The sequence below is a fragment of the Saccostrea cucullata genome, unplaced genomic scaffold (assembly GCF_032062105.1).
Source record: "Saccostrea cucullata isolate Sc308-1 unplaced genomic scaffold, CSIRO_AGI_Scuc_v1 ctg3007, whole genome shotgun sequence".
NCBI lineage: Eukaryota > Metazoa > Mollusca > Bivalvia > Ostreida > Ostreidae > Saccostrea > Saccostrea cuccullata.
This window is the reverse complement of record NW_026919901.1, coordinates 6,117-150,295: the sequence shown is the minus strand read 5'-3', so window position 1 is coordinate 150,295 and position 144,179 is coordinate 6,117. Positions and strand designations below refer to the sequence as shown.

The 144,179-nt window shown below is 33.1% G+C and overlaps 5 protein-coding genes, 2 long non-coding RNA genes and 1 pseudogene across 8 annotated transcripts in view; 6 read left to right on the top strand and 2 right to left on the bottom strand.

Annotated features, from left to right (window-relative positions):
- Nucleotides 1-3,129, top strand: part of LOC134239987 (uncharacterized) — a 3,154-nt gene extending 25 nt beyond the window's left edge. Inside the window, exons 1-5 of the long non-coding RNA XR_009986331.1 lie at nucleotides 1-62; nucleotides 1,586-1,818; nucleotides 2,105-2,356; nucleotides 2,495-2,626; nucleotides 2,995-3,129. The exon at nucleotides 1-62 is cut by the window's left edge and continues 25 nt beyond it. This is a non-coding gene — a long non-coding RNA (uncharacterized LOC134239987). The remainder of the gene's footprint in view (nucleotides 63-1,585; nucleotides 1,819-2,104; nucleotides 2,357-2,494; nucleotides 2,627-2,994) is intronic.
- A 29,820-nt stretch (nucleotides 3,130-32,949) lies between these two features.
- Nucleotides 32,950-53,556, top strand: LOC134239965 (receptor-type tyrosine-protein phosphatase kappa-like). Its single transcript, XM_062722098.1, has 26 exons — nucleotides 32,950-33,060; nucleotides 34,490-34,708; nucleotides 36,463-36,723; nucleotides 36,864-36,998; nucleotides 37,193-37,327; nucleotides 37,446-37,580; nucleotides 37,940-38,071; nucleotides 38,690-38,818; nucleotides 38,980-39,085; nucleotides 39,774-39,871; nucleotides 40,063-40,229; nucleotides 40,874-40,961; nucleotides 41,158-41,234; nucleotides 41,329-41,365; nucleotides 43,204-43,301; nucleotides 43,714-43,842; nucleotides 44,033-44,175; nucleotides 50,189-50,324; nucleotides 50,452-50,601; nucleotides 50,721-50,820; nucleotides 50,909-50,982; nucleotides 51,229-51,354; nucleotides 51,580-51,702; nucleotides 51,847-51,965; nucleotides 52,114-52,249; nucleotides 52,805-53,556. The coding sequence occupies exons 1-26, from the start codon at nucleotides 32,970-32,972 to the stop codon at nucleotides 52,874-52,876; spliced, it is 3,216 nt and encodes a 1,071-aa protein (XP_062578082.1). The 5' UTR covers nucleotides 32,950-32,969; the 3' UTR covers nucleotides 52,877-53,556.
- A 3,821-nt stretch (nucleotides 53,557-57,377) lies between these two features.
- Nucleotides 57,378-59,356, bottom strand: LOC134239902 (E3 ubiquitin-protein ligase TRIM71-like). Its single transcript, XM_062722040.1, has one exon. The coding sequence runs from the start codon at nucleotides 59,354-59,356 to the stop codon at nucleotides 57,449-57,451; it is 1,908 nt and encodes a 635-aa protein (XP_062578024.1). The 3' UTR covers nucleotides 57,378-57,448.
- Nucleotides 59,357-63,371: 4,015 nt separating this feature from the next.
- Nucleotides 63,372-66,861, top strand: LOC134239894 (uncharacterized). Its single transcript, XM_062722030.1, has 5 exons — nucleotides 63,372-63,455; nucleotides 65,623-65,798; nucleotides 66,023-66,100; nucleotides 66,357-66,401; nucleotides 66,691-66,861. The coding sequence occupies exons 2-5, from the start codon at nucleotides 65,646-65,648 to the stop codon at nucleotides 66,859-66,861; spliced, it is 447 nt and encodes a 148-aa protein (XP_062578014.1). The 5' UTR covers nucleotides 63,372-63,455; nucleotides 65,623-65,645.
- A 779-nt stretch (nucleotides 66,862-67,640) lies between these two features.
- LOC134239957 (uncharacterized) lies at nucleotides 67,641-72,444 on the top strand. The gene is made up of 3 exons (XR_009986325.1): nucleotides 67,641-67,679; nucleotides 71,417-71,437; nucleotides 72,375-72,444. It is a non-coding gene; the product is annotated as an uncharacterized LOC134239957 (long non-coding RNA).
- A 794-nt stretch (nucleotides 72,445-73,238) lies between these two features.
- On the top strand, nucleotides 73,239-129,377 carry LOC134239940 (golgin subfamily A member 4-like; annotated as a pseudogene).
- On the top strand, nucleotides 118,192-119,801 carry LOC134239949 (uncharacterized). The gene has a single exon (XM_062722081.1). The coding sequence runs from the start codon at nucleotides 118,669-118,671 to the stop codon at nucleotides 119,059-119,061; it is 393 nt and encodes a 130-aa protein (XP_062578065.1). The 5' UTR covers nucleotides 118,192-118,668; the 3' UTR covers nucleotides 119,062-119,801.
- Nucleotides 129,378-130,892: 1,515 nt separating the features above from the next.
- Nucleotides 130,893-140,170, bottom strand: LOC134239924 (uncharacterized). Of its 2 annotated transcripts, none has more exons than XM_062722059.1 (7): nucleotides 140,098-140,170; nucleotides 135,718-135,805; nucleotides 134,698-134,751; nucleotides 134,201-134,419; nucleotides 133,991-134,079; nucleotides 132,158-132,504; nucleotides 130,893-132,056 (listed from the first exon to the last, which is right to left on the bottom strand). In XM_062722059.1, the coding sequence occupies exons 1-7, from the start codon at nucleotides 140,131-140,133 to the stop codon at nucleotides 130,994-130,996; spliced, it is 1,896 nt and encodes a 631-aa protein (XP_062578043.1). In that variant the 5' UTR covers nucleotides 140,134-140,170; the 3' UTR covers nucleotides 130,893-130,993. The 2 variants fall into 2 exon arrangements, with proteins under 2 accessions (XP_062578043.1, XP_062578048.1); XM_062722064.1 differs by lacking the exon at nucleotides 140,098-140,170 and adding an exon at nucleotides 136,023-136,078.
- Between the last annotated feature and the right edge of the window lie 4,009 nt (nucleotides 140,171-144,179).

Here is a 144,179-nt window from a genome sequence, read left to right as displayed (position 1 = left end):
TGACGCATTCTGTAGGGCAATGTATCTTGTACTTTTCTTTGCAGTTGCAGCAAGATGCTACGGTAATTATTTTGTACAATGAAACATATCGAGATAACGAACAGTATACCAGATCAAAAATCCATAAACAATACAAATTAGGAGCAAAGCAAACATGGATCTCCAAAACATCAAAGATCATAAAGTCAAATTAAAATGTCAAAATTTTGATTTTTTTTTATCTTCTTAGTATTTTAATTGTCAATTTAAATGTTAAATTTTACACCATGATTTCAATTTATTTCTTTCAAAATAATTTAACAGTTTCACCATTTTATTTACAATTCTAAGACAAGAGGCCCATGAACCACATCGCTCACCTGAGCACTAAGGGTAGGAAAAACCAGAACATGGCTTTTTATTGTAAAGTTTAAATCCAAAAGTAGTCCCATGACCAGTCATGGATTTGATATTTTTTAGAAAATAATTTTTAAAGAACTTTCCTATATATATCTTTAAAAAGTTTGGTCGGCCATTTTTGCCCCGCCCTACCCCTGAGGGTCATGATTTGAACAAATTTGAATCTACACTACTTGAGCATGCTTCCATATGAATATGATGAATTATGGCTTATTCATTCTTGAGAAGAAGAATTTTAAAGAATTTTCCTATATATTTATATGTAAAATTTTGGGCGGCCATGTCAATATAAATATGAAATGTTTTTTTCAAATTTTAAAGAATTTTCCTATGTATTTCTATGTAAAACTTTGGTCGGCCATTATAATGAACAAACTTTTACATTTATTTTTAAATTTGATAAATCGTGGCTTTGTTATTCTTGAGAGGAAGATTTTTAAAGGATTTTCCTATATATCTCTACAAAAATTTGGTCTTATTGAATCTACCCTACCTGAGGATGTTTCCCCATAAGTTTCAATTTTCACTTGAGCCTTCGGCTCAGGTGAGCTAAAAACGATGCTTATCTTTTTGTTTGCTTTCTATGAACATTTTAGTGAGCCATAAAGGCATGTCCTCGGAATTATTTTTTTCGAACAATTATTTATGTTATAAATTGTTTGTGATAATTATCTGATATGATTTTCATTGAAAATTACTTTAAATGTGGACTTCTTTTTGTTCTGTATTTATAGGAACATTTTTTTTATAATTTTTTTCTTGACAATTTTTATTTTATGTTCTCATTTTTATATTTTTCAGATCAGGCCTATTGTTAATCACAGAAGGGCCATTAATTAAATTGCTGTAAATGTTTTCAACAAGTTAGCGTAGTTTTGATTTAGCGCTGTCTGAATTTACTAATTATAAAAGCATGACAGTTAGCGATGTACATGAATTAGCGGACACAGTTTACCGGGAAAATTGCTTAATAGAATACACCGGTAAATGTAATACGTTAACAGTAAAATATTGAACAAAGAATGCATGTTATGTAGTTTTTTTTATATCTTTAATTAATCTTATTTACATGCATTATCCCACCTCTGATGGTTTGGAGGTCCTTGTTTGGTCAATCCTATTTTGTATTGTTTTGTGTGCTTTTGATGTTGAATATTGTTCGTATCTCCTTATGTTTCATTTGTAGAAAACTTAGCTAATCTCTCGGAGTATTCCGGTTTACCCACTCAGAGTGAATCCTATAGGTACCCAGACTTGTTTCTAGCAGACAAAGCAGTGGATGGCTATCTGGAAGAGGATCTAGGTGGAGAAACGTGCAGTATAACTCTTGCTAACAACCTAATCACACGGCTTGGTGGAAATTTCCATTAAAACGCTTTGCCAATGTTGCATTTTTGGAAATCTTTTTCCGAAAATCAAGTAAGGGCTACTCTACTTTAAAATTTGTCCTTATGAGTTATATTATTTAATAAAAGATGAAATTGAATATAAATCACAAAAGAATTTTAGTTGTTTGGCCAAACCAAATTTTAACACAGACATATGTTTCATCAGATCTTATCAACACACACAAAAATAATTGAAGGTGTTTTCATGTCTATAGAAATGTTCGTTTTTGGTTTCCTAATTTATTATTTAAATATATCATCATCATACTTCTCCAATTTAACAATGCAGGAAAATTTATTTGTACTCAATATTCCAGCTGTGAATCGACATGTTGGATTTTCTTTCTTTGTGTTCAATGACTCATCATATACCCCAAGACCTAGTTCCGGCGACAGAGTCTGTATCCAAGACACATCTACCTGCCCTCTTCCAGAGATGACTATAAACGTAAATAAAGTGACCGAAGGAATAGCTCTTTACAATTCAAAGGATCCTCCAATTAATACTAACTGTAGGGGATACGAGCAAGAATTTGCTACTATTGAAATTTGTGAAGTATTTGTGATGGGTATGTAACCCTCTTGCTTTCTTTCAAATGTCAATGGATAAATGTAGATAAAATCTTATGTGACGTTCACGCACAAAATAGTTTTTCTTTTAATTCCAGTTGATTTCCTGGGCTGATAAAAATATTAAATATCTTTAGGTTGTCCTTTTCAACACTATGGTGAAAACTGCACAGTTTGCAATCCCAGATGCCGTGATCAGCTGTGTGCTGCATTCAATGGTTCATGCATTTATGGATGCAACAATTCACTAATGGTGTCATCAAACTGCTGTAAATTTCTATCAAAATTAGTAGAATAATGCATGGCAAAAATGCTTGCTGTTTTTTTCCCTTGCAAGAAATTCAAATACATATGATACTACATCATACATTGTATATTGGCGAAGGTTAATGCTTCAAATAAAATAATTTAGATTTTAACATGGCGAAATTTAAAGCCGAGCAGTCGAAATTACGTTATTTACGACTATTACACCAAATAAACTTGTGTTCATTCATATCCTTGCACAAAAACGGACAAATTATAAAGATTCGAATTAAGAATTATTACTTCATTTCATATTCGAAATTATGACTTCATATTTCACTTCCTTGAAATAGTACGGATGCCGATTATACCAGAAAAACCTCTTTTACAGCATGTGTAACCGGACATTATGGAACCATTTGTGAGAATTTATGTGGAAAGTGTGTAAATGGGACCCACTGTGATCAGCACACCGGAATCTGTCCACGAGGGTGTGAAGAAAACTGGCAAGGTCAAACCTGTAATGGTAAATTAATAAAACCATCTGCGGGTATGTTAAGGAAGCATATATAAGTAGTTTTTCGGAAAATTTAGACTTTTTGAGAAAAATTTAGTTTAATAAATTACCAAAACCACTGATAAACGTAAACTGTTAATTACTATTGCATTCAGATATAAGCGTGTCTAACGCAAAGACGTGCATCACCGCCACGGCATCACGTGACTTTAATTAATAGCAAAATTTTCCTTAATGAAAAGGCTTACAGAACAACAATACCCCGGAGTTTTTGTCCACAAAGTGCTGCTAGAATCCAACTATCTTGTCCGTAAAATATTTAGTCCACACATTTGCACGAAACCTTACCCTTTGTTTTGAATTTTATACATATGAATCGAGATTTTTCATACAACCTTGCATAACTCGGGATTCTAGCAGCACTTTCCAAGTTTGTCAAAACACAAACTTTCAATCTGTACAAATCGTATGTTTTGAAATATCCAGCTTATTGTTGTTCTGTTGCATTTTTTGGTCAAGAATGACGGACAATAGGCCGACCGGGATACGTAATATAGCTGACTGTCTTCGAAAGAGAATATAATCGATGAAAATAATTAGCATACCTATTTAATTAATTGAACTCTATATGAATTTAACAGAGTATTTCCGATATTTCCTTTTAAACTCAATTTTATGTATCTTTGGACATGCCGTCTTAGCCAAATTCTCTTTACACTACATGATCAATTTCCAGATTACTTGATGAACACATATGACGTCATCGGTGGTAGATTTCAATCATAATGACTGTTACAGCATAACAAAATAAAAACAGTTAATTTTTGTTAATGTTTACACGTTTCTAATCATTTTCTAGAGTTAAATTACATTGCTAATTACCAATATTACGAAAACTGATTTATAAAATTGCGTCATCTTGCCTACTATGACGTCATAATGCAGAACTGATTTAGCCAAGGTAGAATATTCTGTATGCTTCCTTATTCCCCCTGCGTCTGTTTCAATATCTTTCAAAATTACGAAACTATCGTAGTGTGGTTATCATAATAACCATGTTTTCATGTAGATGTACAACATTTCTTGTGAAATATTTACTGATGCTTTTGATAAAAGTTTTAAGCCAAATATGTTCACACCTTTTAACTTCATATCTATAGACATCGCATGATTGTTCTTTTGCGTAAAGTCTCTTCCTATTTTTCTTTTCTGAAGCAAAAGAAACAAATGTAAATCATTTCAATAAAATTCTAAGGATTCTTTTATGGACAGATAATTTTCTTATACACCTAAATGACTAAACGTACAGCTTCCCGGCTGTCGCTGTACATTTTTCTTTGATAATGATTCGATTAAAAAAATGTCATCTTTTTCAATTAAAGTATTTTTACCGTGTTTATTTTTCTGAAATGAGGAATCAACATTCAAATACTTCAAGTTTTTTTTTCGTCAGCATCTATATTACTTTTAAGTTTGGTAATCCCCCAAAATGTCATTCATTTATTCGACACAGAATGTTTCAGCGTCATACTAACAATCAAAATGATTATCAGGTTTATAAATTACTAGAATACGAGAGGCTGTTTAAAACTAAAGTCCCAACGCTTTTCTGTTATAATTGCCATTTGTTTTGTGGATATATATTGGTAAATTGAATATAAAATACCTTTTAGAATGTCAAGATTATAAATATGGTCAAAATTGCCCATTAAGCTGTGGCTACTGTAAAAACAACACAACCTGCTCAAAGATTGATGGAACTTGCAGGAATGGTTGTAAGACTGGACGGAGCGGGACACTATACCAGAAACGTAACATAATTTACTTTTTTTTTAATTTAAAAATAATATGAAATATGTAATAATAAATCTAATTAATTATAAACGATAAATACTTACACGTATTTCCAAAAAAATTTATCCTGCAATGTTATGTTATAATCTTATGTAAAAAATAGATATAATTATTCTCCGAAAATGATTTTTTATTAAACGCTTAAATTTTTATTGTTTTTAGTGTACACTGCAGAGGAACTTGAAGGTAAAGGATTCTTGTTTTTCCTGGAACGTTCGTTGTACCCAAAAAAACTGTGAAGCGAAATAAATTAAAATTTTCTTTTATATCCTTTAGTGAATAAAGATTAAAGAATAAATAGTTAGATAGTATGGTAAGATTTTAGAACACACTGAATGCCCTGCTTTGTCATGTAATCAAGAGGAATACTCTTCCCCTTAAATTAACCTGTAAACGATTTCTTATATCTTTCGTTTCAAAGACTTTGATGATCCCCTTTTTGAACTTCTTTAATAATGATATTGATGCAATCCATAACATTTTAATTGACCGTCAATAGATGTATACATATAAATTCTTACAAATTTATTTATTTTATTTTAAATTAAACAGATATTTGGATTGTGAAGACCCCATCCATCATTGCCCTATCCGGTTCATCGCTTTTCGTCATCACTCTTGTTTGCTTAATAGTTCATGTTGTGTGCAAGAAACGAAAACAAAACGGAACTCAGAAAACTCAAGAAGAATGTAGCAGAAAATCGGTTTCAAACATAGAAAACACACACATTACGTTTCTGATGAACCTGATCGTAATGGTGACAACCAAACCTATAATTCGAGCTCTCAAGACTACACGAATGACAATATGTCCATCTATGAAAATATTTTTGAATAATTTTTGGTCGACAGATTTTGCACATTTTACTGTTGAAAAGAATTATTTACAACTATGATGATATTATTTAAATATGGTTCTCCCCTATCAAAAACACATAGAAAGATACTTTATGCTTAGACCATCTTAAAAAATTGCTTGGTAGCCCTCTCCCGACAGAATGACTTCAAATTGCCCGACTCATAGTTTTGTTTGTTTTTTTTTTCATTCCAGGTCACTTTTTTTTCCCTTTTTACTCCTCTTATCCTGGCAACAGCTTCATACTTCAAAATCTTTTCTATGGGAATTTAATGTTTTTGTCATCAATGAAAATCAATGTCGGTCTATTTTACTTTTACATTAAATTTATAACATAGGGACATTAGTCCAAGTACATGTACCTCCTTTCTTCGAACTTAACATTCCAAAACCCTCAACAATATTTAACTAAATATAACTGTTCCTGCGTCACAACAATGATTCAATTAAAAAATCAAATTAAAATAAAAACGTTTTTAAAAATCTTGTCTTTAAGCACATGATGCACTTTCGGTTACTTTACTGTCAGTTTATGACTTCATTTCATGTACATGGAACTCTCCATTATATGCCATATGCCATGTAACATTTTTATTTGTTTTCGTTAATCTTAATGTAATACAGGGCAAATGTGTTTTCTATGACAGTGATCGATGAAAGGTCTTTACTGAGGATATGAATATTTCTGCTGATTTTTCGAGCCAATATATGCTTCCTTTAGAATCCACATCAATTCCAATAGGGATAACCTAAATTAGTACTTCTATACGTCCAGAGGATAGTCTCTTCTTGTGATAGGGCTTTGACGCAACTGTTTCGAGTGTTGGTACAACTGTTACTGATGTCGCCTTTGTCATCCACAGTCACATTGTAAACGTCTCCTTATGTCGTAAACGTTCGCAGTTCATTTTCTTGATCATCGAATTCAGTGATTGAAGAGCAACAGGCACCATACAGATTGTCTCTGAAACTACCTAAAACATGGCAACCTTTGTCAATTTGAATTGTTCCTCGCCTTTTGAATTCCTCTGAAAATGATACTTGAATGGATTTACCACCTTGAGAGCTGACAAATAATTCTTCTTCTTTCAGATCTAAACGATTTTCTTAACGAACTTTAAGTCCTTGTCGTAAAGATAGCATTCTGGAACAGAATATCCTGAAATTATTAAACTGCCGTTTGGTAAAAAAGTTCTGTCATTAGAGTATATTTCTGCTCTTTTAAGTTGTGGATAATCTAGTTTCAAAGTTTCGAGATTTACTTCGTCTTTACCCATGATTTCCAAAAATCATGTCCATGTACTTTCGGTGTATTTACCAGAACCTGACTTCTGAGCATTTAAATCCAGCATTCCTGTGAAATTTTGGCATGATTCTGTTTTAACTTTCACTTTCGTTTTGGGGGTATCTGTTATCTTCATATATTTGTGGCAGATTCATATTTTCTGTGCATACATGTATATATTTTTTTCATGTATTACATGTATTACAACTTTATTTTATTATATTTAACTTGATTTGAAATGCACATATTGAATGATATAATTAATCAGCCTAAAGCCATTTGTATGCATTCACCCATGATCTGTCAGTTAGTGTATATAGGTAGAAATGGCCTAAGTTCAGTAATTATATCCAGGCTTAATGTTGGATGTTTCTTTTAATTTCATTCATTTGGTGTTTGACGTTGTGTTTTACTTGGGGATTGGTTCATGGTTCTTGGTTTTCTGGGTATTCTCTGTCCAGAGTTTGGTCCTTTATGATGTGTATCTGTGGATAAGACAAATTGACTTTGACATTTTCATAGAGACTGACTTTCTCTTACTTCTGTAAGTTAACCGTTTATTACTAATATTAGTATGATTCTTATATTTCAATTAAATGTCAAATAAGTAATTTTGCATACTTGATCTATTTCCTGAGTACTTTCCCTGAGTAAATGAGATCAGTGAAAATGATCATATTTAAATATGTCACAGGGTCTATCGTTTCAGAAAAACGCTGGATTCGAGTAATGATGTTTTATTATGGATAACAGTAAAGAAACCAGGTATCCAGTATCATAAAATAATGAATATTATTATAATAGTAATCAAGACATCGTATAACTCGATGACTTCATAAATGGTTAGACCTCATAAACCGTGAAGGTAAAAGCTGATGGATAACTTATTTGGCGGGATAAGCGCTTATATAGTGCACGAAGTTAGTATACATGCATATTAATTATCAGATAGAGGCCTTCATTGGTCCACTGGTCGTACTCGTATACCTGGTCGGTTGGGAAGCTAAAAATAGAAACATCACGTGACAAACAAAACATTCACACATGGCACTCATTCACACAAACAGCGCTACGTTTGATTAGCAATGCGCACTAATCAAATATGAATTATTCACAGGGTATCTAATTTAATATCAACTGTGACATTCTCCCCTGCTAAGGAAAATGGCTCCTAACATTTTAAAGTGATGAAAATCAAATTGCATTGTCCATTTTGCCATGTAAGGACAAAGTATTAAACACAAACATATTTACAAACAAAATTAACATCTATGTGACATTCTCCTCTGTGTTTTACACAAAATATACTGGAGTCACCTGATGTACCAACTCACCGTATCTGTCGGGTTTTCTCACCTGTCTCGTGGATCTTCTTGGAACTGGTGGATTACTGATATTTACAGGGGGAGAATTTGATGATACATTACGATTCAGTGTCGAAGGATTGTGAGTACTACTAACATCAAATGTTGAATTAGTGTTGGAAATACCAGAATTGCTCCCATGTTCTGAATGAATGGAACTAAATGGCGTAGACTTACCTATACCTGATCTAGGACTAACTCGTCTTTGTGGTATAATATAAATGTTACCACCATCAGATGAACCAGAATCTGAATCTTCTGACTCAGAACTAGAATCAGAATGAATACATCTAGATACATAAGTACCATTATGTACCTTAGAGAGATTCTCTCCATCGGGGTTTTCCTGTTTTTGAACACATTTGTGTTTGGTCACCTTAGGGGAATGTTCACCCTGTTCAGAAAGTTTGGGGATATAAGATATGGGAAGTAGCATATTCCTATGCAAAGTTTTAGTTTTTTCTTTCCCATACTCTTTCTTGACCTGAAATACTGGGATGTCAGAATTGGGCTGATTAATGACAATATAGGTATCTCTGGCCCATTTATCCGCCAGTTTATTTTTTCCTTTTAAACCAACATTTCTAATGAGAACACGGTCTCCAACATGTACCGTAGCTTCTCTAACCTTCGATTCATAATTAAGTTTGTGACGGGAAGCACTTTTCTCAGCTTCACGTTATGCAATCTTGTAAGAGAACTCTAGACGCTTCTGGAGTTTCTTTGCATAATTGTCGCGACTGCGAATCTTTTCTGTGTCAGAGTCTAAGCCGAGGTAAGCATCGAAAGCCAAACGCGGATGCCTGCCGAACATAAGAAAGAAAGGCGTATATCCGGTACTGTCATGTTTTGTGGCATTATATGCATGCACAAGAGTACTCACATAAGATTTCCAATCTTCTTTTTGCTTGTCTTCCAGTATACCTAGCATTTTGATCAAAGTCTGGTTGAAACGCTCAACCATCCCATTCCCCATAGGGTGATAGGGAGTGGTTCGCGACTGCTGTACACCTGCTAACTTACATAACTCTTTGATGACATTGCTAGTAAAGTTTCTACCCTGATCTCTGTGTAATCTGTTTGGAAATCCGTAATGAACAATAAAATTTTCAAATAATATTTTAGCAGTTGTTTTAGCTGTTTAATTTCTTGATGGAAAAGCTTGAGAATAACGAGTAAAATGATCTGTAATTACTAATACATTTTCAAAACCTTTGCTTTTTTCTAGTGATAAATAGTCCATACATACAAGATCTAATGGTTGGTAACTTTCAATGTTGAACAGTTCTGCAGAAATCTTCTCAGGAGTTTTGAACTTCACACAGCGGTCACAATTCTTGATTCTCTCTGTAATATCTTGAATCATTCTGGGCCAGAAAAATCTTTCTTTCATGAGCTGAATGGTTCTGTCACGTCCATGATGTCCAAGGTTTGTATGCAAGAGTCTAAAAGCTGTTTCTCTGAAATGACTTGGTAAAACTAGCTGTTTAATATTTTCATTCTGTAAAATAGCTTTTCTGTACAATATACCATTTTCTATTGATAATTTGTCTATCTCTTTCAAATATCTACACACAATTTCTGACTCTTCTCTTAGATTTGATCTTAGGAAACCTTGCTCAACAAGCTGAATAACTCTTTTGATATCTCTATCAGATGATTGCTCCTTAACCCAATCAATGTCTGAGAAAAAACAAGTATCATCAGAATGACACTCACTAGTTTCACTAGTAATGGGATCTGATTTGTCTGAATTATCTGAGTTCATTAGTACTTACAGTCATGCATGTTAATGGATCCTCCTCTCCTGTAAGGAACACATTTTCAAAATAAGGGAACTTTTATGATCTGCTACATATGCACTACAGATAGACTGGACAACATTGGGATTGACTTCCACCATCTCATTTGGTCGTTTAGACAAACCATCTGCATCTGCATTGTTTGTACCTTTCCTGTAGCGGATGGAAAACTGGAAGTTACTGAGCGCGGCTAACCATCTGTGGCCTGTGGCATCGAGTTTCGCTGTGGTCAAAATGTACGTGAGAGGGTTATTGTCTGTCACTACTTCAAACTTGTTACCATACAAATAGTCGTGAAACTTATCAGTAACTGCCCATTTCAGGGAAAGGAATTCAAGTTTGTGTGCGGGGTAGTGTCTTTCACTGTTCTTTAACCCACGACTCGCATAAGCAACATCTCTTTTCTCACCATTCTGGATTTGGTAGAGAACAGCACGTAAACCATTACATGATGCGTCGGTATGAAGAATGAAAGGATGGTCAAAGTCTGCGTAGGCAAGAATAGGTGGAGACATCAATTTCTGTTTAATGGTCTCAAATGCCTTGGTTTCTTCATCACCCCATCTCCATGCTGGTGCTTTTGTCTTATGTGACTTACCTTTGTTTGTGGAATGGCCTTTAAGTAGATCATTAAGAGGCTTGATGATTTTGGAATAATCTTTCACATACCTCCTGTAATAACCTGAGAAACCCAAAAATGTTCTAAGAGTTTTGATGTTAACAGGAATCGGCCATGATGATATAGCTTTTGTCTTCTCTGGATCTGTCGCTATGCCTCTCTCGCTAACTACATGCCCTAAATAACTTACACTGTTTTTGAAAAATTCACACTTTTTAGCATTAAGTTTCAGATTGTTTTGTTGTAGTCTTTGTAAAACAGCTGTAAGCCTGCCCATATGTTCGTCAAATGTCCTTGAAAATATCAGGATGTCATCTAGAAAAACTAAACATTTCCTTAAATTCAGTTCACCCATACAACTTTCCATCACTCTCTGAAACGTAGCCGGGGCGTTTGTTAATCCGAATCCCATTCGATTACATTCAAAAAGACCTACTCCACTTACCGAAAAAGCTGTCTTTTCTCGATCTCTTTCATCAAATTCTACCTGCCAGTACGAACTTGTCAGATCTAACTTGGTAAAGAACTTGGATCCAACTAACCTATCAATTGTATCATCTATGCGTGGAAGATTGTTAGCATCTTTCACTGTCCTAGAGTTCAGTTTCCTGTAATCAATACAGAATCTCAAGGTTCCGTCTTTTTTTCTTACCAGTACGATATTAGATGAATAAGGGCTCTGTGATGGTCGAATGGCTCCTACATCTAGCATTTCCTTAACATGTTGTCTGACATCTTCATACATCCCTGATGGTATACGTCGATAAGGTTCTTTGAATGGCTGGTCATCTGTCAGTTTAATTTCATGCTTCAGTAAATCTGTCTTTCCTATATCTGTGGGACCATCCGAGAATAAATGAGTCCAGTTAGACAGAAACTGTTTCACATGACTTACTTGCCTATTAGTGAGGTTGTCCTCGGAGATCTTGATGTCCAATTCCTGCAAAGACTTTCTGGGTTTCTTAATACCTTGATCCTGTGTTTCAGGATTCCAAGAGTCCACTAACTGTACACTACTTACTGAACATAAAAGTGATTTCAGTGGTATATGCACAATAGAGGCTGAAATATTGCAAACCCTAACAGGAATAGTAGTAGTCTACTTACCCTTGGTAAGGGAAATAACTCTCGGACAAACAATGAGACCTCCTGATAATGAAGTATTTGTTTGCTCAGTCAAAGCTGATACAATACCATGGTTATTTCTTACCAGACCTCTGATTACTTTTGTCTCATTTGGTAACACTTGAATGGTACACTTGTTAGTCGGATCACTGGTGTTTCATCATTCATACTGTCAAATGCTCATCCATTGTTCTGGAACATCATCTGAATCAATGGAATTCTGGTTACAAGCATTCCTGTAAAAACGAATGAAATTAGTTCCAAGAATCATAGGTACTTGCCTTGAATAATTTGTCTGGGGAACTACTAGAACAGAAATAGCATATGTAAAATTACCAAAACAAGGTACACATGTGTCAATTTCAGCATAGCCGCTATATGGCAAAGCACTGCCATTAGCGCTCTGAACATTGAGTTCAAATTCTGAAAGGTCATGTAACTCAGGCTTAGGGTTTAAATTTCTGAAAAATTCTTCTGACATACAGGTTATCATGGATCCTGAGTCAATGAGAGCTTTGGTTTTTATACCATTGACAATAATTTCAGATTCATTGGATTCTCCAACTAACCTGTACAAAAGACTGGATGGATTTTTGGTAGAATTAGGGCTATTTTGAAATGAATCTCCAGTTTGCTCCGCAACAGGAGATGAAACTAGTTTAAAGTACTACCTGTACCAAACCCATTCATGTTACCAAACTGCTGTGTTGTACCAGTAAACTGCCTCTGTTGCCATGGTTGCTGAGTCTGTTGCTGAATCTGATGCTGCTGGTTTGGCGGTTGCTGTTGATACTGAGATTGAAAATACATTCCTCTGCCTCTGTTGACAAATTTATTCCTGCCCCGGAAATTTCCTCTGTAGTAAGTATTGTTGGAGGTATCTGTCTGAAAAGAATCTGTATTATTAAAACCAGTTCTTTGGGTTTGATTACTTGCATTTGAACTTTGTTCAATTTTACCATTCTGCTATCAAGTTTCTTCATCTGAGAAAGTAATTCTGTAAGTTGTTTTTGCATATTTTGCAGTTCAGAATTTTGAATTGTCAATGAATCTACATTACTTGACATAGCCGCACTTGATTTTGGAACTGAATTTACAGATTTCAAACTAGTTTCTTCTTGCTCAATCTGTCTTATTTCTCTTAGAAGAGAGTGAAACTCTTTAACAGTCTCATACTTGTGCCTTGTAGCATTTCTTAGCTGCGTGCTTCTTAAACCTGACCAGAACTTTGATCTAAGCATGGGGTCCTTGGCATTTACATCAATATGACCTAGTTTTACAGCCTTTGATATACACTGTTCTAATCTAGACCCATAGGAAACAATTGACTCACCTTCCTGTTGATGATCCGAATAAAATTTCTGCATGATGTTTTCCGGTGTGCAGACATTCCCATAAAAATCATCTAACTTTGCGAGGATGTTCTCAACTGTTGCATATTCTCCAAGTGGAATAAGAATTTCTCTCGCCGTCCCCTTCAGAGAACTTCTCACTGGCTGCAAAAGAACATGATCAGGCCACTGGCCCTTTAAGCACCTAACCTCATACGACCAAACGTCATAGCTCACTTCACCTTTCTGAGCTTGCTCACTACCGCTAAAAGTTGGAAGCTTTATAGGGGTAGGGTTGTTATTCTGATGAAACAGAGCAGAGCTATTAAAAAATTTGGGTGATGACATAAGACCTGGTGGTTGTAAATAACCTGGTGTTGGTATGTGATTTGGGGGTGGTTCTTGACCTAAGGGTGGAAGTTTAGGAATGGTACCCTTATTCAAACCATGTTCAACCTTAGGGGTAGTTGGAATTTTCTGCCCTTTCAACAGGTCATACTCCTCTTTTGTAATAACCCTGTAATGCTCTTCTGCATTGATTTGCTCTATAATTTCTTGTAAGTCTTTCTTACCCTTGGTTTCATCAATATCTTCTTGTAAATCTTTCTTACCCTTGTTTTCATCAACACCAGTTGCCATGTTGATTTTTCAATTGATACCAAATCGCAAGCAAAGATTAACTTATCGCAATGCGCATATGTCAACACACAAGCAATCACTCACTCAAATTCTGTACAAATACAACTATAAACACAATAAACTGAAAAAAAAAACAACACAAATTTACGTGTCTGCTTTGTCCAACAGTCCTGTTGTTTTGTAGTCCTGTGTTTGGGTTAGTAATTCTGCAATTAAGAAAGTGATCGCGCGCAGGGAAATTTTCAGCTACTATAAACTACGACACGCATCAACAAAATGTTCAACAGACAATGACATTGACAGACAAAAATAAACATTGACAGTCAACAAAAATACATCACAGACATTCAACATACACAGAAAAATTGTTCACCTTATTGAACAGACGCGTTTGACAGCGAAGAGTCTATGAAACCGTGTAAAACATTTGACAAACACGTTTTTCAACACTTCCGGAAGTTCAAAAGCAAAACAAATGAAAATTTGAATGTCAAGCCCGATTTTTTTACACATGAGTAACACGCACCTTGCACACAGCATTCACAAAGCCGGCAACCTCACACACCATACATTGAACATGAAATAATTCACACATATATACAATACAATACAACAACAGAAAGGCATAGAACATGAAAATAATTAATAGCAAAGATATATCTGGATGGATTTTTATTTTTCACTGATCACTGAATTGCATGGTTACACCGCTATAGTTTCACAACGTTGCGCGAATTCTTTTCCTCGAACACAACAGAAGGGACTTCAATAAATTCACGGATCACTGGACAGTGGACCCCTGTCCTGAAATGAACTCAGGTAGACTCGGTCAGCAGGTTCAGAAAATATTACTACTAGTAGCTAGCGTAATGTTAAGTTAGTGCACTAAATTTAAACGCATTCCGTACGGACTCAAAGCTCGTACTGAGTATATCATGAACAGAACTCACTTGTCATGTAGAATGTACGTTCTGATATAAATGTAGATGTATATATAGATTTAGATGTAGGCCTACTACAATGAAGCGCATTGAAGTGGTAAAATTTTCCGTTTGGATGGAACGTTTTGAGCTATCTGAAGACACGCCCATTTCTTTAGAAAGGAAAAATCGGTCAAATGATTCAATCGAATACCTGTAGAACAGGTATTCTATAAATATAGTAGCCAATCAAATTGACGGTCTGCATAAACACCGAGTAAGCACGTGTTCGACCGAAACATGTGTTATGCTAACTTCAATAAACATGATAAAATCATAATTATGTACAAATTCGTTGCAATGCGTGTTTTATAAAAAAGCGGGGACTCTCTATATAGTTTTTTTCTTATTTAAAAATCTTCAACTTAGTGTAACTCATGTTATTTGTCGCGGAAAGTGGGGTGCCCTAGAACATTACGACGAATATTTCTTTCTCGTTTCCAAAGAAATGGGCGTGTCGTTATGTTATAATTGACGGTCAAAGCATGACTCAGAACGTTTCATCCAAATGGAAAATTTTACCACTTCAATGCGCTTCATTGTATTTTGAATCTGGGCGTTGCTCATCACAGCGGCACTGGCGTTCCGGCCTTGTCCCAGGAACTGGAATCTGGATCCTGGTTTCCCTCACAGTTACATCAACACATACGTGGGCGCCATATGTCACAGGGTCTATCGTTTCAGAAAAACGCTGGATTCGAGTAATGATGTTTTATTATGGATAACAGTAAAGAAACCAGGTATCCAGTATCATAAAATAATGAATATTATTATAATAGTAATCAAGACATCGTATAACTCGATGACTTCATAAATGGTTAGACCTCATAAACCGTGAAGGTAAAAGCTGATGAATAACTTATTTGGCGGGATAAGCGCTTATATAGTGCACGAAGTTAGTATACATGCATATTAATTATCAGATAGAGGTCTGTCATTGGTCCACTGGTCGTACTCGTATACCTGGTCGGTTGGGAAGCTAAAAATAGAAACATCACGTGACAAACAAAACATTCACACATGGCACTCATTCACACAAACAGCGCTACGTTTGATTAGCAATGCGCGTTAATCAAATATGAATTATTCACAGGGTATCTAATTAAATATCAACTGTGACAGATATAATAGAAAGATCTCATTGTTATATATTTTAAAATAACATTTTCATAATTTGGTGTGTAATATTGTGTAAATAATTTTCAGACCGTTCAGACAGCATAATTTGAGTGCAGCATTGCTTCTTGCTGTGCACGCCTATCTCCATAGAATGGTATGCACATAGTATTATCATTATTCAGGAATATATGATATTTAAATATCTTATGATAATAATTGTTTTAAGGTTTTATAATGAATATTGATTATTATTCAATTGCAAAAATATATGTATTTCATATGTGTGATGAATTATCTCCCTTGTCAATCATTGTATTTTTATGATTAAATATTTACCCTTGTTATATTGTTAATATTACAGGGTTATTTATTTCCATTATTTCACTTTTCGAAATTTGATTTGTGAATAAAGTCTTGTCAGAATTAATCCTCAACAGGCAGTTATTCTTCAATCATTCAATAACACAACCATTATACATATTCAACATGTCTCTGTGGATTTCATTCCCCACTTGCACAATTGTTTGATAATAATGTGGGTGTAATGGGTAATCTTGTCTCAAAATGGCTTCCAATCCCTTTCATACTTTTTAAAACCTTTATTACACTAATTTTTTTGTGTCATCCGAAGATTCTTTATATCTATATATTAAACCCATCTACTGAGATCCCTATCAAATCAAATCACCTGGATATATTGGTATTAATCTAAAAGCACTCTTAAGGTCAACTTTCCCTAAGAAAGCCCCCTTTCCAAAACACAGAAATCATGTCTACCACTTTGTTAAATTAAGAATAATTTATAGTACATAGCTCTGGATCAATGAAATCATTTATACTATTTGATTCTGGGTATGACAAATGCGTAATCATTTTCCTGTCTCCATCCGATTTTGGAGTAATATCAACTGGTGACAATTGAGGATTTTATTTGGGAAGTTTACTAAATGGTCCTACCATCCGATCAAACTCTATTTCCTTTTGTATTTTCTCCATCAACTCGACATGATCATGCTGCGCTGATATTAGGTTTTTAGGTCATCTGAATAAACTCAGGTGACCTATTGCCATCCGTTTTCGTCCGTCGTCATGCGTCGTGCGTCGTTCGTCGTGTGTTAACATTTGAACATTTTCAGCTTCTTCTCTGAAACCACTGAACCAATTTCAACCAATTTTGGCATATAGCATGTATGGACGAGGGGGAACAAAAATTGTGAATTTCATGGTCCCTGCCCCCCCCCCCCCCCCTGGGGCCTGGGGGTGGGGCCAAAACCACTAAAATAAGTGCAATCTTTGAAAATCTTCTTCTTTACTCCTGGACATCAAGCAGTCAAACTGTTTGCATGATTGTAATCAGCATTGAGTCCTCTACCAAATTTGTGAAATTCATGGCCCCAGGGTCAGGGGTTCTAGTGCTAGGGCGGAGCTATATAGATTATGTAGTAAAAATGCATTATTTCTTTAAAAATCTTCTTCTCTGCTCCTGGGTATTAAATTAAAGACATAGCTATGATGAGTTTTCACCATACATCAGTTTTTACATTACGCTTCAAAGACTTGTCATACTGACAGACAATATGTTTCCTTTAGCATTTGGGATAAAACTTTTCTGATCCTTGTAATTTTTTACGTGGGATCTGAACGATTATCTTTTTTTACAACATGACGGACTTAACTTATCAAGATCAATGTGCAATATATTACAATAGCTCTTTCCAGGTATCGATGTATCATTCCATTTAATTTTCTATTCGCCTTTTATTTTTATAGAGATGCATAAATGTTCTGCTCTTCAACACAACGCTTGAATTTATCCAAAACGGTCTGACATTTTGGCGGCTTTTATTTTGTCAAATCGCCATCTATAATCGCTATATCATACATCCTGTGGCGACTGTCTATTACCCTTTCCTTTATATACAACTCTGGTTTTCTGGTTTCGCATTTAATAAACAGGCACATAAAAAAACAAGACAAATACATGATTAGACTGAAAAGAAAAGCAATGAAAAATGCCACTTTGTATAATTTATATATAATAAGTACAAAGCTGTTCAATGATCTATATATCTAACATCATATGCTAGTTTTCTAACTCTGGACCTATTTATACAGATATACTATTATGATAACAAACACCGAAACTGAAGACTTGACTCTTATTCTTTTATACCTAAATATATCACAATCTTACAATTCTTATAAATCTGTATTTTCTGAAAATCTGTTCTTCTTACTTTACCTTTTACCTTTCGTAAACACAATTAACTTAAATCTCTATTTAAACTTCTTTACTTAGACGATCTACATCTCTATGAATTCAACTTGATCTTCTGCTAAACTTACTTCCTCTTTTCAAATATACACTAAAGACAAACAAACGGATAATAATAATAATAATATAATAATACTTTATTTAAAGAGGGTAACCCGATTAGTGCAATGCACAAGTCTTCCTCGGGGCCCTCTAAACACATTCACAATAATACAATTATAAAAACATTGTACACTATTATAATAAATAATACAACATGACGTGAAAATACAAGGACATATACAGATCGATTCAAGAACATGGAATTATATAACTTTTAGTTGCGACATGATATAATGAATTTTTCTACATTTTTACGAAAAGTTTGTAGAGTTGGTGAAAAACGGATATGCAAGGGTAATTTGTTCCATAAATGAACACCGGAATAATGAAAAGAATTCTTAAATTGATTTGTTCGGTATTTCGGTAGATGAAGGTCATAGTTTATTTCAGATCTAAGAACATATCTATTAGAAGAAATAAATTCAAAGGAATCTCTTAAATAAGTTGGTGCCATACCATGTTTTGTACAGTAATATATATTTATGAAAAATCAATTAACTCATATATGATCAGCCATCCAAGTTTTTCAAATAATGGTAGTGAAGGGGCATCATAAGCCACATCTAAAATAATCCGGGCTGCCCTTTTTTGCAATTTAAAAACTCTGTCTATGCCAGCATCTGGTGCATTACCCCAAATAGTAAGACAAAAATTTAAAGAAGGCAGAATATATGCATTATAAATTAGTTTTTTCGTGTGTAAGGAAAGAAATTTTTTAATTCTGCGTAAAGTATACACTTTATAAGTCAAAGTTTACAAACTGAGTCAATATGATAATTATAGCGCAATGAATGGTCAATATGTACTCCCAAAAGCTTTTCAGATTCAACATTTTCAATTAATTTGTTTGAAGCATAAAAATTTAGTTCAGTAGAATTTATTCTTGATTTTCTTTGATGAGTTCCCATTAGCATACATTTTGTCTTGTTGGTATTTAACACCATTTGATTTTTGGAACACCAATTTTCTATCTCACACAAATCAAAGTTTAGGGCATTCTCAATACTTCTATATTTTTATGATATGTATGTAAGGTTGCATCATCATCAAACATATCAATATCTGTTCTATTTACATGTAAAGGGAGATCATTTATATACAATAAAAATAATAGGGGACCTAAGATAGATCCTTGGGGCACTCCTGTTGATAAAAACGGAAACGGACTAAAAAATACACTATAAACTCTAACCTGATCAAAACGGAGATATAAACAATTGCACTTTTGACATAAAATAAAAGTTCAAACTATAACACTACATATCAGTAATTCAAAATAAAATAGGAAAAATTAAACATTGTTAATAATGTGATACATTCACAACAATACTACATGTATGAAGAAAGCGTTTTATTGACCGGAGTTGTTAAATTAATGTGAACTCAAACCCGACTTTAAAAAGCTATTTCGAGGAACTTGTAATAATCAATGTAAGGCGATAAAATGAAAAAAAAAACATTGTCAATATTTTGCCAATAATTTTTTTTTGAGCGGTGGATATTGTAATGAGGCGGGCGGCAATTCCAAACAAACTATAATTTTTTTTTAGCCTTAGGGTTTCTTTATGGCATTTTTCATGCAATATAAAAGCTTCACCAATTTATCGCAAGTTTTGATTGTTTAAACCTGTGATATATTGGTGAAGCTTTTAATAAATCGAATCTTTTCTGGTATTGGTTGCGCCATCCAATTTATTCGACCCAAGACCTTAATACTTCCAGAAATAAAATTAATTGTATTTTTCTAAATATTCTTTATATTACAGCTTAAAAATAATATGGTTTACGGTGTGACCATTGGGGCGAGCGCAGTTGTACCATCAAAAACACTTGAGATCAGCCACTTCGAACGTCAAGCCGCACGAGATATCTCGACTAGTTGTGACGTCATACGACACACAAAGCTCGTCGGAGCTTACGGAGACAGCCCAGCGTCTGTTTGAAACTATAAAACTAGTGCAATTTTGTATAGTTATTTTTGTTTCTTTGAAAGATTTCTACAAACTGGAAGTCTGATATATGCTTTACGTTATCATTTATGTATTTATTTATTCGGCAATATTCGCGCAAAGGACATTGGGTAGTGCGGGAATTCTGGGAATGTTGCACAGAGAAATTTGGCTGACGTATGTACAGATTTCAATCCGAATTTCTCTGTCCTTACACGTTAGTCTATTGAGCTCGCTGCGCTCGCTATTACCAAGTTTACAAAAGATGTAATTTAAATTTGCTCGAATTCTAAAGCAGCTGTTTCTAAATAAAAATTTCAATTCAAAGTGCCAAACGCATGGCGAAGGAACAATTTTACCCATTTTTAATGTCATTCGCGGTCGAGATTCGAACTAACAACCTCCAGACCCAGATCACAAACCCGAGCGCTCTACCGACCTGGAGAGCTGATAAATGCAGACATGGCGCTGGTGTCGTACAGGAACTGTGGTTCATCTAGAGCAATCAATTTAGAGGCACCGCCAAGATGACAGATCTTCCAGTCTGACTACAATGGATGAATTCAGGGTTTGTTTCCATAGAAAAAAAAGCTTCTGGCAAAATTTGTGATGATTTCAATCGTTAATACCAACACATTTTATATGGTGGGAGAAATTGATTTTGAATGCTGAGTCAAATTTAAAAGAAGTTCGAAGAATGTAACTATATTTTGCATGCTAACTTTTTTTTATCTTTTTTTTTAATCCTTAACCTTCTCGCTTTCGGGGGGGGGGGGGGGGGGGGGGGGTCGTTGATGTCATTTTTAGCTAACTATATACCTTTATTATGTACATTAAATAACAACATGTACTCAAATTCATAGGGTGTATGTTTATTATCAGAATAACAACTTCTTCTTCCAAAGTAAAACATAAAATGCAATATAACTTCAACACATGTAACCTTATAATTTGTTTTTTTTTTTCTTTGCCAGATTTAAAAGTTTCATATTGCATTGATTTTCATCTTCCACAAGAAATGCATGATAAAGATCATGAACGCTATCAGATAAAACAATTAAGAAACCTGACATTTATTTTAATTCCTTATATATTGACAAGGCAAACTTATTTCCCGTAGTCTCATTTCTGTAGCTAATTTTATATTGTTGTATGGTTCTTGTCTGAGAGATTTTTGGTATGAGTATAGAGCAGTCTGGAGGTTCCCTGTCACCTGTTGACAGATCCCTAGAATCTGCCATGATATGTCTCTGAGATGGAAACTGATCATAGTAAAGTACGGTCTGTAGATAATTTAGAGCTGTTAGCGCTTTCATTGTGTCTGTCTGTCTGTAACACAAGATCTCAAGCATGTATAACAGTGTAAAGGGTGGGATAAATAGCCCAGAATCCCACTCCTCTAGGGCTCGAGCAAACTGTTGTTCTGGTATCAATTCACTGATATAATTGATATGACTATGTAGTTTGATATCCTTTGCTACAGCCTGTCCCATCTTTGTAGACCACGACTGTCCCCCTAAAACTTCAATATACTTGTCTATATCTACAATTACATGTACGTTATGCAACACAATGCTGTACTAACTTGACCTTGATCATCTGTATAATAGATAAAGCTTTCGTGTATCTAAATGTCTTGTAATAATACATGGCTATGTACACCATGTCAGTAATGAAACCAAACTTGGCTCCTAATTTCAGCATGTGACAGGACATTTTGTCAGCTTTATACCTCAGTTTGTTTTCAGATGTGTTACTTCCCATGTGTAACATAAAAGCAGTATTCTGAAGGATATCACTTGTAAATTTTTGTAGCTTAATGACTTGATACTGTGTCAGGAGGGTTAAACCTATCATCTTTTCCATTGTTTGCAGACATTTCGTACAGCTTTGTATGCACCATTTGTAACAAGTGTTAGAATATTGTATTTGATGATATAGTGTTATATCCAACGAAGCCTCTTCATCCTTAGAAATCAGAGTATGTTCATCTGTACAGATGGGGAGTCTGGGATTATGGAGGACGTTTATAACATAAGACCTAATGGAGGGACTGTGTAGCAGAGATGCTAAACCCTTCTCATACAACCCATACAGTCTAAGAAATAATTGTTGTTGTTTGTTGCCATAAATTTTACTCAGAAACATGTTGTTGTCTGGAATGAAAAATTTAGGACAGATTCCCTCGTACGCCCATTTGAGGATGAGTTTAAAACAGACTCAAAAAGAAGCCAGGAGATTTTGCGGACACCAGTGAGGTATTGTATTTTGTTGAATCATCCAGAAAATTAATGTCTTCATGTGATAGTAACACAATAATTTATCATCTTCACTTAGACCATAATTAATTATTTCTTTTAAGAATATTTTGAGTAAGCCGTAAGTTAAGAATTGACAGCGGTTCATTGCATACACAAGTCTTAGTTCTGCCAGAGAAAAAGAAATTCTCCATTCATGATCTTCATGTCTTCCTAGCTTATGTCCTATTGCTACCAAGTGACATCCATGTTTTACTATATCATCAACAACATAAGGCTTAGGCCATGATTGGCATCTGTCTATCCATGATGTGGCAGGTGGAGGCCAAAAGTCACTAACTAAGCAGTAGGCACTATCATATTCTACTATACGTCTAGTAACAAGACAGAAGCCAGAATCATATTTTCTTGTTTCTTTTGTTCCAATTTTTCCGCTGGCACACGGTCCATGTGGTGTGGAGTCAGGTCATGATTCAGAACACATGATATTTCTGTATATAGAACTAGATATATAATGTCTATTATTCATTCTAACACAAGCCCCTCTTAATTTTTTTTACATTTGTGAAGTTCTTACAGCGCGTCCATGTTTAGTTTTTTTCTTAAATTTAACAAGGAAATCTTTACAATTTAAGGAAGTGCTTAAAACTTTCTGATACTGTAATAAGAATTGAGAATTCTACTGCCAGGTTATTTAAATATGTACCAGCATTATCTTTATGATTTACTATAGACAAGGAAGATTCCTGAAAATTTTAGGTTTCCCTCCCTTCTAGTCCTTTTGGGCACTCAGGGTCTATTTACTGAAGGTTTACTAAACTGTACAATCATAAAAAAAACAGAAGCAGGGGTCTTGGGACTCCCTATGACCGACAAGGAAATATTAAGGTTAATTGTTTCGTGGCATGTTTAAAATTTCTTGTTTCTTTAATATTTGTTTCTTCTTGATAACAGATGGGAGAAAATTGGTCAAGCAGCTTCTATATATCTGATAGTGCTCTGTGGCAACGTGATCGCTCCTTAATTTAACACACTTAATCAAAAGGTCGTTTGTCTGATCCTCTACTACGATTTACATGACGTTAAAAATAGGAAGTAACTGTTCCTTTAATGACTAGGCACTTCAAATTGTAGTTACTTATGATGAGAGCTTAAAAACTGGCTCAATAAAGATTCCTCACTGCTCAATGGCGCTGAGTTCCGAGTTGAGGTCTGACTTTGAAGCCCTTCACAGGTATACGCTGATGTCTCTATATGGGTGTAGAACAAAATACAATCAATCACTCAATCATTCTATAAATCAGGTAGTGTAGATCAATGTCTAATAAAATAAAGGCCTTTTGGATAAAGATGAGAACAAAGTGTTGTTTTTGATTTTTAATGTTTTAGATATTTAACAAATGTTTCTCGACCAATCAGATTCAAATACATGAAAGTATAATATCACTAAATATGCATATACACCTCTCACGATATTGTATGCATTCTTACAATTCTGTTGCATCTAAAAATAAAATAGAGATTAAATTCCTTATTCGTCTTCATGTCATTAACAGTTCATCAATATATCACACAATAATTCCAATCTTAATTTTATTTATTGATTCCCTGTGTTTTGATTGGACGAAAACAAATTCAAGAAAAAGTTTACACATCGATGAATTCTTCAATTAGAACTACTTTCTTGACTGTTGTAAAAACATTGAAAACAGACACTTCTAGTCCGTTTTAGCTAAATTTTGATTACAAGAAACTTGAAATAAAAATGAATGAATGAATAGGAGATAAACAGGACTGACAGACGGGAATTAATATTATGTGTATGTCACTGTCGGATCACGAGTGTAAATTTTAAAAAATCGCTGACCATGCTGTCATTTTCTCGACGTTCCATTTCAGCTCAGTTGGTATCGTTGTGATAGGGAAAAGAAACGTACCTCAGACTCTTGCCATTTTAGCATCAAATTCATATGTTTACATCCTATAGGCTAGATCCCATATTCTCCCTAAACCTTTGAACGAACCAGAGAAAATCGAGGACGTCGTCGGTCTGCATCTTTCGTTATGACGTTGTTGTTAAAATGTCAACATGGCCATGGTCAAGGACGAATTATTCTGGAGAATACGCGTATTTACGATATTTGTTGACTTAAACAACATTCAATGAGTTTTTATTAGTTTATTTATTAATTGTTTTGACAATTTAAGTTGGATTTTATCGATATTCATCTTGTATACGTTTCTTTGCGGCATAAAGTATTCCTACGCCGTACAAAATAACGGATTGTATGGCGGCCTCAAAGGGAAATAATTCTAATAATTTAAAAAAATTGTAATTGGAATTATAAGAATTAAACGTTCTTTTTTCAGAATTTATCGATGTGTAAACTCTGCCTTTTTACTCACAAACTTTACATAAAAGTGCTTCGCACTTTTATTCAGTTTGTGAGTAAAAAGGCAGAATTTACACATCGATAAATTCTGAAAAAAGAACGTTTAATCCTATATTGAACTTTTCATCTATACATAATTAATATTTATGCATACATTTTTTTACTATACGTTTTGTTTGATTCGATGGTAGATCTGCTTGATTCGAGGAAATGCGAATTCAGATAATTAAAGTACTAGTAAACATTTTTGTACAAATTTCTATACTTACATTGTATGTATTAGGTCTTTATTATAATATTATCGAATATTATCAGGTCTTCCTGTAAATGTATCTGATTCTGTGTATGCAGAAAACAGTGAATAAAGAAAGGAAATCAAAATCTACATTTTCAAACTTGTTCCTCTTTGACATCGATCATTACATTTTATAAAAATGTTTGTTTGTTTATTTTTTTTTATTCAAGAAGAACAAAATATTTATATACTGAATGTACAGATTATAATATAGGCCATTAATTATTGAATTGGAATGTTATGTAGCCAATTGTACATAACGAGAATTCAGGCAATATAACGTAAATTTAATGTTGCACTTTCATCAAGAACACAATTTATTGTATATGAAATGATATGAATATTAAGGATGATATTTTCTGTCTTAAGGAGTTTAATCGGATTAATGAAAAAAACAATAATCATTGATGGAGTATGATACTCATAATCACAATCAAACTCCATGTCCCATTTTCATTTTATGATTAATTCATCGGGATCGTAGTTCTCGTCATTATGACGCCTTATTAATGACCTTTAATTTGACGTCACGTCAAACTTTTAATTGAAATACCAAGCAAGAGTTATCTCCCCGAATGTGTTGTACATCTTTAAATTGTATTGTGTAAATAAAAAGTATTTCTTTAGATTTACAGGTTACTGATACACTGTTTGCAGTATTTTAAGTTCTGTTGTTCCAAATTACGGGATACAGGTGTAACAGTTACACATATTAATTACTGTTGTATTTTTGTTCTACAGATTACCAGGAATCACCAGAATTTAAAGCAAAACTCACTTTGTATTTAGTAAATATATTGTTGTTTTAAGAATTTGATTGACTGTAATTAGCTTTGATATTTAATTTTCAGTAATGAAAATTAAAGAATTACTTATAGATAAACCGGTAAAAAAGTAGAAGCTAGTTAATATTGAATAGTACATGTACAAGTTTGGGTAACTACCTGAAAAAAAAAAAACATAAAAATCTATTAAAGGAGTTTCATTTATATTTGCATGTTGAATGTAGGTCATAAAAATTCATTTAAGGAAAATCAAAAACAAATTATCTATTTATAGTCATACACTTAAGTTTGACGTTTTAAAGTATAGAAAAGAGAAAGACAAATCTCAAAGTTTCATTTAATTTTCAATTATATTTGGACTGAGTTCATCCCTGTCCAATATTAGCTAAAATGTAGTTAAAAAGTTTAATAGAGAACATTTTTGTACATTGTTCAACTTCTTCAATGTCGTAATACATGCAGTGTTGTTAATACATTACTGTTAGAATGGGAACATGTATTTTTTGGGCAGGAAATGGCCAAATCACACAAATCTTACCTGTTATTCTTTACACTGTATCATATTTATACAAAATTTGTTTTTGGAAATTTGAATTTTAAGGTAAAAATCTAAAAACCTAAAATTCAAAAACCTGTTTGGAAATTTGAAAGTTTAGATTTTTGAACTAAAATATTAAATACAAATATACCAAATCAGTTTCAATTTGTAAATTTAGAAATTTGAACTAATATATTAAAACTCTAAAACTCTTAATAATTTTTAAAAATTTGAATTGTTAAGTGTTACACGTACCTATCATGATGTGTAACACTATTTACAAAATATGAAAACTTCCTCCTTACTGAATCAAATTCGAACAAAACGTTGAATTTCCTAATAATCAAATATAACCCAAGTTATCAATTTTGTTTCCTGGACGTATTATGGCCTTCTGTTGCTTTCGATGAGATTTTCTGATACAGATTTAACATAAATAACACTTGAACAAAATTGAAATAGGCTTCTTTTTAGGCTAACATATATAAAGACAAAATTTTAACTTATTTCACAGAATTATTGGAGTACAAGATATGTTTAAATCCACATATATGTACATTACAGGAACAATCAGTAAAAACATTTTCTTTTGGTTTGATCAGGTTCTTAATTTCATTATAAGAAATAAAACGTTATGCAGTTATCAATATGCCGATAATGATTATAATTACTGAAAACATTATGTTAGGCATTGTGTCAATCGTAAATGTGCATTGCATTGTTTTGGTATATGTGCACTACAGTTGATGGTGTCCCTAGTGCAAATATTGGTATTACATTGTATTTGACCGAGCACCAGGGTACCTCAGATGTATAAAAAACGGATCCTTCCGTTCGATGTTAAACGTTCTGGTACACTATTGCACTGCAAATGTTCGATAAGTATTTTTAAGTCCTTAATAAAGGCCTTGCTTCTCTATTGTAATGCAAATGTTAGAATTATTGTTATATGAACACAATAAATATATTAAAATCAAATATTATACCTCTACTGACTTTTCACTTTATAAAAGTAAATCGATATATTTTGCTGATTTCATGAAAATTACCGTGAATAAACTGATTCCCTGCAAAATAGACTGATTCCCTGCCAAAACATTGTTTTGTTTTGTATTGTTTGTTTGTTTGTTTTGTTTTTGTTTTTGTTTTTTTTTTTGTTTTTTTTTTTTTGATGAACTGATACACACATATTCGGAACACTTAACATTTTCTTTAAACTTACGACAAACTTAGGAATGTTCCGAATAAACTCATGAATATTCAATAATGAATCGGAATGCATCGCGAGTCAGCTGGTCTCATATCAATACAAAAGAACCAGTTTACCTGTAGCAAAATGGCGAGCTCAAGATTTGCAGTTTTGGCATATGAAGATTTAGTTAATTACTAGATAAGTATAAACTCGAACAATGAACTTATTTATTGATAAATAGAATTCCTTTTATGACTGTATTCTAATTTGTTGTTATTTTTTTATTTATTCCTGTTGGAATTAACCGAATTAAACATTCAATTTGTTACAGTATAGACCAATCCACACTTTACAAAAGTTGTTTCCCTGTGCAGGGTCAACCAAACGGTCAAAAGGGAAAGAAACAACCTCTTTCCTCTTTATGCTACCAAATATTTGGGCGGGCTATGATGGATACACTGTGTCTAAATTGTTTTCTTTGGATGTGTAGCTAGCCCTAACATGGGGCAATCAGTATACACTATGCAACGATTTTTCCAAGTCAAATGACAAAGTTACAAACCTGAAAACTACAAAGGGCACTGTGAGGAATCTATGGGTTTATCCCCTAAGATGGCGGCCAAGGGACATAACTTTTGAAAAGTGTGGATTCAACTATTGAATAAGACTTTTTCAAATGTAGTGTTTGTATCGGTATGATAAAACAGTTAACGTATAACAATGAGGGAGTCAGCAAGATTCCTGTTCCCCTCGAGCAAGCTTATTTACTAAATAGACTCGCTCTTGGGGAACTGAAATCTTGCTGATTCCCTCAATGATATACTTTAACTGTATATTGAAGACTAGAGGTTGTAAGCCTGGTAAACAATTGTGCGAAAAAAGGCCCTGCATATGCAAATGTTTGAATTTAAGTTTTCAAAATGTTCTACAAATAATAGAAATAAAATCAAAGAAATACTAAATCGTTCTTTAAGGTCCTGGTACACTATTATACTTCAGATGTTGAAAATTAAAGTTTTCAAAATAAATAACTTTAATAAATGATATTAAAATGAGGCCTTTGTTAAAGGCCACGGTACCTTATTATACTTCAGATGTCGAAAATTTAAGTTTTCAAAATGAATAATCCTAAATGATATTAAATAAAAACCATTAATGAAGACCCTAGTACACTAGTGATTTGGATATGTCGGAAAAAATTCAAATGATTAATTAAGAAAAGTAAAATAAAGTCTTTGTTGAAGGCCCTGGTACACTATTGTGCTACAGATTTCTAAAATTAAAGTTTTCAAAATGAATAATTCTAAAGGATATTGAAATAAAGCCATTGTTAAAGGCCCCGGTACACTATTAAACTGCAGATGTCGAAAACAAATTCCAAATGAATAATTGAAAATAATGTTCACAGCTAATTCACTCAAAATTAGCTGCTGTTATCGAAGGAAGTGCATGAATGCCTTATCTAGATATCTGTACTTATTCCTAGTGATTATCGTTCTTGTCAAATATTTTTGTTGATTATTGTCCCTTTTCGTCAAATATACAAATGAAGGAACTTTGGTTGCAACTTCCTTTTTCAATATTCCAGCATCAACTTTGGTCAGTGATATTTTTTACAAGCTTGTTATTGTATATTATATATTTGAAACACATTTAGAAAAGATACTGCTTTTCTGTTTTTTATGCTTTCAGGTAAAGACTTGACATAAACATGAATAACATGTTAAACCGGATTTATTCGTGTTTTGGGTTTTTGTCATCATTAGAACAATTCATAGGGGGTAATTTTATTGACCAACCAGGAGAGACACTGAGTGTAGATTCTACTTCCCCTTTTTTTTATTCGATTGCAAAGGAGGGTTTTACAAACTGAAACTCTTTTCTGCGATCATTTTTTTTATTTCGGAAAAGAGAAGTGCGATACAGAAGTTTTTGTGAATAGTTGGTAATTTGTGAAATCATACGTATATCCAGCAATACCCTAGGAAGCGACTGAAGTTCCCTCTCCTAGGACAATGAATGCAGAGGAAATAATTAGTGTGCGCCATCTGGGACGTTCGTATATACTTTATGCATTAGGTGACCTTGAAATTTTATGAATGCTACTTGTAATATTTGCACTTTTAATTTGGATTGTAAAAATTTCACGTTGGACATCTGGGCTAAAGCAGGTCTTACGGCATGCAAACTTATGCAGTGCGCAGATCTGATTAAATTTGCAGAACCCCCACTGCGTGTCTGCCTACTTAATAGGGTAGGCGTTAAAGAAAGAAAAACTTCAACTCTTTGATTGCAGGGAAAAATAAATATGCAACTTATTAAATGTTAAAATTTCGATTTTTTTACTTGTATTTTTAGAAATATGGTAATTTTAGATTGATTGATTGCATATTGTTTAACATCCTTCTCGAGAATTTTTCACTCATATGGAGACGTCACCATTTGACGGTGAAGGGCTTCAAATTTTGACCTTTACTCAGCACTCAGGGCCATTGAGCAGTGAGGGATCTTTATCGCCGCTGACACGGGGCCTCGGTTTTTAGGGTCTCATCCGAAGGACCCGCAACTTTCACTTCAAAGTGCCGAGCGCATGGCGTAGGAACAGTTGCTACCCATTTTTTATCGACTGGGTCAGCCGCGGCCGAGATACGAACTCACGACCTCCCGATCACGGAGCGAGCGTTCTACCGACTGAGCTACCGTGAAAGGTGGTAATTTTAGAAGTTGTAAGTTTGACAGGGATATCGTATTTCAATTTACCAAAATTTTAATTATCACCAATGAAAAACAAAAGAAAATAAGACATAAAATCTGAATGAATTAAGTTTGTTTTAGTACATAATTAACTCGGAGCTCGAAAATAAGCAAAATACGCTTTTCAATGATGTAGACTTAATGAGTTAACTTAAATATTCTTTTTTTATTTAAAACACTTATCCGTAAAAATAGTCATCCAATTTCTGTTGTTTTTCGAACTCATTTTTGGGTATGACCCGCAGTTACGGGAAACTGAAAGATCTTAGGATTTCCTGGACTCGCTTCTTCCTTCTGAAAGGTGTTTACAAGAAAGGAAAATGAAACAAGTCTAAAGGCGAAAGGTCTGGCGAATATTATTAATGTGAAAAAAGAAAATAACTTTCTGTTTATCCCGAAAACACCTTTATAATTCAGGGAGTGGGGTTTGGACGCTGTCATGAAAAAATAATGTAGTGGATTCCTGATTCTGGTTGCTTCCTCTCATTAACCTGTCGATTCTTTTGCAAAAAAATTGCATTCTAGACTTCAGAAATTATACTACCTCCCTGAATATCTTCGCTGTTTTTGTCATGTGCATCTTATTGTTAATTTTGTTTCGAGGGTTTTAAGCAACAGATTTAAGTTTCATTATCTGTTTGAATTTCAAACAAATGTGGATAATTGCAATTACTAATATTTTAAAATAATTGTTAAGATATTTTAATACGCCGTCGTTTTCACTCATTTTTCAAAACATTCGGTGACCTTTTAGTTCTAAACTTCTTTTACTGTCAAATGTTTCTTTAAAACAGTGTGAACTAATCCCAAAATACTTTCTATCAAATTTTCAGGTGTTTTAAAGTAAATCATACAACATCAGTATTATTTGTTGTAATTTGACAAACAGTACAGTATTTGTTATAACTTTTGTTTTCAATGATGGTACCCATTTTTAATGCCCATTATATATTTTCCTCATTGAAATAATCCTGTTCATTTCTTTTTAAAACATACATTGGTTGTCGTAAATTTTACATATCACAGTGAATTTTTTTTTTGGGATCCTTAACGAGTTTTACGGCAGCTTTAATGAAGCATTAATTTCACTCTGGTTTACCGGTTCTTTACCTTTCATTCTTAAGTCCGTGTCTCGAATAGCTTCTGTTTTCCAGCTTCTCACAATGAAACTATGTTATGAAAAGTGGTCACATGAACATATTTTTTTTTATAAATTCATTCAAGATTCAATAATGTGAAAAGGTCCCGCTTAATGTTATTTGATATCTGTATTGTATGTCATACTGTTTATTGACCAGCCATCATATATTGTATCAAAAAAACATTTACATTACATCGGACCACTTTTTCAAATGTTATGAAATCATTTTAAGTGGTATTTACTGAATTACATTTTTTAAAATTTCTTGTCAAATATACAATTTTACAGAGTAAAAAAATCAATATACTCCAGTGATTCAGTACACGCTAAATATAATACATTTACAGTGATTCAGTATTTTAGGTAAGAAGGAATATTCGTGCTATATTGACAAAGATTGTAGAGAAAATTTTAAAAAGTCGTCTGTACTATTTTTTAAATCGTTTGTGTTATTTTGTAAATCGTTGAAACAGTTTAAAAAAATCGTTTGAACGAATTCGAAAATCGTTTGGTTTGAACGATTTAGAATATCAAACAAAGGATTTTCTAAATCGATTTTCTAATTTTCTCTGCATTGTCAATATGGCAAGAATACACAAGCCCTTTCCCGACTCAAGGAAAATTCATTGGGTTGAAATGAAGTTGTGAATTCTTTTTCCTAAAAATTGAAACATATTTGTTAACGGAATAAAATGAATAAAAAGAAATATCTTAAAATGGGATGTAAAAAATTGAGTTGAACCATTTTTAGTCAGTCGGTTGGTAGAAAGTTTTATTCATATGGACGAATCCTCCTTGGATAGTTTTAATTTATGTTCTTTCGTAAATTGCCAGTATCAAACTTATTTCTGCTCTTCTCCAAACAGCATTACGTTTTGTTTGCAATATCTGTATAAAAGAGAAAACCATTTCGTATATTGATTAGGTCATATGCATTAAAAAATATCCTTACTTGATACTTTAATTACCCCATTTTATGTCGAATCGAAATAGCAATGAGAAGTAGATTGCTTTTTCTTTCTTCCTCTCATTTTTTAAAACCCTGAAAACTTGGTATGTATGTGTACTCTATGTGTTTTTCTTAAATGGATAAAATCGTTTAACTATCACAAGGAAGGAAGAATAGAAGCCAAACACGAACTTTTAAAAAAATATTTTCCTTACTTGATTAGTTTTAAACATTAGCGGATTGAATGAGCCACGTTAGAAAACTGAAATACATGGACCTTTCACTGCATGTTATCTGTGTTGGAATTGCCTTTATAAATGTAACAGATGGTTTCGGTAATTGTTTTAATATTTTCTACCCACAATTTTTTTTTTTAAATTAGAAAATTTGGTGTTATGGGTATGACTAGTTGCTACTTAAGTTGTTTAAGATAAACGTTATATGATAAATGTAAAAAAAAAATATTGCTTTCTTTCCAAATTCACTCTGCTTGTGAATTAATAGTAGAGGACTGTGTGCTGTAAGACTTGTAGATTAGATATATTTAGTATCTATGTTGATTTACATTTTCATTTCACAGAAGGACTTTTCCTACATTGTTTGACCCTCCGTACAGTCATCAGAATTAATTCTAAAACATATTTTTTAAATAATATTCTGAATTATTTTATTTGTAACTGATGACAGTTTGTTTACAAACATTATGAACACACTATTATGATAAACTTAAATTAATAAAAGATATAGTATTGCTTTATCCGTTTGATATTTACAGCCACTGTAGGGGACAATCCAAACCAGAAAGTTGCCTACGTGTAGGGCTACACAAATACGTAATACAACAATCATTACTCTCAATTAAGCGAGTTATTCCCCTAATTAAACTAATTCAAACAAGTCACGTATAGCCCAGAAATCAACATGACAATACTTTTATTATACATAACTAAACGCTCTCGACTGAAATCACCGTTTGGCAAATTCCTTCGATGAAAAAATGACCTTGTCAACAAAAACCATTATCCATAATATCAAACTTTAACTGATGTATTTTTAAATAAATTTCTGTGTCATTTTTTAAATGAACTGCCTGAAGAAATTAATTTCCGTATGCTCATTGATGGTAATGGCACACAGTCAATGTAATCATTTATCAGGAGATGCTTCCTTCCGTCTTTTATGTTTTCAAGAGATCTGTGTTTGCTCTGCCGCACACTTATGTTTTTTCCTTCTAACGTGGTATTCAAACATCATTACTACGGATTGTGAATTGTTTTTAAGATTATAATAATCTATCTTAAATCAACTCAGGGAATACAATTTTAGGCTTTCTGATATCATGTTATTGAAATGATTGCTTGTATGATAGTTATCAGGTGGAGAATTTCCTTCATAGAGAGATGTCATCTTATATCAGTAAAGTGCTTCAAATGTAAACGTTTACACGGCACTTAGGGTCATTGAGATTTGAGGACTATTTATCGTGCCAACGACTAACGAGACTAAATGCCTTTTTTATTGTCACATCAATATAAACAGCAATTTTCAGTGCTTGTTGGAGACACACTTACCTTCTGATCACATGTTATTGTAAATATGTTTTTGTAACATATTAAATAAATAAAATGCATATAAAATGCATAAGCAACGTTTGATTTTAAAAAAATGTGTTTAAGACAATATATCATAACCTATGATTTCGTCTTTAAACATTACCATGAAATGGGTTTACAGGAAATTAGATTTAAAGAATTTATATTTTAGAGAACCTTGCGGGAAAATTGACATACAAGGGAGTTACTTCACAGAGTACAACACACACCAACGGTAAATGGGCGTCAGATAAAGCCGTTGACGGACTTCTACAGGGGGATGATGTCTGTAGCTTCACACGGTCTGGAGACTTTAAAACAGCCTGGTGGAAGTTAACGTTGGTTAGGTGGTCCAATGTTGCATATTTGCAAATTTACTTCAGAAAATCTAGTAAGCATTAATATGGTTTAGAATACATTTCTCTTCTATTTATGCGTATCTACATCGATCATTTCTTTAAACTCATTTCCAGATTTCGGCGAGTATACAAGTACAATATTTAAAATCATTTCATCGTAACTCATAAAGAAGGCTATTAAACAGGATTTCAATAATCTTCTTTTCAGTCAGCATTTTTAAATTCCTATAAATTTTATATGGCCTTAATTATGAATACTTTTTGGTTGTATTTTGACAGGCATACAATGTATTTCATAACTATTGGTAGAATTTCAATTTTATACTCATGATACTACAGAAAAATCGGTTCTTTTGATAAATAAAGAGTACTTGTGGCGGGAGTATTGATCAACAGGGATGCCTAAGCCTTTTTGAGTGCCCACGAGTCTGCATTTTATGTAATGTTCAGAAAATGGCAAAAAGAGAGCTTTTGATCGAAAATAACGTCATTTTCACCTTTGATCATATTGTGTTGTATGGTGGCTCTTATCTCAAAGTCAGTGAAAAGTTTCTGTCAGTCTTTTTATTTATATAATCCCTGCTCTGTACTCTTAATGGCAAAATATTAATATCTCCAGGACATGAGTATGTATTGTCCAACAGTTCGTTATTACCGGTACATCCATCGACTGAAAAGCGTGATAGCATATAGTAATCGGGATGTCTGTCCGTCTGTTACTCTTTGGGGTACCCATGTGTTATCCGTTACTCTTATCATGCATGTATTACTGTATAGATTTAGATTGTATTTTGTTTAAGGTTCCTCTCGAAAATATTTGACTCACACGGAGACGCCTCTACTTGGCTTCGGAGAGCTACAAATGTTATCTAGTACTTGCCACTCAGGGTCATTGAGCAGTCGAGGATCCTCTTTGTACCAGCACCTACTGCGGCACGGGACTTCAGTTTATACGGTTTCATCCGAAAGACCGCTCTCCACGTGCCACAGTGAGATTTGAACCCGCAACGTAAGGATTATCTCCTTACACCTTGACTCTAGAGCAGACGCTCTAACCACTGCACCACGCAGGCAATGAATGAAATTTGATGAAACTTTCACAAAATATTCACGACATACTGCCATTTTGCACCTCCTATTTACTTTTTGATCCGACACATATTTTGGGTTTCACATAACAAAAACATGAACATTGCCATTATATTCATATGGGAGACGAAGTATCATTTTGTGAGCTCATCGCTCACAGTCCTCTAGAAACAATCATATTTATTCATTTTTGTTCACAGACATTAAACTTTCTAACTTTTTAACCACCTTTTTTTATCTTTTTTTTTTTTTTTTTTTGCCATTTCTATAAAAATCCCTTTTTATATAAAAGTGAGCTTTCTAACTCTAGTACACTGATAGGCATTATTTGATTTACGTCTCTTATTTATTTTCGAAGACGCCTTTGACTGTGGAATACATAGAACAAACGTTTTCATTTTGATTTTTTTGTACTTAAAATCCGTATAGATCATTTTAAACATAATGACGAAGAAAGGAAACAATAAAAAATTAAGAAAAAGTTCGAATAAATATTTTGTTTCTCAAAAAAAGTAGTGCAATCAAGAATTTTCGATGAGTATATATTTGTTAGCATAATACATCTCAAATTCACTTAAGTTTCTTTATCAATATATATATATATATATATATATATATATATATATATATATATATATATATATATATATATATATATATATATATATATATATATATATATGCTTGATTTTTAAAGCTGTAAATCGCCATATCGGATTCAATGTGATTGTGTTTAATGAAACAACATATGAACCATCAGCTAACAAGTCTGAGGATGGATATAAGGTGTTCACCCAAGATCCATCTTATTGCATAGAACAAGTGATGAATGTGACCGTCAATAGAGTGACTAAAGGAATAGCTCTATTTAATTCAAACGATCCCTTGCTTAACACAAGTTGTGAAGGATATGAACCTGCATTTGCTTCCATCGAAATTTGTGAACTAAAGGTTATGGGTAGGTATTGCATTAAAAATAAAATTGATGCACAAGACACTGATTGGTGATTTTTCCAGCTGTTTTTTTTTTTGTTTATTTTATGCTTCTAAAATATTTTACAACAATATTTTAAATGAGATATTCATTTATTTCTTCAGGGTGTGAGTCAACACGATATGGGGAAAATTGCACACCATGTTCATCTTATTGTTTTGCCCAGAAATGCGATGCCTTTGATGGCTCCTGTAAATACGGGTGTAGCGACAGGTTTATTAAACCACCTGATTGTAGGAGTTAGTTCAGTCTCTCTTAAACTACTCAGCTGTTAACTCTTTACTTAAAATGAAGTGCTCTGTTGAATAAATTCCATGTCTGATAAATACAACTTAACATTCTACATGTACCATGAATGTAACCACGCTTTCAATGCACAAAATGTCAATGAGAAAGCTAAGATAAAATAAGATATTTATTTGAATTCTTTTAGTTTGTAGAGACGGTTTTTACGGTCATAATTGTGAAGGAACCTGTGGTAAATGTAAAAATGGCGCCGTATGCAATAAAACTACAGGAATATGTCCAAATGGATGTCATTATCAATGGAATGGTCTAATGTGTAATTGTAAGAATTATGTAGCAATTATTTTCATTATCCGATCCAACGCTCTTTGCTTTGTATTTTGCATAGAGTGCCTGAGAAGTTTTAATTTATACACAATTTCTTTTATTTCGTTTTAAAGTGTGTAAAAATGGATTTTATGGTGACAACTGTACAAAGACATGCGGTCATTGTAAACCAGGAACATATTGTCAAAATTTGACGGGCATTTGCCATGACGGATGTGATGACCATTGGAATGGTTCCAAGTGTAATGGTAAACATTACATTAAATTTGTAAAAATTTCACATCTGAAATCTAACCAGAGCCTTTCTAGTGAAAATTTCTTAAACTATATATATAACTTTTAGGCTTTTTTTAAATACAATGGCGGAAATACTGTGAGTAATATAGATAATGTGCTCATTGTCTTTACTTTTTGTCTGTACATGTACATGTATGTATCATTGCCTGAAATTGAAGTACATTAAGATAACTTAAACTAATTGACTATTGCATAGATAAACACTTTATGCTTGGAGTATTTATTCTACAAACTATATTTATATCCATGTCCCAAACCTCCCTACTTCCTGTTAGAACACTTTGAATAAAAATACGATACATTCCTCCAGTATGCAAAGATGGCTTCTATGGTACGAGTTGTTCAAGTTGCGGGAGTTGTGCGAATGGAACCTTTTGTAACAACATTACAGGAATATGTCCAGGGGGTTGTGAAAAACATTGGAATGGAACCAAGTGTGACGGTAATGACAGAGTTAAGGTCAAGATCTAGTAATGGAAAGGGGGTTACAGATTTTTCAAATTTAAGAAATGAATTCATTTAATGATGCTTTATAACATTAGCTTGGTCAAAATAGGTGTTTCGGGGCATAATTTGTAGAAAAACAAGATGAAAAGCCATATTTTATACTGTCATTTTCAATGAAAAAAAAGAAAACCAGTATTGAAAATGGGAGTTTTTTTTCCATATCAGACAAAGAAAATGTATCTAGATTGCCTACAGTTTTTCAGAAAACCGTAATTTCTATGTTCTTAGTCTCTACTTTAAAATAATGTCAAATTTAAGATAGGTATCGAGACTACTTTTCATGTGAATTCAAATTGAATTCCACGAAAATTATTTATTTTCTACATATTTCTATTAGAGTCGTAAAGTACGGGAAAAAGAAAGTTGAAAGTGATTATGACGTCATAATGGATTTATCAGTGACACTATTTACTAGATCTTGACCTTAAAGAAATTTTTAGTCTTTGCAATCTTAACAACTAATGATTGGACTTCTATCTATCATTTTTTTTTTAGAAAATCTTATATTATTATACATTATAGCCATTATACACCGTATTTGGGTACATTACAGAGTGTGACGATGGATATTATGGATCTAGTTGCAATAAAAGATGTGAAAATTGCATCCAAACAAAATGCACAAGTGCAGGACATTGTCTGCTAGGATGCAGAGATAATATGAAAGGTTTGAAATGTGATGGTACGTATTCGGATTCTTTTTCTAGATGCAATATACAAGCTTTTTATAGAAGTTTTAGACTCAAACTCATCATAAAAAAATCATCTTCTCCAATCCATGCAAAATAAATGTCCTGAGTTTGTAATTGTGATCTGTTACGCTTATTTAGAAGTGTTTTATAGAAAACAATTTACCACTTGGAGGGAGCACGGCAGGACTTATTGGAGGGGTCATTACGTCAATCATTATTGTGGTAGTTGTTATCATCTCCGTAGTTATTGTTGCAAGGTATGTTTAATCACATCATAGAAACGACAAGAAGTCTTTTTACAATGCTAGCCATGATATCTGAAAAGAATTAACTGAAAATGGATATATTTAACAATATTCTATCAATCATATAACCTTAATATTTTACATTTAATGCCAATAATTTTGTGCGAAATATATTATGTAAATCAGAAACATAAGCATCGTTTTTTTAATATCAGTTTATTGTTTTATACTTCAGTACCCGAGCATTGTGTTAATATCATTTTGTGGTTTCACACTTATCGTTAGACCTTTTTTCCAACACTGAATTACATACGGAGTTATTTTCCAATCATGATAAGGAGCATACGGCAGGCGTTACCAATCGGTAGGGGATGCTTACTCCTCCATGCAACTCATCCAATCTCTGTTGTTCAGAGGCCCGAGTTTGCTCAGCTCCTGATTTGTAGCATTTAATAGCATTTAATGGTCTTTTGAGCTTTGAATGTTTTTGTATGCTTCATATTGCATTCAGAACTCTTCCATTTCTTATATCTATTAATTCTTTGAGGAAAACAACAAAAACCCAGTCAAAAAGAATCAAACTTTTTTAACAATTTAATGCTTTACTTTCTTTATCAGCTTAATTTTTATGCAATGTTAAAAGCTTAATTTTTCAATGTTAATGAAACACTTTCAAGCATAGAATGTACATCTTTTTAAGACGACGGAAATTGCATCAAGAAATAAATGAAAAAAGAAGCTCTGCAAAGGTTGAGGAAGACAATAATAAAATTGAAGAAAACCATTTAGAGATAAATGGTACGTATCACTACACAACAAAATGTTTATAGGTATATGTGTATGACTTCTGAATAAAGATATTTCAATAAAAGAAAGAGGGAAAGGGGGGAAGGCTATTTGTTATAATATGAATCACCCCGAGGAGGGGTCCAGATGTTAACACTATAATATCCACTCAAAAATTTGATTTTTTGTTTTAATTTTTACAGGTGATTTACATCAATCATCAACTCAAGAATCGCGGCTTGACTTTGCTGGTGATTGTATGTATTACAATACAAATCAAACATCCAATGATATCAAAATTGAAGACCTACAGAAAAATATAGCAACAAAAATCGTCGGTGAAAAGTCCCCTTTTCTTTTGGAATATAATGTAAATTTTTATTATAAATTTATAGATACCTACATGTAGCTATTTCGTATTTTCCAGCATTTCCTTGGAAACACATTAATTACCAGGAATTGCCAGTATTTCCTACCTTCCTTGAAAAAATAATAGTAATAAATTCTTTTATTTAGATAGGATAGCACAATTAGTACATATAACCAGTTTACATTGTGTTCCAGTATAAAACTTATTTACAGACAGATAAAAAAATGAAGTTGAAAAAAGAGTTATATATATATATATATATATATATATATATATATATATATATATATATATATATATATATATATATATCATATTATATCAGACATATTTGAAAAAAATGTATATCCCTTTTTTGCCAGCTGTGATATAAATAACCACTAGTATAATTTTGAACTTTATAAAGTTTTATTATTTATGTAGGTCAGAAAATATGTCTATATTCTAAAATGAAAATCCTGTTTTAATATCAGCAAACTTCTTAAATCTATATAGAACACATCCAATTAATTCTTCATATAGGAAAGTCTATGAGTTTCTCTGTGTTCTTAACTTAACATTCTTTGTTTTTTTCGTTGGGCTTTCTCGATTATGTTACAAATACTTTCATTTGAAACAAAATCGTTCTATTTTCAAACACAAAGAGACTTCCCCATGGCGACGTGAATAAATGCCACACGGCTCAGGAGAAAGAAAATCTCGCCAAGAACCGATTTCGAACAACATTTCCTTGTAAGAATTATTTTTAAAGCATCTGTAATATTCAATGCTTTTGTCATAATAAAGATAAAAAAAATATTTGAACGACACTCTCTTGATGTGTATCGAAGCTTCTTAACTAAAAGGAAAATTTGAATTTGTTATTGTAATAAATGATAAATTTTATGAAAACATTTTAAGGAAATTAATACAAAACTTACGTTTTTAGATGAACACTCCAGAGTTATTCTCAAAGAGAAATGGAACAAGGACGACAATGATTACATAAATGCAAACTATGTCAGGGTTAGAGGGGTTTTTTTTTTATTCAAATGATTGATTCTTTCTGAAGGTGCATGTAAAATATTTTTTGGATTGTATTTGATAATTATTCTTTTAGGATTTAAATGGTGAAAGAAGCTTCATTGCAACGCAAGGTATAGGTCTTTTTTATTTTACTTTTGCAAAACATTCTTTTAAAAATCACACTCATCTCCCGCAATAATGCTTGGTTAACTTATTAATAATACTCTGCTGCTATTTAAACTGATTTATATAGTTACATCTATTGAGGTATAATATCAAAGTTTAGATAAAATTAAAGTGTTAACAATATCAGCGTTTTGTATTTCGAAATGAATTAAGGCTACCTATACATTTTTATGTAAATGAACTGTTTAAAATACACAATGAATGTATCTTTTTACAGGGAATTTTTAAATTTAATTTCTTGAACTTACTTAGTTCCCAAGTAATTTTATAGTCAGTTTATATTGGAGGAAACGATATGACTGTATAAGTCTTTACTTTTCGCAGTAATAAAACATCATCATATTTTGTTGGCAAAGGGGCAATATCCTTTTAATTTCATATATAAAATGTATTATTTAAAGATTATTTTAAAAATGAATAAAAGTGCTGCAAAAATACTTTAGATTTTCTCATTTGATTAGAATTTGACTGAGAATTTTAACCGTATTTCACTTCAATTCAAAACTATATTAAAAATGTAACTAAACGATAAAGACTTTGATATTTTTGCAGTAATATAATTTATGCTTGGAATATTCTGCTTCTTATAAGACCCTTTTCTGTACAGTTTAATATGGTATTTTTGTTCTTTAGAATTCTTTTTGGAAGAGAAAATGACGTCATTATATGACATCAAAATATAAAGTGCATGGCCAAACATTTTGTGGGTAGTTGGTGTCTTTCTGAAAATAAGTTTTAAGTTTTTCTGTATTACATGAGCCTTAATTCGCTTAAGGGACTCCGACCCTCAGCCAGGAAGGACAACTCTTAATTATAATTAAATTCAAAAAGTCTTTAAATGAAGCTTGAAAATTAAATCTTTTCAAGCAACAATTTTCATTATTTAAGAAATAAGGTATCATTTGTTGAGATTTATTGGGATGTAAAACGGGTTGGTCACGTGATCAAATTCCATAAAGCCCGAAGGGCTTTATGGAAGATTTGATCATGTGCCAACCCGTTTTACATCCCAATAAAACTCAAAAAAGATACCTTATTACTTATATTTACATTTGTGACTAATTCATATTTTAAATTTGCCTGATTGTGACTTATAACGTGTGAAATGCATTATTTTTCAAACTCAACGGCATGTAGGCCTATATGTAATCCACTGAACGCGCGTCGACCCTTTATGACGTCACTGAGAAATTACGTCGAACGTTTATCCATACGAACATCTATGACCTCTTGACCCCGTACCTCTATTTATACAGTTATAAAAACGCTTGCTTTCAGTAGTGTTGTATAAAGGAAAACATTTGCAAATGTAAATATATGCCTCTCAATGTGCTTCAAAGTTCTTTGCAAAGCTCCATAAATCACTTCTAATTTCATATCATGTTAATAAACATTGGTATCTTAAAATGCTTTTTCGGGATAAAAATTTCTACTTTTAATTAGACCTTTCTGAGAAGTTCAAAGAACCTTGAAGCACATTGAGAGGCATTTAATGAAAATTGTTGCATGAAAAGATTAAATTTTCAAGCTTCATTTAAAGACTTTTTGAATTAAATGATGAACTGAAGAGTTGTCCTTCCTGGCTGAGGGTCGGAGTCCCTTAAGTTCATGCAGTTATAAAACGTTTGCATTTTGATTTAGACGTTTTTGTGTTGCCTTTTCCTAATGCAATTTTTTGCGATCCTAATTTCTTTTATTTACATCACAAAAATAAATGAATGGATTGCATGTTAAATCTGACAATACTTACGTTGAACGTTTAGTAATTTCATTTTGTCTTCAGGTCCTTCGAAAAATACAACATCAGACTTTTGGAGAATGGTATTACAAGAGAATATTGATTGCGTTCTTATGCTCACAAATCTTGTCGAGAATGGAAAGGTATACCTTAACAGATGAAGGGAATTTATAACTTGCTTCATCTTTCAAATATTTTTTCATCATTGTTTTATGTTTAAGGTCATTTTAATATAATGTCTGCTTGCCCTCTCCCGGCTCAGTCTAAAATAATTGGGACGGTAGGTGGTTTGGAAAATTTTTTTTTGCAGAATATTTCAACATATTTGTTGACGGTATAAAAGAAATAAAAAGAAAATAAAAATTTTGCTCTGGAGTGTGACAAGTAGACGTTGCTTCGGCCCATGTTTATTCAATTGGTCAGGAGATGGCAACCAACCATTATTTTTTTTAATGATAACCTTAATATACGTATATTTCTTTCATGTTTTTTGTTTGTTTTAGATTTTTTCCCCTCATTTTAAGTATATTATTTGCATTTACATAAAAAAAATAGAACAAATGTACTCAGTACTGGCCAAATAAGGATCACCCGATGAAAATTGGTTCACATATGGTTTCCTTGTTGGAAGAATCTACATATGCTTTCTACACAGTTCGAAAACTTTCAATAAAGAGACAAAATGTATGTTATATTTTTTCATTCTATATATTCACAAAAATTACCGAGATGATTCGTGTTCCTTATATTCTTAGAAAAGAGCTTATCTTTTATTGGAACTTTACATTGATATTAAATCTTTTTCAAAGAAAAAATTTGTTTGTATCATCTGTCCTTAAGAAGACTGCATTTTAAATCTCATTGTTCCTTACAGTCAAATGAACTGAGAGCAGTCACACAGTTTCATTATACGGCTTGGCCTGATCACGGAACGCCTGAAGAGATAGAACTCCTTCAATTTCACAAAGCTGTTTTAAAAGTATGGCAAACTGGACCCCCATTATTGGTTCATTGCAGGTTGGTGATAAAAATAATCAATAATTATGATAAATATAAAGATAACAAGATGTGTCTGTGAAACACCGATGCCCCCGTATGGCAACATAGCGAAGGTTAAGCTTTCTCAAATGCAGATCAAATATGTTGGTACCAATTAAGGCCTTTTTACAATAAATGCAAAATATAAAACGCTAGCTACACCTGTTCCAGGGTTATGACCAAGGTTAACATTTTATAATACAGGACAAACTGCATTTCAAGGTGAAAGGATCAAGGTTGTTGGGTTCTAAAGAAAGGCCTTGTCTCAAAGAGTATGTATGGGAAGTATGAAAGCGCTGGCCCTTACCGTTAAGTTATGACCAAGGTTAAAGTTTGTAAAAAGTAGGTCAAGGTCAAAGGGTCAAGATTTTTGATATCCAATGAAAGGTCTTGTCACAAGGATTACAAATGTGAAATATGAAAGCTGTAGCCCCTACTGTTCAAAAGTTATGGTCAAGGTTAAAGTTTGTAAAAAGTAAGTCAAACTCCAAGGTCAAGGTCAAAAGGTAAAAGTTCTTGATATCAAATGTCTTGTCACAGGGATTAAATTTGTGAAGTATGAATGCCCTAGCCCGAACCCTTCAAAAATATAGTCATTGTTGTATTTTTAAAGTAGGTCAAACTCCAAGGTCAAGGTCAAAGGGTCAAAGTTCTTGGTATCCATTGAAATGTTTTTTTTATCAGAATTATATATGTGAAGTATGAAAGCCGTATTTGTTATTGTTCAAAAGTTATAGCCAAGGTTATAGTTTTTTTATAGGTACAAAAATCTCCAAGGTCAAGGTCAAAGGGTCAAGGTTGTTGGTATCAAGTGAAAGGTCTTTTAACAATCATTACATATGTGAAGTATAAATATCCTGGTGTCTACTTTTCAAAAGATATGGCCAAAGTAAAATTTTAAAATTTTCATGTAAAAGTGGGTCAAACTCCAAGGTCAAGGTCAAAAGGTAAAATTTGGTGGTACTCAAAGAAAGGTCTTGTCACAAGAAATACACATATATGAAAGTCATAGCTCCACTAAATCAAAAGTTATGGGCAAGGTTAACGTTTTTGTGGACAAAGAGACAAACAGACAGAGAGATAGACAGACAGACAGACGGACACGAAAAAAAACTATATGCCCCCGAAACCTCGTTTACGGGGGCATAAAAATGACACAGTGTATGGAATAGCGAGTTGTCCATTATCCGTCTGTCTGTCTGTATTTTTTTATTTTTTTTGGTTACATGTCATCTGCAATGTAGTTTGAACTTTATTGGGTTCTTCCTTGGAGTTGAAGAGTTCTGACACTAAATGAAGGACCACTGTGCTATACTTTTAATGTTTATATATGGATTTGTACACCTCTTCTTTAACAATTCTTGATGAAAAATCTGGAATTTATGCTTTGTAATTTTTGTACATTTTTCTTTGATTAATGCAAACATTTTCACAATTTGATATCTTTTCAAAACCCCTGGTGACGCATGTTGAGTTTTTGTCTGAGCACATGAAATGGTATTGTAAGTTTAAATTTAGAATATCTTAAAAAATTATAAGTAGGTGGGGTACTATGCGTATGTCCTTAAGTTTCTTCGAACAAAATGTTGAAATCCATGTTTGTATAACTTTTCATTTTCACGTCATTAAGCTATGCCATCCTAACTGCTCAACTATAATCATGTCATAAAACCTTTGTCATTATATTACAAGACAGTGGACAAGGAAAAAACAGAGAAAATTTAATTAACAAATCATTCAATGTTTTGTTGAATATGGAAATAACTTCACCCGTGAAACATATTTGTTTTAATATTTTTAAGTTTTACGAAGTGTACCTGTGAAATTCGGGTTAACTCTTGTTTACAAGTTTGGAATAAATGGACATTGAACCCGATGTTTATAAACTACGTAAATATTTATCAATGAAAAGTTATCGAAAGAAATGAACAATAATTGATTTAATGACTTTATTAATTTAACATGTATGATTTAATGACAAAGTGGTGTATTTTGTATGTTTTATATGGGTACAGCGTTATTAACTTAGATAATTTTGTTGGTCAAAACCTGCTAACTTATTTATCTATTGCATTGATTGTGACGTAATAGGTATCTGATTGTGTCTTACGTCATCATAACAACTTTTGTCTATATAAACCAGCTGTTTTGGGTTTAGACTTCAGTCGGCTGTGGGGAGTGACTCGGAGCACACAGACTTCCCTGGTTTGTGGAACGACTCCGTATACTTCGGTTATAAGACGGTACCAAGTCTATGTATACGAAACCATTTAAAGAACCAAATTAATAGGAACGTCCTGGATTGACCATCGGTTGGTCACCTTTTTGTTAACCAAATAACGTTGTACCAACCAATTTACATGTGCCATTTTGTGTGTTGATAAGTGAACCATTTGATCGTCTTAATAAATGTTATAAACTTTTAACAAGTGTTATTCCTAACAAACATTATTTAAAGTGACCAAAAATTGGTTATTACGTCAACCAAAGAAGTGACCAAAAGTTGGTCATTACGTCAACAAAATAAGTGACCAAAAATTAGCCATTACGTCAACCAAATAAGTGACCAAAAGTTGGTCATTGACCATAACATAAAATGAGACCAACGTTACCATCAAATCTACACCAGGGACCAGAAAACCAATAGCAGCCCACAAGTGTATTACACGATACCCTCGGTTTCGTTACATTGGTGGCAGCGGTGGGATCCGTTATTCTGTGAAGCGTGAACCTAAACCATTACAAAGATGTCGAGGAACAAAAAATTGGTTGAGGAAATAACCAAAATACAGAACCAAAAGAATTACAGTTTATCGACTGTACTCCGAGCAAAGAAGTTCTTTTGCGGGTTGATAACAACGACAAGATAAGAGACGGCAGCGCAATCAACACATGTACCAACGACAGTCTACACATAATTCTACAAGAATTTAAACTCTGAAGTCCCAAATGAACCAATTACAATCTCAATTGAGACCAGTGAGTACTAATGACCAATATGTAGACCAAAATTGCGTGCAGTCCGGTACGAGAACTACGTCTGAAGATGACCAAATACCCAGTGAGCATCGACCATACAGAAATACACCTCTACAAAATTTATGTGAAAAATTTTGGTATCATGAATCTTCAAGGACAAGTTGGTCAAACCCGACGCAACCACGAAGTTACACTACCAATAATGGGACCAACGAATTTCAGCCGACCATGCGCAGCTTCGATTACTATGTACCAAATTATGGTCACACAAGACAAGCCCATGACCACGGATTCAGGCGTACCACGGAACCTAAAGGGAGAAAAACAGCAACATTCGATGGTACCATGAACTGGAACGACTACATAGTTCACTTCGACATGATCGCCTAATTGAACCACTTGAATGAGGAAACAAAAGCATTAGAGTTAGCTACCAGTCTACGCGGCCCGGCTTTAAGCGTTTTGAGTGACCTACAGCCAGAATATCGGTGTAATTTTCGTCACCTTGTTACCGCACAAGCAGCAAGATTTGACCCAGAAAACCAAACAGAAATCTACAAGACACAACTAAAGAACAGAATACGGAAGAAAAACGAAACAATCACAGAATTAATGCAAGACATAAAGCGACTCACGAGGATGTAAAACCCGAACGCACCCCTAGGTTTCCGTGCCCAGATAACCAAAGATTCGTTCATCGGAAGTTTAAATGACCAAGAAATGGAATGGACAGTGCTCAAGGGAAACCTAAAGACCTAGAAGATGCAGTGCGACTGGCATTGGAATACGAGGCCTTTCAACAAGCACGGGAGAGACGAAATAAAGATGCAGTGCGAATGCAGACAGAGGAACCAGCGTATACCGACAGAAATAATTATGAAACAGACCTAGTAGCGATGATCCGCCAAAATACAGAAAAGAGGTTTTACAAGAAAGGTCCCTGTTTTTATTGTAAGAAAGATGGTCACATCAAAAGAGAATGCAGATTACTACAACGACATTTCAAAAAAAAAAAAAAAACAGAAACCAACGAAAACCAGAATACGTAAAAGACGTGACGACCAGAAAACCAGGGAAACGCGCAGTAGTTGACGTCAGCGGCCTAACGTCAACTACAAAACAGAAAAGGCCACATGTTCTTGGAGTAAAGAACTCAAATACTCGCAGTACCAACTTATTTACAATTGATGTGTTTGTTAACAATGTGAAAATCAATTGTGTCAATTTGACACTGGCTTAGTTATAACAGTTATCCACCAAAAGAAATATTACGAGATAGAAAGATGTGTGAGACCTAATTTATTTCCAAACCGTAGTAACTTACAGATGGCAAACGGTGATTTAGTTGTACCAGAAGGTCAGACTTAATGGGAAGTTACGGAACATAAAGTGGTCGTCGCTGAAGTTGAGTCACATATGATTTTAGGTCTTGATTTTCTTAAACAGCACAACTGTCAACTGTCAATTGAACTTGGGTGAGGGAACTCTTACATTAGGGAACAACAAGTTACCTAATTACCTTAATAGTGAACAAAGTCCTGTGTTCAACATTTGCGTACAAGAAGCTTTACACCATGATAATGATGACCGACGACTACCTCGTGAACCTCGTGACGAGAAGGAGACAAACGACGCTGAGAAGCATATCAGAGACTGTACCGTTGGTGACTCAAAGAAGAATCAATCATGGGAAGTCAGAGGAAAACCTGGTAAATGTTTAGCTAGGGAACCACTGGAACAAGTGGACATCGGCATCCTTGGTCCTATACCACAGAACAAGAAGGTTAACAAGGACGTTGTTACCAGTTCAGATTATGCACCCGATGGAAACAAACTACCAAGAACCAGAAACAAAAGTATGGCACTAAGTCAAACCAGATTCAGTACACCCAGGGCAGTATGTATAGATCGCATCAAAGGCAAGGACCAAAAGAAGATGTCCTAAAGTTCAGGTTCATTGGAATGGACTTTACACAGTGTAACGTGCCGTGTCCGATTCGGTATACAAAGAGAGAGAGTCTGCAGCCGAGAAACCAAAATATGTGCATCGTGACCAGATAAAGCTGTTTCGTGGTGAAGCACATGACATTATATCAGTGTAACGCGTATCTCGAAAGACATAACCAGTGGACTTGTATACGTCATTGATAAAATACCCCGAAACGAGGACGTTTCGACTTAAGAAGGGGGTAATGTTACGTTTTACGAAGTGTACCTGTGAAATTCGGGTCTTGTTTACAAGTTTGGACATTGAACCCAATGTTTATAAACTATGTAAATATTTGTCAATGAACAGTTAACGAAAGAAATGAACAATAATTGATTTAATTACATCCAAATAAGTGACCAGACCAAAAGTTGGTCATTACGTCAACCAGATAAGTGACCAAAAGTTGGTCTTTGACCATCGACCAGTTACCAGAAAACCAATAGCGGCCCACAAGTTTATTACACGATATCCTCGGTTTCGTTACAATATTTTCGTTCTATCTTTGCAATTGTGAGTATAATAAAAACCCTCTCTCGCTCGTAAAATAAATTCAAACTACAAGGAACTATAATCTTCTATGCTATTTTATTTATAAGTTCCAGTTATGATGAATTAGATAAGATACGTTCGACTTTTAGTTTTGTAAGTACGAGGTCAAATAATTATAGCTAGATAGTCTGATGGATAAAGAGAAAATGACAGCAGTACTGAACATAAAAAAAAAATTAACAAAAGAAAGTAAAAAGGGTGAGACAAGAAGTCAGAATTATATCTTTCTTATGAGCTATCTACAAGAATTCACTGAATACAATATACATGTATATATCCTTTGAAAAATGTAAGTAAATAATATAAGTTAGAAACTTCAACGCATATATTGCAATTTAGGAGAACAAAGATAGATACATTTTCACATAGATAAAAAAAGAAAAATAGAAGTCAAAGTGAAATTAAAAATATATGTGCTGTATTAAATATCATAGGAATATTAAACAATCAACTGCGTGAACTTTGACCTTTCAGCGCCGGAGTTGGCAGAACGGGAACATATATTGGTCTGAATGTGTTACTACAACAAGGGAGAGAAACGGGGCGGATCAACGTTTTTGATTTCGTGAAGCAAATGAGAGAGGACCGAATGTCCATGGTTCAAACAGTTGTAAGATTACATCACGTGTTTAAAAATATACATATAATATATATGATAATTAATTTTTGTCAATTTTGCTCGCTAAAAAATCTTTTTTTCTGCTCATCATATTAACATCATCAGTATTTCTTAACAGGAGCAATATGTGTTCTTACATAAAGCCATCCTTTGTGGATATCAAGATATAGATACTGTGATATCTGAACATGACCTTCAAGCAAAAGTATCCACCCTTTTGAATGATGCCTCGCCTTTTAATCAACAACAACTGAACAAGGAGTTTCAGGTTAGATGATTGACCAGTTTGTATGACCTAAACCCTTATCGTTCAAAGCGACCACTCGTTTGCCCAGCCTGTTTGTTTTTGCGTTATGCACCTGTATTCTACATTTGAATGCTTTTCAGCTGTTAGAGGCTTTGAAACCTGTTTTTGATATTGAGACCAACGAAGATGCTGCAAAACCTGCGAAACAAACCAAAAATGTGGATTTGGATATTTTACCAGGTAGAATTTGCTCACAATATCACCTGCACTTATTATACTTATTATGCTCATTCAATTGAATACTTTTGAACACAGAATTACATTTCAGCATCAAAATACCGACCCTACTTAACAACCTATGTAAAAGGAAGAAATGACTATATAAATGCAGTCTTCATTTCTGTAAGTGTCATCGTTTCGACTTGAAAATACGAGAACCAACTTAACTCTTAAAGTACATTTTTACATTCATTTGAGAAGTAAACGTCACTTCTAATTTATTTTGTTTTAATGCAATCTTTTCTTTTAGAAAATCAAAAGTATTAAAACAAATCTAATTTTAAAGGAATATTTTACATTTTTGAACATTGAAATGATATACTATAAGAAAAAATCACAGACAATATTCAATGAAAATTTAACTTTCAGACATTTACGAATCCACTAGGATTTATTGTTACCCACAATCCTCTTCCTGATACTGAGGTAGATGTATGGAGATTGTGTAAGGACCATGACGTGGAATCAATGGTGGTTCTGTATGACGACAATATGGTATATCACGTTTTATTTGGTATAAATCAAAAGTTTTTTTTCTTTATTGCTATAAAATACATTTTAAACAGACCCTCTAGCTTTGTAAAACAGTTCCAATGCAGTTGTCTTTTTCTAAATATATTTTCAGCTACCTGTATACTGACTATTTAAAAAAATCATATTTCTGCAGTGAATCTTAATGAAAAGATTATAAAGAATACTTATAAAATCTTATTAACCAAGGGATCTAACTGGCTGCCCAATGGAGGAGAAAAGCTACAGTGTAAACCCTTTACCATAAGTACTAAAAACAAGGGGTTTGACAATGACGGTATCCAACAAGATCGTCTTCTTATATCAACAGATGTAAGTCGATTATGCTGCTAAAACTTCAGATAGTTTGTGTCTTCGTTTTTCATTAATTATTTAGAAATTGTATTTTGGTTTCTTTAACAAAAATACACTTTCCATTAAAAATTTATAAAACTTCATTTTGTTTTATGAACCAAGGATTGCAAATCGTATATTGACATCTTTCGAATTCCCTCTGAAAATAATGCCGCTTTACTGAAAGTAGCAAAAATGCTTCAAGAAAAAGAAAATGCATCAACGTCACTTGTCATAAGCAGGTAAAATCCATAGCAACATATCTGTTAAAATTATTTTCTTGATAAAATAGAAGAAACTAATGTTCATAAAAAAACATTTTTTTTATTTTAATAATGCTTCCCAAACGACGCATGAACATTTTATCAATAACTCATTTCTATTCTAAAGCAATGGTGCTGGACCAGCGGGGGTGTTCTGTGTTTTACATAACGCCCTTCAACAGCTTCGTATGGACGGAGAGGTGGACATATTTACAAGAGTCCGACAGATTCAGACAAGGCGACCAGAAGTCATCACAACGCTTGTAAGTTTTGATTAAATAGGTTTGTAATTAACAACTTTTAATTGTAATACACATTGACAGTCTTTTTGAAATAGTCATTTGTAAATTCTGAGAAAGAATTCGATTAAAAATATTCATGAAGTTATAATTGCTCACTGTTGTAATTCATGCATAATTCATTTTCTTTTCTTGTTCGTATATATTCTAAAGAAAAATTAATCATTTCTCATTAAAACATTGTACTGCTTTCATTTAACACCTTTAGAACGTTTTTTTTTTTTTTACTTTACAAACTATCCTTTCTCGTTTTGAAAGAAAACTTGCAAATTTTATTTTTTTATTTTATCCTACTGTCATTTTATATTTTGTCCTGTGATAACTTGTTATAATATATCATAATATGTATCTTCTAATACATTCAGTATACATTACTTTAATATAGATGAATTATAATTCTATTATATGATAGGTATTTTGCAGTATCTTTCCATTTTAGGTAGTTAATATGTTTGCAATGTTGAATTGTGTGAGATATATGATAAGCGTTAACTCTTCTTGCCCTTCATTGTATTTCAGGAAGAGTACCGGAGGTGTTACCAGTTACTTGTTGGACCCGTTTCATCGGAGGGAATATATGCAAATGTTTGAGACATACTCAATGGAGTCTCCTTCAATTTAAACAATAAAGAGTTCGTTCTTCCATTATAATTGAAGAGATTATATGAAGGATCTACTTGCATAAATTTATTTATCAAAATTATATAATTCTTATTATTAAGTGAAGTTCAGTTACTATAACGATTATTTAAAAACTTTGTAATTGAAATATGTGTATGTCTTTTCATTATATTTTGAAATAACTTCTTTACTTTAACGATATTTCTTTATACTCAACATTTAATTTAAATTCATTTTTTTTTTTAAAAATCTCTGTTCGACTATATTTGTGATTTTAGAAATATCATCATAATTTTACTCTATTTGTAAAGGAGTATTTTTGAATTGACCTATGTTCGGTTTTAGCAAATATAGATTTGATTTGTTTTGACGAGTAGTATAATTAAGTAGACGCGTTATTCAATTTGTCTGCACACACCGTTAGAGTTATGATACTATATCTTTCAAAATATAGTAATTCATTGCTTAAATGTAAAACAGGAAAGAAGATAAATTTCAAAAGAGCAATAATAGACACACTTACTTAAGGTCAGACGACACACTCCTCAATAATATTAAATTTTTCCTAAGAATTAATTATTGAAGTCTAGGTACTTGAACAGGTTTCCTAAGAAAAAATTAGGATACCTTACCACAAGGGAATGTTTCTTATATTTCTTATATATCCCATATGGGTTATCACCTGAATGCATGGCCTATATCACAATTTTTGATGCACTTATATTTAAATACATATTGAAAAAAACAATGTAGAAACTACAGGAGAATGACAAATATGCATATTTTTTTTGTAAAATACCAAGAGATACAAAAGATATATGTAAGGAACGTGTCGTATTTGCCGAACTAATTACTAAAAACATCCCAAGTCATATGTGCATCCGTTGAATTTCATGGAAATAGAATGTATGTGGGAGAAATCATTTGTGTAAAGGCATAAGGGATGTTTGTGACAAAAAATAAATTAATTAAAATAAAATTAAATGTTTAAGGACTTCAGGACTTACATGTCCTTGACATGAATTTCTCTTCAAAGAAACGTGTACATGTTAAATTTTAAAGTACTTAGAGTTTTCTGTTCTTTTGTTGTTTCTTTTTTCATGAAAAAAAAATCCAGGCTATTGTATATGTGCGATATAATTATGATTAATCATGGTCAAGAAGATTAATATGAAAGAAAAGTATAAATTTATGTTTTATTCACATCCATTTTGATAATATTATAATAAAAGGCCAGGATGTTTAAACCATGTAGACTTGTTCTATCTCGGTGAACTCGAGCAAAAATATCAGACTCCAAAACATATGTTATATTGTTGTACTTTTATTTTAATATATCGGCAATGATGACCAACTAACAATACAATTAAATATATGTATATGAGAGATTGTCCAGCTTTTTCGACATTTTTTTCTTACATGTAATTGTTTCGGTTATATATTATATGTTTTGTTACAGAATTCACCGGGTATTACTTGTATTCTATACATGTACATTGTAAATAAAAGTGCTATAAATATGCAATCAAATAAATAATACCTCTCTTCCATTGTGATCATAATGGAAAAGACAATGTCTTGCTCTGGTAAACTCATAAACTCGCTATAAGTGTCAAATCAAAAAGTAAAATAGGAGGTACAAAATAACATTAAGCGTATCAATAAATTTTATTCAGTGGTATACATGTAGGGGGAGCTTGGGATAAAAGATGGGAACACTTCAATATTACAGAAAAAAATAGCAGTATCCATGTTTTGCTAATGAAAAACCTGAATAACGTTTCTTCTCTGAAAGTAAAATAGAAGGTGCACAATAGCACTCTGTGAAAGTCTCATAAAATTTTCAATTAGTCAGTGGTATAAGAGGAGGTACGGATAAAAGATAAAAGCGAAACAGATGGACGAACGGAAAATGCAGAAATTATATAATTTATGTTATAAATGAAGGGCAAATTGGACGTGAATGGTCTATGAAATGTTGTTATCAAAAGCGTGAAATGTATAATAACGACAAGACTCCTATAAAATCCGCCAATTGCAATGTACTGTCGGTTTGATATCTTAACATCTGGACAAAATAAATAGGAAAAAACAACTTTCCAGAGGCTATCGAAGTCCAACTTGCCCTTCATTGAAAAACATACATTGTTTAATTCTGCATTAAATGCTGATGTCTTTCACTAAATGTACGGAATTGGTTAGGTGTATTTCCGAAAAAAAAAAAAGAATTTTTTAAAAGAATTTTTCACAATTAATATTTCTTTAAACATGTTAAACGTAATTATTATCAAAAGATATTCTCTATCTGTTAATCAATGATATATATTTTTATAAAATGTGAAAGTTTTATTTTTATAGACCACATAGTTCTGGAGCTATTGTAAAAATAAATTTTTGAACAAGTTGACCTTTGGTGAAACCTTAAGCGCAGTCATCCTTTCCGCTTAATTCATACATCAAAACACTTTTCTTTATGAATTTAATGAATTTCTCGTTAATAAAAATTCAGTGTTGATTAATTTTTTTATTTCCTTTTAAATTAAATTTATAACAAATGTACATGAGACCTTGAGGCCAGTTTTGCATTCGTACAAAAGTATATATAGTAAATTAAACTCCTTTCTTCAAACAAAGCATCCCAAATCCTTAAAAATATTTTAACTATTTTATCAATTGAATATAACAGTATTCCTGCATCACAACAATAATTCAATTTAAATTTTATAAAATACAATTCAATTTTAAGAACAAGAAAACTAATATTTACAAATATTTCCTGCCCTTAAGCACATGATGCACTTTCGGTTACTTTACTGTCAGTTGATGACTTCATGTCATGTACATGGAACTCTCCATTGTATGCAATCATGTAACATTTTTTGATTGTTTTTGTTAATCTTAATGTAATACGGGGCAATTTATGTTCTCTACAACAGTTATTTATGAAAGGTCTAACTGAGGATATGGATATTTCCCCTGATTTTTCTAGCCACATATACATTATGTTTCCTGTAGAATCCAGATGAAGACCATATGTATAACATAAATTAGTACTTCTGTAAGTCCAGATGATAGTTCCTTCTTGTGAAAGCAACTTAACGCAATTAGAATAGGTACAACTGTAAATAATGTCACCTTTATAATTCGGACCCAAATGAAGACAACGTACGTTACATCAGTAGTCGAACGGATATAGGAGGGAGGTCCATAAATATAATGATATGACTCAAAAAGAATACCGGCCGACAACATACTCATCAATGAAAATATGGTTTTGTTTAAAATATGGTTTGTGCTGAAGGAAAATTTCTTGGATTTGAAAACGACTAATCGTCAGCAGTTTTTCTTCATGTTCTGAAGCCATTCATGAAAATACACTGTACAATAATCTTTAGACAACTTTTACACATCTCTAAGAAGGATGAAAAAGATAAAAGCATAGGAAAGTAAAAGTCACTTTTTGCCATAACTATATACCGTTTTTTTTATGTTTTTTTGTTCTTTTTCATTGTTTGTAAAGTTTTATCCGGCAATGAGCACATTTAACCCCCTTCCCCACAGTCACGCATTTTAACGCATATATCATTTCCTATTTCTAAAGCAAAATCAAGCATATACCATTTCCCCGCAATCACGCATTTTCACACTCTGTAATTGTGAAAACCTCTTTCTGAGAGCCTGACGAGTTAAAAGGCCCGGAACATCAATCAATATAGATGTAGAGGAAAATAAGAGGTAAATTCCATTATTTATTTGCATGAATACTGTTCATTTTCTCCATATCATTCTTGCATGTATTGATTCGTACATTAGGAATAATACAATCGCATGTTTCTTCAATTTTTTGCAAAAATATTTAAGGAATCACTGACTAGTTTTGAGAGTATGCCAGGGCATCAACAATAGTGGGAAACATGGGATAATTTGCATAACGGGCGCCCGTAAAAATTATACCATGTTTCCCACTATTGTTGATGTCCCTGGCATACTCTCAAAACTAGACAGTGATTCCTTATATTTCCATTTCATTGTGAAATAAGTTGTAGACTTAGACATTAAGAATGTAGACTAATCGATTGAAATTACACGAGGACTGCCATGCCAATTTCAATAGTCCTCGCACACTGACGTCAAACACAAAGGTAGCCGCACGAGATTTACATGCATATTAGGCCACCTTAGCTGCTGACCTATCGACCTGCCTAATTTACATTCCGGCAGAATTATCAGGAAATCAACTCCGCTTACTTTCAAAGGGTTATTATAGAGAAAAAATTTAGAAATGGAAATTAATATTTAAAAGTTTGACAATAAATATTTTTAAAAAACATAAAACATCAACTGGTAAAACTATATTTTTTTTATTTAGACTATATTTGAGAAAGTTCACCCTTGATTTATATGACACTGTCGTTTTTTCAAAATATCTCAAGTTTATAATATCCTCTCCAAACAGTTCCAACAGTTCATAAAGATTAAATAGAAACAGTAGTGTAAGAAAAATCAAAAAAAGTTTTCATCAATAGAAATTATGACTGGGCGTCATGCCTCTTCCTTTTCTCTACCTCCAATCGATGGCTTCATGTCATAAACCCTCAAATGTCCAGTGTATGCAATCACAAAACATTTTTGTTTGCTTTCGTTAATCTTTATAAAAAATGGAGAGAATATGTTTTCTACGATAGTTACTGATGAAAAGTCTTTACTAAGGATATGAATATTTTGACTGAATTTGCCAGCCACATAAATGTTGCCTGCGGAATCTGTGTCAAGTCCATAAGGAGCATTTAAATTTGTACTTCTGTAGGTCCAAAGTACATCCCCTTCTTGTGACAGCGCTTTGACGCAATGAGAGTCGGTACTACTGCTGTAAATGATATGGCCATCTTTATTCACAATTAAATTACAAACGTAATTTTCAGTCCAAAAATTTCGCAATATATTTCCTTGATGATCGAATTCAATGATGGAAGAGTAACATGCAGCATACAGATTGTCTCTAAAGCTCGCTAAACCGTCGCACCTCTCACCAATATGAATAGTTCTTAATATTTTGAAATCCTCTAATGACAGCACTTGTATGGATTTGTCGTTAGGACAACTGACAAATAATTCTTCTCCTTTTAAAAGAATGTCACGAGGACAGTAACCAATGTCAATTTTCTTTAAGAAGTTGAAGTCGTTGCTGAAAAGATAGCATTCCGTACCACAATACCCAGCCACTATGATGTTACCGTTTGGTAAAAAAGTCCCATCGTTAAGTTCATAGTGTTCTTTTCTGTGAACTTCTGGATAATCTACGTCTTTAATCATTAGATCAAATTCACCTAATTTGTCCCGTCTCCTGATTTCCCAGAAACATGCATTGGTATACTTCCCAACAGAAATTGACAAGCTAGCCAACGAATCAAGTATTTCACTACGTTTCAGTGAGAATTCTGTTTTAATTTCCATTGCGGGTGCATTTGTTTTCTTTATATATTCATGTATCTTGTTAGATTGCTTCAACCTTATCAACGTGTCTCGGTCTATATCCTTCCTTTCCATTTCCTTCAGAAGAGAAATTAAATGATTCTCACAAATGATTTTTTCAGAAAGTGAAGTTATATATTTCTGCAATTCCATTTTTTTCTCTGCGATGATTTTATTTAAGCAACTTAAATCATTTTCTTCAATTTTATTTAGTTCCTGTTCAACTTCCATTCGAAATTCTTTGAACTTAGCTGACACTGTCTCGGGTAGATTTTCTAACTTTTTAATTTTGGCTTCCTCTTTTTTCTTGACAGAGGTTAGATGTTGTTCATGTTTTTCAACATTTTTGTGCAAAGTATCTATCAATCGTTGTGTGTCCTTTTCCAAACTCTCCAGTGCCTCTTCTATACTGCAAACATTTTCACATTTTTTATGATCAAGTCCACAACACAACCCACAACAGAAAACCCCATGATTATCACAGTAGAGTTCCACTGGTCTGCCGATATGTTTTGGACATGTATTAGATTCTAAAAGCTGTGAGCCGTTCTGAAATTGAAGCTCCTTTAATGAACAGATCTTATGATCCCGAGTTGTCAATCCTTTTCTGTGACACTTTGAGCATGTTTTACAGAGTTCTTCATTACAGGCCAAACAGTAGTCTATCGCCTCTACTTCTTCATTATCTCTCATACAGGCAGCGCAATGTTTCTGTTCTGGCGAAACGACCAGTTTCATCAAAATGGTATTAACAGGATAAAGACCTGCCCATCTTTCGGGAGTTTCAAACTCGCCGTTACTTGGAATGAATACCTGACATACTGGACAATTAAAACCTACAGGGGACTCCTTAGATTCACAACAGTCCACAATATGTGACGATAAACAATCGTGACAAAATGAATGTGAACAGGGAAGATATCTTGGAGATTTGTACTTCCCGCTTTTGTCAATATTGGGAGGATCCGATGAAGCCATGATAATGAGTCTTATGATACTTCCTCTTTCGTTCCCTCCCACCACGTGATATTGATCTCGGTTATAAAGTAAGATATGAGATAGCGATCCCGATCATGAAAAGATATAAATATTGCTGTTTCTACCCCGTTGAAAGTAGGGAATATTACTTTCAGTCTAACTTTAGTAGCATTCCGTCTGTCTGTATATATGTCTGTCTGTAGCATTTTAGTTTCCATACGATGTCTCGAGAGGCCTTTGGGCTTTTGCAATGACATTTTACACGACCCTGTGGTCTAAGGATGGCTCCTTAGCCGAAGGAAGGCTCATTTTGTTCTTGAGGTCTTGTTCAATATGGTCAAAGGTTAAGGACAAAAAATCAAACATTTTGTCTGTTTTAACACTCTTTTGATATCTCTAGAAGCCTTAGCTTTGAGATATTGCAATAACATTTTATTCAAAATCTTCCCATGGCGAAATGAAGACACCTCAAACTCAGTATTTTTGGGATCAATGGTCAAGGTCGGGAAATACTACTAACGAAAAAAAAATCCGTCGCAATTCAGTGTGTAAATAATAACTTAACAATTAGTGTGAAAAACGTCAGTCAGCATGCATTTGACTCAATGTAATTTGATGACAAGGTAATGTATATCGAGTATAGAATTGACGAAAAGATTACTTTAAATGATACTATCAAATGTTCTTGTTTCATCAACTTATTTGTCAACAATTTATTTCGTTTTAAAGATTTGCATACGTAGAACATGCTCGTGCGTATCAAATTAATTTGGAGCTTTACGAGGGTTGTCCCAAAAAGTCGTAGACAGGGAAAATAGCTTAGTTTCTCTTTGCTTGATTAAATTTCTTTTCTTGTCATAGCAAAAAGTAACATTTTATGATCATGCATTTCAAGTATTACCATGATATCACATCTAATAAGAAAATTATGTCAAAATAAAGAAAAAATGTTAGTGTACACCGGCGCACGAAAGCAAGCGTAAATTACGTCATCATCTCTTTGTCTGCTTCACTCGCGTCTACGTATTAATATTCAATATTATTTTTAGTGATAGACTACTCTTGAATTATGAAGGGACTTATTTAAATTCACTACTGTCCGTTTGTTTTTTATTTGCTTTTTTTTAAGCAGGTTCAAATTTCAGTCGAAATTTAGTCAAAACTGAAAAGATTGCCTTACATTGTAGACAGCAGAGAATACACATATTACTATGAAAGATATATATTTAAAAATTCATAATTTTAAAGAACATTGAATATATTATATCTATGCAAAATAAGGTTAGTATTGGTTGCATGTTTAAAAAATTATAAACTTTGTCTACGACTTTTTGGGACAACCCTCGTAACTGAACCCCGTATGCAGGTGATGAAAGTAAATGTATATTGCTGCATAAGTAAGGGAAGTTGACGATTGAAAAAAATAGTCATATGTAACGTTTATCTTAAAGATTAGTGGTGGAATTACAATTAACGTTTTTGTTTTTCAAGTAAAAATATTCAAATATGAAACATATGTGTCAGATAATTTGGTATCTTTTATCTCAAGCTCAAAGGGATATATCGTATCGACATAAGAAGGATATACCTATTGTTAATTGACAGTACGTCGTCGATATATCTAAATGTCGAGTTGAAGGTCACAACAAAGATAACGTTTTCTTCTTTTCACGTTTCAGATTTTGGACAAATTCTGATTCATATGAATACAAAAATGGTCTGCTAATAACGGGGTGCAATTGGTACCCACGGGAATTCCAAAAACCGTAAATACATGTATATAAATATTGTCAATCAGAAACTCATGCTTTTTTGACGTAAACGTCAGAGTACTTGTGCGTGCAATCAGATTTATTTATTTATTTTATTTTTATCTTATTTTATTTAGATTTTATTTAAAGTCGGCATTGTATACATACATAACAATAAACATGAGCTCTGTAGAGCTCTTAAACCGACTATCACAGTTTAAAATATCACAGAAAGACGTTTACACATAAATTATCATGCAAAAACACATGTACATATATACACACATACAAAAATTATGACAGATAAAATGAATTTTAAGAATTTAACAAATTTTAAGAATTTATAGTTTCTTTAGAATAAGCTAAAGAAAAATAGACAACTTGAAAAGCAATATGATTTCATTAAGAGAAACAAAAATAAATATAACGTGAGTATTATAAATAAATAAATAAAAGTCATATGATAGTACATGTAATAAAATTAAGCACTAAGTTTAATTCCTAAATTCAGATAAAAATAACTAATTGTATTATTAATAATATTAAAAATAAATAAATAAATAAAAACCCGATAGTTGAATAAATTTGAAAGTTTAGGAAATTTAAAATTCACACAGACATAGCTAAACCAAATTGAGAACGAAGGAAAGAATAAAAAAAAAATAAATAAGTAATAATAATAATAATTTTAAAGTAATTTATGTGCCTCATCAATACACATCCTGCCTAGTGATTGGGTCAGTCCCTACCTACATAGGCAAGATATGCATATTGTGAGGTTATAGGAAAAAAGAATAATAAAGGAGATAGGTGATATCATTAGAGAAAATGAAAGATTTCAAAAAATAAATGAAAAATTAAGTGTTTCTAAACATTGTCTCATCAGCTATGCAGCCCTACGCTGTGGTTTCTGCAGGAACTGCATTTGCATTTTTCCCACGTCCATGTCTCTATGAAAGTTTTAAATCGGCTGAGGGTGGAAAGTTCCCTAGCATGATTTGGTAGAGAATTCCACAGCGTAGCAGCTGCATAGCTGAATGACTGTTTTCCATACCTAGTGGTTCTTGGCCTAGGTAATTCCAGGGTCTTTTGATATCTAAAATTGTATGTTGAATTTCGCTGTTTAACTAAATCTTGCAGGAACATTGGGCATTGATTGTTTATAATTTTGAAAACTTCAATATTAATATTTTCAACAAAATAATTTTGCAAATGATTAATAACAAGATAAGTGGATATAATTATGGACAAGTTCCATTTTCATTGAAAAAGCTGATGTCGAAGATATCACCAAGCCTGGACTTAGTTTATCATGGGGAATCGTTGTCAACAGCAATGTAAAGTTCCTGATGTTATTTATTTCTTAACCAATGAGAATCTATTTAGCCAATTGACAGACGCTAATTACGCAGGCACGTAACAATAGAGGGGGCCAAGGGGCGGGGGCTGCCCCCTTTTTTCCCAACATTACCTTTACTATTGGAAATGTCCATTGAAAGGTTGGTTGCCTGCCTCCCCCCTCCCCCCACACTACTTACCATAGTATAGTGATATCAAGGAAATGTAGTAATGTATAAAAAAAATGGAAGTAAAAGGAAGTTGGCCTTGAAAAACTTACCCCCCCCAAACACGAAATAGGATTTTGGGCAATTTCCCTATCTTTTTGCTTGTCAACTTTTACAAGTAACTAAAAAAAATTCTTTGATTGCCCCCCCCCCCACTTTCAAAAACGATGCTACGTGCCTGTTACGTAGCTCCGAGAATGCCACACTTTTATACTGAAAGTCCAAACTATTAAACCTGGAATATTGTGGAAATGGTTCTAAGTATCCACATATGATTAATTTTACACCACTTCTCGAATATATTGTCCCACAGTACTCTTGGTTTAAATTGCATTACATCCGTATGGTAGGGAAAGGTTGTCAATGGAACTTTTGAAAGGGTGAGAAAGTGGCCTTTATATTCTACAGGTGTTTTCCTCGTGAAAGACCTTTCTTTGGGCAAGCTCCAAACAGCTGGTATTACGTTACTCTACAACTTCATATTGCAGTGGCCATGCAGTCGCTTACCACTTTAATTTGTTAAAAATTTTTAATCCTTTTTTCGACCATGTAAAGCACATAGACGGAGTCTTTATGTAGATAGTTATTTAGATCAATTCAATAAAAATTTATTTGAATTTAAAATTCCGCGCGCACCTGTCACAAAGTTTGGATGTAGCCAAGTGACGACAATACCACGTGTTTAATCCCTGGCCAATATGGCGGCCTTGTGTATTGACGAAAAATATCAATTGTATGGCGAATGAATGTGTTTACTCGATCGAAGGAAGATAATGGCTACAGGTTTTTGTTTTAATTGTGAGTGTTTACTCAATGTTTAACAAGGCACAGGCCATAACAAAAGAACACAGTCAATAACTGCTAAAATCGGCTGCATTATCAGATTATAGGTTTGCTGGACCGTTTGTGTACACAAACTATAACGGAATAGCGGGGGTAATATTGTGTGCGTTATGGATTAATTAATGTTTGCACAGATCCCAATTCATATCAATTTTAACATCAATACAGTTTGATGTATCGCTTTGACTGCTCGTTATGATAGTGCCATTTAAAATCCGGGCATATAAAGAGGGGGAGGGTTGTGTAATATTATAATTATTGATAAACACATGATTAACAGGCCGATAGAAAACAGGCCATGGGGAATATTTGTTGGATCTGCTAAAATTTATATACTTTTTACATCATTAAAAGTTTTGAAAGAGTGAATTGAAGCTACAACCCCCCTCTTTCCCAAAATAATTTTGATTTCACTTTGATGTCAGATATGTTCACGATGCACAGTATTAGGCTACATGAAACTATAACGATTCAAAATGTCTTCTTTAGGCCTATACATGAACACAAATTGTGTATTATATTTCATACCCAGGGTTCGACACTAACATTTTTAGGCTTTGGTCCGGCCGGACTAGTGCTTATTTACTTTTACTAGTCCGCGGGCAATTTTATGAGTCCTTCAAAAATAAAAATAATTAAATAGAATTAATGTTGCAATGTACTTATAATTTTTCGAAATAAACAAAGCATTTACATGAAATGTTTATACCAAGAATTCGTTGAAATCGCACAATCAGGAACTACGATCGTATTCCCGATCTCATTCGCTTTTCTCTATACATGATTTCATCATCTAAACATCCGACATCTTTCTAATTATGTGTCATAATAAATCATGATTGCTAAAATGTTTAAGTTCATTCAATGAGTTTAAAAATTAGGGCCGAATTGACTCAGAATTACCAAACTTCCCGCCAAGAAGCTACAAAGCTAAAAATAATTACGGGTTTTCCAGTGAAAGTTGACGAAAATTTGAACATTGGTAAATTCTTTTTTTTCCCATAAAACTTTATAAGTCCGTTCGGACTAATTACCTACAATTCTTATTAGTCCAAATGAAAAGATGTTAGTCTGAGACTAATGTTAAAGTTGAACCCTGATTCCTGCAGACAATTCCAATTTGCTTGATCTATGTTGAGTGCTTGTATCTAGATACCCAGTGGAATATACATGTTTGTTATACCTTTACAAATTAGTTCATATACAAATCTATACGAAAAAAAAGTCCAACATTTTTAATGTTTTGCTGAGCGGGCATGAAAAAATCGATGTTAGACTGCTGAGTGAGATGTTGGACTGCTTACGTCACAGAATGGGCGCAGCTTAATATTATTTTCATTCGTTGGTGTTAAACATTGACAGATCCTGATGTTACATCATGGAATACAGCACAAAATACATGTATTTCAAAAAAATTAAAATGAAAGGTATAACAAAACATTTATTGACAGAGTTCTCGGGCAAAATGCGTTTTGCCGGACTCTCGAACTAAACTGTCTGCCTTCGGCCTAACGGCCTCAGGCAGACAGTTTGGTTCTTGGGTCCGACAAAACCCATTTTGCCCTCGAACTCAGTCAATAAATGTATAATGTTGGGAAACAGTTCAAACTTCAGCTCAGTTTTGTTGAATTCAGAATTGTCCATCAAATTAAAAAAAGGGGGTATTATTAATCAGTCGTAAAAAGAAATAATATGTTACAATCTATCAATGGTGCTTGCATGCTATTGATAAAAAAAATGAATTTCGGAGCAGTACTTTGAACACAGGAGAATGAAAAAGCATTGTTAAAAAAAACAATAAGATCTATGGCCAAAATCATGAAAATGTTTTCAAAATGTTGAAATTCAAATTCACTGCAGTAACATGATTTATTTCTGAAGATTAAATGTAAAATTTGATATTTGCCTTTTATTTAAAAGAAATGTTTCTGTTTTTTTACATGTGTATAAGAATATATGAGTCAGAGCTCAATTCATTAATGCTGATTATAATAAATGTACAATAATTTGATGCTGTCAGTTTACCTTATGATTCTATTGTTGAAATAAAAAAAATCTTTTAAGGCATGCCTTACATGTAAGAATCAATCTAATCCTTCTTTTTCAGGGTGAGAAGGACAGTCTTTCAAGATGTCGATGAATTACGTGGGTAGCATCTCCATCTTGGATCGTGGAGATGCTCCCGCCCGCGCCATCATTGACAAAAACAAACGTTCCCTGGCCCAGCGCATCGCCGACGAGACCAAAGATGAACTGGAGAAGGTCATGCACAGGGTGGAGGATGTAAGTGTCAAAGGTCATAAGGTCAAGGACACATAGGCCCCGTAAAGTTATTCAATGTCAAACTGAAAACATGTACCAATCTGAATGCAGGCAAAATTAAAAAAAAGAAAAGAAAAAAAAATAATTGAAACAGATCCAAATTGCTGAATAATATGAATGATGGAAAGTAATTAACAAAGGTTGTTTTCTACATATGTATTAGACTTTTCATTTGTTTCACACAGATTTATGAGTCCTATGAACAGAGTACCCAGGATATGTTTTTGACACATGGTGCTAATGTGGAATACATAGAAGATATAGTAAGATTATGTTTTTGTTTTGTACTGTACATGGTGCTTATGTGGAATACATAGAAGCTATTTTAAGCTATATTTTTGTTCTGTACTGTATTATTTTGTGTATGACAAAAAAAATATAGAGGGGATCCTCTTTAAAGGTGTTGGATTCCTTTCTTGAACAGACTCTCCGATTAACTTCAGATAATAATAATCAAATGTAATTTTAACTGGTAACATTTGGAAAAAAAAATTATTATACTTGCATCCTCTTTTACAGAAAGAATTGGAGGAGATTCTGAATGATCAGCTTAAAAAGAAAAAGGTGAGCACTTCAAATATCAATGTTTAGGTTTGTGTAAAACTTTATTCTAAATGTAAGAAAGTAGTGTCACAAGTGTCTTATTCATAGCTTCCAACTAGCTTTGGGGTCCTGATTCAATCCCAATCAGTGCCAGGGAAATATCTCGGTTACATTTTGACAAAGAAAAATATGAATTCTTTGTCATTGTATTTTAATGATTTAATATAAAAATATTGTTATATAATGTAACAAACAGTGTTCTAATTTCATACAAGTTTGTCAAGTTAGGAGTTGTTTCTGTTTTATTTAGTATGAACAAAAGGTGACAGTTTTCATCGTTGGATTTGAGAATATGTCCAATCAAAGACTTCGTCTTATTCAGCAAGTCAATGAGGTATGTTCAATCAGAGACTGTGTCTTATACAGCAAGTCAGTGAGGTATGTCCAATCAGTGACTGTGTCTTATATAGCAAGTCAATGAGGTATGTCTAATCAGAGACTGCGACTCATATAGCAAGTCTCTGAGGCACTTATGTCAGTGTTCTAGCGAGGGGGGAAATGGAGGGACGCTTCACCCTCAAATCAGTGTGCCCCTCTGCCCCTAACAGGTACCCCTGTGTCCCTTGTTAGTGCCCTATGGCATTCTGACTGTCCTTTTCACTCAGTAGAATAACTAGTGTATGTATCTTTCAAATCAATAAGGTTAAATAAATTAATAATATTTGAATGAATTATTCATTATTATAAGGGTGAAGTAATTTGATATGCCTATGCAACAAAAACACTTGTGACAACGGTTTGTCATGAAAAAGTGCCCTTCTTTTGCAACCCTGCATTTTCAGATCCTGTATAAAAGATCATTTAGCAAGATAATGGGATGTGTCCAATCAGAGAAATTACCATTCATACTTCAATTCAATGATTTTTGATTCACAGTCTTCCAATGACAATGTTTTTAAAGAGCAAAAAATTTTTTTAAAAAAGTGCACAAAGAAGTCCACAATGGGCCCTTTTTATGTGCCATTTCACTTCAATATATATTTCCAAATATTGCTTATGAACATTTCCATGGTTATGACCTTGACCCTATTTTTTCAGTTCTTCATGGATTTGAAACAATTGAATATTTTGAGGAGCCCTATAAATCCTCGTCCCCCGATATCAACATCGATGTAAATCAAGTCCATCGAGGAAACCCTACTTGCCGACCTGATTGTGGATCATAGCTCGGGGAACTCAACTCACAGATGGTGGCCAAACCTGGCTTTAAAAATATGCCATCAACAAGGCCTCCTCTAAGTAAGACCAGAGTTATCTGCTCCTGAGTCTGAAAAATTGAAATGTTCATTTGACAAGTATATTTTGAAAAATTTAAGGATTGAGCTTTGAAAGTAGAGAGGATTTAATGCATGTATTAGGAATAGATTTCCCTGTTTTGATAATTTTTAGTGATTTAGGCAATATGAATACATTGTGTTTAAAAAGTTTATAGAAATTATTAAAGATTTGTTAGTTATATATTCCCCGAAATCAATTTCCTTTTAGAGAATATAGATTCCAATTTCGATATTTATTTCTAACAGTTTATTCATGTTAGGCATAGAAAAAAAATATGGTTGTTTCCGTTTGCCCCCACAAAAGTCAAATTTTGAATTTAAATGTGCTGAATTCAATAAATAATTAAGTTAATGCTTTTGTCCCATGATGTGCAAGATTTCATTTAGGGAATTATAGTCTCCAACTTTGCAAGCTTTTCAAGACCCAAAGAATTTTGGGTCACCTTTCTATTATCAGTTTAAGTCACAGAAATGCTTAAAAACACCATTTCTTTTGTCATTAATGTTAATTAATTCTGTACATGTTTTGATTTTTGATTAAAAAAGCAAAAAAAATTTTTTTCAAAAAAAAAAAAAATTTACGTTTTGTGACGTCTTACCTACATATGACCCATTACATTTTATTCAGTGCTTTGAAAGCATATACTCCCCTGAAACAAACATATATTTTTGATTTTGGGCCTTATAAATTATAGTTCTTTGCACAACGTTAGCCTCATAGTTAACAAAGGCTTTGATATAATATTTATTTAATTTAATAAAATTTTGTAAGTAGGATTTAATAATTTCTTAATGTTAATAATGTAATGCTTATACTTTTCAGATGAAAATCTTTCCATTTGATTGTTTAACATGTAAGTTGGGTCCCCCAGTCTGTGTTTCACTTCGAGTGTTTCTATCACAGTGTACACTGTATGGGTCACCCCCATGCATTACAGAGTGACTTTTCCCTCATTCTTTGATGAAAAGAAAATGAGTGATTCAGAACTTGCACAATTCTATGCAGTTTGCAGAGCTGCCATCAACAAAGCCTTACGATTTCTGCTCCTGAGTCTGATAAAAATTGAAATGTTAAATTGACTAGTAAATTTTGGAAAATTTTAAGAATTGACTTTTGAAAGTAGAGAGGATTTGATGCATGTGTTAGGAATAGATTTCCCTGTTTTGATAATTTTTTAGTGATCTAGGTAGTGTGAATACATTGTGTTTATAGAAATATTTAAAGATTTGTTAGTTATAGCTGGCAGCCTATATAGTTTCTACTATTTAATATATTACCATAAATTTTGATTCAATATCATAAATTCAGCATATTGTCCTAAGAGAATATTTAATCAATATTTGTTTAATTTTTTTTGTAAATTTAAATAGATAGAATTTAATTATCACATTGTATTATTTAATATAATGCCTGTACTTTTCAAGAACTATTTCCAATCTAGAAAACATGTAAGTTGGGCCCCCAGTCTGTGTTTCACTTTGAGTGTTTCTATCACAGAGTGTACACTGTATGGGTCACCCCCATGCATTACTATTTGTCATTTCAGAATGTTGGCAGCTCTGAGTTTGTGTCTTGTACTTAAAAGTCCTTATTTCTGTGAGAGCTTACTGACTAAGAATTTCAAACACTTTAAGAGTGTTGTTATAGACTGCACACAGAACTGAGCTGCTTTAAAATTGTAAATGTTAGAGGCTGACTTTGAGTCTTTAATTAACAACATTCACATATATCTGTGTTTTATTTAAAATTTTCCCTTTTCTGAAAAAGCAGCATTTTGATTGGATTAGGTATGCCATCATTTTTGTAACCAAGATTTTGATTTGTTGAATTTCCCATAATTTTCTCTAAGAAGCACTATGATTGGCCATGTTCATTCCCTGAGTGATAGTTTACTAATCAATAAAAGTGTTTTTACTTTGTAGATTGAAAGAGTAAGTAGACATTGATGTAAGGGGTGGTGCTACTAAAAATAGAAACAGGGGAAGCATGGTAAACATTATTCAACTAAAAGATTCAAATTAATAAGAAAATGTCTGTAATAATCTTAGTCCTTGAAAATGTGAGAAAAAAAGGGGGGGGGGGGGGAGGGTGTCAGTCTTGAGAAACAAATTGTCATTTTGATGTTCAATGTTATGAAGTTTTTTAAAATTATTATTTTAGTGAGAGGAAACACACACACACACAAAAATTAGCATGTTTATTGAAATATGTTTACAGTGAAAATGAAATTAATTAAGAAAATGATAAGGATTCATTTAATATCTTCATATTCCTTTTTTCCCATGCTTCCTCTGTTGATGTTTACATGAGAATTGGTGAAAGGTTGACAAGTCCAGTAGATTTGCAAGTCAGAGTAAAAAATTAGAATGGGATTTGAATTTTATTTTTACACAGAGAGAATATTTCATGCTGTTTTAAAATTATTCACATCAGTAGTTTTCTTCAACATTAATGAAAAGAGAGGACTATTTTTATAGAGCAATATAGTATCAGAGGGTGTGAAAAAAACTCACAGTTATAAGTAGTGTTTTTTGGTTTGTACAGTAACTTACTAATTAGTTAATTAATTAAGTTACGTGTAGTGTAGAGATTTATAAATAAAAATTCAAGTAGAGATTTTGCAACAATTGCATGGTTTTCATACAGTATCCATTTAATACTGTGATTTCTTATTGGAAATTAGTAGAAACTAACAACTTTAAATCAGACTTAGTAGTCTATGAGAACATTTATTTTATTTACTAAATTTTTTAAACTTTAAAAGTTAGTAATTTATGTCTTATAGTTTTAGATAATAGTTAAAATTATTCTCTCACTGAAGAAGTAGTGTTCTTTCAATAAGTATAATCACTAAGCTATGTAACATTAATTTTAAAGTTTATGATTATTTTAAAAAGAAATTTTATGTAATAGTATAAATGTATTGCTATTATGTATGGTAGTAAAACAAATTTATGCATAAATCCCCATTATGTATACAAAGTACACCGCCCTTCCCTTGGTATATTCTCTATTCTGCTGTCCCAATATATCTTTAAACCCATCCTCTATATTTTCGAAAGAAAAAAATATAAATTAGATGATATAATCAGTTAATTATATTCTGAATCTGTACATCACTAAGGAGCCTATTGTTATTTAGGCAGCTTAATTTTTATGATATCATGCTGATGTTAATGGGATATACCTGATGGATATTGATTGATAGATCTCCTTCTTTGAAACCTTTGTGCCTTAGTATGTATAAGTCAACTTGATTTAAATGATTTTTTTTCTGGGACTTGAAAGCAGCCATATTTTGGAAAGATATTCAACAGCTAGACTTTGAGCTTCATTTCTAATGAAATTGTTTTAATTAATTGAAAGAAATGTTTATTGAATTTCATTTAGTGTCTTTGTGTGCATTGATCCATATCATTTATGACTGCACTGGAATTTGAAATAGATTTTGTAAGTTTCAGCTAACAGTTTTGGCAGGGTAAAATTAAAGATAATTTTTGATTTATAATATAAGCCTTATAAAAAAAAATGTTAGTATTGCATGTAAATTGCTGAAGGAAAAATGAATTCAAGTGGGATTAAATTTTGATGTACAGTTTGATAAGCAAGTTCCTTAGACAACCGACAGTGTAATAATGATTTTCAAGCCTGCATGAATGAAGTCTCTCAAATGTTTTGATGTTATTTTGTTTTTGTAGAAAAAGCAAACTTGCTGATGAGTAAGATTTTTTAATCAAGTGCACATTTTGTGTTGTTTCAATTTCATATTAATTTTGATCTTTTTTTTGATTTGTAGATTTTGAATGAATTGCATGCATATTTTAACACCATTTTCAGTCAATATGAACACATTTATTCCAGCTTAGTATTAGTCTTTTGAGAAGTCCAAGTAATCTTTGGTTTTAATTTATTTGATATATGCATATTATATGTTCAAAGTAATGACAAAAAAGTTCAAAGCTTCTGTAGTAAGCACAATATAGTGTGGTTTTAAGGCTTTCAATGTATACAGGATTGTTTATTCAATATTACTGTATTAGTGTTATTTATGGTTGTGCCTAAAAATTGTATTAATTTCAAATAATTTTTCATTCATTTTATACAAGTTTTTTTTTTTTTTTTGGTCACTAGATGTTTTTTTAGTTTGTTGCATGAACACAATTTTTTTGATGCATTTTAATATCATTTATAATTACAATTTTATTGAAGTGAGTTAAAAAAAGTTTTGGATATTCCATTTGAGTGAATGAGTTAAATTAATACCGGTAATTATAAGCAATCATCTAAATTTCAATTAAGGAATTTAAAATATACTGAATATTCTTAATTTTTAGTGTCTGTGAGTAATTTATATTATTTTGTTAATGACATAGAGACATCAAATTGAGATAACATGAATTCACAACTGGATTTAACATACTAAGTGTGTAAATTTTATTTTTACTTGGTCCTACATGTATCTAGCGAAATTACTAGATAAAAAAAATCCTCACATATTTGTATGAGCCTCTGAAGCCTAAAAGCTTGAAAAATATGGGAGTTTGAAACTTGTTAAAAATAAGTTTCAAAGTGTTAAATAAATGATAGGATATGCTTATTTTAGCTGATTTAATTTGAAAGATTTGAGGAAAATAACACTTATTTCTGTATGATTAGGGGAAAAAAGAAACTGGAAAAAGCACTAGACAAAGCCAAGGATGATCTTTCAGGCCTCAGTGAGAAGTTAAATTACTGAAATAAATATATATAGCTCTCAAGGAGGTAGGTTACCAAAAATAGTTTAAGTCTATATATAGGCTTAACAAATAATCAAAATAGTTTATATCAAGCTAATAATCCTGGATGATTTGCTGAAATATTGGGAATTTGGCATAAAACATAATACAGTAAAATTGGTTTCCATGAATCTTTGTTATTAGTAAATCAACATAAAAAAAATATTTCAAAGCAATTAATACCTTTCATTAAGTGTTTTCAGTGCCATAAATCAGTGAAATACGGCGATGACACTGCCCAGTTGAAAAAAAAATTACTAGATATGTTTGAACTACAATTTAGAAAAATATTAATTTTGTTTTAACTCCTTTTACACAAAAAATAATCACAAATCAATATATATATCAAGCTATAACACTGTGGGGGATCATAAAAATTAAAAATTCAATCTAATAATTAGCACATCGTAAATAATTGTGCATTACTGTTTTTACATTAAATGAACAATGCTAACTATAAAAAAGATTTTGATTTAGGTAACATTTCACCCGACTACAAACAAGAATTGAATAAGTCATAAAAGACTCAAAATTTCTAGTTCGATTTCATCATTTAATTATATTTTATATTATGTATAAAGATTTGTAAATAAACAACGTTTTCAAAACGTATATTTTGCTGCATTTTTCCTGATTTTTTGGCCAAATTTTATGGATTTTTTTGTAAATCAATCAAATGAGTTCAAGTGAAAAGCTGTTTAACTAGCTAAACTTTATGAATTTTTGTATTTTTTTCCTCAGAAATGGAGGTGAAAGAGGAGAAGGTACAACAGCTGCTAAAACAATTAGAAATCAAGACGAACGACACCCAGAAATTCAGGACAGCGGCCGAGGCTGCCAAGGTAATTAACTCAACCAGGAATGATAACTCTGTAAACTCAGGGGGAGGTTACCTGTATGAGGGATGATAACTCTGCATAAGCTCAAGGGAGGTAACATATATCAGGGATGATAACTGTAAATTCAGGGGAAATAGCAAATATTAGGAATGATAACTCTGTAAAGTCAGGGGAGGTAATATGTATCAGGGATGATAACTCTTTATAAGTTCAAGGGGGAGGTATTTTCTCATCAGGATTCTAGAAGGATAACTCATTATTTTTAGACAGGAAGAGTTATATTTTATGAGGCAGTTGTATGTTAGGCTTGGTTTCTAATAAACTTAAAGAAATAAGTTCAAGAGATGATCAAGTTTTTGGAAGGAATGAACTTTCCTGTTGGACCATCTTCTTTGTTTACTTGGAATATTTCAAAACTTGCTTATTTAATAACAAAAAGAACTTCAACATGAGTAGAGAACTAATTTAAATTACACCATACTTTCTCTTAATTTGTAGCATAGTTTACTCTCACACTGTGTGCTTGAAAATTTTTGCCATGTCAACAGATTTATTGAACTGGAATATATTTTGCATAAAATTATTTAAAATTCATGTACCCAACTTCAGTTGCACATGTAGCAACTGTTTATAATGAATATGAGGCACATCACATTTATTTGACACATAAAAAATCTTACCATTATATGAAGATAATATACAGTAGACAAAGGAGATAAAATATTTAGGGCTTTGGCAGAAGTTTTCAAGCATGTGATATTTAACTTTTTTCTGCTTATCTTTTCATGCTTTCTGTAGAAATTTTAGCATAAATTTTTCTCGTTCTTTACTTTTTCTTGCTTTATGCAACTTATTTCATTCTTACACAACAAAAAGAAAACCATACAAGAGTTAGAAGATGCAAAAACAAAGAATGAGGCGACCATTAAGTCTAAAGACGCCCTGATCCGAGACCTCAACAGCAAACTGTCAATGTTAGAACTGGAGGTGGGACAGACAGATTATCTTTCTAAAAAAGACTCCGAACGCAACCAAGAGAAAAACTCGGATCTAAAGGTTTGTGTGTGAGAATCCCTGTCAAGTTTTAACAAACCAGCCAATCAAATTGTTTTTCACCATCTAATATTATGAAACCAGCCAATCAAATTGTTTTTCACCAAGTTTTATGAAACCAGCCAATTAAATCATTTTTCACCATGATAGAGGCCTGTGTTAGCAATGCATTACTTAAATACAAATTAAATTATATCAGTCATAATAATGCAACTCTGTATTTTTGTTGCATTATTGGAATCAAACAATCCCTTTGATTTTTTTTTTCAAAATATTTTCTTTCTTTTTTGAATTTGAATCAAACAAGTCAATTGGTTTCATGATGTAAATTACTGATCTGATTTCTCTGTCAAAAGCTAAACAAACAGACAGAAATATTAATTTGAAAGATATTGAAAAGAATGTTTTTAAATTAATATGAAAATAACACCAGCCCTAGAAGTCTTGCCTACAGTTTATCTTAATGAAACTTTCTGTAAGACTGAAATTTATCCGAAGTATAATGATTTTTGACACATGTTTCTTAATCCGTAGATAAAGAAATTAAATTGATACTTAACTGTGTCTTATAGGTTATTTACACAGTCTATGAACATTTGCTATAAAGTGAATGAAATTCACAAATAAAAGATGAAATTGTTAATTGATAGTATATGTATAAAACACAAAACAAAACACCAGTGAAAGGTAACAAATTACGTAACTATATCAGGTTTTAATTAAACCTTTTGACTGCTTCTCTTACAAAGCCAGAAGAGATGAAGGTACGTAGGGCATGTTGACAGGAAATTCTCCCATAATTATATTGTGCTACAATTGTGTTGCAACAAAATTAATTTATAGGCTTAATTCGGCTATAAGATTTTGTACGTGTCAGATATATATCATTTGAAATGCTTTCAGTGAGGTATTTGAATTGTTGTAGGCTATAGTCCCGGTAAATGTGGTTTTATTTCATGCTAGATTAATTGTTTTTTAACTTAATCATGTTAATGAAATTTCATTTACATTTAGCTTAAAATAGTTATGAAGATTTACTTACCAGCTTTTATATTACTTTGCCATTTGAAGACCATTACATCCCATGAATTTGAATATTCAGTTAAAAAATGGAAATGCCTTGCATAAATGCTTTCTTGTTAAAGCAAATAATTTTACCCTTAATAATATACATGTATAATAATTCCCCAAGTGAGAAAAGTTTTGTATTTGTTCATATATATAAAAATGGTTATGTGAAACATCCATTATTTCTAACTTATTAATTAGCTTTAGCATGGATGCATTCTCTCTGCTTTATCTATACTACAGGATTATAGATTCAGTAACTAGCTTCATCTACCTTTTTTTTTTTAACTTTGCTAGATGACATTTGCTTTTGCCTTGTTGGCCTTTGACCTCTTGACCTTTATTGGTAGTATACTGAAATAAATGTAGTTCTGTTATTTGATTTTCATATGTTTTTCTTATACAGTGTTTAAAAAAATAATTGTTTCATTATTTCTGTGTAAGAAATAAATTCTCAAGGGTCATCATTTACATGTACACATAAGAATGGTCGTTGTTTACTCATGATGAGGAAAAGACGAGATCACTCATGGGAATCCAACAATGAGGAATGGTCCCTTTTCGTAATTTTTGAAATTTAATGAGTTAATTCTATTATTTTTTCAAACACTGTATAAGTAAATTTTGCATGATTTTTTTATTCTGTTTGGCTGTTCTGTAGAATCAATTCAGGCCAATTTTGTTTTGAGTGGAGCACATTACTACCAATATGAAAAAAATCTTCATAATATTTGAACTAAAAATACCTAAAGGTGATTTGAAATATTCAGAAAAATAGTATGGTGTTCACATAAAGTATATTGGCCTAGATTTGTGGATTCTTTGCTTTTTGCTGGTGTTGGGTTTGCTTTGGTTTTAGTTTTCGTTCATTGCTTTTTATTTATCTTAAGTTTGATAATTGTTGTATGTCTCAGTTTGGAAAGAATATTGAGTGACAGGTGGGAAGGGGGTATTAAAGTAAAAGATGTACTTGTTAACTGTACATGTGCTTATTTGTGGTATATAGATTTGATTTTTTGTGCATTAGATTAATCATAGAAATTAGAATTCTTTATTTCGGAAGATTCATGTATTGTATTTTATCAGTAGCAATTCACCATCGGCCAGGATATTATAATAAATATTTATTTAAATCAGAAAGAGTTCATGAATTTAATAAGCATCATTCATTTTATAAGAAGATTTTTTCATATGATATTTATATAATAGTGTTGCATTATGCATGTACTATGCCTAAATAGTAGGCAGGGTTTGACACATGGTGCACGAGCCGGAGGCGAGTGCACTATGTGTCAAACCCTGCCTACTATTTAGGCATAGTACATGCATAATGCAACACTATTGTTATTATTATGCTGACTGTTGTAATTATTTAAGCGGCAATCCATTTGACTTTTTCCTGAAAATATCGGTGCTAATTCAGCGCACTTGCAAGAACTCATTCAAAATCTTCATGCTAAAATTGGTTGCATGCTTAGTTATTTTGGTTACTAGTATTTTCTCTAAATAAGTCAGAATTTTCTGTCCCAAAGATACTCATCTTTATTTTCTGTTTTGTTAGTAAGACTTATTTGTTTACAGACGTGGATTTTCATTGATAATTTTCTTTTACATCCTTCAATCAAGCGCTATATAAAAAGCGTTTTAATGACCCCATGGTATCAATTCATCTAACGATCTGTATGTAATTAGTTTGAAACTTTGTTGTACACATTTATCTAAGATTCCTTAGAATAAATATAACTGTTTTCAAATAATATTTGTCTATTTTCCCTTTCTTGTGTCAATTGTATAAATTAAGTTTATATATTTAATAAAATTCATATACTTAGTGATCGTCTCTGTGGCGTAATCGATAAGGCATCGGACTGGCAACCTCTGGGTCGTGAGTTCGATTCCCGGTGAGTGCATGGAAGAATTTTATTCAGTAAATAAAGCCGTGCACTATTTCGGCATAGTATGCTTACGCTATATAAATCCTTAGACCACTATGCGAGAATAGTAGGGTATGGGTTATATAGACAAACTGACAGGAAGCATAATAATACATAATATAAAGATAAAATATCAGTCTCCTCATTCTATGATTGAGTTGTCTCTAAAAACATTAAGTCCTGTATAAGTATTATGCACACATTGTAGAAGAAACTAGCAGAACTCCAGGAGCTGGTAGACACCAACAAATCCAGTCTGTTTGAGGCACAGAGGGGTAAGTAGGAACTTTGTTTCTCTATGATGACAGGGGAATGTTCCCTCTGCCTAATCAATACATACGGCTTGTGGCGGGTGTGACAATTTTATATTCTTATTATACAGATCTATGGTTGTTTTGTTACTTTATTTAAAGTCTTGTTACTATTTTTAGACTGGCAGAAATTACACGACCAGCAGGTGGTTGCCCTGACTAATGCTCACAAGGAGGAAATGGCGGAAATGAAGGCAGCGTTTGAGGAGGAACTAAAGAAAACAAAGGTAAGGTACATAACTCATGCAGGGCTAAATAAGGGGACAGAACTCATGTAGGATTATGGAAGTCTAGGGGAAATCACTCATGAAGAGCTATGGAAACCTAGGGGGACATAACTCATGTAGAGCTATGAAAATCAAGGGGACATAACTCATGCAGAACTAAAGAATTCTAGGGGGCATAACACATGTAGTGTTTGGAAATCTAGGGGACATAACTCAGGGGGAGGAATAGGATTTCTCAGTAACATTTCTCAGGAAAATCCATGGATATGCCAGCAGCTGATCATATAAAAAAAATTAACAGTGAAAAAAAGGAACAATTAAGAAATAAGATATCATTTTTAGAGTTTCATTGGGGTATAATATGAAGGGCGTTATAGTAGATTTGATCACGTACCGACTTCATGTCATACCCCAATGAAACTAAAAAATGAAAGCTTATTTCTTATATTTATATTTTACGTTTACGTTCATGTTACAAAGAAATGTAGCATCATTTTGACTTTGATTTAGAAATGCAATTTAATGTTACTACGACGTCATTTGACGTCGTAGCTGCAGATCTGTAGCTCTCCGAAAAAAATTATTGATAGACCGGAGAGCTACAGTGCCACCCATTGAAAAAACTGTATATTTATTGCGCACAAAAAAATGCGCTCGGTTCTTGATTAATTCTTCCAAATTCTTACCTCAACTGCAAAAAAGGGAAGATTCCAAAAAATTCCTCTCTCCTTTATCAATTACTCTCGTAGTTGACATCTGAACGAAGCATATTGGACCGAATTATCTTTGAAACCAAAATGGCAGTTTAGATAAACGAAATGTTCGATGACTACAATATCAGGATCAGGAGGACTATTAACAACAATTATGAGGAATGTTTGGTTTTGGAAACAGCGAAAGAATGTGTTAGGAACATACGGTTAGTAATATTTTGAGATTGCAGTTTTAAAAACATAGAAAATTAAATCGAAAACCGAGCGCATTTTTTTGTGCGCAATAAATATACATTTTTTTCAATGGGTGGCACTGTAGCTCTCCGGTCTATCAATATTTTTTTCGGAGAGCTACAGATCTGCAGCTAGTGACGTCGCAGTCGAAACTTTCCAAATTGCTCATGCAGTTTGCTTTCCATACGCAAGAAAGTCTGATCATGTGACTGACTGCATGTCATTGAAAATTGAATTTCAATTTTATTAGCATTCTTACCGGTATATAAGGAAAGACATCTGCAATTGTAAATATTGCAGCATTGCATGCAAAATTCTGACTTAACACAACATCCCAATGAGAGGGCATTCTAAGCTAATATTTGGATATCACTTTCACAAATTAATTAAAAACTTGAACAATGTTTAAGAAAAGAAGAACTATATTTTAATACCATGCAAGAGATATCCTGCTTGCATTTACTTGACTGTTCAAAAAAGGATTCTGAAGATAATATCAATTTGTATTTTGCTAGTTGTAAGAAAAGCTACAATTTGTATTTTTTTTGCAGATTTACTGATATGTGTTGGTTGTATCACATGAAATAAACTTATTCTTCATGCTTGAAATTAGAAAAAAAAATGAAAATTACAATGAAACCAATTGATCAGGGTCAGAGTTCAAAATGAAACAGATTACTCAGAGGTGGATTATACAATTAACACTGTATATAGATTAGGTGTCTTGTTTCAGCAGTAATTGACTGGGAAGCAATATTGAATAAAAAAAAATGTTAGAACATCAATAAATTTAATTTTGAGGAGGTTTACACGATAGTAATTGATGTGATCTGAAAAAAGAAATTAAAGAATCGTAAAAAGTACACTCAACAAATAGTTTTCAAAACTGCATTGATTATCCAACATAAAAATTAACAAACACTGTTTAATTACTCTGAATGATAGCTATAAGTCTGCAACCACTCAAACAAACAAAGGATCTGGAGTATTTGTAGAAATTTCAGAAGGGCACGGCCTAGCAATGATTGTTTCAATGGTGGATAAATATTTGATTTTTTGTTTCCTGGCGATCAGTGATCTGCTATTGTTATAATTATACAGAGGCGGCATATCCTGTTATATTGATGGGGCATGAATTAACTGACTGAAATGAAGCCTATATGATTAAGTTAATCGTGAACTGTGAAATTTTTAGTCCAAGGGGAGTTGTAGAAATTAAGGAGGGTTAAAATTTCTTTATTGAGATAAAAATATGTTGTGATGAAATTTAAATGTCATGTGCCTTGGGAGTAATTTTATTTTATTTACGAATTTTATTTTTTAAAAATATTGATGAAAAATGAGATGGGAATATTAGAAAAACAACCAGGGACTCTGAAAAGTGAACACTCAATAAACAAGTTAATTATTCATTAAGTGATTGTAATTCCTAGATAAAGGCCAGAAAAGTGTGTAAAAATTAATTAAACATGGATTTATTTGTTGAACCATTTTCATGAATTTTTAATGAATTAAACTGGGTTTAAGTTTGGAGAAGTAAACCAGACTGTTGTTAATCAATTAGGAACTTCGGATTTTGTCCAAGATTTGAAAACTGTGGAATATATTCTTTTGGCATTCAGTTTGAGAAGTGAATTTAATTACTGACTTTGGAGTATATGAAGCTGTTTTATTCATCATGAGGATATTTGAGATAGTGCAATGCTTTTGAGATAATGTGCTACTTTTGAGATAATGCAATACTATTGAGACAACTTTTGAGATATTGTGATACTTTTGAGAGAATGTGAGGATTTTGTGATAGTGCAATACTTTTAAGATAACTATTGAGATAGTGCAATACTTTTGAGATATCACTAATGTGATACTTATTAATGTGATTTGGAAATTAAGACTAGGAAATTGCAACAACTTCTTCAAACACAGCAGCAATACCAGTTCATAAAATCTAAACTTTTGCACCCATTCACCCACCCCCCTTTTAAAAAGAAATTAATGTAAAACACATCAGATCTTGAGTTGAGAATTTACTGACCACTGTGAATCATGAGTTTTGTGCGAGACTCTTCGGACCAATTTATACCGGTGGACACAGAGTATGTACATATAATAGACCTATCACGGGTCTTAATGGTGGACAAGCTACACCCCCAGCAGGTCACGGGGTCAATCCAACGACCCTCTGTCCCAATATTCCATAGAAAGAGCAAGACGGTGAGTGTTCATTAAGGGTGTAGGATCCATTGCATGTGAGTCAATTAAAACCATATTCAAGATGGTGGGTGAGCATTCAGGGCAAAAAATTCATTTCAAGGAGGTGAAGTTAAATTAGCATTCCAAAATTGTGAGTGTTCATTCAGGGCCTAGCATCCATTTCATACAGGTCCATGAAAAATACCCTATTCAGGATTTTGATTGTTCATTAAATTCCTACATGTAGCATCCTTTGCATGCAGGTTGATTAAAATTGATCAATTTCAATTAACTGAAAACTGACTTTGTAATCTTTACATTTGAATGGATCTTAAAAATTCAAAAGTAGATGACTGATCAGTAAGTCTTGTTGATGTAGGGTGTACAATAGTTTTTTGTACAGTAATGTAATATAAGGCATCAATTTTTACAAATTTTGCTGCTTTTTCAATTCAAATTCTCTATTGAAGAGATACAGGACCAAAATTCACAAAATTTCAGCACATACCTTATGGGACAAAATTAAATAAAGAATGACCTTTAACAAGAATATTTTGAAAGTCATTTAACCCAATAAGAGTTAATTTTCTTATTAGAGGGGCAGTAAACCTTAAACATTAAAGTTTTAAACAGGCAGCTCTGGGTTTTAGCTGAAATGTACCTTAAGGACTCAATGCCCTAAGAAGGTATTTCCAAATATATTTCAATAATAATAATAATAATAATAATAATAATAATACTTTATTTTAAGAGGGTAACCCGATTAGTGCAATGCACTAGTCTTCCTCGGGGCCCTCTAAGCATGTTCACAATAATACAATAATAAATAATAAAATCATTGTACAATAATAAATAATACAACATGACGTAAAAATACAAGTACATATAGATTTCAGGAGATTTTAGTTGCGGCACGTTATTATGAATTTTTCTACATTTTTATGAAATGTGTGTAAATTCTGTGAAAAACATATGTACAAAGGTAATTTGTTCCATAAATGAACACCGGAATAATGAAAAGAATTTTTAAATTGATTTGTTTGATATTTCGGTAGATGAAGGTCATAGTTTGTTTCAGATCGTAGAACATAATTATTAGAAGAAATAAATTCAAAAGAGTCTCTTAAATAAGTAGGTGCCATACCATGAAGTGTTTTGTACAGTAATATATATTTATGAAAATCGATCAACTCGTAAATAGTCAGCCATCCAAGTTTTTCGAATAATGGTAGTGAAGGGGCATCATAATCCACATCTAGTATAATACGAGCTGCCCTTTTTTGCAATTTAAAAACTCTATCTATGCCAGCACCTGGTGCAATTACCCCAAATAGTTAGGCAATAATTCAAAGAGGGCAGAATGTATGCATTATAGAATAGTTTTCTTGTGTGTAAGGGAAGGAATTTTTAAATTTTGCGTAAGGTATATAATTTATATGTCAAAGATTTACAAACTGAGTCAATATGGTGATTATAGGCAATGAACCATCAATATGCACTCCCAGAAGTTTTTCAGATTCAACATTTTCAGTTAATTTGTTTGAAGTATATAAATTTAGTTCAGGTGAATCTATTCTTGATTTTTTCTGCTGAGTTCACATAAGCATACATTTTGTCTTATTGGTATTTAACACCATTTGATTTTTGGAACACCAATTTTCAATCTCGCACAAATCAAAGTTTAGGGCATTCTCAATACCTTCTATATTTTTATGATATGTATGCAAGGTTGCATCATCGGCAAACATATCAATATCTGTTCTATTTACATGTAAAGGGAGATCATTTATATACAATAAAAATAATAGGGGACCTAAGATAGATCCTTGGGGCACTCCTGCTGTGACGGCAAAAAATCAGAGGAATGTGTTCCTATTTTTACACACTGAGACCTTGAGGTTAAATAAGAATGAAACCATTTAATAGCCATTTGATCAAAGTGATATGATTGAAGTTTACTTATAAGAATTTCATGATTAACCAAATCAAATGCCTTGCTAAAGTCAATGAAAGTTATGCCTACTAGATTTCCTTGGTCCATAGCTTGTAGCCAATTATCTGTAAGTTTTGTAAGAGCCGTTTGACATGAATGAAGTTCTCGAAATCCAGATTGTGATTTAAATAAAAGATCAAAGTTAGGGGCAAAGTTACGTATTTGATTTGCTATGTGTTTTTCAACTAATTTCGATAATGTTGGAAGAATGGATATCGGTCTGTAGTTCCCTGGATCTGCAGGGGTTCAAAATTCCTCAAGCCCGACGTCCCGGACTTACAAATTCCGGATCCGGACTCGGCATTTAGAATTCGCCAAAGTCCTGGGACTTGGCTGTTTTTTGTTTATGTTTATTTTTTAAGTTAAAAAAATGATCGTAAAGCTAAAAATAAAGCAAATTCTCAAATGTATTAAGTAAAAATGTGGGTTTGTGGTCGTTAAAATACCCATAAAACATTACCAACTTTTCGAAAATACAATCCGTCTTTTTATTTTCCGTTGCGGTTAGATTCTTGCTTTTACGCAATTCCTCATGTTTCCTCCTATATGACAAACGGCAATTAGTTTTTTTAAATTTTGGTTTTAGCTTTGACTTACAGCACATTCTAACTGCTATTTATTGTAACAGATGGTTTATTCAGTAGTGAGTATTTGTAAAAGTTATTGTAATGTACCAATAATCTATCAGTCTGGTATTGTTGAAATACTCATGTATGACTATATGACAGTTTATGGAGGAAAAATAAAACATATATTAATACATATAGTCTTTATTCATTCAATGCAACAAATGAAAATAAATTATAAGTAACATAAATTTAATGATGTATAGGTAAATATGGACTTTCAAATTTCTTCCTCGGACTTGCCTAAAATTTACTCTTTAAGTCCTGGACTTGACCATGACAAAAAAAAATTTGAACCCCTGATCTGCGTGTTCGCCATTTTTGAAAATAGGAGTGACTTTTGCTTGTTTTAAACTGGATTGAAATACTCCATTAGTGATACTAGCATTTATAAGATGTGTAATAGATTTGCATATGACATTTGCCGAAAGTTTTAGAAGACGAGGTCTGATAAAGTCTATACCGGCTGACTTATTTACATCCAGTGTATTCAACATATTCAATACTTCAAATTCAGTTATTTTGAACATCAATACTGAAAAAAATTTCTTTCCCTAGTTTAGTTTCTGTATATCGATTTAATAATTCTGAATCAAAACTTTGTACTGACATATCTGCTAATAATTTACAGGATATTTCCTCAAAGTGTTTGTTAAAAATATCAACAATATCCTGTAAATCTAGATCTACAAAATCTAAACCATTTTGTGTAATACGGCTAGGTGTAAAAGTTTTGGATTTAGATGCCAAATGGTTTAAATAACTCCACATTTCTTTAGGACTTGAGCTTTCTTCAATTGCTGATTTGTAATACTTTGATTTCGCTTGATCTATTAATTGTGTCACTTTATTTCTCCAAATTTTGTAATTTTCTGAATTCCTTTGTAAATGATATGTATCGCGTAAATGTCTAGTATACACTTCCATCTTTTTGTAGGTTTTTAAAACTTAATTTGTTCCCAGTTATGACACTTGTTCCCTAGAAAACTTTATAGCCATTTTCAACTAAATTTATCACATTGATTTTTAGCTCTACTGGTCAGAGACCAGAAGAGCTTATGCGATAGTAATGCGTCCGGCGTCCGTTCGTCTGTCCGTCTGTCTGTCTGTCTGTAAACAATTTTTCAAAATGCTACTCCTCCTACAGTTTTGGTCTAATTTCAATATAACTTGGCACACAAGTAGACTACACTAAGATACATAATTCTGTGTATCGGTTTTTGATTTCGATGAATGGTGTTGCCATGGTTACTAAAAATAGAAATTTCTGTGAAATTCTTTCAAAACGCTACTCCTCCTACAGTTTTGGTCTGATTTCAGTATAACTTGGCACACAAGTAGACTACACTAAGATACATAATTCTGTATATCGGTTTTTGATTTTGATGAACGGTGTTGCCGTGGTTACTAAAAATAGAAATTTCTGTGAAATTCTTTCAAAATGCTACTCCTCCTACAGTTTTGGTTTGATTTCATTATAACTTGGCAAACAAGTAGACTACACTAATGCCCTGTTCACACGGAGAGTTTAATTCGAATTAAACGTAAAGTTACTGCGAATTAGCTTCGATTAGCGTTCACACGGAGAATTTAATGCAAATTAGTTTAATTCGAATTAATTTACTGCGCATTAAATTACTTCGCATTAGCTCCGTGTGAACGCTAAGCGAAGCTAATTCGAATTAAATTTTGATGCATGCGTAAGGTCAGATTTAAGTCACAGAACACGTGATGGTGGTTATATATAGGTATATGTGCTATAATTGGTTCAAAAATTGAGGGAAAGTATGTGAATCACTAAAATCAATGAATACCTGTAGCCACTACATGATGTATCAAAGGATGGCTCTGCATACATGACGTGATTTACAAATGACGTCATAATAGACTTACTGACGCCTGACTGTAGAAGAAAAATTTTAATTCGCATTAGTTTACTTCGCATTAGCTGTCGTGTGAACGCAATTTAATTCGCATTAATTTGATTCGCATTAGTTTACTTCGCATTAATTTACTGCGAATTAAACTCGTCGTGTGAACAGGGCATAAGATACATAATTCTGTGTATCGGTTTTTGATTTCAATGAACGGTGTTGCCGTGGTTACTAAAAAGAGAAATTTCTGTGAATACTTTTAAAATGCTACTCCTCGTACAGTTTTGGTCTGATTTCAATATAACTTGGCACATAAGTAGAATACACTAAGATACATAATTCTATATATCGAATTTTAATTTTGATGAACGGTGTTGCCGTGGTTACTAAAAATAGAAATGTCTGTAAAATTGTTTCAAAATGCTACTCCTCGTACAGTTTTGGTCTGATTTCAGTATAACTTGGCACACAAGTAGACTACACTAAGAACATAAACTTAAAGAGACTTTATCAACGATCATTATTCTATTTAGTTTCAAATCCCAGCTGCTTAAGTACTTTTCTCTTCCTTTGCTATAAGTTCAAACCAGTAGAGCTTCAGTCTCGACAGAGACTTATGGTTGATTTTGTGTTAGTAAACATCGTCGCAAACCACGGCCATAATGTACGACCCCCATCCCCATTCTGACTGTGGTTGCATGAGAAGAGAGTATTTCGTAGCTCATTACAATATTTACAAATGCGAGTAAAGCATTATCTGATAAATGAACTTTGATGCAACCTTCCAATACCCAATCTCAGTGTACAAGATACTGCTGATGTAAATTGTTGATTTCAATTGCGATGGAAACGAAGCTTGTCATTGACTGAATATATGACATCACAGTAGAAAGGCGTAAATGTTCAAGATTACAACACTTTTTGTGATCAAGCAGCCACGGGTAGGAGAAAGCTATATGAGGACTCCGAACCGTGGCTTGAGACAATGGTTAGTAAAAGGCAACTTTATATCAAGAGATATGCTGTACAGTACATGAAGTCTTAGTCTTTTATTGCAACTAAGAATTATTTTGTGTTTTTTTTTCTTCCATAGTTTATAGTCAAGATTGATTATAGTACCTACATAATTGTGTAAATTGCAAAGAACAGGCACTCTGCATTTGTTTGACCAATCTCGGTAGCATTTACTTCCCTTTGAATTCTAAGCTCTGCCACATTAAAGCCTATTAATGAAAACAACTAAAACAGCCATCGATCCCAAATCGTCTGATTTTCTTCACAAAAGCCTCTCTTTGTGCGGAACCTTTCATAATCCCATCCAACAAGTTGAAGTGCTGGTAATAATAATCAGAGATCAATAGATTTAAATGGTACAGAACAGTAACTACATTAGGGAGAGTTCTATAAACCAATGTCCTGTCTCACTCAGTGGGGTTGACGTGTTACAGCTATAGTAATTTGTTACTGAGCATGGCCTCTGTTTTATTGAATGTTGTTGACAACAGTATTCTAGGAGGCTAGAAAGTTAATATTTTTGAAAAAGGTAACTGGTACTAATTGCCCGATTGAACAGTATCAAAACAGTCCAACTTATTAGTAAGGGTTAATGTACGAGTAGCGCTACGAGTATATTAACCCGCGTAAAATCCGCCTTTCTGAATGCTTGTTTTTATTGTTTGTTAATATATAATAAAGAATATTTATATGATACATTGAAAATATTTTTTACATATAAGAAGTATTATTTATATATAATATAGAAAGAAAAACTAAAAGTAATGTACTGAAGTTAATCTAAACCCATGTCTCTCAACAGCCTCGTTAGCTCAGTGAAATGAGCTACGGACTGCTATGGAGAGGGTACTGGGTTCGATTCTCATCATGGGTGATCTAATTTTCTTATTGTAAAACTAACCTTTACAATTTTCTAAAACTCTTCTCTAAAATTTTCTAAGTTCTTTCCTTGGAAGAGGCACGGAAAGGAGAATAAGACCATAACGAATTCCGTTTTCAATGTAATTTGCAACTCTCCATTCCTTAAAAGTAATGGAGCGCTCAAACAAAAGAATGACGTCACAGGTGGATTTTACGTCAATGGAAATTTCAAATTTCTATAACTTTTGAAATAATTTTTTGATAGTGATGCAACAATTTTCATCCCACATTTAAATTTGAATTTTATTTAAAAAAAAAAAAATGAAATAAATGGAAGCACTCATGTTAAATAAAACTCGATATTTAAAATTAATATCTGATATTAGGTTCTATAAATTATTATCATAACTTAATGATCCTTTGGCCTAGTCCTAGATTCCCTTACAGAAATTTCTGATAAGTGACTTATAAGTGATTTATTCTTTTACTTATAAGTTGTTTATTCTGGACTTACACTTATCACTGATACATTTAACTTATAAGTGACTAATATGTTACTCATGAGGATTTTATATGCAGATGAGCTGCTTGACCTATAAGTGACTTATAAGCCAGTATTAGCCACTTATGCTTTATGCAAATAGAGTCACTTATAAGTGACTATAAGTGACTTATAAGTCAAGCATTAACCCTTCATACTTTATCAAGTATTAGTCATCTATAAGTCACTTATAAGTGTAGTACAACACTACCTGTAAGATCTTAATTTAGAACAGAACTTCCAACCATGCTGGGGTTGCATGATATGTTCAAAGCTATTTTTACATATACACATGTATCTGCACTTTAGATGAAATAATCAAGTAAAAATTTTATGGAAAAAATCACTTTCATATGACATTTCTTTGATGATGCAAACTTAACATATTAATTCAGTTTACAAACAAAAATGTTGAACAAAAAGGCAACAAGATTTAATGACCTTGAGGCTTCTTCAAATTTATGAAATCTGAAAGCAACTTAGTCAATTGACTCAAAATTTCAGGCAAAGGAAGTTAAAATAGGGAGATGATGTAAATAGAACCTACTTGTTGTACCTGATGTGAAGGCATACTCAAAATAAATCTAAAATCTCCAACATCCTTTCACAGACACAAACTTGGTTTCAAATTCTTGTTGCTGATCTCTGCAGAGACAAACTCTCTGATTCGCTACCTTGAATACCCATAATGCTCCTTGATAGAAGTCTAGTATAGGGTAAAAATTCTAAGTCCACACTTATACTTCGCTCATACCATACTGATCTTCACTTATAAGTGAGGTATAAGTGAAATATTCACTGATATGTAGCTCATCTTTACTTATAAGTGAAGTATTAACGAAATCCGTTCCTCACTTATACTTACTTTGACTTATAGTACACTTATAAATAAATTTCAAAATTTATAAGTGACTTATAAGTTGCTAATAAGTGGATTATAAAACACTTATAAGTTTCTATTAGTTTTTTCTGTAAGCTAGGGTTTGACTTTCTCATGCAGCCACAAAAATACATAACTGTTGTCTGCAATGTCAATTCAGAGGTTAAATATTAAGTGGTCAGATAAAGAATTATAATGACATTGAATGATAAAGGTGTTAGAGTAACCCACTTATAATAACAATTTAAATCTACTTTCCATTGTCAAGAGTCAGTAAATCTGATTAGAGAATGGTCCGTTATTAACTAAAAGTGCATTTAATTTTAGTAAGAAAATGCAATCAGCAAATTTATGAAATGTGAGGTGTAAGGATATGGTTTTAAAAGTAGAGGCCATATTGAATTATAAGTGATAACTGTCTTTTATCAATGTATATAAGTATTCTTTCAAATGATAATATTAAATTCGATGATTCAACATACTGCAAGATATCTTAATTAATAGAATTTTGAAGACATTTCAACAGACAAACAATCTTCTTTGCCTTTGTGCTTGGAATCATCAGTGTGGTTCATCAGCCAAGATATATTGCTTTATTTTGAACTTCTGTGAATCCCATAAAAAAATTGCTGCAAAATATATATAGGTAAAGTAATACATTGTGTATTAAATAAAATTTATTTATTAAGATTTTATGTTTTATAATTTGTTTGTACATTAGATTTGTGAGACACAGGTAGATAGATTGGATTTGTTTAGAAGACCACACAAGGAGTTGTCTCCCTTAAGAATCTGTAATGTCTATCTGAATAAACAATAAGAGTGATAATGGTTTAGCAGTTAAACAATTTTCATTTAATCTTTGACGGAAAAAATCTTCAGATTCGTGTGTCACTCTCTGTTTCTCGGATTGTCCGAGAATGTTTGTTCGTGGGAGATCAAATCTACACAGATATATTAAAATGTGAATGTCTGAAATCAATATAGGATTCTAATATGTAATTTAAAGATGTTAGAAAAGAAGTATTTACTCATAGGTGTGTTATAGTGTTGTGCTGTTTAAATCTCATCGTTGCGGACATACAGCACAGATTAACAAATAAAGGCCTTGTTTAAACTTGAATAAAATACATAAATTAGCATCTCATGGTTTTAATGCTTTATCAGATGAATTTTAAATAACAATATATTTCTGATTCTTTGCATTTTAAAAATTCAATTGAGGCATGGAAATGTTTTGTGTGTATTGAATGATTTGAAGTGGTGTAAATTTCATTTCGTTTTTAGACTTTTTCTTCATTGAATACTCAAAAAATATAACTACAGATAAAATCTTAAGCAGTTGAAATAATGTCATGGAAGTTTAAAATGCACTTCATGAGACTCGTATTTTTCTTTGGAGTTTATGAACTGAATCTTGTATTAAATTATTTTTTTTTAGCTCACCTGAGCCGAAGGCTCAAGTGAGCTTTTCTGATCACATTTTGTCCGTCCGTTTGTCTAGCTGTCTGTCTGTCCGTCTGTCTGTCCGTCTGTAAACGTTTCACATTTTCGACTTCTTCTCAAGAACCACTGGGCCAATTTTAACCAAACTTAGCACAAAGCATCCTTGGGTGAAGGGGAATTTAAATTGTTAAAATGAAGGGACATATCCCCTCGCAAGGGGTAACAAGAAAAGACAAAAATAGGGTTGGGTCATTAAAAAATCTTCTTCTCAAGAACTACTGGGCCAGAAAAGCTGAAACGTATGTGGAAGCATTCTGGGGTAGTGTAGATTCTAAATTGTTCAAATTATGACCCCCAGGGGAAGGGCGGGGCCACAATGGGGAATCAAAGTTTTATATAGAAATATATAGGAAAAATCTTTGAAAATCTTCTTCTCAAGAACCACTGGGCCAGAAAAGCTGAAACTTATGTGGAAGCATTATGGTATAGTGTAGATTCTAAATTGTTCACATCATGACCCCCGGGGGAAGGGCGGGGCCACAATGGGGAATCAAAGTTTTACATAGAAATATATAGGAAAAATCTTTGAAAATCTTCTTCTCAAGAACCACTGGGCCAGTAAAGCTGAAACTTATGTGGAAGCATCCTGGTATAATGTAGATTCTAAATTGTTCAAATGATGACCCCCGGGGGAAGGGCGGGGCCACAATGGGGAACCAAAGTTTTATATAGAAATATATAGAAAAAATCTTTGAAAATCTTCTTCTCAAGAACCACTGGGCCAGAAACGCTGAAACTTATGTGGAAGCATCCTGGTATAGTGTAGATTCTAAATTATTCAAATCATGACCCCCGGGGGAAGGGCGGGGCCACAATAGGGAATCAAGGTTTTACATAGAAATATATAGGAAAAATCTTTGAAAATCTTATTCTCAAGAACCACTGGGCCAGAAAAGCTGAAACTTATTTGGAGGCATCCTGGTATAATGTAGATTCTAAATTGTTCAAATCATGACCCCAGGGGGAAGGGCGGGGCCACAATGGGGAATCAAAGTTTAATATAGAAATATATAGGAAAAATCTTTGAAAATCTTCTTCTCAAGAACCACTGGGCCAGAAAAAGTGAAACTTATGTGGAAGCATCCTGGGGTAGTGTCAATTCTAAATTGTAGGAATCATGACCCCCGGGGGAAGGGCAGGGCCATTATAGGGAATCAAAGTTTTACATAGAAATATATAGGAAAAATCTTTGAAAATCTTCTTCTCTGGAACCACTGGGCCAAAAAAGCTGAAACATATGTGCCCATGGAAGGATCATGGGGTAGTGTAGATTTCAAAATGTCTAAATTATGATCAGTGGGGTAGGGTGGGGATGCATTATGTATAACAAGAGTAAAATCTGGTAAAGAACAGAATGGTCAAAGCTTCTCAGGTGAGCGATGTGGCCCATGGGCCTCTTGTTTTTTTATCCATAGCAAGAAAATCATCTTTTAAAATTAAATTTGTTTTGAAAGGAAGAGATAATGGAAAAGAAATGAGTAAAGTTTTTTTGAGTATTAATTTTGCTTCATGATTTATTTTTATATGCCTATGAAAAAATTCTGTGATTTTGATTTTTAGGTCACCTGAGTAAACTCAGGTGACCTATTGCTATCTGTTTTCGTCCGTCGTCGTTCGTCGTCCGTCGTTCGTCGTGCGTTAACATTTGAACATTTTCAGCTTCTTCTCTCCAACCACTGAACCAATTTCAACCAAATTTGGCACAAAACATCTATGGGTGAAGGGGAACAAAAATTGTGAATTTCATGATCCCTGCCCCCCTGGGGCCTGAGGGGTGGGGCCAAAACCACTAAAATTAATGCAATCTTTAAAAATCTTCTTCTTTACTCCTGGACATCAAGCAGTCAAACTGTTTGCATGATTGTAATCAGCAATGGGTCCTCTACCAAAATTGTGAAATTCATGGCCCTGGGGTCAGGGGTTCTAGCGCTAGGGCGGGGCTAAATAAGTAGGTAGTGAAAATGCATTATTTCTTTGAAAATCTTCTTCTCTGCTCCTGGGTATTAAATAAACCAACTAAGTACATAGTTATGATGAGCAAGAGTGCCTCTACCAAAATTGTGAATTTTATGGCCCCAGGGTCAGGGGTTCTGGTGTTAGGGTGGGGCTCTATTGATTATAAATAGTGAAAATACATGAATTCTTTGAAAATCTTCTTCTCTGCTCCTAGGTATTAAATAAACTAACTAAGTACATAGTTATGATGAACAAGAGTGCCTCTACAAAAATTGTGAATTTTATGGCCCCAGGGTCAATGGTTCTAGTGTTGGGGTGGGGCTCTATTAATTATAAATAGTGAAAATACATGAATTCTTTGAAAGTCTTCCTCTCTGCTCCTAGGTATTAAATAAACTAACTAAGTACATAGTTATGATGAACAAGGGTGCCTTGATGAAATTTTATGGCCCCAGGGTCAATGGTTCTAGTGTTGGGGTGGGGCTCTATTAATTATAAATAGTGAAAATACATGAATTCTTTGAAAATCTTCTCCTCTACTCCTAGGAATTAAATAAACTAACTAAGTACATAGTTACGATGAGCAAGAATGCCTCTTCTAAAATTATGAATTTTATGATCCCAGGGTCTGGGGTTCTGATGTTAGGGTGGGGCTCTATTGATTATATAGTGAAAATACATTAAGTCTTTGAAAATTTGCTTTTCTGACTCTGGGTATGAAGCAGATGAACTACCTATATAGTGATGATGAGCAAGGGCCCTAATCTTGCAGAATTGTGAATTTCAAGGCCCCAGGGTCAGGGGTGGGGTGGGGGGGGGGTCCTACTTATATACTGAAAATGAATTAATTGTTTGAAATCTGCTCCTTTGTATTTATAAAACATTTTTTAATTTTTTGATAGGCAATTTTAAGGGTGCCTTTTAAAAATTTGTGCAATGTGTGGACCTAAGGTCAGGGGTTTATGTCACAGTGTTAGGGGCACTACTGATTATTGCTGAATATTACTGATTAGTTGGAGTGCATTTATGTTCCCCTACCCTGCGTATGGGTATTCAGTAACCAAGCTAAGCAACTGCTAAGTGTATTGTTATGATGATCAATGGTGCCTCTTTCAAAATTGTGAATGCCATATAGCATCTGGGTTAAAACATGAATCAAATTCAATACACTGTAACTGGAAAGATGTTGCATAATGCTCAGGTGACCTATAAGGCCCGTGGGCCTCTTGTTTGGAAATAAAATTTATTGCTGTTTATATTTCAAAAATTCAAATGAAAAAATACATGTATGTCCTCAAATCTAATTTTGCTAAATTAGTGTAACGTAAATTAATCAAAATATTTAGGCATTAGCTGTCATAATTATCAAAGACAAATTGCAGGTGAAAAATGGTCTACTTATATATATTTTAAGTCTATTTCTTAATCATGAGATGCATGTTTAAGTGGATTGCCTCACTACTTCAGTTAATCCAGATCTGTTTTAAGTTGTTATAGTGAGTTTATTCAGCATTTAATTGGAGGGTTAATTTTTGGTACAAATTTGGATAACCCTTGTGTTGATCTATATCAGGATTTATTGACCAAATACACACAGGTTTGGAGCCAATGTTTGCTAACTGCTCCGTGTTTGTCGTTGACTAATGTTGATTCAATGATCAAGACAACATGGCACTTGATCTTACTCATTCACATGTTTTATGTGTCCTGAAATTTGTGTTATGCTTAGAGAAGGCAGTTGAATTATTTATATATCAAAGATGCATGTGTGCATTTAGTTCACCTATTTTTAATAGGGAAAAAACTTTTTTGAAGGAACTTATGTACCTTTTAAATAAATAGTGAATTCAGCTTCTGATAATTAAAATTAGTCAAATGCAAATGAAAAAGGAGAAATATTAAATTGTCAAAGTTAAAAAAAAAAAAGAAACTGAAATTCTGAGTGACACCGTCTTTTAGTACAATTGATTACACTATTATAGGTGCCTTTGTAAGAAAACAATGTATTTCATATATACATGTATCTTATCTGCTATACATCAAAAGATCATCATATATATGAAACATTCCTCATAAGTTTTGAACTAAATAGCGGGGTAATTTGTATTTCAAAGAAAAGTATCTAACCCCCTCCCCCTTCCAAAAATAATGCAATAACAAAAACATTTTTCTTTGATCTGTTAATAAATCTATTACACAATCACACAGCTTATATGATACTTGGGAATCTAAAATGCTCTGTGACTTACTTTTTATAATCATATTATGTAATTCAGGAATATAAAAGTCAAACAAAGGTTTAGATAGTAAAAGCATGGCTTGATTAAAACCTTGTTCCCTTGAATTCGGTTATGTCATAAATTTGTTCTTTAAGATTTATTTTCTGTTGATACAAAGTTCACTTCTATATATACACATTCTTATTGTTCTGTGTGAGAATTAACGCTTTTAAATTAGCCATTAAATTTCTTAACACTATATTTGCATGAAGAGCCTAATTCTCATTTTGTTTACAGAACACTTGTTTAGTATTGAAATAAGGGTGGTTTTAAATTTAAATAAATTTTTCACAATGTCAAGTAAAATTGGAGAAAACAGATTTTGTTGATTAATTTAACACAGACTTTTAATGTGTTACGATTCAACAGCTACAGTTTTAGAACTATTAGTCGTAAAGGACTTGCATTTAGAATCTATTAGACTGTGGACCAGTGCGTTTAATGCTGTGGGATTACTTTTCTTATTTTGATATTGCGGTTCAATATTTATTCTTTGAGAGGACGGTGAAATTAAATGTACATGCAGCATATTTTTCCACTTCCACAGTACATGTGATTGGATTATAATTCTTGTTTGTGTAGACCCATGATTTTCAATTGGGTAATTTTTCAGCATTAGAGGTATATTGAGGCGAATTTCAATATTGATACAAGACTGAAAAGCCTTTCTTGGTCAGGATTTTTGGGTTACATAGCTACAACTAATGAAATCTTGCAATAGGACTCGGCGTTTTAAAAAATTACATAGCAAAACATGAAAAAAGAGCCGAAGATATATAGAGGGGGTGAAAGAATGGCTTTAAACCCAGATTTAACTGTTTTTCAATGAACTTATTGAATTTGAATTGAACATATTGAAAACTGATACAAAATTTAAATCGCTCTTGGAGATATAGGCGAGCCCCAGTGTATTCCACTGAAGACGTGGTGTTCGTCGTTAGGAAAAAAAAAGAGGACTCGACTCAATATTGATTGGTCTGTCTTTTTACGTGAGATTTTTATTCTTCTCTCTATAGACTGGATTACTTCTGGACCAGGGAGAATTATCTGACATATCTCTCTCTGGTCTATTGGATATTGTGCCTTTTTTTTGTTGGAGTGTGTTGTGGAAAAATATTGTGGAGTGTTAAGATTAGCGTGTCTGTTATTGGTTTGTGTGGGATTCTTCTCACAAGCTTGATATTAATTTTGTTGAAATTTTGTGATTTACCTGAGAAATAGGAAGTGAATATCATCTGTGAATGACCAGTGATTTATGCCAAAATTTTCACCTGCACCAGGAAAAAATAATTCCATTGATGAAAACACCTGGAGGAAATCATTAAGCTGTATTTTTCTGTAAAATTTCCATGCAATTTCGCTTCTAGCTGCTGCACTGAGGTTCTTACAGGTGACCAAATTGTATAGACAAGGATTGCTTGAAATACACCACTGCTCAAATCTAAAAATAGGAAATATTGATAAAAATTGGCAAGTTGTGGTATATATATCTAAAAGTTAAAAGAGAAAATGATTAAGAAAAGTTTTATCAATTTAACTCTATTTAATGTAGAGTGCCTGCATACATATCACACAAGTAATGAAGCGGCTACCCTTCAGTCTGTGAAAGCTAAATATTTTCATAGGGTGGGTTGGGGAAAGGGAAATATTTGACCAACCCTGTTATATATTGCTCCGTTCAATCTTTCTCCCTACCCCACCCCTTCCCTTACTATTAGTTGATGCATATTGAAAAGGGTGAGGGGGTGGGGGGTTGGTAGACGTCCGAATGTGCCACTTATATTGAGGGCTTCTTTTGATATTTTTCATTGATATTTTGGACTTGAGATTTTTCAGCACTTATTTCTGCAGGGACCCCAGGAAAGGTCTGAATCACTGCCTAACTTATCACAGACAAACATTATACAGAAACGTGTCACTCTATAGTTCTTATTGTTCCTCTCTCATAGGATTAAAAACAGTTTAATGGAGTTTAGTTATCTGCCCCTATCTGTGGTGTAATTCTTGGTGTCCATAACAGTGCTGGATTTAAGCCGTGATAATGCCGCAGACTTTTCAGATCTGTTGATTTTGTGTCGTTTGGAGTCTATGGAAGATTATTTCTGATAAACTTATCTGTAATTGATAGTCAATGTTTAAATGGTTGGAGTACCCAGAGATATTTGTCAGTCTTGTTTAAGTTTCTGACGTAATTATACCTCTTCGGAGACAATATTACATAAAAGTTCTAATCGCATGATGGGAATTGTAGATAGGAACTGTTAAATGTATATATTTGGGCAATTTTCTTCTTAAATTTCTTAATTTTACGTATTGAAATTGCTTTTCACTTGAAGTTTGAAGTAAATCAATTCTTGCCATGAGGCAGAAATCTGAAATAGAGAAATTAAGCCTTGTCTTCCATATACATATGCAAGGCGATCAAAGACATACATGTATTTAATCACTTTTCTCCTGGTGTCATTTATCAAATTTAAAAATTTAATTAATTTTAAGTATTTATAGAGACTGTTTTTTGGGACAGGTTCTCATTTATGAAGTTTTGAATACTGGACTCAAACATTGAGTGCGTCTCTCACTGAGTGCCTGAGTCTAAACTATTCTCTTATTTTGAGTCAGTCTGAGTGCAATTATTATGTGTAAGAATATGAACTTAGAGTCCTTGATATACAGTTGCATTTTATTGGGAAGCTTCTGGATTCAACAGAAGCAAAGTTTATAAATGACATTGCCTAGGAATAATTTTTTTTAACTTTAAGTGTGCAGGGTGGGTGGGTGGGTGGGGGATGGGGGAGGGGTTAACATATCATAATTTAAGCATATATTATCAAATTTTAATTCCTACCACATATTTGTAATGAAAAAAAATGTAGATATCTGATCAGGCTGAATTTCTAGTGTCATTCAAAATGATATTTAACTTTTGAATCTTTTAAATGTATTTTGCTGTTCAGATTTTGGACTTTTAAATCTAATTGAATTTTTAAATCTATAAATATGCTAGATAAGACAATGGAGATTGTCATCTGATATCTGGGCAGGCATACTCCATTTTATTGTGTTTAGTGAACTTAAACTGTTAAACCTGTGACTTTAAATTGCTTAATGTCAGAAAACTTTATAATCAGGAGGTAATTAATGGAAGTTGTATTGTCTACCAATTAAAGCAGGGGGTAGAAAATGCTTGACTTTTTATTTTTGTCTCTGCACAATTAATCTCGACTGGATTACTTGTTGTTTTTATTAGTTTTGGTAAAGTTGTTTTGGAAAAGTTGGTATATCTAATTGATTGGAAAGTCCTAACCACTTACAAGAGTATTGACGCCTTTGATATTTTATAAAAGATGAAAGCTACCTTAAACTGTATGTGCTAGGGAAGGTAAAAAGATACTTTGAGCTCTATATTAGGGATGGAAAGGGAAAAAGTACCTTAAGCTCTGTTTGCTAGGGAAGGTGAGAGCTACCTTAAGTTCAATATGCTAGGGAATGTTAGAGGTACCTTAAGCTGTATGTGCTAGGAAAGGTTAGAGGCATCTTATAATAAGCTCTATGAACTAGGGAAGGGAAAAGGTACTCTAAGCTCTGTGTTTTAGGGAAGGGTAGATGCACCTGAAGCTCTGTGTGAAGGTGAAAGGTACCCAAAGCTTTATTTGCTCAAGAAGTTTAGAAGCACCTTAATTGTTTTGTGCTCGGGAAGGCTAGAGGCACATTAAGCTATATGTGATAGTGAAAGTGAAAGGTACCTTATGCTCTATGTACAATGTAGCTATTAAAGCCACCTTAAGCTTAGCGTGTTAGGAAAGGTACCTAAAGCTCTATGTACTAGTCTAGAGAAGGTTTGAAACACCTTAATCTCTATATGTTAGTGATTGAAGGTAAGAGGCATCTTAAGGTCTCTGTGCTAGGAAAGGGGGGAGCTACTCTAAGCTCTGTGTATAGGGTTGGGGAAAGGTACCTTAAGTTCCATGTGCTAGGGAAGGTTAGATCGAGGCACCTTAAGGTCTGTGTGTTAGGGAAATTGAAAGCTACTGTAAGCTCTATGTGCTAGGGAAGGTCAAATGCACCTTAAGCCCTGTGTGCTAGGGAAGGTGAAAGCTACCTTAACCACTATGTGTTATGGAAGGGGAAAGTCACCTTAAGCTCTATGTGCTATTGGAAATCATTGCCCTTATGTAAAATTACCCCGATGATTTGATGGAGATCCGGTTGTTAAAGTGGGTTAACCTCCATCTATAAAGTTAATTGACAATGTAACCATCAAAGCCAGAGAACCTTAATTAACTTTATAGACAAGTACTCACCTGTTTGTGTAGAATGTCCAATTAACCTGTCTGCTAATGAGAAAAATAGCAGTTCAGTGGTTCATTCAAACTTTTGTGACTTTTGATATGTTTCGTTCAGGATTAATTGTCTTGGCTGTATATGATGTACCTTGGAGTCGATTTTTGAGGGAGTGTTCTGATTTGGAGGTAGATTACTGTAAACCAACTTTTATTCGCGACGACTTTATTTCGCGATTTACCGGGGGAACACTCGTTCGTGATGATTAATTTTTGCGATAAAACCTTTTCTGAATTTGTTGTTAATACAACAGAGACTTTCAGGACCGGTTTGCGGCGAGAAATATTCGCGATGAAGAGGATCTCGCGAACCTCGCGAAAATTTCTCGCACGCGAATAAAAATTGGTTTACAGTACTTCATCCAGGATTGTCTTGGTAGTGTCTTCAGTGATGTTTTTCATTTGGAGAGTTCTTAATTACAGTGTACTATATTGAAATAGCTGCTATTGTTTTGATCTCATAATGCAGACCTGAAATTGATTAAGGAATTAGGGTGTGTTTCAGTTTATATGTGACAGTCTCTAAGCAGGGGAAGTTCTAAGTGGCAAATCTATTTATTTTGTCATTGACTTGTTCAAAGACAATGCACTATAAAGCTAATTGACTGATGATATTGAAAGGGCAGTACTATTTTGTGATTCCCCCAAATTCTATATAAAAGAGTGATATGCTTTAAACCTGTGAGGAACATCTTTATATGTTATTTTGATATTTAGTGCCAAGTACTATTACAATTTTTAAATTATTAAATCTTTTGCACTTCAGGTAATAGATGTTTGATCTGCAGGAAATCAAATTGTGAAAGTCAGCAATATCCCTTGTTTATCTGAGGCTTTCACTAGAGATTAAGAGTTGTGTATTAAAACTCACCTGTAGATCTGGAGTACTTAATCTCTAATCTTACATACACAGTCATTAATCAGACCGAATACGCTAAAGCAGGGGACAGATTTGGGCTTCTGTAAAGTGTTTAGAAGTGTATGGGAAAAGGACCACCGGTATAGGTGAAAGGGGGGCAATTTTCTGTCCAATTTCTACCAATTTCAGATTTAAAGGTCTAGTGGTCTTTTATAATGATGTACATAAATCAGAGTATCTTAATTGTGATGAGAGTTTAAAATCATGTTTTTGCTCAATATTGATCATGTTGAATTTGTAATTTTGTGTAAAGGTTAGCTGTATCCATGACTTACTACATGAATATTAAGGACATAGCCCCCCTCTGACCAGACTCTCGGAATAAGAACAAACTTCATTACTTGTGTGAACTAGCAGGATTTTTTAATTAAATTCATTAATAAGAATAAAATTTACATCACCTTAACATTAAATACTGAGGAATTAGATTTTTATGTAGTTTTTAATGGAAATGGAAACTTATACGTATCATAATTGTGTTTAAAACAGGATGTTAATTTTATTATTCTCTTTAAATTACTAGGTTTTCAAAATTTCAAGAAGAGCAGGGTGTGTGCTAATTGAAGCCTTTAAGGTTTGATGTGAAGCATCTGACATTAACTTTTAAGAACTGTAATTTGTAACAGAAAGATTTTATTGACTGAGACTGATGGTGTTCCATATGATACACAGACATAAACAGTGATGAACACAAGACATTCTACAATCACTGAGGAGAAAAAAACTGATGTACACTTACATTAACTTGAAGGAAGTTTGATATAAAATGTCAGTGAAAAGAGTAATATGCAAAGTGGTCAGCAGTGGTAAAAATTGAAAAAAATTGAAAACTATATACAGGAAAAAGTTAAAATGTAGATGTTTTTGTGAAGGGAGACAAATGTGCAATAAGAGAATTCACTTAAAAAAGAGAGATAACTCTTATAAGTGCCAAAGAGAGACAACTCCAGCAAGTAGGACTGACAGTACAAGAATTTTCTTTTTTAGAGGAAGATTTCTTGCTTAAACCAGTAATTAATAACTTTATATAGACTCTGATAAAATACAGTATTAGATTCCAACATGGCCGTCCAAATGGTTCAGTATCTTGACCTTCGTCAGACAATCAATGTTGACCCCCCGACCTTTCACATCATCCAGTACCAGGTAGGCTCTGATTGGCTCAAATTGACCCCATTAAACAGGAGGTTTTGAGTAATTCTTACAAAGTCATGGTTCCATTCAGATTTCAGTTGTTTTTAAACAAGATGTGATGTGTGGTGCTTAAAATCTATTTGCACATTGATTTTAGGGGTAATTGCGATAATTTATGTGTTTATATTGGGGAATAAATATTTTGACACTTTGAATTGTGGTTCTGTAGGCTGTCCATTTATATGTATCAATGTAATCCCAATTTGCTATACTCAAAGCACTAAGCAAATGCACTTGCCAATGGATATATGTATAATTATAATAACTTATAAGTAGTTGTGTAGTTCTGACCCCAGTTAATTTGTTTCATGGAAACACTTTTCTTAGTTTCATTTGCATTCTCCATTTGTACTCCCCAAGGATTAAGTTTTTTTTTCACTAATTTAGCCATGTTTTATGTTACAATGTGTTTGCTTTGGTTGTTGTTGCACTGTTGCTGCTGACATTTCAGGAACAAATCAGTGAGGCGGAACGGCAGGTAATACAGGCTGAAAAAGAGGCTGCTCTTGCCGCGGACCAAGCCGATAAACTCCGACAAAATTTGGTCGAGCTTCAACTCCGAGTACGTCTCATCAATCTGACACTAAATCCTCATTAAACCCATTAATTTCAATATTAACCATTTAATTTTGTGTCTAGTTAACAAAAGACTAATTAATCCATTGTCTGTTAGTTAGCAGTTAACTTTGACACAGGTAACTAACCCGTTTTCCATTAATGTATTACTGACTAAAAAAAAGACCAAACTAATCCATGGATTCTTTAACTGTGAAACTAACTTTATCTAATACATTACCAATCCTCAGCTTACTTAATATGGTTATGAAAAGGTTAACATCATTGAAAACATTAATTTGAATTTATTGTACATACATTATGCACATAAACTTTAAATTTGCTTTTTTAGCTGTATGTACATTATCTGCACTGGTCAGAAATGCATTTACAGTGTCTTTTAACTATATAATAATTGATCATAACTGCTCAAAGTTTTGCCTCATCCAATGGATTTCATACTTAATGGTCCCAAGTCTTCACCTTCATTTACTACTTTAAAACCTTAAGAGGATGGGCATTTAAGATCCATGAAAATTAAGGTGAACCATAATGTTTACATTCAGTTAGTGGTAACTTTTTAAAGCAACTTTATACAGTAAAACTTGTTTAGTACGAACACGGATATAGCGAATTCACGGATATAGCGAAGTTTTTCAGGATCCCCGGCAAAATTCCTAACAAATCTTTGTAAAATTTTACGGTTATAACGAACTCTGATATAACGAATTTATGGATATAGCGAACTGATGTTGAGTCCCGTTGAGGTTAAATATAATGTAATTTACATCTTTTATAATGAACTGTCCAACATTATAAAAAATTTGAAAAATTGAATTGATTTGATTTACTTTTAGCATTTGTATATAAAATTAAATTCATAATAAAACCTTAGTTATCGAAGATATGTTTTGTAATATTTGCTTCCCTAACATATTAGGTAGTAATACCTGAAGAAAAATGGTTATACAAATTTGTTATATGGATATAACGAATTACGGATATAGCAAAGTAAATTCACAGGTCCCCAGGACTTCGCTATAACCGAGTTTTACTGTACAATAAATGCACAGTTATAAAACTAAGAGAAAAGTTAATGAACAATTTTAGACAAAATCTGTACTACACATCCCCGTATTAACCTTAAAGTACTTATAAGACGATAAAAAAAAAAAACTTGTTCTCATGTCAGTGGTTTATGTTTGAGATTACAGGGCATCGAGAATGTAGTATTTGGTGTTGGAGATGGGTGCACATGCATGTAAATTAACCTCAAAGGATTTGTTTGCTTTATTCACCTTTTAAGCTGCAATTCAATTAATATCTATCCTGATCAATAAAATCAGTTATTAACCATTTTAGTTGTTGTGTACTTGTTACTTATATTGATAACAGAAGTGTTATATGTCATGAAAACATGTAATTTTATGAGAATACTTTTGGCTTTGTTCTATTATTACTATTTTATGCACAATTTGATAATATATTTCTTTTATTTCAATTCTTTGTCTGTTATGGATATTTGAGATTCAATTTCACAATTATGCACAATTATTAAATTTTATAAATATAAAAATCTAACTCAGTATTGTACAATGTACATGTTGCATCAATAGATAAATATGATTTTTTAAACTTTCATTTCTTCAGGGTAACTCTGCGGAATCCAGAAGAGAGCCACCAGAGATACAGGAAGATGACGCTTCACAACAGGTGAGGTCAAGGTCAAAGGTCAAGGTCATTTTAAATGTCAGCCATTTGCAACGCTGAGATTAAAATAGATAAATATAAGCTTCCATTATGAGTTGTAGTACACAAATAATCTATTTTGTTATGGTCATATCCAGGCAACTGCAGGAAAAATCAAGGTATGTTTCGGAATTCACAGGAATTTATGCTTTACTTTGAGTTTGAATGATCATACACTGAAAGAGAGGGAGAAAGAGAGAAAAAAAGGAGAGAGAGAAATGCACAAAAATGAAAAAAAAATTAAGTTTATTTTGCTTACCTAGTGTAAAAGTTTTTTCCTTTGCTTTTTATGTCCATTAATTTTTTTTGAACTTAATTTAATAATTTTTAATAAAATTGTTAAATAAATTTATTCTAAGCTAAAAAAAAAAGTTTTGGTGTTTTAAATGGTCATTTTAGTTGAGGATGAGGAACCCCCCCCCCCCCCCGAATGTTCATAGAAGTACATGATAATTATACTTGTGGAAATTAAAGCTTTTTAATATTACATTGAAAACTTATTTTATTAATCTGAAATCTACAATATCCCTGACTGTAATGGTACTCTAACATGTATTATATGGATTTATTTTTCATTAATTACTTTTTAAATGCATTTTTTTCCCTTAAAATCAATACAACTATTTGTCTCAATGCTGAGTAAAAGTTTACAAAAGTCAGGTTTAATATCAGCTAAAACTTGCCGAGTAATTGTATTATACCATAATGGATATATTTTTGACACATTGTCTTTAAACATTTTGTTTTATTAAATCAATATGGCATGCTTCTCGAAGCCGGGCCAGACTTGAGAAGAAAGCTACACTGAGTGTTGATCAGCAGCATTTTACTTTTATTAAACCCTGCGATTTTGCCGATATATTTACTTAGTCTCGGCTCTTTGTCACCTTTCTTTGTGTTTGGTTTGGTTTGTTTGCGTCAGTGCTGCAACTTAATTTTATAAAAGTTCCAATTCAATTAGGCTTTCCTTGTGCTTGATGTCGAAATATTGGCAGATTTTTACAGAGTTAAATATTTATCGTCTTTTTATCCTCAACAGCACCCTGTCTACGGTCAATATTTGCATGCTCGTAATTTTTTTCTCAATATTTTTTCTCTGGAGACTTGCAAAAATCAATGTCCAAATTTTTATCCAGAAATTTGTCACCATGACAATTTAAATCTGTTATGGTAACTTAAGACAGAGTGTATTAGGTAGGGGATAAAGGATTTCCTGGCACGGCCTGGTAAACAATTATAATGCTTCATTGCTAAAATGACCTCAAATATTAATTTTTCTCCACATCCAATGTATGCACTGCTTGGGATGCTGGAATGAAACGTTAAGGCATTTTATTATGATCAATAAATTCTAATCGATGCTCTATGAAGCATAAGCAAAAGGGGGAAACTTAATCTCTAACTAGGGTGGGAAAACTAAGTGATTTCATCATGGGATTTAATTTTACATGGAACGGGGAGAAAATTAGAAATAATTTGATTTTGTCACTTAAAAAGAATATTGACCAGAAATTCAGAAGGGAAGTTCTTTCAGCTTGAGGCTAAAGATATTGAAAAAGAGAAGTTGTTTTAAAAATCAGACATGTTTCTGATGAACAAAAGGGATATGCTTTTTGGAGTAATATTATCTCTGAGCCTCGCGTTTACATCATAGAGTGACTGAGCCTGATCATTATAGAGGAGATGTGTTTTTAATGACCAGGGATAATTACTGCGGCACCTTTCATCTAAGTTATCTTCTGCAGTTGTGACTTTTTATTTGAAATGTAATAAAATCCAGACGCTGACGTTATTATTATCAAAAACCAATAAAAATTTATCGTTGGATACTAACGCAAATGAATGAGTTGAGCATATTCCGTTGTCACAGAAATTTGAAGAGAAGTTACGGAAGAACTGCAGAATTTTAGTTAATTTTTACCTGTTTTCTAGTATGGGATTTTATTGGATTAAATAATGAAATATTTGAACTGTAAATAAACAGAGGTTTCGGAGTTTACTTTTAGGAGTGACTCCCTTAAGCTTGTTGACAGTGTAGCACTTGCATTTGTGATTTGTGGTTTTGATCATTCACTTGACTGTAAAACTGTATTTCTGATTTTTGTCACATTTTGTGAAGTGAAATGTTTTTGTAAAATGGAATTATCACCATGAAACACAAGCTCGTCGTTATTAAGCCAAAGGCAAGTCTACATATTGAAATGAGTGGAAATAATTATTTTTGATGTCATTCTGAGTTTTATTTCAAATATTTGAAATAAATTGTACTTGAAAGACTTTGCGTCACTGAGGAAAATTTTGATGATTGAAAATTAGTTAATAGTTTTAAAGAGACTGTGAAGTAAATTTTCTGTTGTGACTGATTGATTGAATGACTGCATTAATATGGAAATGAATCAAGAAGATGATAAGTTAATGTACTCAAATAGAAGAAAATTGATGAGTATATTATCTTCCTATGGGTACATAATAAAGAACAAACTTATGCAAACTGAAATTTTGTTGACATTTGATTGACATCATCATGAAGAACACAGGGGAAAGTTTGTTCACAGTAATTTTACTTTGATGTATACATTTTTCTAAGGTTGATCTTGTTACTATTTTTAGGAGAGTCGGCCGAGCACCAAGTCCAGCAAGCAGTCCGCCCCTCCCCTACAGAAACAGAAGTCACCGGTCAAACCCCCACCCACCATCACAAAGTCACCCGTCAAGGTCAAAGGTAAACGCTGTATTTCAAATTAAACCTTAAGGTTCATAGACCTTATCACAAGAGAGATAAATCTACCTGGAATTAAATAAAACCAACAAGCATAACAAAATCACCTGTCAAGGTCAAACTAAACAAAATATTTCAAAACCTGAAATTAAGGTTCCTCATCCCTCTGATAAGAGAGATAACTCTTACTGGAATAAATCCAAGGCATGAGTCACCACTCCAGTCAAAGGTAAATATTGTATTTCAAAACAAGGCTCATTGACCATAACTACCTGGAATTTAAAAAAAAAAAACACCCACCATCACAAAGTCACCTGTCAAGGTCAAAAGTAACAAAATATTTCAAAACCTGAACTCAACCCTCTGATCAGTCTAGTTGAACCCTCAAACGGGGGTAAACGGAAGGAGGAAATCCGTACCCTCAAACGGGGGTACTCGCATGCGCAGACACTCAAAAAAGTGCCGTTTTCACCGAAAAACGTGTGGTCAACAAAATATGCTCGTGCAAAGTGATGGATTATTTCGTAGCTCTGTATGTACTCAAATTTGATAGATTAAAGATGTTTAAAGAGATTGTATTGTGAAAAAATATATGTTTATTGCAAAAATTGAGACTTTTTCTCTCCCAAAGTTAGCGTATTCTGTGCCTTAACCACCATGTTTGATACAACTAGATTTTTTATGCGTAATTTAATAAAAACGGATGAATAAACAAACAATGTTTTGTTTAAAGTTAAACTACATATAATTCCGTTCCCCGGTATTACAAATTTTGTGTAATGAACATGTTATTAATTATTTTTCGATACTTTCTTCATTGCCCGTCCGAATTTCCTCTGTCCTGTAAACAAACTTTTGTGCTTCAGAAATGAGGTAAATAAAAACGAAAAGTAATTTATTATTTTTTTAAAATTGAAAACAAAGGTGTAGACGAATCATTTTTGCATGTTTGTGATTTTAAAAAAATATATATATTTTTTAAATAAGAAAAGTTATCGTTCTTGACTTTCGCGCGTTGCATTAAGGGAAGGAAAACCCTCGTTTGGGGGTATACCCCCGTTTGAGGGTTCGACTAGACTGCTGATAGAGGAGATGAATCTTTCTGGAATGAATTATTGATATTCCTGTGCAAGATTGATAAGTTAAAATAATTCCTATGAGTATGATGAAATACAGCAGAAAATAAAAACTGTCAAGAAACAGTTTAGCCCAATTACCAAAAACATATTCCTTGTTTTATTACATTGTGTTTGAAAAGTTTATTGCTGCAACACATGTACATTTACTGGTCTACATCTTTGAAGTCAGGGTTCTAAGGCTGGTATGTTCTGTAATACCTTCTGAGTCTCATGTATATTGACTCAGCATTAATTGAGTATTCTAGTATTCTTTTGTATTCTGACTCGGCATTATTTGAGTATTCTTGTGTATTTTGACTCAACTTTAATTGAGTATTCTTGTCTTCTATAGAGACAGCCGAGTCCTCTGTCCAGGATGAAGGGGGAGATCACTCCTCTGCTCATGTTGAGACCCGACAGTCCAAGCGGAACAAGTCGACCCTTGACCCCGTGCCTGAGGCTGAGGTCAAGATTCAGTTTGATAACCAGTTTGAGTTGACAGATGATACATCCTGGGTATGTACACAGCAAATAGCTCACTCAAAATTTGACAAAACCTTGAGTTGATTCAGAATAATTTTCTCAGCATCTAAGTTGTGTCATATGGAGTTGATACTGTATGCAGGATTTGGGCTAGATTTATTTTTCACTCTTTTGCCCTCATTAAAATAAGGTGAATTTAAAATGGGGTAAATGCAATTAAATTCAAATGTAAATAACATAATTTTGTCTAGGTGCATTTAAATGGGGCAGAAATGCTTGCAAGTGAAAAGGGAGGAAATACTGTATACAGGGAAAGTTTTACCCCCATTTTATTTTTGTCCCTTTGGCCTTGTCACAAGTGGGCGAATTTAATTTAAAACGGAGCGAATTCAAAAGACAAAGTATAAATTCTTTAACAGAACTGGGACTGGGCGAATTTAAAATGGGGCAAATTTGTAAGCAAATGTAAAAGGACGAAAATAACATGGGGCGAAAATAACCCTGTACACAGTAACTCTAAATTTGATATTTTACATTAGAAAAGTCCTTTTCCTTTGTCAATTCAGTTACCAGAAATCTCCAAACCTTTATTTTTTTTTTGTGCCTTTATATCAGTTTACAGTACAAATTTAATATGCATTACATTTTGTTCCCAATGGAATTTATTGTCATATTTGCATAATTGTTTTCATTTTATGATGGACAATTTTCAAGAGGAATGTTGAAAGAAATATTTAAAATGCCATAAATCTTTATTTTTGAAAAAATGCAGAGTTTTGGGGAACTGACAAAAATGATAATTATATCCCCATCTTTAGGCACCTTCCATTTCCTTTTTACAATTTTTATCTTGTAATAATTGATCACACACCATAATTTCTGTACTATGAGGCCCTGAGAGTGATATTTATAGCCCTGTCACTTCAAAGTTGTCGGGAACATTTATGATCTGCATTCCCTCCATGTTCCTTATGTAATCACTGAGCTCTCAGAGATTAGGACATTTTTATAACAAGTGACAAACTTTGGTTAACCATTAGATACAAAGATAATATTGACTTTTTTTTGTCACACTGTAAATTTATAGGGAATATGAAGAAATAATGATTTCCATAGTTTGATTATGGAAGAGAAAATAGAAAAGAGTTCTTAACTGATAGACAAAAATTGATTTTTCCTAAAAAAAAAAATTGGAATGCAGTAAGAATAAAGGAGCAAGTTTCTACCATGGCATTTTGTGCTTTATGATTAACTATATGATGAATCGCATGGACCCTATAACAAAATATGTAAATTTCTGAGATGAATTTTAACATATAAAAAGTTTTGAAAAGGGAAAAGTTAAAAAGTCTTCATAGACCAAGCCAATTATTTATGAATGATTCATTAATAAAAGATTTACATTTTTTTTATACCTGCGATAAATCTTCTTGAAAAGAGTCAAATACAGCCTTAAATCAAGATTCTATTGAAATGATTTCATTACAAAGTGCTGTGTTAAGGGGAATAACTCTTTTTTCTGTTCAGTTTCAGAATTAAGTTTTAATATTGAGAATATTGCTTTTTCAGAATTTTGTAAATGTTGTTCTAAGGAAATGAAGATTTAACAAAGATATATTTATCAAATTCTATTTCTGCAGGCCTCTGTACCCAAAGATCAGATCCCAGGCAGATTCTCACAGTACAGGCAGTTGGTATGTAATCTCTCCTCTCTCTCTTTCTGTGTGTTTGTCTATCTCTCTCTCTCCCTGTTTTTTTCTGTCTCCATCTGTTGCTTTCTTTCTCTTTCTCTCTTTCTTTGTACACCCCTCTCTCTCTTCCGTTGTGTCCCTCTCTCTGTCTCTGTCTCTTTATCTCTGTTTTTCTCTCTTTCTGCATGTCTCTCTCTCTCTCTCTCTCTCTCTCTCTGTCTCCCTTTATCTGTTTCTCCTCAGTCTAAATCTTTCTCTCTATCTCTGTCTCTCTCACTCATTGATAAAATGTCATGTGTCGTTGTAAACACTTCATGCCCTGTTGATATTTGACAGAGTCAACAGAAGATATCGGAGCTAGAGGAGCAGCTGACCTTGACCTTGGCTAAAACCCAGAGGAAGGTCAACACCCTCAAGTCTCAGTTCCAGGAACACAAGTCTAAATGGGAGGCCGTAAGTCGTCATTCTTCAGATCACTGGAATTTCTGTACAATGCAAAATAAAATGATGGAACAAATCCTTTTTATTAATTAATATCTATTCTTAGTTTTATTAGAAAGTACTTCAAGTTTTACTTCAAGTTTTTGTATGAATTTATTGATTGATTTATAAGATTAATGCAATGCACTTCCAGATTATAAGCCTTGGATAAAATTGTTAAATTATTTTTGCAGGAGAGGAACATTTTGATAGAACAAGTGGAACAAGCCCAGAAGCTGCAGACAGAAGCCGAGAAAGAGGCAGACGATGCCATGACACAGCTAGAGGAATTCATCAACGAACAGGAGAAACTGGTAAGATAGAGAGAGAGAGGGGGAGAGAGGGGGGAGAGAGAGAAAGAGGCTGAGGACGCCATGACACAGTTAGAAGAATTCATCAACGAACAGGAGAAACTGGTAAGATAGAGAGAGGGAGAGAGAGAAAGAGAGGGAGAGAGAGAGAGGCTGAGGACGCCATGACACAGTTAGAGGAATTTATCGAGGAACAGGAGAAACTGGTAAGATAGAGAGAGAGAGAGGGAGAAAGAGAGGGAGAGAGAGAGAAAGAGGCTGAGGACGCCATGACACAGTTAGAGGAATTCATCAACGAACAGGAGAAACTGTTAACTTAGAGAGAGAGAGAGAGAGGAAAAGAGAAACAGGAGGAAATGTGAGGCAGAGGGAGAAAAAGCTGTCACATAACTAACTAGAAAAGGGGAGAAAGAGATAAAGCTAGCAAAAAGAAGATGGCTAAAGAGAATGACTTGAAGGAAGATGTAGATGGGGGACAAAAGGATTATCTATGACTGGGATTGAAGAAGTGGGGAAAGAAGGGAGGGAAAACTGGCCTTGTCAGATAGGGAGTGTTAGGGCCACTTGGGGGGGGGGGGGGGGGGCCGAAAAAAAGTAATTATGTTGTAAATAAATGAGACAGGATTGGTGATTAAAGTAAGAAGAAAGTCTGGGGTTGTACATTATTTGACCTTTAATTTATCATTGAAAATTCACACATTTGAAAATGAGCAGCTCAAATGTGCCAGAATTCTGTTGGTAATGAACTATTTGGGTTGAGGGACTAGAGCTTTTCTTTTGTGCTCTTGTAAGTCTGAACTTTGAGAAAATAAATTCTGCTCTGAACTGATTCAAGAAATTTAGACCTTGAGATTAATATTCATCTTAAAATTCAATGCTGAAATATCTGGACCATATATGTATAGTATTTGAGCAATTCAAAGCTTTAACACAGAGGGGTAGGAATGAAATTAATATTTAATAACAAAGTACATGTATAGCGATAGATAAAATCTATAATAAACAAAATGAATTAAAAGCTTGCTATGGGTATAGGCCTTTTATCACTTTGGGAAATTGTTTTGTAATACACAGTTTGTGTTGACGGGTCCCTTTAAATAAATTAGAGTTAATTGTATAAAGATCTGTCAATGAAAATAAATTCTGACAGAGAACTCAAAATGACAGGTACGTATTAAAGGGAAGAAGAATGATGGAGACTAAAAAAGAATTGTGTGGCATGTTGAGAAGAAGAGAAGAATGTTCTATAGATCTCATTCGATGCGTTGTTAACATCATGATGTCATATATGACACACGCAGATCTGAACCGAAATACCCAGCAGTGACATTGTTACATGTGATCATTGTTAATCTATTACAATTCATTGTTAATCTTATTCAAAACCAATTAAAATTTTTATACGATAGTGGATTAATACTATTACACCAGGGTAGAGGGAGAAATATATTTTATGAAATTTAGATCAGTTTGATGATGCAGTTTTTTAGTTTTTTCACAACAAATCATAGGATTTTTTTTTCTTAAGGACTGAATAATCATACAATCATCACCTACCTGTCCCCGCCGCGGTTAAATCAGTTTTTTAGTTTTTTCGCATAATCATACAATCATACAGTAAGCATATTAGAACATTTTTGTTGAGTCATTGCTTGTTGAATTTATTTCCTTAATCCCAATGAGTGGGTAAAATAAACAAAACAAAAAATAAATTTAAAGTTTTCATTTTTCTAAAATTTATCTGTACAATTTCTGTAGTAACTGAATATTTTGTGAAGCTTTGACGTAAAAAAAAAAAAATCTAAAATTCTATTAAATTTTCCCTTCAGCTAATGATTTTCACAGACGAAATTATAGTTTGTATTAATAAATATTCAATGCAAAAATTCACTACTCAGAAAAAGAACACCTTACTAGGTATTACAAATGTATGTATGAGACGAATGTCATCATATTTAAAAAAAAAAATCTTCTGATATGCAATATGTGTTGGAACTTCAGGGCTTGTATTTTGTTATTAGGAGAGCTGTGGTATATTTAAGTATGGGGACGTCAGTGTGATTTTTAGAAGAATTATCTACGATCAAGATCATTCAAAGTATCCTAGATATGTAAAGAGTCTGTCACTATCTGATTTATTTAAAGGGTGCACGGAGAGCATTCAGAGGGCGGTGATTCCTAATCAGGCCAAGCAAAGTTAATTTTTAACAACAAATCATAGGATTTTTTTTTCTTATAAATAAATCTCATGCCACAAAACTCTTACACATAGAGAAAAAGCCGCATTGAACTGTACTTGGCTTCTCGGACTTTGCATATTTAGTGGTCTTTCACTTTGTTGAGTACTACATTGTATATTAAAAGAATTTATTATCAAAGGAAAATTAAAAATTATTTTCAGCATTTGATTTGCAGGTCTTATAACTCTTGGTTAAGATCAGGAAAGGGGGAGTTGTCCAGAAGGGGAAGGGGGGTTGGAGGTTGGGGGGTTGGAGAGGTAATAATTTCATTTAAAGGTATATTATCAGAGGAATGAAACCTTTCAGGGGATCTTTAAAAATCTGTCATTTAACATGACTTGGCCTTGATATTAAATCCCTCAACAGTTAACAAACCATGTTATTCATAAACTAATTTACAAGAACAGTGTAAAACTTACCAGATCAAGGAGATGCCTGTCAATGGTAATGTACAGAGAGATACAAAAAAGCTTTGATTTGACAGAGAGACGGTCGTTATCTGTGTGATTTAGCCTCAGCTGGAGAATTTAATCAAAAGGAGGGGGACCAGGGAACTGTCCCCCTGAAAACACGGCATGTTATGTAATGGGGATATTAGTGATACATAGTGTCTTTTGATGGATAGCTATGTCAGTGTTTGATTAGAAGTTACACTAAGGAGAATTTGAAGTGTCATTGGATTTTTTTTTCTTCTCTCTGTGTGAAGCTAAGAACTAGAAGGAGTATCCAGGATTTCTCATTCTATGCAGAGTACGGTAGGTATATGTATACTTAACATGTCCAGTGACAGTAGGGTGGGGGTAGTTTCACACCTGTAGCTTGGTTGTAATGAGTGAATGGCAGAATTTGTGACAAGATCAGGATGAGTTTTTTCGTGGAGTAATTTCCTTACATACAAGGCTTGGGGCTGATTGAGAGAAAATGAGACAGAAAGTGAGATTTAGTTGTGAAAAGAATTGAAAATTTGAAACTTTGAATTTATATTCCTATCTTATTTAGTTAACATGTGGATGTTATCAGGTTATTATAATGTGTCATACAAAATGTATTCCATGGAAAAGATGGATTAATATTGACAATGTACCAATACAATATCAGAGATGCAGACAGTATAGCTTAAAAATCAAGCTATATATGAAAAGGTGGAGATTAATTTAAAATTAAATTTTCAAAAAATAATTTTTCAGGAGGAGGAAGAGGAGACTAAGGCCTCAGATATCACCCGGCGAATCAGTCAGCCTCTCCCCAAGGTCGTGACCCCTCCCCCCAAACAGGTGTCTCCACCCCCTCAAGTGGTTACCGAGGGAACAGACCAGGAACTGTCCAATCTGATGCAACAGACAGATGACGCCAAGGTAAAAATACAAATGCTTAAATTCAATTTAATAATGAATATATTATTAAAACAAGGAGTATTGAATGCCACTTTATCTGGTTGGTTTTCCTTTTACTATCAACTTCCTATAGAAGTTATTGGTTGTTTTACTAAAACCTATGTTTTCAATTTTGAAACAGATCTTAAAAATTGAAAGGGTACATCTTACATAATGTATTCATTTTGATTACCAAATATTTTTACCAGAATTTGAAATCTTGAAGTTTTATCAGACATTCCATTAATGTTGCATACTCTGCATATGCATATGCATGCAGTACGAAAGTTACAAAATGTATCTTTATCTCTATGAAATTTTTAAACATGATGAGGTATATTGAAAAGAATGTGTTCTGATTATGGCTGCCACAAACTTTTAGTCCCAGCGACAGAAATCCAGTTCTAGCCGCGTCTCCTCCACGGATCTGGACGGAGACATCGCCCCCTGGCTGTTATCCAGAGGGAAATCCAGGAAGAACCGACTGGAGTCCACCAGTTCCCAATCCGAGGACGACACAGACGAACAGAAACGGAAGTCCTCGCTCTCTAAAGCCAGCTTGCATAGCAAGTCTGACAGGCTTTACACCGAGATTTCTAAGCTGACAGACCCGAATGAAGAAGATGAAGACAACGCTATAGATAGCGACAGTGAGCCTCTGTCTAGAAACAAGACAAAGTCACAGAGAAGCTTGAAATCCAGGTCTTTGTCCAGGAAGAGTTTGTCTCACGGTGAGTCGGGGCTGAAATCCCTTTCTAGGAGGGCGTCTCAGAGAAGTTTACAGCCTGAGGGTGCTGAGACTGAGATATCTGAGTTAAGTCAGAAAATGTCAACTCAGGATGAAGGCCAACTGTCCAGTCGCGATAAGAGCTTGTTGTCAAGCAGAGGTAAGAGCCAGATATCAGCTCAAGATAAGAGTGAGATATCACGAGACAGGAGTGAGCGGTCAGGCACAGAGGGACGAGTCTCGTCTAGACGTAAAAGTCTGATTGACGACGTAGAACAACTCGACCCTGTCTCCAAGGCAACCTCAAGAAGGAGTTCACGTGGAAACATCGCCGACAAAGAATCTCTCCAGAACACTCACCAGAGTCTGAGAAAATCTCGCAACTCTGAAAAATCCCGACTCTCAGAGAAGCAGTCCAGACAAGGCACCCACTTTAGCTTCAAACCAGAAATGGAAGATGGATCGGAAGATGAGGAGGACATTGAGGAGGAGGTGGTTGAGGAGTCCAGGCGAACAACTGGACTGAGGAATCACAGCAAGATGACATCGAGGAAAACAACACTGTCCTCCAGAGGGCTCAGGTCCGAGGAAGAAATCCTCAATCTTCCTGATGAGGAATACTCGGATGAGGAGTTTGATGAGGAAGGAGGAAGAAGGATGTCTGGGTTTGGTTTTGAGGAGAAGGTCGTCTCTAGGACAAGGTCACAGCCCCAGGTGAGGATGACGTTGGAGGATGTAGACGCCTCACGTAAGGTGGACACTGCCCCAGGTCACATGAGGAGGAGGGGGAGTACCAGGGAGGATAACCTTAGATCTGAGGTACACCACAGGGTGTAAAAATAACAGCACAAATAACTGAGGCCCCTCACAGGGACTTCAAAATCACAGATCAATGTGTTTAACCGTCAAGTTACCACAAGATATGTCCCATTTGTATGTCACAAGAAATTGATATAAACTACAGAGACAAAAAGAATCACTGCAAAACATTGACATTCACTTTGAAACCCTAATGACACTTAAAAATTGTGATGTCTATATGTGTACTGTAATTAATGCATTGTGAATTAAAATAATGTCATGATGATTCACTTTGTCATTATAGTCATCGTCTTCATTATAATAAAACATCTCTTTTTCTTGTTGCTATTTCACTCAAAATATTAAACTTGCTGAATTAAAGCTGATGTATGCATATCATCTTTGTTTGTATGTTTTTATATGGTCCTTTTTTCTCAGCACCTAATTAATGCCACTTTTTTGCAGTTTGAAATAAGAAGAATTCCTTTGCTCACAATTTTTAACATCCATATCTTTGTTATTTTTTCATTTCTTTGATATATTTTTTTTTGCTTTTCTGTCTGCTTTTAATTTCTACTGTACAATTGATTAAGATATTTTTTTGGTAACAATAAAAATGATTTTTTAATTATTGAAATCTTAAATGTTGCTATAACCCTGATTTGAGTATCAGATTGTTACATAGGAAGCTGGCCATTAAAATTTCCCTTCAATGTTGTAGGCGGAAGCCAGAATAACGTCAGGCGCCATGTCAGCCCCGCCGGCAGTGGAACCCCAGGAACCCTCACCCAGAGTGGAGGAAGTCAGAAAGGTAAATACAGGGGGGGATCTAAAGTCTTCTTCTAAAGTTAGGTGGAAGAGCTAATATGTTGTTTTAGGAAAAAGCATGAAATAGCAAAAATAACTTTTTGAGATATGATTGATTAATAGGTCACAAATTTGAATTAAAATAAAAGGGAATATGTATTTGTATATTATTCAATATTTCTTAATTTAAAATTACGAAAATTTAAGCATTTGTCAAGAATTCTGTGATTTAAAAAAACATACTCATTCAAAATATAATCTTTTTATCTTTAAATTGATACATTCATGATGATAGATAATAAGAACCTTTTTGTTGACATGAATTTAATTCTTACAAGCTGGACAGACAGACTTCCATGTCAGATAATTATAAACTGTTGGTCGATGGACAGGTAAAAGTTACCTCCCTTTGTGGAGCTCACACCATAGCTTATGTTAGACTTCTCAATACTCCAGACTTATTTGATGTTGTTGTGTATAAACTTGTAACTTTTCTGTTTGTGTTTTAAGTTACAAATATATTGAATGAGGCTTCTGTGCAGTCAGTTTTACAGTATATCTCAATATTTTTAGCATGTTATGCATTAAAATGTATCGTGTGCACATAGAACACATAAAAAACATCATGCAGTTTTTCACAGTTATCTTTGTATAATATGTTTCAGCCTTGTCAATATGAATTCAAGCTTCAAGTAAAGCCATGAATTTGATTAATAAATATTATCAATTTTGACAACTTTCAAATTAAATATATTGTGTACATGTATGTTACATGTACATGTACTAGATACTCTTTATACATGCACTTATTATTTTATCGGCACAGTTAGATAGATGTAATAATACTTACATATTTATATAAACAGAGTCAGTAGGTAAACATTTATTCAGAGTACAAACAGTAGAAAAAGGAGTAGAACAAATAAAAAGAAAATAATTGCAGAGCATGAAACTTCACCTGGACAGCTTATATCATGTATATATCAAGCAAACTATTTTGTACACAGTCCACTTGGTCCTGTGTTTGAATTCAGAATTTATAATACCGATTTCATTTCAGTCCTTACCAAAGAAAGCTAAAAAAGTGAAAGTAGATTCAGGGGTAATTTATTGTTGATTTAGTTGCTATAAGGGAGTTGTTATTAAACATGAATTGAACAACTTTTGAATTATTTAATTTTACAGAGTTTAGTGGGTGTGCTTACTGTTTTAACAACAACAAAAAAGTTGAAGTGCTGTTGCTTATTTAAAATTTTCATCATTTGACTGGAAAAAGAAAATGTTCCGCAAATCTTAATTTTTACAAAAACTTTTTCTTTGTGAAGTCCTAGCTAATGAGTTTAAACTAACTTGTTAAGAAAGATGTAAAAGAAATTACGGTTAATTAAACTTTGTTTAGGCAATTCATTCTGGTCCCAGGACCCCTGTTGGATCCCCGCGACCTCTAGATAATGGGGGTCGTGGATTGAGGTCACAGTCTCAGCTCCAGTACGCCCTCCCAATACAAGAAATATCCGAGGGCGGCAGTAGGGAGTCTGTTCACTCCCCCCACAGTTTTCTTCAAAGCCCCGAATCCGGTCATAAAGATGCCTGGCTGACCCCTCGCGTGACCCCAGCTCAAGGTCGGGTCGTACTCAGCACCTCCCCAGGATTCACTGACGGAGCTGTTGAAGGGAGAGAACTCCCTCCTTCCCAGGAGGCTGCTGTTAACAACGTGAAGTCCATGTTAGAAGAAGAAAATCTGTCTTCCATGCAGAACAGGACCCTGGAAAACGTACGTAGTGCCTTACAGAAGATCAGCTCTGACCCGATTCTGACCGACGTCCAGTTAGAACGGACTTTGACCATCATCTCCCTGGCCAGTCAGCTGACCGAGGAATCCATACAGCTTGGCATCCTGCCAGATACAATGTTCGATCAGTTTGCTGATCTCAACTCGCGAGCCATGTCTGAGCTCGGGATACTGGAGGATGATTTTAGAGTCTCGGAGACACCCAATCTACCTGTAGAACTACTGCGACCTTTGACCCGAGATTCTTTGAACACAAGGGATGAGGTATCATACACCTGACTTCTCACTGATTGCTGTGTTTCTTCACAAAAAACCTAGGGGTCAAATGAATATCTCAATTTTAAAACAAAGTCAAACTGCTGTCAGGAGTCCTTCCCCCTTTCTTTTCTTCTCCATTAACTTTGCAGTCTTCATGGTCTTTCCTACTTTAACTTTTTCAATTTCTTCCTTTATTGTTAAAAAACCTCACATGTATTGGTTTTCAATAAATACACAGTGTTGGCTTCTTGAAAATAACATTTTTAATGCCCACTCAATGTTTACATTGGTAAACATCAATACAAAATCAAGGATTCCATTTCTTTATTAAATTTTCTTACAATCTAGATTTTTTTTTGCACTTAAATATAATATATTTACCATTGCTATGTAAACTGTTATTATCTTTGAATGAAATAAGCTGTTACATTTGCCTCCCTGATTTCTAGCTATATAAACTGTATAATCTCTGAATGATGCTGTTACATTTACCTCCCCCATTTCTAGCCATCCTCCATGATGACTTTCCTACAGGAGCTCTCCTACACGTCCCTCCACCCCCTCCCCCCGCTCCACGGATATCTTGGATCCTCCCAATCACAGCGGTATGGACCCCACAGGAGCAATCTCTCCACCAGGGGGAGCCAGAAGGTCATATCTGCCCCTCAAGGCAAACGGGAAATGACCTTCGCTACCATGGCGACAGGAGGGAGCACCATCAGGGACACATTTACGTCATCATCCAAGGATTCCTTTAAGTACTTGTTAGGTACAGGGAAGACCACAGATTCGATGATTGCGCGTCATGGTGGAGCGGATACAGAGCTGGATATTATGATGATGGATAGCGAGGTATATCCGTCCCGTGTTGGATGTGACGCCCAGGTGAACCTTCCCTTACCTCCTTAAATGTGTAACTATGGAAACATAACATGGCAACATAATGTGTGACTATGGAAACGTAACATGGCACCATAAGTTGTTACTATCACATGACACCTTCACAAATGTCCATAATATCGATCTCAGATTCATCTAACAAATTGCTGACTTCCTGGGTTGTATTATGTTTTTGACTTAATCATCACATGTTTCTATTGATATGTTCCCTTTGAAATGCTTACACAAAATCTGTTCAGTGACCGTGTCCCACATTGAATGAGTCCACGCTTCCTTAATGTTTCAGTCCACTCTAATTTTTTTGTTTTCAGGGATAAGCAAAATGAATGCAGATTTTCTTTTCAGTGTTGTATTATATGAATTTGTGTGTAATTTAACATGTTTTGTGTTTATTTTTTTGTTTTAATCTTTTGCTATTGTTTGGTTGTATTTTTTTTCTAACTGGATTGTGTAAGCATATGTGTGACTTTGAGTTGGTTTTCAATGAAACAAAATAAGTTTAAAGTTCTTGACTCCTGAAAATTTTTTATTGAGAAATGAAACTAGTGGAAGTTTAGGAAATTATCTTTTTCTACTTAAAATAATTTTAATTAACAAAAATCCTAATAAATATAGTGCACGTTCTTAGTATGATTATAAAGGTATTATGAGGAATGTTATCATTTTTACATTCTTATTATTGTCATTTAGGATTAACAGTCCTTAGAAAAATCAATTTTCTTAATTAATTACACTGTACTTTTCAAACATTTAACAGACCCAGACTGACCCAGAACTTGGTGCAGAATTGACAGAGGACGAGATTCGTTTGAGTTCCTCCCAGAGTCGCGCTTCACTGAGGAACCAGTTTAGGAATCGTCTAGAGGAATCGCGACTAGCCGCGGAGGAACGTCGCTCTAAGTCCCCAGCTATCTCCGTACCCTCACAGAGGTCTATAGAAGACCAGCTAGTGGAGGACGACGACTTCCCCATTCCAGATGAAATTAAAGGTGAATTTCTTTGCATTGGAAAAAATATTAAACTGATCTGAAGACATTTGAATTTTCACAGATGTTTTAAAATATATGGATATTAATAATACAGTGTGTAGAAAAATTGTTGAAAATATCAAGCATGTGATTGTATAAATGTGGCATTGTGTAGTCTTTGGCAAAATCAAATCTGTACAGGTTTTGCTTTCACTTGAGAACACCAGTAACATACAGATCAAAGCAAAGTAAAAAAAAAACTTCAGTTTACAGTGATGCATATTTGTCACTTGCTTCTGTTTCTTATGGAAAGATTTCTTAAGACTGAACAAGCATTATTTGTGTAAAGCATTACGATAAAAAAAATAAAAAAATTTGCTTTGATTTTTAACAGAGGAGATTGAGATGGAGGATAGGGGTACCTCCCCTCCCCCTGACGCTCGTCGCCAGAGCACCGCGATGTCCAAGAAGTTAGCAGAACACCCAGTCGTGGGGGAGTACCTCAAGGCATACGAGGGCATCGTTATCTTTAAGGAGAACTTGTCCAGAGTCATGCAGGACAGAGGTAGGGGTAACATCAGATCAAACTGTCACCAAAAACTTATTCTGTGATAAGTAGTTACCCATTTAGGGGGAATGCTGGTAACTATTTTGATTTTAATAGAAAATTTCCTCTGCATCCCCCACCCTTTCATTTTCTTAAAAGTGAAGCTATCATTGTCAGGTGCACAGAGAGGAGATGCTCACTCCTCCTTGGCACCTGATCCCACCTCAATTTGTGGGGGTCCGTTTTATGCCCTCTTTCCAGATTTGTATTCTTATATTTTTTTTTTAGGTCAATCACTGTTAACTTCAACTTTCACATTATTATTTTTAGAGTTCCTCCAGGCCAGTGAGCTGTTGCAGGAATTGGACTCAGTGAAGTTTGACATGGAGGGCAAAGTACAGCCCCAACTGGAGAACATGACTAAAAATGTCTACTATAGTAAGTATAGCACTATAAAGTGGTAGATCCTACGTATCATGAGGCAAACCCCTGCAATAATTTCATTCATTTATGACATGTACTGTTGTTTCATTTTAAAATATTAAAAATGAGAAGTCAAAAATGTATAGACTTTAAGAGGTATGTTGCTGTTGATTTACAAAGCACAGGAGCTTACAATGTCTTTATGTGCCTTTATTTCAAAATTTTTTACTAGATGCAATGATTAAATTCAGACTTTTTGTCAAATTCATGGTAAAAATTGCTGTTTCTAGTTTTGCAATGCATTAATAAGAGTCTTCCTATTTTACAGCTCTAGAGGAGATAATGAGTGTACTCAGCAGTATGTTGTACATCGAGCGTGAGCCGTTAGTGTCATCACTCAACGGAATGATGGTGTCTCGTGACCAAACTCGTAACTCAATCCAGCAGCGGGAGAGATCTGCAGACTCTGGGCGTGGTCAGACTGTCACTAGGGGGAGCAATCACTCCCTGTCCACCAGGTTCCCCCAAAGTGCCTCATCTGAGAAGGAGGCCTTCAAGGAGCTACAACAAAACTATGAAAGATTGTAAGTTTTCAGGGGGTGGATCCTTATTTTGTCAGGTGATTGTATATTAAATGTGTTAGTTACAACAAAACTATGAAAGATTGTAAGTTTTCAGGGGTGGCAAGAAAAAGGGAATATTTGCTGTTTTAAAATTGACACATGAAATTTAGGTTTTTGACGCAAGAGAATAGCATTTTCAAGCATTTCACATAAAGCCTTAATATATATTTTCCTTTACTTTCAAGATGTTTTGATATATATAAATTTTGTGAAACCATACTTTTTTATTTTTCAGGCAATTGCAATTGAATGAGGAGTCAAAGAAACATGAAGAACAAATGAGGTAAATATGATTATATTACAACTAAAATAAATTACAGGCAGGGACAAGCCATAACGATCAAAAAAATGAATCAGAACAAAGGTTTATGGTTGGATAATCCTCTATAAAGGGACATCATCTCATTTGCAAGTTTTTTGGAATTAAAGAATTTCCTCCCTACCGACCAACCCATTTTTTCCATGCTGAGTTCAGGGAGGGCAGGCAAATATTTTTTTTTAACTTTTGATTTTAAGTATTGCACCAAAAATCATAATTTTCAATAAGAATGTTATAAAAATTTGAGATTTATTACACTTCGTAAACAAAGTGCAGTATTAATGAATGATAATATTTTATATTATTTCCTTAGACATAACACTGTGGTTATGATGGAGATGCAGGACACTATTAACGAGTTACAGCGAGAGTTAAATGCCCTTGGTAGAGCATCTGGCCAGGAGAGGCCGCCATCTGAAGGAGTTCAGCAGGTATGTATTTTATCTGTTGTTCTCTCTTATAAGAATTTTAGTATCAAATCAGTTATACTGGAAATATTTTCATCAGATAAGAGGAAAAAATCCTGAAATATAAGAAATGAATTAAATTTTTAAACATTCATGAGGTACATGAACTACAAGGCTTCACGCCAGCATATTTATCATGAAGCCCTAATAGGGAAAAGAGTATTTCTACAGTATTTAATATCTTTAATTACATTTAAATTACTATAGTACAGCTCAATCTACTTTAATACTATTATCAATAATTTTCAGGCTCCACCAGAGTCAGCCATTATGTTTACCAGACTAGACTCTGAGAGGAATGCCAAAATCATGAAGCGGGCAGTTAATGATGAGAAACTGGATGTCAATAAGTACAAGGTAATATCATAGATCTAATACAGTCAAACACACTTATAGCAAAGTTATTTGCTTCTTGACAAATGTATATATTTGTTTCAATGTACAAACAAAGGGTTGACATATTAAAATGAATATTTAAGATCTTGTTTTACTGGGAGCACACGGCATTTTAAGAGTTTCCATCCTTTGCGTAAAGAGAAAGTTGCAAGCAGTGACATCAGATCATAGTTGGTTAGTTACAGTAGACTTGTACATTTTTGAAATGTATGACATATGACATCAATTATGTTTATTTTATAGGATGCTGTAACGACTATGGATGAGTATGTGAGTCTTCCAGCCAAAAGACTGGGTCACCTTGTCAGGAAGTACGTCCATCACAGCAGGATGAAGGAGATTGAAGGTAAAATGTCATGTCTCCAAAATCAGTTAAGCTTAAGTGAAAGTACAGATGATCCCTGATCAGAAAAAGTGAAAGTAAAGAGGATCTTATTTTTTTTTATTCATGAGGGATCATCACTAAAAAGTGTTCAGATACTGTAAATGTATTATATTTAGCGTGTACGATATTTGGTGGAAATTGACTTTTGAATAAGTTAGCGTAGATTTGATTTAGCGCATTTCTTCATATTCCTATTATTTATGTGTATACGTGAAAGACATTTAGCTATGTACTTGATTTAGCGGTTGCTACGATCCGCCAAAGCCGCTAAAAAGAATACACAGCCAAATGTAATACGTTTACAGTATAATCTTAACTTTCAAATTGGTAAGAGTTAACCAATGTGAAAAACAGAAGTCACCAGCAGTCAGTTTAGGCTCAGAAATATATGCGAGATTTGCTATAAGGAATCCTACAGTGGATAAAAAAAGACCATGTAGATTCCAAAAATAAGATATTGATAAATATTGCACAATCTGCTAAGATAAAAATGTTTTTGTTTTTTCAGAACATGTCAAACAGAGTAAAAGTTTGGATGAAAATGTTTTCGAAATTTTGGACAAAATGGAAGGTCTGCAAAATAAGGTAGGTATCGGTAAATGTTGCATGAAAAGCCATATCTTAACCCACTTAATTTCAAAATATAATTTTTGCATATGACATTAAATTTTCAAAAGAATCAATGCAAGTTTGACTGTAACTTGATAAGTGCGCTCAGTGATTGACTTGACCAATCGTATTTCTACAGAGAGCTAAGCGGTGGGCAGACAAGATGGATGGTATGGGATCAGAGCGACTTCGTCTTGCCAATCTGTTAATGGAGACATTAGACTCAATAGAACAGGAGTCTGGAATATTCCTCATCAAACCCATGTACTCATACAGGGGGAGGTAAATATAACCACTTTAATTTATATTAAAACTGGTACAAGGGAGGTAATTGGAAAAGCTGTATGTTCGTACAAGGGGGAGAAGTTGGTGTAAGAAATTTTTTTTTAATTCATAAAAACAGTGTAACAGTCCTTAATGAACAAGTGACTGGAAAATTATGCCAATTAATAATGGAAATTCAAAATTTTGATTCCCTTAATTTTTAGCCAAATTGTAAACTAATACATGTATGGTAATGTAAATGATATGATAAAGGAATTTTCTGTTTATACTGTATTGAGATAAAATGTGTATGATTTAATTCTGTTAAATTTTGAAAAGATATTTGATTCAGAAATATAAAAGTATGTAAAAACAACATTAAATGGATATATATGTAAAGTTAATCCATTGGAAGAACTTATTTTTAGCGATAATAAATTGTTAATGTCTAGTAAATAAAAGAGATAACTTTACACATTTTCATTCACACAGTCCCCTGGATGTTGATTATACTGAATTATTGGCGTAAGATGCATGAAGAAATTAAAATATCATGATTAAATTAAAATACCATGTACCATTTGATTAAATGCTTTTGATTCTAACAAAACTGCAAATTATATTCATGTATGAATATTTTATAACATTTTATCAAATATGATAAAAATATATCTGAGATTCTGTAAATATATATCCTGCTATCTTAATTAAAAGATAAGCTTTAATATAAAATTTGAATTTAAAATTATACAGATATACCGTAGGAACACTGAATTTAGAACGGTAAATCCTGTGAAGCAGAAATATTTATCTGCATGTAGTTTTTCACAAAATGACAAAAGTGTACACACTATGCATTTGAAGGCACAAAATGATAATATGTACACATTATGTTAAGTCATTTCACTGGCATGATATGTATTGAATATGTCACTGTTTTCAGGGGAAAAAAACTTCATGAAAACAAACATTAATCCACCTTTTTATAAATGTTTACTTGTAATTAATTTTCTTACGGAAAAAAATTCAATTTTGTTTATAATCTATGCATGTTTATGCACTTAATTGTCTCAGATCATTTATTATAATTATGATATCATGAACTAATGCTGCACATATCAGTTATTTCATTGCATGGCAAACAAATACATGTATTTCAACTATTGTTTTATAATAAGTGATATATATTATTCAGAAAAATGTTAATTTATAGTATGTGTAACATTCAAAACTATAAATGGAAACAAGAATTTATTTCTTCTTACTTTGATTATGGTAACAGAAGACTTAATGTTCTTCAAACCAGACAACGACATAATTGTGTATTAAATAACAACCTTTATAGATGCAATTTGATATCAAGTCCCTTGTGCACGTGTGGTAAAGTTGAGGACACATACCACTATTTTTTCGTATGTCCAAAGTATGTGAACGCCAGAAATGAATTTTTAAATAAATTTTTACAATTTGATAAAATCCACATACTAGATACACATGTCTTATTATGGGGGGTTGAATCACTGAGTGCTGCAGAGAATGAACGTTTCTTTTCTTTTGTTCAAACATTTATTAAGCATTCTGGTAGATTTCCTTGTTAATTACTGTACCAATATTAATATATGATTTTGTTCAACTTTTATATATTTATACATAATTATGCAAAATGCATCAATTTGTTTACTTTTGCAAATTCTGAATCCCTTATATAGCATGTTTAACTGTGACAATATCAATGTGTAATTTACTTGTATAGGGAGAGAGCGTTATAAGTATTAAGTACCTGTGCTCAATCCCTTTGTAATTATATTACAATAAAATATGTTCAAACCAATTTATTTCTAAAGAATTTTTAATGAATTTTGGTAAAACTTAATAATCAATAGGTTCTTGAGTGAGGCATTATTTTGGGGGGTTATAAAATGAAATGACAAGTAGATCTGATAAGATTCTAAAATGTAATTTTAGTTTATATTCCATAACCATGGAAAAGTCTTAAAATTACCTCAATGTACAAGGTATGCTTGTGTATTATGTAATACAAGGGGAAATCTGACTGACTTTATGTTCCGCTGCTTACAGGGAGATTAAGGAGAGGTATGCCAGTAAACTGAGTCGTCCCACCCGCCCACACAGAGTTATCTCCCCCTCACGAGAGTTTAGCTCCTTCGCCCCCGCCCCCACCCCAGCCTCCAACATCAGGGGTCTGACTCGACAAATTCAACAGGTAAGGGAATAAATGGAAACCATAACGCACTGATAATTACGATATTAATTAAAAAATAGAAATTGGATAGACGTACATATTATAAAATTAAAAAGGATTTCCTTCAAGAAAATTCTATAGAAAATTTTATTTTAATGACACCTTATTTTGGTGAGATATTTATATTAAAATTATTTTTTTCCTTACCAGACAAGTGACCCTCCACAGCAGGCATTTTTCAGGAGGGAGTTTCCCCGCCCCCTTGAGGGGGACGAGACGGGACTGATGGGGTCCCCTGCACTGGCTAATTTTAATACTACAATACAACGACAGACATGGAATGTAAGTAACAAATGGATTAATTAATTGTTCATGTTATAGTATTTTCATTTCCAATAATTTTCTTTAAAAATTCTTCAACAAATAGGAATTTCACTTAATTAGAATGAACAATGCTTGCAATTGACAATCTAGAAAATTTGCGGAGGAATACGTTTTGGATTCAGTATGACTGGAGATTAATAATGCTTTTCCTTTCATTATTTTCAGATGAACACTTCTTTGGCTAGGGGAGACCCTTCTGATCTGAATGCCATGAATACACCTCGAATCCTAGAGCTGGATATAAACAGAATGCTGATTGGCCAAAATACTATCAGGTAATATCAGAGCAAAAGATTTTGATTGGTCCTTTCTAAATTGCAAGTTTTTCGAATTGAAAGCATTCATTTGGCTGCTGGTTATGCCTCGTCTTGAGAGAAAACATAGTAAAACAACTGACAGAAATTGTACATATTTTGAAGATTTAAAAATTACAATCAACATTTGGATAATCTTGAGTTGATTTTGAATCCATGTTTTATTTTCAGTTCTAAGTATGGATCCCCAGGCCTGACTGATGACAGGTTGATAAACGCCTCACAGAACAACTTAAGATCCTATGTCACTGTCAACAGACCAATGGTCAACTCTACACGACCAAGGTCATTTACTGGTAAGTTATTTGTAATTTGATTTTGAAATTGCAGATCAGATCTAGTTACTTCGATGATATGAAAATTGACCCAAGGCCAAAAAACATAGAAAACAACTTTTAAGTAAGTCTGAGTGCATGATTATGAGTAAAGTGATGATACAATTCCAAGACTGTATAAAGGAAAAGTAAATCAGTATAGCTATCAAGTAGAAGTTATTTGAAAAAATAATTGAAATTCTCTTCCTCTAGGTACAAAAGAAGTTCCAACGACCACCCCTGTATCTCGCTCAATCACCTCTAACAGTGCGGGGAACAAGCGAGTACGACTCACCGAGTCTGAGATGTCTAACCGTCACTCCATCCCCAGCACCCCTCCCCTACCTCCTATCTCCACCCAAGACACACAGAACAGGGACCCTTTAAAGGTTAGCAAAAAAATCACCAAAATGCATTGCCTTTTTCTTTCTTTTTTTAAAGGAAAAATTAAAGGTAGTAGATGAAAATCAATTAAGTGTTTAATGAATGAGCATTGATGCCAAACATACATGTAATGTATAAATTTACTCTTTATATCAAATTTGATAAGGGCTGAGAAAAAACCTTGAGATATAAAATTACTTGAGATATGAGGAGTTAAATAGCTTAAAAAATAGATTGGAAGATCTACATCTCTTGATAATCCATGGATTGGCGATTTTGATGTTAGAGACACCCATGATTAACTGTATCCCCAAATTGCTTTGTCTCTCTTTGTCTTTTCATCATATAGATTAACCTCAATATATTGTGAGATATAAGTTAGAGAGCATTGTATGTAGCACTGATTTATATTTTTATTTAATTTGTAGAACCTCCCAGGAGTCCTCCAGGGTCATCATTAAGAGGGTCACCAACCCCCAACACCCACATAAGGGAGGTCATATCACCACTGAAATAGACATGTATAGACAAAAAATGAACAAAAATAGACCACATCAGGGTGGTCATATCACCACATCATCTGAAGTAGACAAAAAATAGACAAGCAGTTCACATGTACTAAGCAACATCTTAAAGCTTGAAGGAATGGGTCTGATACTTCTTTTCTCTGTGGAATTTTGCTGAAATATACTTCCAGCATTGACAACAGATTCTGGCTTTCTGGCATGATGGACTATGTTAAGTGATAAAGAATAATAAGCTTTTAGGGTAAAGAGTTTCATGTGGTTGATTGATTTTTTTACATGCATGACCTTCTAGTTAAACTTTTGAAGTGAGTAATGTGAAATAGGCATGGCTAGACTATGAATTTTGAAGTTTGTATTTTGATTGACACATTTAGCGACATTGTTTATTAGCAATTAATTGACCTTTAAGGTCAAATATGGTAAATCCAGGCTACTTTGTTTTATTTTGGAATGAAGTCTTCTTTGCTTGTTTGTTAAATATGTTATTAAAAAAAAAATATGCATAAGAGAAATTGTTCTTGAAAATTTTTACTAGTGCTAACTATGTAAATGTTTTGGTTGCTTAAAAACTTCTTGTTTTTGTTAAACACATGAAAAGAATTTTTATAGATAACATTTTTATTTTGAAAAGAGCCGTCCATTTATTACTCAGTTTAACTTGTTTAATTCAAGATTAAAACTGAGCAAATTTTGATTACCTGTACAGTGTCATTAAAGTTTTTATGAAAACTAATATTATTTTGATTATCTTGATATTATACTTTTTTTTCTAATCAATATTTCCAGAAGTATTGTGATCCTTTTTGAAAACAATTTGAGAATTGTGCAGATGTTATGTTTATAAATATTTTATATTTGTTTTTGTCATGATTATATATTTTTAGAGAAGTTAAGAATCTGTGATATTGAAAGCCACACCAAGTTCACCGTAAAATTATTTTTTTTATTTCTCACAGTCACTGAATTTGAAAGTGTCATGAATGTTTAACTAGGAGTAAAATATTGACCATTTAAAACAATGGTTATTTCATAAATATTCAATTTTCAAAGATATTGTTGAAATTCTGTGAATGTATGACTGTATGACTTTTATTAGCTACCTTGCCATGCTTTGATGAACTATGTATGAATAACTATAAAACATTCTTAATACTGTGATAACTCTTTTGTCTGTTAATAAATACATTGCTAATTTAAATGTTTTATTGTTATAGAGGGTGTATCTTGAAGACAGATAAGATATTGGTAACATGTTACAGGTATTTCTATGCACCAGTAATTAAAGATTCGGGAATATGCGATTTTTTTTCCCTCTCCATCCTTCTATTCATCACCTATGTGGCACAGTGGTTATAGTTTCTGCTCTAGAGTCACAAAGGAGTTGATCCTTACGTCATGGTTTTGAATCCCACTGTGGGACGTGGAAACCGATCCCTCGAATGAGACAGTATAAACCGAGGTCCCATGTTGAAGTAGGTGATGACAGGAAAAAAATCCCTCCCTGCTCAATGGTACTGAGTGCTGAGTATAGGACAAAATTTGCAACTTTCCACCAGCAAGTGGTGGCGTCTCCAGATAAGTGAAAAATTTTCAAGAGGGACGTGAACAACAGACAATCAATCAGTCCTTTTTTTGTAGCTGTTTGCAAAAACTTTGCCCATGACTTAGTGGTTTGAAACTATGGTTTTCATATTTTACATGTGTATTTTTGTGACGGGGCTTACTTTGAAAATCATCAAATTTGACCTCTTTACCTTGAAGTTCGACCCACTTTTGCACAAATTTACCAATCTTGAACCTTGGTTATAACTTTTGAACAATTGGTGCTTTCATACGTCTTTCTCGGAAGGCACATACAGGGACATTGTATCGTTTGTATGGAGGTCTGTATAATCTCAGTTCCCGATTGTTATTGTCTTAATGAACTTTCGCTAAAATGATTGCTGTTCTTTATCTCAATATTTCAAATTAATTTTAAATTGCATAGACACAGATTTGAAGTAAATATTTTCTTAAATTTTCAGTATAATATCACGACTTATATATTGTAATAGCATATCACATAAAGTACAATAGATATCTTTTTTTCATCTTTAAGTTATTGAAACTTTAAATTTCTGAACTGGTTTGATTGACTCATCCTTGCACTTGCACAAATTATAATTTTTTTCTTAATACCTCTGAAAAGTGGCAATTTTGTTGTGCACCAGGTGTGTTCAATTGTTAAAGTCTGCACTGAACAGACTGATCTAATACTGTGAATGCGTTTTCCTTTCGAAAATTTTACCTTGAATTTTCTAAATTATAGTTTTATTATTTTTCATTTATATACAACAAAATTTCTATTTTTCTTAAGTATTAAGAATAAAATTATAATTTGTGAAAGTGCATTGACATGTCAATCAAACCCTACCAGAAATTCAAAGTTTCAAGTACTTTTTATTATATTGTGCAATACTCTTGTAATGTAAAGGTCCTAATATTATACAGAAAATGTGAGAAAATATTAACTTCTAAACTGTGTCTATGCACCTTTAATTAATACCACCCTACGTTTAAACGAGAACATAATTATTCGCTTAATATGTAGATTTACTTTTCCTTTCGTCAGCTGTGAACGCTACAGTGTATTTGAAACTCACATATCAATTTAAAGATACCAGATAAATAAAACAACAACAAAGAATATTAATAGTTGATATTTATACGTGAATGAATGGTAGGCCTATAATTGGAAAAAAATATTCTCAAAATGTTACATGCTTACAGAATATCAAACATACTTAATTAACCAATATTCAATTTCCATCAAAGTCAGTCACTTTCATCTTCATCTGAGGAAATTGAAACTTTTTCAAACTCAACATCTAGATTATTCTTTTCTTTTAGTAGCTTTAGTGCAGAGTCCAGTCGGAAACAAACAGCAAATTCATCGGGTGATATTCCCCGCATATTATCGTCATCTCTTCGATCAAAACTGCCCAAAGATGCAAGTGCCCCTTCACTACCTTCGCTCACTTCTTCTGGTCTTTCTTCTGCCCGAGAGTCCTTAGCTTTCGTGGCTTCTGGCGTGGTTTCGAAATCGCTATTATCGTCAGCATTGACGCCGTGCATGGTTCCCACAAGCATGCCAAGAATATGAACATTTTCTTGATCCGCTGAATTATCAGGAGCAAAAACTATGGACCCACTATCCCCTGGCTCGCAAAATTTCCCGCCTTTTCCCAGAACCAGAAATACGTCTTTTCTGTTGCCAAACATTTTTGCCATAAAGCCGGAACACTGAATGCGACCATCTGTCCAACCCGATGTCGCTCCATTTTTATGAACGTAGTCGAGTGTATTTTCAAAAGATTCAGTAGTGTACACGATTGCATTGCATTTTTTATTCTCTGACCGCATAAAAGCTACTTTACAATATTTTTGAACGTCTTTAGAAACTTCTACCACAGAAAAATCAATGAAATGTTCTTGCTCAGGAAGACTAGTAAATATACACGATCCGATTTTACATGGCGCGGACTCTTCATTCAGTTTGCCATAGGCACACATATGAAGACGCGGGAAAACATGTCCACACGTTAAAATATATAAATCTTCAACTGAAACCTGATTTCTTATCATGGCACCTAAAGTTGCATATGAAGTTAGTTCTGATTTTATTGTAATTTTATTATCGCAATATATTTGGTCTCCTTGTTTCAAATAAGGTTGAAAACGAATACTTTTAGCCAAAAATTGAAGTTCGACACTTAGAAGAAATTTTTTATCAATTTCCTGTAATTCTTCTTCAAGTTCTTTCTGATCTAACGCCTCTTCAACAAAAACTTTGAACTTTTCGTTTCTCCAACATCCAAAAGCATTCACACCAGGTTTTCTGTATTAAACAAAAATCATTAATAAAACTGTTAATATATGTATTGAGAAGAAATTATTTAAGCTTATTTTTTCATTAGATTGATACAAGTATCACATTACCTGATTAAATTATCATGAATTCTCTCTGGAACTCTATGCATAACATTTTGTTGCATATAAACAGACTTATCGCAGCTGGAATCCCATCTTTTCAACATCTTCATTAAGGATATCGATTCCTCGACTTTAGAAAAAAATGTTTTTGAATCTTCAAATATTGGTTTAAGGCTTTCCAGAAATATAAACAGAGGTTCTTCAAGGCATTTTGTAATTGCTTCTCTTAAGCTCTTCTTTTTATTTTCAATAAAATGAATAAAATTGTTTGAAATTTGTGGAATTTTTGAACAACCATGTTCTACGTAGACAATCTGATTCGAGTAAGATAGCTCCCCAAACTGTAGATGAATCTAGAAACATATGTAAAAGTATTATTCTTGTTTATTAAAGCTGCCCTGTTAAAAATACTAAACTTAATTATAGTTTACTATAGTTAATCAAAGTGTTAAGTTTTCACTATATTGTAAATCAAATTTTTAAACGTTTGGTCACTATAGTGTCATAGTTATAACTATAGTATTTCAAAGTTTTCAAAATTATCAATAAAGTACCCGTACATTGAAATTCAAAGTTTTTACCATGAAAGTTCCCATAATGATCAGTATCAGAATACTTAAGTATTAATAGTTATCACTTTAGTAAATCAAATTGTGAAAGTTATCACTATAGTAACTGAAAGTTTTAACTAATATGATAGTAAATGAAATTAAAGTTTTCGTAGTGTCAAAGTTATCACTTTAGTTAATATATAGTATTTTTTTTTTTGCTAGGGTGAACACGATTCGTAAAAGGAATTTGTCCGCCATATTCGATTGGTTAGTATATCTAAGGGCCCCTATATAAAACCGATGACTTCGTCACTCTTTGTATAATCAGTCGTCACCGGTGTAGATGTATGTATGCTATACAATACTCGGTAGCGACAAAAATAACTATGTACTTCTTTTAATGAAGGAGAGTAAGGCATCAATGAAAGTCACTTACAACAGATACAGAGGTATACATGACCAACGTGATGACTTTAACTTTTCTATCGTCACCTTCCCTTACTTATGTAACAATATACTGGTACCTTCATCTCCTGCATACGGATTTTACACATTTCAGTTGATTAGATACGCAAGAGTATGCTCTTCGTATGAACACTTTCTGCAACGAGGTAAATTATCGACGAACAAGTTGATGAAAAAAACATTTTAGAATGCTCGTTTAAAGTAATCATTTCGTAAGTTCTATGGTCAATACAATGACCTTGTCAATAAATACAATTAATCATTGAGTCAAATGCGGACTCACGTTTTTCATGCATGCTAATTGTTATTCCATTATTCATACACTGAATTGACGTTATTTCCCGATCATGACAAGAAGCACACGGTGTGTGTGACCGGTCGGCAGGGGTTGCCTACTCCTCCATTGCACCTGATCCAACCTCTGATGTTTTGGAGGTCCATGTTTGCTCTGCTCCTATTTTGTATTGTTTTATGGATTTTTGATCTGGAATACTGTTCGTTATCTCCATGTTTTATGTGCAGCGTACAAACAAACACAAACACATAAGTGTAATCAGATATATAAGATTACCGTCACAAAGACGTCTCGCCATTTCACGTCAATATCCATGATAATAAAGCAGGCAGATGTTACAAATGCGAAGAGTTTATCCTAGTACTGATATCGTAGATATTGGCAGTTATATCAAAAATGTTGAATGCCTTCTTACGAGTCTTGTTCAGTTTTAATTAACATAGAATGAACTTTGCTGTCGGTTTAAAACACAGCTGTTGATGACAAGTTATGATTTATTCTGACAATCAAAGAAAACGTTTTACCAACCGTATCATGTTCCACGTCATCAGAGTTGCATTCAAAATAGACATTGACTCGTGGTGACCAACATTTCCTACCATCTCTATCTTTATATCCTGAAAGTGAAAATTAAAAGTTGTTGAAAGTTAATTTAATGTCCTTAACTAACTTGTTTTTAATGTATATATTCTATGGAATCGAAACAAGATGTGGATGTGTACATGCTATACTAAACACCTTTTCTTTTAGAGAGCTGACGTAGATTTCCTTTCGAGGTATCTCCAGAAACATTAATTTTTATCTGAGGATTCTTCAGATCAAAAAGGGTACAGTCGACTGAGTCTTTCACTGTATCTTTTAATTCTTCTGCAAATCTCCTTACAAGTCTATACATATACTCAAAATGAGGAAAACTTTCACAGGAATAAAATATTTCAGTAACTTTTTCTTCTTCATCTGTTAGGGAAAAAATAAAAGAAAGATGAAGATGAATTGATCTTCTTAGAATTAATCTAATAAAAGGAAATTGGCATTTGAAGTACATTATGTTGAAATTTACACTCCTTATATTTCAAAGTATTTATTACCGGTCATTTTCATGAATAAATGCCCAAAGATTGTTAAATGTACACAATCACTTTTTGTTTAGAGAAGTAAATATATGTTTCCCGAGAACTTAATTATCAACTAAATGACAACTAAATAATGATATTTAATTTATCAAACAGTTTTACCGTCATCTTCTGTTCTCTGAGGATTGAAGTTGCTTAATCTTAAAGCCTGTGAATCTGAAATTTGAACAAGAAATTCTAAACATTGAAATTAGATGTAAATTCGACATTGTCTTGTGTTTAAAATCTTTCCTTTCGTTACACAGCTTTTAAGTGTTTTCTAAAAATGACGTAGGAATTGTAAATAGTTTCGTTTCCTTTTACTACCATTTTCTTGTCAAAATAAAGAACATTCAATAATTTCAATTTTAAGTTTCAAAATATGAACAGTTTAATTCGGAAAACAATGTAAAAAGAAAACATATTGAAGAGTTAACAAATCAATCAAATCATTAAAAAAAACTGTATTTTCGAATAATATGTAATAATAAAACAGAGGCAAGAAAGTGATACTGTGATTTTCGAAGAGATGGCAGAATTCAGTTTGATACAAGACGTCGATGAACACATTTCTGGAGCAAAGAGATGTCATTAATAATGTTTTGAACATGAAAAGGTACACCTGATTTGATGTTTTATATACTATCTGAGAAGAGGATGCAATTGAAATATATAGCAACATACCTGCTATGGCACCAAATCCCACCTCTAACATTTTGAAGGCCATTGTTTGCCCCACTTCCGATATGTAAATTATTGCTTCAACATGTTCAATGAACTTTTAAGCTTGTTTTCTGTTCGATATCTCCATATATCTTATGCAAAGATTTTCCTGATTTTATATTACCACCATACAATGAAAAGCCTTTTTTGAATTGCCATATCATTATTTAAGACATTCATTACGGGTGAAATACTGTATGGAACATGTGATAATGATATAGATAATCAAAAATTGATTAGTATTCGAATTTCCGGTTAGAACGATCAAAACGCATTAAGTCATTATAAGGTGAAAGAAGAATTAACAAACATATTAAAATACTTAGGAAATTGAAATTACGGATTTTCGTTTTACTATTAAGCATTTTACAGTGCTATAGTCGACCTCCCATGCATTGTGCATTACAATTAATTATTTACCAAGGACTGCTGTGTTGTCAACAGATCGTTTTTCCACATTAAAATCTGCAAAAACATCTCTTCCATGGACACGTTTTGTATCTTCTTCCTAGGAAATACATTTCAAGAGTAAAACTTACATTCACGTCCAAATGAGCATTCTCCATGATCCCCTGATATTATCTAGAGCATTCACATACTGAAGGTAAATAATGATTTATAAAAAATGCACTTTGATAACTGCATTAGCAGGTCATGTTTGAGATCAAAGTTTGAAATCATTAAAAAAAAGAATGAAAATGTAAAATGAAAAAGTAAATATTTACCAAAATACGTTTCATTACTAGATTTAGCAGAAAATGTATTTGCCCCTCGTTTATTTCTTTTAAACATATCCCGCTGGCCATCTTCAAACATTTAGTACCCAAACTCCGTGACCATAAGTGTAAAACTTCCCACGTTTCTCTCCAAATTATTATTTGTTATAATCAAATTATTAATAATCTTATTAAAAGACCCCAATTGCTCAATGACCGTAGATGCAGAATAAAAGGAAAAATTTGCAAGTTTTCACTAGCAAAGGGTGGTGCATCCATGAGTTAAAAATCTCTGGAGAGGGACGCTAAACAACATACAATCAATCATTCAATCGATCTTTTCACAATGCAGTGTACGAGGGTGTATCAAAAAGTTTATGGACTAGCGTTATAGAATTAAAACCGTTTCAGATACATCAATGAATTTTGAAATATCTAATTAGCATCATCTTTTCTTTTTATAGAATAAACTACAAATCATAATAATTATTTTCTAATAAATTAGTAATGTTTTTGTTAGCAATGGTTCGTCAAGGCGGCGCAACCTAGAACACGACGTTTTTCCGACCTAAATGTAACTGAGAAAAACTCTTTTGATATGAATATTTGACATCCAAAAAATTCCGTAAATTCAGGTATGTGTTGGGACGCAATTGTTCCTTAAAATATAGGATTTTAGCTTATTATGGAAGTTCTATGAAAATTTATCGTAAATTTTACTTGGAGTGTCCAAACAAATGAGGCCTTGAAAATGACGTCAACTAGGGGGAGTGGTTTCCTTTTCCAACATTCTATAAAGTTGTGCCCCTGAAAAAAACTAAAATAGACCTAGGAAATGTTCAAACTGGCTACAGAGAAATAAAATGCATCCAGATGGCTTGTGTTTTAGATGCCAAAAGAGATTCAGAGAGAAAATTGATGCAAAGTTAATGTCGATTTGTACTCAAGGTATGAAAAATGAATCACGTCAAAAATGACGTTGATCAAGTGTTGAAAATATTTAACTCCACAAAGCAAATTATGTTGGCAATATCAGGCGAGGATCTCTCCAAATGTATAAATCCATTTGCAATATTATATGCATTGAAAGTCACTGTTCCTGACATTGTAATGTCATAAAAACAAGAAAGTTTTAAGTCCATACTCTATCCCAGGGAATCTTATCAAAATAAGTGTATGAGGTAAAAGAAGCGGAATAGTAAACAATGACGTTGCCAGACGTCACGAAACTAAACGGCGCCGGCTCCAGGTGACCATATAATGACGTTTTTATTTTAAAATAATTTGGCAAATAATGAACGTATCAAGCTAAAATTTTCAACATAATATCTTTATTTTTTGTTGTTTTATGTTCCTGATAAATGTTGAAAGCACAGACTACATAGTACTTATTTTGTAGCCTCAGTCCTCGAACGTTTTGATAACCCCTCGTATATAAAAATTTTCATATATTGCAAAACACACACACACATAAAACAACCAAGCTCATTGATAAACGTGATTACTTTAACTTTTATATCGTCAACTTCCCTTACTTATGCAGCAATATGCCTTCTTCCCCTGCATACGGAGTTTATATATCTCAGTTGATTTTATACGCAAGAGCATGCTCTACGTATGAACAGTTTCTAAGGCGAGGTTGGTTACTGACAGGCAAGTTGATGAAACAAGAATATCAGCAGTCTCGTTTGGGGTCATCATTTGGTGGCCATGTCAGCAAATGTAATTTGTGTTTTGGTCAAATGCTGACTGACGTTTGTCATACTAATTGTTAGTCCATTCTTTATACACTAAATTGACGACGGATTTTCCCGTTATTTCCTGATCATGACAAGGAGCACACGGCGGGTGTGACCGGTTGGTAGGGGAGTCTCACTCTTCCATGGCACCTGATCCCACCTCTGATGTTTTGGAGGTCCGTGTTTGCTCTTCTGTTTTGTATTGTTTTGTGGTTTTTGGTCTGGAGTTCTGTTCGTTGTCTCCATATAAGTTTCATTTGAGTTTTTTTTTTCTTTTTTGCTACACATAGTAATGAATTTAAACATTGTTTTTAGTGATATTAGCAAGGAAGTTCCTGGGCTTATATAACTCCACGTAATAGAACGTGTATCACTCCAGTGTCATTTCATTCAATGTACCCTTACTCCGTTACCAGGTTCATCTACAATATGTCAACGAATACAAGACAATTTTTCCCATTAATTAAATTTCTGATTCCTTTTTATTAATCTTTACACATAAAAAATTGATTTTAAGATTTTTAAAGGTTAATACAGCCAAATAACATAATTACAACTGATTTATATGTGATAATGTCGCACTTACTTTATCTTAAAGTGTTGTGTATTCGGACAAATGTATACAGAAACCAAAATATTTTAGCCGTATCAATTCTAGTATGTCATGTTAAACCTTTGTAACAGTGCTTCATTAAAATGGCTGACGGTAAAATGAGCATGATGATGCACCTGTCGGAGATATCGATGGAATGTGCATAAGAGAAACAGGTGTTTACTGATTTCCCTGATTACACATAAAATGTGATACCCTAAATTAAATTTAGTGTAAATAGTATTTTTGGCGCATTTTGAACTTGGCTGTAATAGTAGCTTTGAATTTGATTGTAGATTTCACGGCATGCAAAAATGACGTCACGATCGCATTCGTTTACAAAAAGCGTGGAATTTCCTGAAATGGACAGAGTCAGGGTAGTGACAGAGCTGGGAGGTGGTTGGTTTGGGTGGGTGGCAATACTAGTTGTTTATAAGAAAATGATTGTTTTAGACAATATTCGTCTCTTGCAGATGACGGAAAGTTGCAGTAAGAAGTATATAACTTATTAAACTGCCTCTGATAAACATCTTGAAATTTCATTGGTCGGGAAGAATACTGTATCAAACCATGTTATCCTGCCTATCCACATTACATTTTCCTCAAAGGACCCCGTATATTTCCGCAATACCCTTCTCAGTGGCTACATAACGAATAATCTTAATCACATTTGTAAACATAAGAAAACTACAAATTAAAATATATTTCCATCCAACAATTTTAGATAAATAAATTGATACTCATTTAAAGGTGCATGAACACAGATTTGAAGTTAATATTTTGTGTATAATACAGCTGCTATAAATTCCGCTATAATAGTGGTATTTCACTATTATGAATTATCTTTTCTACCGTAAATTCGACAATCCTAGTTCTATGCGGATTGAAAGTTAATTAAAATATTATTTTTTGTACATTTGTGAAAGAAATTGGGACTCAGAACTGCAATCACTCGTTGCTACGTTAAAATGTAACTTCCGTTTTAAAAAGTGTTTTCTTATATTATTAAACGCATCGGCAGAAAATTTAATAAAATTCATAACATGTGAGGGTACTGTCTTTCCTGATATACTTTATTTTATCAAATAAAATATACATGACTATCTTTAGTCATGTTGTATATTTTATTTGATAAAATAAAGTATATCAGGAAAGACAGTACCATTTTGTATCCATTTTGATACCCACCATGTCTTGCGCTATAAACAGCAAACATGTTATCCGATGAGATCGAGGACAAATGCGGCTGAAAATATAGCGGAATCTCACATAGTGAAATACCACTATTATAGCGGAATTTAAGTTTCCCCCAACCTGTTTCTAACATTTCTAACATATCTACTCTGAATATAATTGTATTTCTGGATTAAAGTTTTACTATTTTTCACTAATACACAACAAGATTGCCACTTTTCCTAAATATAAAGAATAAAAGTAAAATTTTTGAGAGTGAAAGGATGTGTCAATCAAACCCATCCAAAAATTTGAAGTATCGATAACTTTAAGATGAAACAAAAATTTTTAATATATTTTTGTGTAAAATGCTATTAAACTCTATAAGTCGTGATATCATACGGAAAATACTTAAACTTTAAATCTGTGTCCATACACCTTTAAGACAAAGTGTTTTATTTTCAATAAAAAAATATTTCAGATGCAATAATTTTTTGAGTTAAAGATATGAGAGACAAAGATATTAAATAGTGTTTGAATTAAACAAAACTATTTAATTTATAAACTGTAAAGTACATACATTTATACAAATACCATTTTGAAAATGATGAGCCATCTGTCAAGGTAAGACTAGATGTTATATACCTTAGAGTATCAGTCGTTCATCTAGTGAAATGTCCCGATTTTGAAAGAACATATACTTATGTTCAAGTTAATAAGAAGTTGACATTATCATGGAGAAAAATTGTCAAAATGAAATAAATTTTGGAACCTCACCATGCACTTTTATAATTTTTTATTTGGCAGAAAGCCAATCAATTTTCTTATCAAATCTATAAACACTCTGCTCAACACGCTATCGGCTATTCGGTTCTTACCGGACATTCGGTGGATAACAACTTTTGGCATCTAAGTAAACTATTGCAAATAAACACTGTAAAAATAGAAACAATGAATGTTGAATGTGCATTTTATGAACAATAATGAATACAGATACAAAATAAAGACCCAATACATCTTATAGTAGCACTTGTGAGTCTTACAAATTGTTAAAAATTGCAGCAAAACTCGACAGGAGTTAGTTAAGGTTGGAATGGAGGGTGTTGAGTTTAGTAAATTGCCGTTTCCTTCCTAGACAACGTTATATGGACTTTGAAATAGCCTGTTTTTTAAAGAATGAAGCTTATTTCAACTTATGTTATACGATATAACGTAACTTGGTCAGTTTACGCTTTATAAACCGCTTTGCGGTTTATAAAAAAGCGTAAACTGCCCCAAGTTATGTTATATATCGTATAACATAAGTTAAAATAAGCTTCATTTCTTATAATTTAATTTCAATGTAGTCAATGAGACAATTTTCCCATTAATTTCCTTCGGAAAAAGGCTTCAAATATCGCATATTTTAAAAGTTAACATCAAGCGGAGTAATACGTTTTTGACGTAACTCATTGTGACGTAGGCAAGTTATGTTATACAAAATGGATAAAACCGTTTAACCAATCAAATGACGTGTTACAATTCAAATTAAATTATTATCGTTTTATCAAATGTTAAGATAAATAAATACATATTCTCGTTGTAAAAGTAAGTCGTCGTTTGTGAAAGTCAGCGTTAGTTTGGTATCAAGCAATTAAAGAATCTAGACTTAAAGGTGATTTAAGAAATTCCCCAAAGGTGTGTTAAACCGAATATGACCTAGAATTCAAACTTTTGAGACAAAGAGCAATTGACTTTAAGTACTAGTTTTACAATATGTGTTACAGAGGGAAGGGAATTATTTTTGAATGAAATATGAATATACATCATAAAGAACTGTTCTGATTAACCAAGCTCGACAGTCTATTGAAACAGTAGAGTAAACACAGAGCTCTTCAAACATCAGAGGTTGGTTCAGGGACCAAGAAGGAATAAACAACTATTGTAGACCGGCCACGCTCGCAGTGTGCTCTTTGTCTTTATCGACCAAATGAAAAATCCACAGACAATTCAATGTGCAGGTGGAGCTCATACTCGGATGAAGGATGGAATTCGTAAAGGTTTGGACCTCACCTGAAATCGTGATTAGGAAAGTTTTTTTTATATTTAAAAATAAAACAAATTGGCACCACTCCCCCGCCATTGAAAAATTGCTTTTTAAGGTGTTAACTAAACCTTAATTTGAGTTTGTTATTATAGTCTGTTGTCTGCCAAAGATTAAACACTTTGTTAGCTAAAGTATGCAGTTATTGTTGAAATAAAAAAATCATGTTTTCCGAACAACTGCTTCCCTTGCACCGAATGCCTGATAACGATTACCGAATAGCTGATTACGCGTTAAACAGAGTGTTAAGATACCTGCGCAGTGTGTATAACAAGGAGTGAATTAACTTCCAAACAGGTGCTTTTTTCTTCTTTTATTTTAGATATTTTCATTATAGTTTTCTTTTATCATTAATTAGAGAGGACTTATGGAGGCTGACTCATAATATGCAACAGTTTTCCACAAAACGCATTTTTTGTCAAATATATTATAATGCTTCTTACCACATCAAGCATTTTTTACATTAATATTCACAAACATTTCATTTTCCCTATAAATTACATATCATTTGCTCTCTGTTTTTCAAACTAGCTTTTTTCGCCAAGATGTTTCTCATAGTATTTGACTTAGGTGAATTTGTTCATGAATAGTGATTTCTTTTTAATCCATAAATTCGTTACTGAATTTGATTTCACATAATATATATAGTACACTACAGAAATAAAAATTGAGATTATTTTTTTTTTGCATTTTCTTACCCTAATCATAAATACTTAACATTAATGATGTTTTGCATGTATGATATCGAGCCTTTATATTTTGTTTCACTTTATGTAAGTTTTGCTGGTATACAGATCTCATTTGGATAACCAGACAATCTATCTTTGAAGCCTTTCTCCCCCTTTTTTAAATACAAAGTATAAAACAGTATTCGATACATGTTACACACTTATCTCTGTCACGATCTAACTGGAACAATCCCGCGGTCAACCCTTCAATGAATGATTATTTGGTTTGCCGATTTATTACGTCGCCAATTTTGATAAAATCTTACTTATTCGAGTAAAGTCATGAATTCTGTGATGTGAAAATATGAAAAAAAAATATGCCAATGCGCTCTGTAGATCATATAGTTTCTATGAATGACTTTTGTAACATTATATTTCCAAAAGGCATTTACTAGTATATAAAAACATGAGCTAACATTATTTTGCTGTTTTTGAAATTCAAAAAACAAAAAAAATGCTAGGAGTCGACCACCGATTTTGCCCATTAAAATGGTGTTTCTTAATGTACATGGCATTTCAACCTTATTCATGTTATTGTATATTGTTGGGTAGTTGGGTAGTTAATCAATTATTATAAATTATGTTCGCTTTTTAAAATAACTATATTATTGATTCATATTACATTGTTACTTTAATTGTACCATATTATAGATAATATGTTTACAATAAACAGCCCATACCTCACAGATAATTGTTTTTGTAAAAAATTAATAAACAATAATCATTAGACTTTGGATATATATATTTTTTTTTACAAAATCAAGTGCTTGTGTCATATATCTTGTGCTCAGTAACTAAATAAATAAAATTCCTATATATCACTGATTTCGGAAATTTATCATCCTTTAGCTCAGGGGCGCTTGACGTTTTTAGCCTTTATTTACATAGATACAAAAGTATGGAGAATTTTTTTTTTAATTTAGGAAAAAGAAAGGTTTAAAATGTATCTTGCCTGTGCTTTAGATTACAACACTGCAATTCAAAAAGCTTTAGCCTGCTATTTTGGAGATCAAGGTTGAGGAAAGATAACCATAAGTATTTAATATGTTTTACAAGGTAATCAATAAATGTTTCAGTACGATAGGTACACCTGAAATCTGCTAAAGATAGACAAATCAGAATTATTTAAAAAAAAGATCAATAATCATGCAAGGCCAAATAATCCATAGATTAAGAACGTTATATAGAAAATCTCATACAGAACAAGGAGATTAAGAATGTTATAGATAGTTTTCGATGGCCCCAAATTTAGCAAAAGTTACCTCCCGTTGGTCGCCATATTGGAGGTCGACACGGTGAGTTTTCCTCTTTGTCTTACCAAATTTAAGAAAATATAGCAGAAATATTTGGTGGAAAATCTTTATTAAATAATTTTTTCTTAATAAAGGAGGCTTCCAAAAATTTATATACTTCAGAAAAATAATGATTCCTAATTCAGAATCGCAAATATAAAAATTTAAGATTGGTTGAACAATGAAGGAATATGAGCATTTGGACCTCCAGTATGGCGGCCAACGGGAGCTAACTTTTGCTGAAATTAGGTCATATGAAAACTATCTATTCCCGTTTCCCTATCGACTATTTGTTAAATACCTCTTTTGAACAACTTCAGATAAGGGAAGTCGTTTCATTTTTTTATACAGCTTACTCCACTTATATTGAACTCGCTTATTTTGAAATTCCGCTTATTTTGAAATAGAAATAAATCCCCAGTTTTTGCCTCTTATATTCTTTGCATTAAAATAACGGTTATATTGAAATCGGATATATTGAAATTTCGCTTATATTGAAGCCACTGATCGGTCCCCACAGGTGATAATGAGTTGTTTTCATAACGGTTATATTGAAGTA

Bases quoted from the DNA above. Each gene is read 5' to 3' on its own strand.
- LOC134239894 (XM_062722030.1), top strand. From the start codon at position 65,646: ATGTCGATGAATTACGTGGGTAGCATCTCCATCTTGGATCGTGGAGAT. The intron at 65,799-66,022 runs GTAAGTGTCAAA...TGTTTCACACAG, and splicing joins TCATGCACAGGGTGGAGGAT to ATTTATGAGTCCTATGAACA. The intron at 66,101-66,356 runs GTAAGATTATGT...CCTCTTTTACAG, and splicing joins TGGAATACATAGAAGATATA to AAAGAATTGGAGGAGATTCT.
- LOC134239949 (XM_062722081.1), top strand. From the start codon at position 118,669: ATGATGACTTTCCTACAGGAGCTCTCCTACACGTCCCTCCACCCCCTC.
- LOC134239924 (XM_062722059.1), bottom strand. From the start codon at position 140,133: ATGGCTCATCATTTTCAAAATGGTATTTGTATAAAT. The intron at 134,080-134,200 runs GTGTTTAGTATA...TTTCACTTTCAG, and splicing joins TCAGCTCTCTAAAAGAAAAG to GATATAAAGATAGAGATGGT. The intron at 132,505-133,990 runs GTTGGTAAAACG...ATATGTTTCTAG, and splicing joins ATGACGTGGAACATGATACG to ATTCATCTACAGTTTGGGGA.
- LOC134239965 (XM_062722098.1), top strand. From the start codon at position 32,970: ATGAGCCACGTTAGAAAACTGAAATACATGGACCTTTCACTGCATGTT. The intron at 36,724-36,863 runs GTAGGTATTGCA...TTATTTCTTCAG, and splicing joins TTGTGAACTAAAGGTTATGG to GGTGTGAGTCAACACGATAT. The intron at 40,230-40,873 runs GTAAATTTTTAT...TCAAACACAAAG, and splicing joins CTTTTCTTTTGGAATATAAT to AGACTTCCCCATGGCGACGT.
- LOC134239902 (XM_062722040.1), bottom strand. From the start codon at position 59,356: ATGGCTTCATCGGATCCTCCCAATATTGACAAAAGCGGGAAGTACAAA.